The sequence below is a fragment of the Rhea pennata genome, chromosome 9 (genome assembly GCF_028389875.1).
Source record: "Rhea pennata isolate bPtePen1 chromosome 9, bPtePen1.pri, whole genome shotgun sequence".
Classification (NCBI taxonomy): Eukaryota; Metazoa; Chordata; class Aves; order Rheiformes; family Rheidae; genus Rhea; species Rhea pennata.
Genome location: NC_084671.1, coordinates 23,834,303 through 23,953,398, shown reverse-complemented (window position 1 = coordinate 23,953,398; position 119,096 = coordinate 23,834,303). Strand labels below are relative to the sequence as shown.

The 119,096-nt window shown below is 46.8% G+C and overlaps 1 protein-coding gene across 2 annotated transcripts; it reads left to right on the top strand.

The window, feature by feature from the left end:
- Positions 1-22,357: 22,357 nt before the first annotated feature.
- Positions 22,358-79,131, top strand: ST6GAL1 (ST6 beta-galactoside alpha-2,6-sialyltransferase 1). 2 transcript variants are annotated; one of them, XM_062582698.1, is made up of 7 exons: positions 22,358-22,438; positions 61,818-61,944; positions 63,600-64,281; positions 68,178-68,275; positions 74,105-74,206; positions 75,882-76,056; positions 77,931-79,131. In XM_062582698.1, exons 3-7 carry the CDS (start codon positions 63,651-63,653, stop codon positions 78,170-78,172), a joined length of 1,248 nt encoding a protein of 415 aa, XP_062438682.1. In that variant the 5' UTR covers positions 22,358-22,438; positions 61,818-61,944; positions 63,600-63,650; the 3' UTR covers positions 78,173-79,131. The 2 variants fall into 2 exon arrangements, with proteins under 2 accessions (XP_062438682.1, XP_062438681.1); XM_062582697.1 differs by lacking the exon at positions 22,358-22,438 and adding an exon at positions 23,832-23,854.
- The last annotated feature ends 39,965 nt before the right edge of the window (positions 79,132-119,096 follow it).

Below are 119,096 nucleotides of genomic sequence, written 5' to 3'. Positions count from 1 at the left end.
GGAAAATAAACAGGTAGGGTTTTGGTGGGGTCTTTGCCGCCTTGGTGCAGCGTGACTGAGCGACAGAAACACGTGGGAGCCGGTGGCCTGTCTTTCGCGGCCGAGCCGCTGGGGGACGGAAGCGGCAGCACCCGCGCTGGCCGCGCGGCCTCGTCACCGCTTCCCCGCGAGGCGCTCGGCTCCTAGAGCCCCTGCACGGTGCTCCCGGCTCGGGGCGGAGGTGTTGCCGGGAAGAGCAGCGTGTGCCGAGAGGCTGCGCTTGCTGAGGTCTGACGGGAAAGGGGAGCGGAAACCCTTCCTAAATTGCAAAATGCGGATGAAAGAACTGAAGCCAAATCTAATATTTGGCCGTACCGCGTCAGGAAACGGAAACTCGAAAGCAAGAAACCCACCGGCCCCCCGAAGTGCCGGGGGCTGCTGGCTTCAGCGCCAGCGGGACCGTGCTCCTGGCGTGAGCCGGCCCCCTGGGCCCGTGCCCGCCGGGGCGCCGCAGCGAGCGGGCGAGCTCCGAAACGCCCCTTTTCCGTGTCCGAGTTGGCGCGCTGCCACCCGCTCGGAGCGCGGCCGGGGCGGACAAACGGCCTGTGACGAAAATAGCTTTGGCGGGGCCCCGGCGATGGGGCAAGGTATGCGCAGGAGGAGGATCCGCAAGCTGAGGAAGTGCCTTGGATGCAAAAACCGCCCCAAGGCAGCTCAGAATTAGCGCGAGCATGGGAGGCTACGCTGACCTGCACGAGCGTCCCGGGAGACGTGGGTTCTCCGTTGTGGGTCCTCCGTTGACTCTAGTATTGATCCAAAGCCAGCAGTTCCCAGTAAGCTCCGCCTGGAAGCAGCTGACTCCCTGCTTTTCGCAGAGCGATCGATGGAGCTTTTACGATGCCGGTTCTTGCAGGTCTGCCCGGGCGCAGCCCTGGGGCAGCTCTGAAAGCCTCCTGGAAGGCAAGGAGCCTGCGAAGCAGCCCTTGCGGGAACCGATGCGAACGCCTGGCTTCCAGGAGGCGAGATGTGCCGGCTGCCCAGCTCTCCCCAGGAGGTGCTGCTGCCTCCGGGAGAGCTCTTGGAAGGGCGGCAGTCCGGGCTTGACGAGGGAAAGCAGACCCTCACCTGCTCGTCCTTCCACGAGAGGCGGGGGCTGCTGCGCGCCGCTGTGAGCAAAGGCCCACCACGGCCACCCGAGGTGGCACCTCCAGGGCTCCCAGGCTCGCTCAGCTCCCGCTTCCTTGCAGTGCATCTGGCACAGCCTCGAGCTTGTTTTGCATCGAGTTCACCTGCTTTTTTCCACTTCAGGAAAAAAAAAAGTTTAACTCTTTTGGTGAAGTTCAAATTTAGAAAACAAATTCTTTCATCTTCTATTTTTCCCTACTTCTCCAGCACGCAGACACACGTGTCACTGCTTTGCTGCTCTGTGCTGGCCCGCGGCTGAGACGGCTCTGTGGTGCAGACGTGACCGCAAAGCGACAGGGCGGGTTGGTTGGACAGCCCACGCTGGAGTTTAGCACCATTTTCCCAGTGCAGGACCTGGGCTGCCATTCTGGGAGGCAACTGTTGGGTGTTGTCTATGAAATGCAGCCTCTGTTTTCCGACCCTAGGGCCAGGATTTTATTTCATGACGTGTTTCCCCCGTATGACTTGCAGATAACCTGTGTTTTGTGAGTGATGTGGCTAATTTAGCACTATGATGAACGTACATATCTAGTTGGGCATATGGATATGCCAGGAGACCACCACTGCAAAGGTGGCATGTGCCACTAACTCTTTTGTAACATACGTCTCCCCCCCCAGCCTAATAATTTAAGAAATTCCAACAATCTTTTACCTCAAAATACAAGTAAAGTGCTAAAGGGTAACAGCTTCTGTTTCCCCCATCATTTACAAAATTGAATCACTTGGAAGCAAGGATGTGACTGATTAAAGCTACTATGTATGTTACATTCTCCATAAAATGAAATATTATTGTAGAGTATGAATAATGCATATTTCATCAAGAAACTGTAAACTTGACCAAAAGTGATTACTATATGTTTTTTTCCTTTGGGCCTGTCAGAGTGTAAATGAGCACAAAACGCTCTTTGAGGAGTTGCACAGAATGATACGTCCATGGCCCTTTCAATGGGTGTTTGTTTATATTTAGTAGAATGCATTTATGGTTGTTGCAGAGCTAGTACAAGTCTTAAAAAATGAATAATTAAAGACATCATAAGTGCTTGTTCTTCTGATGTAACGGCCAAAACCACACTGTGACTGGTTTTAGCAGTAAATTGTTTTTTTCTGGAATTAAATTACTTTGCCTCTGCTCTGCGCTTTGCCTCTCTTTCATTTGAAAGCCCATGACAGTTCATTTTTAGGTATCACAATATTTTATATTTTTCCAGCTTTGGAAACCACCTTCCAGTCTCCCAGCCCCAGAGGCAGGTCACCATGGCAGGGCTTGTTTTCGGTTGCATTGCAGCGTCTTGCGCTGCCTCTGCCAAGATGCTCAAGCACCAGATGGAGGACGCGGTGTGGCAGACGAGAGCAGGCTTGGGTCCTCGTGCAGTGTCACCGCAGAAATGCCGAACAACTCGCGTCGAATATAACGAGTGCTGCATTCAAAGCATGCATTTGCCGGAGTGAGCTACACTTAGCAGCTTCAGCTACAAGCAGAGCCCTCGTGGGCTTCTCCTGGGTGTTTGCAACTCGAGCCCTCAGCAGAGACCATGCTTCTTGCTGCTACAATACCTCATGTTTTAAAAAGCCTTGTTTCGAAAAGCCTCTGCAAATGCACGTGCAAAACGTGCAGCTTTTTGTGTTTGCAGAGACCCAAGCCCATGCTAAAAGACCAGTTATCTGCTGGTGTGGGCTGGGTAAAAGTGGGTGCCATGAACATCTAGTTGTATGTGTTAACTACTGCACCCGCACCTTTTGTAACTTTTGAAAGTTAGGAAGACCACCTCAAAATTATTCCTGAAGGCTGCTGTTGGCAAACGAGTATGTAGATTTTCCTAAGTAGAAGAGTTTAACCTGGACTGTAGGTATGGATAATTTTTTTTCCCCCTCTCCCCAAATAAAGGGATGAAGAGACAAGCAGGATACAGAGCTCAGGAAACAAGCATATGGGTGAGCAGCTGTGATGCTGTACGGTCCCAAAGGTGCCAGGGAGTAGTATTAGGGCCTCGTCACTTTAACTGCATTGCCACAGAGGTGCAAACTCTGCAAGGATGAGCTGCCTCGCTCTCGCCTTGGCCGCTGTCGAGAAAGGAGTGTTTGCAAGAGGCGCTTGCTGGGGGGGACAACACAGGGATGGGGACGGTGCTGTGAACACCAGGGCCGGCTGGCAGCTGTGGGCCTCCCTGCCCTCAGTCCCGAGGCAATGAGAAAGGCCCTCGACAAAAGCTGTGGAGCTGGACAGCCCAGAAAGCAAGCACTTCTGCATTAAAAGGCCTTTTCTGGTGCTCCTCTGTAGGTTTTTAACGTGATTCATATGTCACCACCTGGCCAATTGCCTACAGCTAGCCATCCGGCTTGCTCTCCTGCTCCTCTTTGCAGTGTTTTCTATGGATTAGGTTCAACTGTATAAATTCATCTCTTTTTACGTTTATAATCGCTATGAGACTGGTGTCTTTAGCAGAGATTATTCCTTCCTGTTGCTTTGGCAAGCTGGTACCAGCTCCCTGCTGTCTCTCTTCTCAGATAACACAGAGGTCCTCTGAATAGCAAGGAGAAAAACACACACACAAAAAAGAATCTCAGCTGCTTCTTTCTGCAATAGCTACACATAGCTGCTTTACTGAAAATTCCCCCAAATGCTTCTCTTTTTTGACTTTGTATATGTTTGCATCCTTAAGACTCTGTCAGTGAAGCATGCTGCTGGCTCATTGCTTGAGATGGGTATAGAGAATCTTTCTGATAGGAAAAAAAAAAAGAAAAAAAAAAAAAGGAGGTGAGGAGAAGAGGGGGCCTTTTGCACAACCAAAGAGGAAAAATGAAGGAAATTCCAAAAATCAAGCTAAGGTGTGACATGTGCATTCAGCATGAAAAACACCCAAATACCTTTAGTCTGGGAACAGAAATGGCCCCAGATAAAACGTATAATTCAATGTAAATTTGTAATTCAATGTAAATCAGGGCAAAAACTAGTTCGTGTGTCTGACCAAGACTGCTGATCCTAGGGAGAAATCAGTATTTGCATCATTACGTTATTTTGGGGAGGGCATGCCAACAGCTGGGCTCTTTCTCAGCCCATCAGCTCTCTCAGCAGGGAAACCATCCAGCAAACTTCTTATCTGTGTGGTTTTGCCCTGAGGTCTGTGATGTCTCTGCTGTCTGAACCCCTCACTCCCCGGCATCCTGCACTGCCTAACTGGAGGAAAGCTGCAGAAACCACTGGCGATGGACCATCCTCGTAGCAGAGCAAGTGGGGAAGGAAGGGCAGCACCGCTGCGGGCACGGGAATTGCTGGTTCCCAGCGGGTTCTGCTCTTCCACAGCAGCTGCAGGACACAGGAATGATCCGTGCGGGCCATATGCCGGCCTGAGCAGTACACGGGGCAGGATCTGGCCCCAGACTATAGCCTTTCTGTTTGTTTTCACTCGGCTTTGTCTCTGCAAATATTTTCATTAGACTGAACCATAAATAATTTCTCGCAGCTTTGCCATTTTAGTTTGTGATGAGCCTGCAAATGTCAACATATGTTTATCGGAGATAATCAGGAAGCTTTTGTGCTTAGTGGCTTTGTCATCTCTCACTCTCCTCCTCCTTTTGTTCCTGGGCTTGCTTTGTCTCCTACTCTTCTGTGGGCTAAATAGGTCCAGCTCTTGCAGTCTTTCCTCATAAGAGAGATGTTTCCATCCTCTAATCATCTTCGTAGCTGTACGCTGGACTCTCTGCATGTCTTTCTTGTACTGGGGAGCCCAGAACTGGACACAGTACTCGAGATGAGGCCTCACCAGAGCTCAGTACAGGGGCAGGATCACCTCCCTCAACCTCCTGGCAACACTCTTCCTAACGCATCCCAAGATACCATTGGCTTTCTTGGCTACAAGGGCACATTGCTGACTCATGGTTAACTTGTCCACCAGCACTCCCAGGCCCTTCTCTGCAGAGCTTCTTCTGATAGGTCAACCCCCAGCCTGTACTGGTGCATGGGGTTATTCCTCCCCAGGTACAGGACTCTGCACTTGCCTTTGTTGAACCTCGTGAGGTTCCTCTCCACCCAGCTCTCCAGCCTGTCCAGGTCTCTCTGAATGGCAGCACAGCCCTGTGGTGTGTCAGCCACTCCTCCCAGCTTGGTATCATCAGCAAACTTGCTGAAGAGGCACTCTGTACCCTCATGCAGGTCAGTGATGAGTAAGTTGAAGAAGACTGAACCCAGTACTGACCTCCGGGGGGGACATCACTAGCTACAGGCATCTAACTAGACTCTGCACCACTGATCACAACCCTCTGAGCTCTGCCTTTCAACCAGTTCTCAATCCACCTCACTGTCCACTTTCTGAGCTTACTTATAAGGATGTTAAGGGAGACAGTGTCGAAAGCCTTGCCAGGGTCAAGGTAGGCAACATCCACTGCTCTCCCCTCATCTACCCAATCAGTCATTCCATCACAGAAGGCTCTCAGATTGGTCAAGCAGGATTTCCTCTTGGTGAATCCATGCTGACTACTCCTGATCACCTTCTTTTCCTCCATATTCTTGGAGATGACATCCAGAATGAGCTGTTCCATCACCTTTCCAGGGATGGAGGTGAAGCTGACCGGCCTGTAGTTGCCTGGGTCCTCCTTCTTGCCCCTTTCTGAGACTGGAGTGACACTGATTTTCTTCCAGTCCTCAGACACCTCTCCTGTTCTCCATGACTTTTCAAAGATGAGGGATAGCGGCCTAGGAATAACATCTGCCAGCTCCCTCAGCACTCATGGGTGCATCCCATCAGTGCCCATGGATCTGTGGGTGTCAAGCCTGCCTAAAAGATCTCTAGCTCAGTCCTCCTCGACCAACGGAAAGTCTTCCTTTCTCCAGACTTTCTCTCTCATCTCCAAACTCTGGGATTCCTCAGGGCCAATCTTATCAGTGAAGACTGAAGCAAAGAAGGCATTCAGTAACTCTGCCTTCTCTGTATCCTTTGTCACCAGGGCCCCCACCCTCCTCTCACTGCATGGTGCCTTTTTAATACCCCAGAAGATAATTGACTTTATGCCTCTATCATTTTTATGCTTATTTTTGAAATGTAGAAAATCAGTATCTTAAGCTGTGCATGCCTCAGCATGTGTTTGTTAGTGATTGTGGCTTTTATGATGTGTTGCTTTATGGTTCAATTAAAAATGTTATGATGTTTCCCCAGCAGACCCTGCCACCATTCCCACAAGATGTTTTCTACCTCGACAGTATTTTGTAATTCAGGAGGCAACATTTAGCAGTCTTCCCTGTCCTTTGGGTCCGTGTGCTCAGGCTGCATTACTGGTAACTTTAAAATGCAGAATGTTTCTAACTTTCTGAAATTTAGAGGAAGAAAAAGAGTATCCCCAGTGATATTGCTCAGCATAAGCATGTCTCTAAGACTGAGATTACCATTAACCAAAATGGCTCTCTTTTTCTCTCTTCCTTCAGTAAACCCCTCACATTTCAGGCAGGATGTATAGGTCCCTTTACAGAGCAGGCTAATGGAGGCTGGCTCTGCTGTTTCCTAGAGCGGCTCTGTTAGGGAGATTTCTTGCATCCTTTTCAAAGGAGAACTGACTGTGTTGCATTGCCCAGAAGACATCTTCTTTCAGCTCTATTATACAGCTTCTCCAAATGTGTTTGTCATTCTTCTTGTCATGTCCTACATGGTTCATCTCATGTTTGTTGTTTTTTCCATCTTCTATATATTCATAGTTTCTCATTTTCTGTCTGTCCTAAGCCAAACATGATTCCAGAAACATTTTAGGATGTTTTCCACTGCTGATGTTGGAGGACAACATCAATTAGCTGTTACAGCTACCAGTAGGTCTGTGGTCGAAGACTCTACGTATGATGAGATTTAATTGACAGGTGGGTTAGAAAACACTAGTGAAAACAAGTGGTAAAGGAATATGTGGGGAAACTGTCTCAGCTGTAGCTCATCTACATTAGAGCATCTTGCCTACATTAGAGCTGTATGCCAGCCCAGTTTTGGGCTTAGGAAGTCTCTTGCCCTTTTCCTGAAAGAGGGGTTGCAAGCTGTGGTGTTTCAGGAAGCTTCCCAGGTCAGTCTGTGAGTTAGTTTCTATTGCTTATGGTAGATTTTAATCTCAATATTTGCTCAGCTTAGTTTGTTCCACTCTTGCTGTCTGACTCATGCCTCCTTTGCAGCTTCTTCTGTTTCAGAGTTCAAGAATCTGATTGCTGTTTCTTTTCTCTTGTGGGAGAAGCTAATAGTATTTTCTATTGTTATCTTGTTTCATGCATGGAAGCCATAAGTTAGCAGTTTTAGTAGAGAGACTGTGCATTTTGCATCTTATAGTAAAGCTTAGTGCTCCCAGTAAGCTTGTCCTCGTAGGTGAAGAACTATCAGTAACTCCTTGTAACAGGCTGGAATTTATCTGTAGTCATTGGTCAGTTCCTTTATTTTTCTAGGAAAGCTGATAAACTTCTGTGTGAGTTTTAAACTAGAAGAGGTGTTCCATAAGTCTGTTGAAGTCTTGGTTTGGTTCTTCTACTGTTTATCACCATTTCAAATCTTAAGGCTTCTGGTGTTCATCCTTCTATGACCTGTTTCAGGTGCAGTCAGAAAGGCAAGGCAATACTTGCAAAGACTGGAGAGCTAAAGTTTGCTCCCATCATTGGAGGAGGACAGCTGAAGACCCTAGTGTGAGAAATGGTCTGGCATCTGTCCCTTCATTAAAGATAAATTTTTTTTTCAAACATGAGGAAAGTGGTTTTTTTCTTTCTTTCTTTTTTTTTTCCTTCTCTCTCTTTGTATACTTGTACGCTTGTTTAGCTCTTCTGGGCTTGGAGATGGGAAATTATTCTGTAGAAAATAAACCTTGTCTGTTGTCTCTGATTTTCCTTTAGCTGTGCACTTTAACTTCACAATATGTCCAAGTGCCAGCAGGATATCTTCTGGTGCATGTGTGACAGTGGTTAGGATTTTGCAGCTTGCTGCTTTACTAAAGATACCTTAGATTTGAAAGCTGCACCACCTGACTTCCAGCTGGGATAGCACAGTGAGGCAGAGGTTTCCATCAGGGTTAAAGCACTTCCTCAGCATCAAACCTTCTTCTCAGAAGTTACTCTTTACTCAAGCTCAGCTCACCCTCTGCTATCATATGGCCTCAATACAAATTATTTCCTCACTACGCAGTCTGAGGATTACTCATTGGCATTTTCTCCTACACCTTGCTGTAGCTTCATGCTGTTGTGTTGGTCAGGGCAGAAATCTAGTTGAAGGAAGCAACTATCCCTTGAGCGAATTTCATATGGAAGTCTCTCTTGCTGTTGTTAAGACAACTTTATTCATTTGGCCCTCTCTGTACAGAGTGCTGCTGAACTCCACTGTGCAAAGTACATGTACTTTATTTCTCTGCAGAAAAAGTCTTTGTCTCTTCTCGTACTTCTGCAAATGGGGTTTTTATTCATGCAATTTCAGCAAGTGTTTTCACAGGTAGGATGCTGGTTGGATCTGTGCTTTTTTTTTCCCCCTCTTTTCTTTCTCCCTCCCCTTCTTTCCCCCCCCCCCCCCCCCCCCCGATCTGTGCATGCCTTCATACTGTTTCCTGCTCTCTGCTTGGTTTGGATTTTGCAGTTGCTTCTGTGGAGCTCTGATTTCTGTCTTGTTTTGGCATGTTGCTGTGGCCTGTGGTTTCTCTTCTGGTCTGCTGTGATAGCTCCCTGTTTTCCTACCCAAACCTTGCAGCCTGTCTCATCTACGTTCTGCAGATTCTCCTCGATTCTTGCTGTATTTTTTATGCTCAAAGAGGAATGTTCTAGCAATTGTTGCCTCAGTTTCGGGTTTCTGAGCCCATTACAGTCGGAAGGATTTCTATGTCCTCCAAAAGAGCATGTTTAGTTCAACTGTGCCTGGGTACAGTTATAGGAACTCTGAACGAAGTTTTTTTTCTTTTGTGTTAAAATCCATCAGTTTTCAAGTTTGATTCCACCTATGAATGCAATACTCTTAAAATCCATGTAGCACAGTAAGGTAACTTGCTTACTGCCTTCCACTTAAATACTGAATGGATCTGCTCCCTCTGATTTAGAAGTATTAAATCAAAAATGTAGCTCTTATACATCTTCCCTTTCAGATTCCATCTGTCTCCTTAAAAAGCTGAAGCTCTTGCTTGAATCTTTCCCAGCTGCCAACAGTACTTAAGAGTCTGAGGTAGATGGTCCTTCATAGCTACCTTCCAGTGCTGTGCACCTGCCACCTCTGCTTCTCCCCGTGTGTGTCAAGACAGGCTCTTCTGTGCTTATGCCTTCGCCTTTGGTACCACACAGTATCACCTGACCAGGAAGAACCTGGGAGTCTGAAAAGAATGAGTCATTAATACAGTGTAGGAGAAGAGGGAAAGATCTGTGTGTTTCTGTAAGGCTGCTCCCACTAAAACAACAGCAGCTGCTCTAAACCCAAACCACCTTTCAGCCGCAGCCGCGCAATATTTGCAATCCAAAACCCCCTGCGTATGGGGCTGCAGACAACAGCCCCGTTCTATAAATACGTTCATGTGGGTCTTTGCTGACCTTGGCTGTTTTACAGTATTCCTGCGGGTGAATGCACATGCATGAGGAAATAAGGCCAATGACTACAGATGGCCTTTTGCCAATGCACTCAAAGGACAGTTAGGAAAGTCAAGCTTTTCTCTTCGAGGAAGCTGCTGTCAAGGACAGTTCCCCTCTTCCCAAACAAATGTGTTGAGGGCGCTCTGTTACTTTCCTCCCTGTGCCGCATGGCAAAGGCAAGCGACCTGACATCCTTCACTTGACAATATTCAACTTCACCACTGCTATTTTCTAAAAACGAGGATTGAATCTGTTATCAAAAGAAAGTAGAAGATGAATCACTTAATACTGAAAACAGGAAGTGGTGAGAGACTTTTATAGCTCAGTTGACCGCTGAGAAAATGAAGTTATCTACTGTTCTTACCTAATACTGACTCTTTTGCTTCTATATTAACTACAGTAACACAGGAAACAATCTTCCGTTGTAAATCTCATTTCCTTTGGATCTTTTCTTAATTCACATCTTTCCCTTCACACAGTGTTATACAAGCAGCTTTCAGGTTGTACCCCATTTAGGTCGTGCGCCTTCAAAAAGTGCAGGAGGTGTGGGCTGAGGTAGCTCAGGAATAACTCCTGTTGTGAAGCTCACGGATCTGCGGTTGGTGGCTATCCAGCGAAAGGCAGAAAAATCATGTTCAAATATAGGTGTAAAAGAGTTACTATGAAAGATGTTGCCTCCACAGTAAATAACCGGTGATCAGTGAGACCCTGGGCTGGGGCTAGTTAGCATCACTGCATTGGAGTCAATGGAGTGATACTGGTTGACATCAACTGGTGCTCCAGCTCTTCAAACTAAGCTCTCGTGTGCTGTGCTGGGAAATCAAGTGCCGATGGGGCGCTTCATACAGGTAGGGAGAGTGGTGCTGGACAGTGCACAGTACCAGGCTGCTCTGTGCTTTTTGACAGGAGCCCCAAAACATCCCTCCAAAGTGATGTGGGCAGGCCCTGGAGGGGAGAGTCCCCTTCGCAGGGGTGTTGTATACCAGGAAGCATGAGTCAGACCGCTTCTATGGCGCACTGTGCAGGTGGAAGGATAACTTCACGGACTGAAGAAGTAGGCAGGCCTCGTCTGAGCATTTCCCTTTCTAAGTGTTCGGGGGCATTTCTCTTTGCTGCTTTGGTTGGGGGGGGGGAGGAAGAATAAGAGTGAGCTGGGTGGGCAGGCAGGCTGTAAGGACAGATTTTTCTACCACTGTTTGTAACTTGAAAACTAGTTGTGCTACTACCTCTTGCCAGGGAACCTCTTTGCTTTGAGAGCCTGTGTGGATGTGCTTGGAGGGTGGTGGGGAGCTGCCAGCCCAGGCTGTGAGTACTGCACAGCCCTTCCTGCTTGAGATGGACAGTCTCTTGGCTTTTATAGAGCTCAGCCACATCCTCACTTTTCTTCTCCCTTTGGGAGTCCTTACAGTCCAACTCCCTTTGAGAAGACCTTCCTTCAAGTGGCACATCAGGATGAACCTCCTCAGGCTTTAAAGCCGTTGACACCAGAGGCTGTCAGATGGTCGTTCCGCTCTCCTTTCTTGCCTTGATGCTGTTTCCATGCAAGCCCTTCAGGAAGGGTTACCACCCTGGTTGTATTAACGTGAGAAGAGAATGTGGCTTGAAATGTACCTTTGCATCAGGTGCATACCTATGGAAAATGGTAGGAAAGAAGTGCTCTGAGGGTGCTGGACATGGAGGTGGGCAATGAGGGCACTCATGTCTGTTTGCCGAGCCTGGAGACAGGCGTTTACCCAGGTGAGGGATTTGGCATGTGCTGTATGCAGAGGGAAGTTCTGTGACAGTCATTCCGTCCGTGTTTAGATGGAGCAGAGCTATTCTGAGGTTGAAATGGTCCCTGGGCAAGCGGTGAAAGAAAAGGATTGCGACAAGAACGTAAATAAGAGGCAAAGCGCTGCAGGGAGCAGGGAAGAAATTGGAGGCTGTACTGAGAAATGCTTTTGGAGAGAAATATCCACAACTGAAGGAGGTGCTGAGAAAGCAAGACATCAAGACAACATGCAGAAAAGCTGTGTTGCATGGAAAGGTCATGGGGCCGGCAGCTGGCAGTAGAGAGGGAGTACCGGCACCTGAGCTCTGGGAGATGAGCGAGGTGCCTTCTGCGGCGGTGTGGGCTCCAGGGCTGAAGAGTTCCCTTGCCAGAGGGAATGAGAGGGGAAGAATAAAACAGGACGGTGCTGCTGCACTAGCTATAGTGACAACTACTCTGTTAAAAGCCTGAAAAACAAACATCAATATCGTACTGGAAATAAAATATATGAAGAAGACATAGGAGAAACAGGCAGTACCATAAGACTGAAAGAAAATAGCTACAGTAGTCATGAAGAAATATGATCCTACGCATCCAAATAATGGTAGAGCAGCACAGTTATTTTTAGCACTATGAAAAATTAAGGTGGAAGTAATTGAGGGCAGTCTTGCAGAAAACAGTGGGTGAGACGAAGACTGGCTTAGGAAAAGGCTAGTGTTCCTCCGAGCTATTCCTGCTCCAGCAACTGAACAGTGATGTGGGAGGAGAAACGAGCAGGGCATGAAGGACGTTTGCCATTTTCCTCAACTTTAGAACACGATGTCCTCCCTTTCTAAGGAAGCAGCAGGTATCACCGGGTGCTCCTAATGTGGTAGTTACAAGCATGCAGAGATGTATGGGTGAGGAGGCTCCTGCAGTGCTCAGGGAGTTGGAAAAGAGGCAATAGTCCTGAGTCAGTGGCAAGAGGACTGGTATCCTTGCTTCTTTTTTTTTTTTGGTGGTGGATTTTTTAGCCTTGCACGTCGGCTGACCCCTGGTGAGACCAGTGCTAGTGGGCACGGCTGGGCCTGTGGTGAATGGCCCCGGTGCGAGGCGTGGGGGGGGGACTGTCCGCAGCCAGCCGGTAGCACCCGCACAGCTAAGATCAGGTGGATGACACCTGAGCTGCACTTTGAACGCTGCCCTCTGTGTAAAAGGGCTGTCGAGGCTCGGCGTTAGAAGCCTTTTGGTTGTTGGGAACGCAGCTCAAACAGAGGTTACCAGCAGTACCTTGCCCCACGGCAGTCAGAAATGAGGTAGCCTTGAAAAGCCTCTGCAAATAATGGCTCCTTTTCCTGATAGCCGGCCGTACTAGCGCTCTGCTCTGTGCCTTTGCGACCGTGCTGCTGGGGTGGGCGCAGCTGTGTCCCCCTGCACCCTGATACCAAACGGAGGATTGCCCTGGGGCTTCCTGAGCATTGCTCACAAAACCAGAGAGAGATCAAGGGCTGCCAGCTAAGGGGGTGCTGTGTGAGCGCTAAGGAGGCACCTCTAGACTCTTGTTTAAACACTTCTAAAGCAAACTAGAGCAAACGGTGTGTTGATGCATTCAGGAGAGCAGCGTCCCAAGTGCCGTGCTTGCGATTGCCTTCTCACGCTAGCAAACGCACCAGAGTCGCTATAAATCATCGCCTGGAAATTCCTGTGCATATTTCATCCATTAGTGACACTTTTATTTGTCGTGACTCTTTGTTTATCTGTTTTCCCAAGACCAGGGAAGAATTTCTTCTATTTTCCTTTAACAGTGTAAACGCTCCTTATCTCTTGCCTCAGCTGTGAGCCTTGCAGCGGGCCCTGGGGTCCGGGAGCCTTTCCAGCGCTTTCAGGGATGCGGCGTTTTCCGCGGAGTGCTCGTGGTGGAGAGAGCACAGAGTACCTGGTGGGTCAGTACCGTGCAAACTTGTGTGGTGCCAGTGATCCCGCAGAGCACGATTTGCCTTCGGATGCTGATGAGCAGCACTCGATAGCGTTGCGTGGGCAGAAGAGCACCAGCAGCTCTCCTCAGCGCCTTGCGTGCATCCGGTGCCTCCTTTACGAGCGTGCAAAGCACCTCTCCCCGTGCCAGTGCGCCCCGGCCGCAGGCAGGCGGTCTCCCTTCCTCGCTCCTGCTGCATCCCCGCCGCTGCCGCCTGGGAGCAGCGGAGCAGCCAGGGATCCCCGTGGCACCGGCGGCTCCGGCTGCGTTCCCACGCCAGACCTGCGGTGTGCAGGGCAGTGGGGGTGGAGAAGGGTTTCCTTGGCTCCTGGCCACTGAGTGCAACGAGCATAACCCGTGTGCAGAGTATTTTATTTCAATTACGTTGCTCAGTTCAGTTGCTAACTCGTGGTGGAGAGAGCACAGAGTACCTGGTGGGTCAGTACCGTGCAAACTTGTGTGGTGCCAGTGGACTCGCGCTTCTGACAGGGTGGTTAAAAATCCCTGTTACTTGACGCTCTGCCTTTCTTTGTCACGTTCTTTCCCGTTTTTCCCCATTCCTTTTCTGAGAAACCAAACAGTTATACGAAAGCTATTGGCGAGTCTATTGCAAGCATGATGGACAGATGGAGGTGATAGACATGCTATGTCTAAGCACGCAGGCTGTGAATTTTAGAGAGGTTTTTAACCCTGCTGAGCATGTTCAGGGCACCCCGGGGCGTCTCGGAGGAGGCAGCGGGCAGGAGGGCCGTGCCGCGAGGAGGAAGACGCTCTCCTGCCGTGGCGGCTCGGGCTCCCACCGCAGCCCTCCGGGCAGCGGGAGGGGGGCTGCCCGGCAGGGGAGCGCGGCACCCGTCAGCTTGGGGACACGGCTGCTTCATGCAAGTCTGCCACCGTTTGCCTTGTGCTCTTCGCCGGCAAGGTGCCGGCGACGAACCTGGTGCGAGACGGCTGCGGGCAGCGTGCTGGTGGGGCTTGAGATCAGTGCCTACGACCGGGCCAGGGCAGCGAGAGCAGTTCGGTAGCCACGTGGCATTTCTGGTGCAGGAGTCGTGTAGCTGCCAGACCCAGATGTGAAACCAGTCTTTCCCATGGGTTATTTTGGAAATCAGTTCTCAAGAACTATCTTGATGGTAAATCACAGTAACAGGCAACCTGTCCTGATAACCCCTATATTATGTTGCTAATGTAAAAAGTCCTGGCTGTTTTACCGGATCGTGGGGTTATGGGGCTCAGTGCAGGCAGGAATTCAGTTCCAGGCTCCAGTCTGTCACATCTGTGCTCATCTGGAGTAAACGATGCTGTTACAGACCAAGTACAGCGAAGCTGCACGAGCATCAAAGCTCCTATAAAGTGCCTTTCCAGGCAGCGTTGAAGTAGGCACTGTATTTTGCTTTTCTTTAATCCTATTTTGGATATAGATAAAAAGCCAGCACACCAGATGGCCAAACCTTGTTGGACATCTTGCCTTCCCTTTCTCAACAGATGACTTGTGCATACTGTGAATACAGGCAAAAACACAGGATGTATTGTAATCGGCGCTTCTAGTACCCTTACAGCAACCTCTTGTACTTCCTCAGGAAACCAACGCTAAGACCTGAACTGAAAATGAAAGAGGTTTTGTTGATCGTAATTCCCTGAAGAGCAGGCTCCAGATCTGGAATGGAGTAAATCTGAGCTTCAAGTTTCAGACGAACTATGACAAAATGAATCCTGGGCTAGTGACTTAAGACTCTTCGCTTCCCCACTGTTTCTCAGGAAATCCTGAAAGCTCTGAGTAAGTCTGTGGCATTTTACCACGTTGAGCAACGGCTTGCTGTGATCACTGCAGAGCTCCATGGTGAGCTGTGTGTTCAATAAGAGTTGATCAACATGCAAAAGGGTTGTAAAATCTGTCCCTAAACTTACACATTTTACTACCTGAAAATGCAGTAACTGGTTTGCAAATCAGTTCAGGATCTCAAGCTGTAAAAAGTGTTAAAGATGGAGGTACTCACATGATAATTAAACTATACTGAGGAGAAGCTAGGGGAAATTGTTAACTTTTAATGCAGAACAACACATGGTGAAAACATCCTGCTGCTTCCCTGTTAGGGACAGTGGAAGAGCCATACCCTTTCCAGCCCTGCGCTGTACGACATCATGTAGCCAGTTACCTCAAGAAAATTGTATGTTGTGTGAATTCAAACCACCTTCCTTGATCTAAAGGAAAGAAGGGATAGTAGAATAATGTGAAGTCCTGGTGCACTGTAGGTGTTTTTAGTATGTATCTACAACTGTACTGAGAAGTCTTTAACTGGGATGAGGCTGCTCACCAGTGGCTGAGGATCTAGCTCCTGAAGTAACTGTAAAAGTTAATGCTGTTAAATCTAATTATAGAGGTGACTAAGAGCTACAGGTGGTCTTTTCCAGCTCTAATCTGCTAAGAAATGCTTAGCTCAGGTTTCCTCCCGTGGAAGTGTGCCTGGCAGGCATGGGACTGGCACAGTGCTTTGGGCTGCAGCATACCAACCCAGAAAAGGGCAATCTGAACACTGATAGCCCTGCCTCTGCAGCAGGACAACTGCCTCTGCGGGGCTGACAGCACGGTGCTGGGCCTGCACGGTTAGCTGCAGGCTTTTTTTGGTCTATCATTTAAGAAAAGTCTTTATTAGAATTCCAGCAGGAATAATATTTCAAATTGAGCAGATTTCATGTTGGAATTCTGGAATTTCATTAGAACTTACGTTGTTTTCAATTTGCCTTTGCAGCATTTCATGGCAAGTCAGTAGCGATGCTGCAAAGCTCCCTAGGCTTGCTGTGAAGTCATATTATGACACAACGTAGGAGAAGTAGCTCTCTTATACTGTTTTGTCGTCATCAGTGACAGATGCTATAGGACTGGTTCAAGTGCCTGATCCTCTCTTTCATAGGTCTGACTCTCTGGGTGCCTTGTAACAAAATGGTTTAGTGCCCTCAGTCTAGTCACCAGAGACTGTTGCCATCCTATCACATGGGTTGACTCAGACAATCCCATACCAACTCACTTGGATTTTTTTTGAGATGTGGTTTGTGTCTCACAAAGAGAATAATATTAAAACTCAGCTGTAAAAGTAGTTTTCATCTCAGAATAGTTTTGTCTCAAATTAGAAAAAGGACCCACCAAAACTTGTGGTGTGCTTGGGACACTGAAGCAGTCTTGGCTTAACCCATGAGTTTCCTGCATGGGGAGGAGAGGTAAAGGGCTGGGGTGGGCAGTCACCAAAGAGGTAGAGGGCAGCAGCCGTGGAGGGGTGGTTGAGATACGAAATGGAGTCTGTGTGATATGTGGTGTGCATCTAACCACTGGTGGTCACAGCATGCACCACCTGGTGGGAGGTCCAGCCTGCTCCTCGGGCACCACACCTGTCCAGTCAGATAGGAACAGGTTAGAAAATCCACCCCAGATGTTAGCAGTTGTGGTTGGCCAGCTGCTCTCTCAGTTCTGAACAAAAACATGGTTTGAGCTGCTTTTAGCTACCAAAGCAGCTTTTCTTCCTATCCCAAGCTGTGGTTGGGTGATCACAGCAAAGATGGGGAGGCTTTGGTGTGCTACCACTTCAGAGCTGTGCAATGCGCCCTTCTGGGGAAGTGTCACCTCTCCCCAGTCCAGCCAAAAAGGAAAAAAAGAGAGAGAGGAAAAAGAGGGAAAGACACTCGTACACATACAAAGAAATCCCACGTCATTTTAGACCAGCGCATGGGAGCCCTCCTCAGCTGCTCCAGTACGGGTCAGGCAGGTGACTCCACCTGCCTTCAGCAAAGGTGGAAGTTTGGGGTGACGTTGCATGGAGGCAGGGGCAGCGGGCGCTGGGTGACAGCTCCCGCTGCAGCGGTTGCCTAACGCGGCGGTGGCCTGCTGGAGCAGAGGCCCGGGTGAGCAGGAGCCGGCATGGCCGGCGGACGGGAACTGCCTAAGCGAACCTATTTCTACACGGCCGCCCTGCTTCTCTGTCTGCGGGCCAGTGCTCCCTGAGCAAAGCCAGGGCCACGGAGACGGACACCGAGTGCGAGAGGTGCTTCTCGGGGGAGTGCGCCTGGCCCCACTCTGGTGCTCCTCTCTGGTGCTTGCCCCAGTGCAAGCGGTGGTGCTATCTTTATTTTTTGGCTATGGCTGCACAGAGAGGAAGGCTATTTGTCCAAGTTTGGATTGCTCTAATGAAAACTAAGTTTAGGAGCTCACTAGAGATGGGCTAGCTTAAAGCAAAGCCTGACTGGGGCATGCTGGCAGTCCCTTCTTGATGAGAAAGTTGCACCCTGGCACCTGCAGCAGGCAGCGAAGGGATGACTCCTGCAGATAGGAGGTCTTCTGAGGGTGGCCACCAGCCTTCAGTGTCCCAAAGGAATGAATAGTGACCATGCACCAGTCTGCAGCTACTGCAGGAGTCACCTGGAAAAATGAATTTGGGGGAAGTAAAACAGCACTGCAAGAAGGAACAGGGTGCTGTCCAGGATCCTGGGTTGGCAACCACTGCTCTTGTCCGAAGAAATTCTTCATGCTCGTCCTTGGCCTCTCCGACTCGTTGGCTGCTGTCCAGGGAAGGCTTCCTCCTCCTCCAGGACTGTCACGTGGCGGTGTAACGCAACCACGGAGTGCCTGACCAACTTGCTGCAAGTGTGTTTCAGACCACAGTGGCTTCTGTAGCAACAGCTAGGACCTCAACATCCCCTGTCTGAGGCTGTGTGATCTGCTGGATTCAAGCATTGTTTTCTAATGATCAAGCTTGGGTACAAAGGCTACTTTACCTTTTTTATTGTTAGCAAAATAAGGGGAAGGAGAAAAAAAATCATGTGTGGAGGGGGGTGACACTGGGTTACCTGTGCCTGCCCGTGCCCCCCCCCCCCCCCTCCCCCCCCGGTGCCTGGCTGCTGCCGAAGCGGGGAGGTGTTCCTCACCACGAGGAGCCAGCCCTTCTCTGGTCCACCCTCGTTTTCAGGAGGGAGCAGGGCCGGGCGACAACGTGGGTAACGAGTGCTGAGAGGAGGGGTGTGTGTGTGGGGGGGGGGGACATGTGGGACAGTTTGTTCGAGGCCTGTTTTGAGAGGGACCTGCTACACCCCGGTCGGTGAAAAGGTCGCGCTTCCAGCTTCTGCCTGGAACTGGCGCATGCTCCTTGCTTGGGGAAGCGATTTATGGGGACGCGGGTGGGGTGAGAAAACTGGCATCTGCATGGGTAGTATCTGGAGAGAGTGAGCGCTCTTTAATATATTCTGTCATCCTTCCCTGTGGTCTTGTGCGTTAGAGTCTTCTCCATTTGAACTGTGGAGGCCCGAGGTGAAGCTGGAAAGTCGCCGGGCCCCTGAGGAGGAGAAGTTTCCTCCCGGGTGCCATGGGCTGCTCTCTGCATCCCTGGATTACATCCCCGCTCAGGGCCTGGCCCTTCTGACAGACTGTAGGAAGATGCTACAAGGAAGTTCCCGGGTCACTGTACCAGCCTAGGGTCTCTGCTGGTGTAGAGAGGAGGTGGGGTAGGAAATTTGGCCTCTAGACTGATGGGCTAGCTCCTTCCCAGCAAGAATCCTGGCTTTAAGGGAAATTTTACCTTTTTTTCCATGTGTTGCAACTCAGTGACACAGAAATTTTCCAGCAAAAAAAATAGATCTGGCTGTCTTTAGCTCGGGCTGTGTGTGGACTTGCATTTGTAATGTTGCCTGCAACTGCGATCTGAGACAACTGAACCTTCCTAGCGGCTGCTGTGTGTATAGACTGCAGGGACTGTAAATCCTTCCTTGTTGTTGCTGTTGTTGCCTGGGGTCTGCCGTTTATCTACCAGTTAAATATGTCATATTTTTATTAAATGCCAACATTGTAATGCTGAGATAAATACAGTATGGGCATAATGAGTCATGGGCTCTGGTAGCCTCGCTCAGCCCCAGGAGACTCTGTCTGGAGCTGGTCAGAGCCTAACATGCTGTAGCCTAACTCTTGCTTTTCTTTGCTTTTGCCTGGAAAGCGCGCCCATGGGAATTCAGAAAAACAAGACTCATCCTGCCTGTGCAAGAATCCAGGATCCTGAACGGGAGGAAGAACATGAGCGGGAGTGTGAGTGAACCCACTGGCACTGCTGTCTGCTCTGCCCAGGGTGCCCCACTGGCAACGGGGGGGTGGTTGCTGCTGCTGGCCAAGAAAGTCTAACGAGAGTGTGGCCAAGCACTGGTTTTACAGAAGAAGACTTGCTCATTATAGGACATCCCAAGCTGGAGGTGAGTCAGTAACACCACCACCATCCTGTGAAAAGAACAAAATGAAATGGCCAATATGAGCAGAAATGTCTCATGTACAAATCGATGCAATCCTTTCCTTCTGCTTGGGCTAACTTAGGCCTCAGCCCTGAGGCCTGCGTCCAGTTTTGGGCACGGCGCATCGAGAAAGGTAAAGGCCAACTGGTGAGGAACCGGAGGCGGGCAGCGAGGCTGGTCACGGAAATGTGACCTCTGCGGACAGCTTGAAAGAATGGGTGTTGCTCAGTCTGGAGGAGGGACGGCTCCGGGACACTTGTGAAGTCTTTGTATATAGGGGTAGGAGAAAAATTACAGCAACAGAAATATTGACTAGACATTGGAACAAATTTTCCATCTGGAAGATAATTGAGCTGGGGGGGGGAGTTGATTGGAAAATCTCTATCACTTGGATGCTTTTTAAGAGCAGGTTGGATAAACCTCTGTCACCAATGTTGATTTGGGGCAGCATGGATTCTTGGGGTCTTCTGAAGCCTAGTTTGTTTTTGGCTAGTTTTACTGTGCTTTGGTTTGGGGCTGCAGGAGACAATTTCTGCTATTACACAGAGCAAAGATACCTTTGCGTGTCCTGAGCAGTGGGACTTCAGTGTAGCTAGTCTGCCTAGCATGTGTGGTTTCCTTTGGTTTCAAGGAAAGTCAGGTTAGGCAGCTAACAAGGATGTGGCTCTTTAAAATAAAGCTATTAAAGATTTAATCAACGAGTTAAGGAAGTCAAGATGTGAGAAATTTTCTTTTTCACTAAAAACCATTCAAAAGCAACTTTACATGCTTCTGAGTACAGGAGTTTTAGAAAGGTTCCTTTAAAAAAAGTCTATCAAAACTTTTATCTGTTATTCTTGAACTCTTAATATTAGCAGTCATGAAGTGTCAATATTAAGCATTTCTCTGAACGGCTGAGCGCTCGTCCATAGCGTTTCTAGCAACGCACCGGTAACCATGCCACACAAACTCCTCCCTACCAGCCGTAGCTAGCGGCTACATGAATGCAGCCGGGGGGCAAGGTTGTTCTAGCCACTAACCTACAGACCTATCTGCTTCTTACCCCCGAAGCCACGAAGGGGACTGGAAACTCTGAATCTGAAGCAGCTGGTGGGGAACCAGTAGCCCTGGATGTGCTGCTTCAGTCTGCAAATGGCTCTTGACACCGGGAGAGGTCCAGGTATAGCCTGATGCAGCTATACCTGGGATGCGGCTGGGACAGGGTGAGGGCATGCCGGGAGAAACGCCCTCGGTTACGATGAGCTCTGCACCTCTCTGGAGTGATGGATGGCGCGAAGTGCCCGTGACTCCCGGCGCCTGTGCTGTGAGAGCCTGCTCTCCCGCAGCGCGGGAAGACCCGGCGTGGACAACGGCACGAGTGACGCCTGCGATGCATGGGCGGCGCTGCCCGGAGGTAGGAGGCACAAGCGCGGAAGAGCCAGCGCAGCCCCGTGCATCCCTCTGCAGCTTGGATGCTCGCCCCGGCTGCCGCTGTGGTCTTGCCTGCCGGCTGCCCGGGGCGGGGAAGGCAGATGGCTGAGGCCGCCCCGGGGCGGCTCCCTGGCTCCAGGAAAGCAGCCTTTCTTGCCTCTGCAGTTTTGTAATAGCTGCTGAAGGTAGGGGAAGGCCTCCCTCCACATTGGGTGGTCCTTTGCAAGCAGGAGGCTTGAAAACTCAGTGCAGCAAGACAGGGAAGAACAGGGCACCAGAAAACAGCAGGGCCAAGGGACCGTGCTCCTGGGCAGGCCTGCGTGGAGCTATGTTCCTGTCCTCAAGCAGCGCAGCACATGGGTAACTGGAGATGAGGACCTGTAAGGGGGGGACTTCTCAGCTCAGCTGCCCACTTGGAAGCGAAGATGGAGAGAGAGCCACTCTTACTGAGCCTGAGCACCCACGGGCAGGGCTTGAGGTTTTTTGTCCAGACCCACGCATTGGTGACTTCCTCCTCCTCAGAGGACTGGGAAAATGCTCAGTGAAGGATCTCATCCTGGGATAAGACTTCTCTTAGCAAGCATCCACACCAATATGCCAGGTAGTGGTAAGTGCAGGCTGGCCAGCTGCCTGGCCCACTTCTGCCCCAAATTAAAAGAGCAGCACAAACTCATACTGGCTTCAGATTCAGCCTGTATGTAAGGTTTAACGTGCTCTTAAACACCTAGAAGTGCTCTAAACCATTTTGTGTCTATGCAGGGAAGTACCTGCCTCCCCGAAACCCGGGCTCTGGTGCTGGAGCTGCAAGAGCAGCGTGCTCAGCCAGGGCCCCGGGAGCACGTACTGTGTGGATGGACCTTGGGAACGCTTCCAGCGCTCAAGTGCCGTGTGCCATCACCGCCTGCCCTCGCAATAATCCCTGCTCCCCTCTTCCTCCAAGCAGGACATCAAGCTGCTCGCAAAGAGCGTCCTACCCTGCCTCTGCCCTTCTGCTTCCCCCTCTCTCTGCAGCCTGGGAGAGGTACCAGGAGTCAGCCAAATTGCTCGCAAAAGCTGCATCTCCCACCCCAGTTCTCCTCGGCATGCCTGGCTCGGAACGGCACCGGCTACAGCTGAAGTGCTTGCGGAGAGCACAGTTTAGCAATAACTGAACCTGTATTCTGCAATATCACTACCGGTTGTTGTTTTTCTTTTCCTCTTTTTCTGAGGGATCATTTCAAAATACTTTGTGTATTCTTACAGGTATTTTGTTTCCTCTGATTTCCAAAAGCCTTAGGAAAGGCTTCACTGCAGCGACCTGCAAAGCCGGAAGAGGAAGAGTGAGGTTCGCGTGCAGGAGGCTGTCGCCTGCTGTCAGGTGAGATTAATGCACAGCGAGATGTGCAATTTGCACACAAACTTGTGGGTCATGACCAGGTAAGGGCAGGAATACGTGGGCACGCCTCAAACGGTGTGCTTGCTCTTTCTGTTTGGCCCAGCAGTGGAGGCCGCAGCGGGGCCTATGCTGCGGTGGGCGCAAGGAGCTGTGCCTCATGCGGCACCCGCTTCCCCTTTCTCCGTGGGGCCAGTGGTGAAAGCCTGCCCACCACGGAGCTGGGGCAGGTACCGCCACTCGGGAGCTGTAAAGCACCCCTAAAGGTTGCAATATAGGTGTAACCATAAAAACTGTAACTCTTGTCTTCTCATTGGAAGAATAAGACAGGACTTCCTACGAGCCAAATTCTGCCTTCTCTTATGCCAGTAAAATGCAGCCGCCCAGGGAAGGGCAGTGATTTAAGTGGGCTCGTTGTTTCGGCTCACGTGGCAAGGAGCTCTCCTGTTCCAGGATTCAGGCTTTTATAACAACACTAGCCACCTTAGCGGCTTGCCTGGAGCATAATGAGTACCTGACTTGGCAAATTGTATTTATGCACACTGATACTTGCTTGTGCTTGTATCTTTGATGGAAAAACTGAAGAGTCTGAAAACAGTTTATGCCTGAACCTGGTTGAAGCCAGAAGGTGCTTGCGAGCCGTATTTTCCATGCTTTGGGCTGTAGGTATGTGCCGCTGTGTTGTGCCGCGGTGTGAGGTGTCCAGAGATGCTGCGGTGCACGCCGGAGCGGTCGGCAGAGTGGCTGCGGGCAGCGCGGCGAGCCAAACCGCTCTCCTGGAGACGGCAGGCGAATACCGTGCCAGGGAGACCTGCCCGGCTGTATTTTGCTTATGAAATATTGATAACGTCTGCTTTGCGTATTCAGAATTAGCCGACAGCGCTGCTGTAACTAGTCTCCGTATTTATAATGAGGATAAATCAGCTCGCTCCTTTGTTTCCAAAAGAAAGAAAGAAGAAACCACATAGCGAAAGGAGGCTGGGCAGGGAGAAGGCTTCGTGGACAGCCACGAAAGCGCTGCCACGGGGGAAGGGGAGACTCTCCCCCGGGGCAGGTACGATGCGAGAGACCCTCGTTCCCAGCCGGTCCTCCGCGCGCGTTCCCGTCCCGGCGGGGTTCGCGGAGCGGCGGCAGCGCTCCGCGCCGGCGGGGTGCCGCGAAGGGGCGCGCCGGCCGGGAGCGAGCAGCGAGCCCGCGCCGCCGCCGCCGCCGAGGAGGAGGAGGAGGAGGAGGAGGAGGGCGGCGGCGGCCGCCCGTGCCCGCCCTGCGCCCGCCCGCGGGGGGGGGGGTCCCCGCCGCCGCCGCGCCGCGCAGCGCCGCTTAAATGCCGCGGCGGCAACAAAGGCGGGCGGCGGCGGCGAGCAGCGGAGCGGCGCGGAGCGGAGCGGCCCCGGCCCGCAGGTGCGGCGGGGGCGGCGCGGGGGGCTCCGCGGGGCTCCGGCCCGGCCGTGGCACCGTGGGAAGCGGGGGGTTTGGCGGGGGGTGGGAGGCGAGCTCGGCGGAGCTGCCTGACACTGAGCCCCTCACCGGGCGAGGTGGCCGCTTGGTGCAGCAGCGCAGTCTCCGGCTGGAAATAACGTTACGCTTTTCTTTTCTTCTTCTTCTTCTTCTTTTTTTTTTTTTTTTTTTGTTATTTTCATTTTGTTACCCTTACGAGTACAAAAGGGAAGATGTTAAACTTCTAGACAGACTTGCAATTGCCTGTACCTGCAGCTGCCCGGGCTGTGCCTGCTGTGCAGCTCGGACGCCTTGGTCCTTCGTGACAACATCCTCCTTCCCCATCGCCCTTAGCCCAGCTCGGGAGTGGGGCGCAGGGGCCCCTGTGGGCTCTGGGCCTCGCAGCTCCCGGCACACTGGAAACGAAACGTGTATCCCCTGCTTCCCGTTCCTCCCCCTGCTCGTATTTGTCCCTGTTCTCAGCTGCACTGCTTGCTCAGTTGACCTTTGCCAGCGTGGATCGGTGTGTGCAGATCTCCGAGCTGTAGCGAGGGATGCACTGGAAGCCTTTGTAGAAAGGGCCAGGCTCGTTCTTAAGAATTAAAAGCAAGTCAGAGACTACGGAGGAGGAAAAATATCTGTTTCACTGCTTAACTTTCCTTGTTGTCGTTCACTGCTGCTTTCCTTTGAGGGCCAAATCGCGTGTGTTGTATTTATTACAAGGCTGTCTGTGAGTGGGCACAGTAGAGTAGAAGCTGGGGAAATAACGGAAGGGAATCTGCTGCTTCTTTAGATGAAGTGTTCCTGATGTTGTTTTCATAAATATTTACTGTGACTTGATCTAATCACTGATAATATCAAAACCAAAATATCTGAGCAGGAGAAAGTGTTATCAAAGGGCAGCTGAATGTAACAGGAGATTTTCTTTGCTTGGCTCTGAGGGGATAAAAATCAGAACTGCATGTTTTAAGTTACGCTCCTGTCTCCCGTGCTACGTTGTGAGGCTCGGTTTGTTCCTAGCGGCGTGCTCGCTGCAGTGCGCTTGCCTAAAAGGTCAATAAATAACCTAACTGGGTTTTAAAACCCCATTCACAGAAAGGATTGTGAAATAACTTTCCCAGGCTGAGCTGAACTGAGGTAACTTCAACATTTGGGAGCGCTCTGTGGAATGGCTGCACCATGCTCCGGAGAAGGGCAGGGAGATGGGGATGAATCTCCAGCTGTGGGGGGTTAAGCCCATTACAGAGAAGGAAATAGAGAGATACTGCTTGTTTTCTGACCTTGTGCTTAGCTGCACAATCTGATTTTTGTAGCTAGTCCTGTATCTTAAAAGGTCGTCCTCATCTGCTGGAGTCCAGGATAAGATATGATCGTGAGCGCTTCCCCCTAGCACTTCACGATCACCCCCTTTGCCTGAGCTGCAGTATCAGTGAAGGCTGAAGTGAAGTCCTGAGTAACTGTGGAGGTTGTGTAGACATGAGTGATGCCTAGAAGGCCTCTGGGACAGGAGCCAAGAGAGTCTAATGAGGAAAAGTAGGCAAACTTTTTTTCCTGTTAGTTTTAGCTTTTCCTTTTGGAGGGTGCAGGCTGAGAGGGCTGGCGTCAGCTGGCCTGGGGACCTCAGCAGGCTCTGAGGGCACCAGACTTTCCCTGAGACTCATCTATTCTGGACAGCAGATCTCCTCACCTCAGCAAGAGCTGCTGCTGGGGGATGATGCAGGTGCTGACTCTAGTCGAATCATCTGTTTTCTTCTGGTTTAGCTAATAAATCTGCGTGCCACTGCTGGAGGCGATCGCGCTGCAGAGACGAGGAGCTCGGTTATCCCACCGAGGTGCGTGCGCTGGGATGAGCTCCAGCACGGCGGTCTGCGGGTATGGCCCAGGACACGCTCGGGGACCGCAGCGCCTTTGCTGACGGCTCAGGCTAAATCTGTCTGCTCTGGCTTCTTGCGACCATCGTTACAGACTGTTCCTTTAGGTTGGTAAAATACTCCTCAGGTTGCTACAGGGAGAGCTGTGCTCTGGGCTGCGTTCGTGAGGAACGGTGGCTATTCGGTGCAGGCTTTCTGCGTTTGTGCTGCTGTCTTTTGCCTGTGTGTTCATCTCTGTGACAAAAGCTGTAGTGGAGCTGAAGGCTCCTCTTGCCAGGGAGGCTGGCACCCCGTCTAGCAAGCTGCCACGTGTCAGCTGTGCTGCGGTCCTCGACTGTGTGTGTATCTGTTTCCGGCTGATAGCAAATACAAGGTCAATTTTCTTAGTTTAAATGGCCATAAAAGAAGATCTTCTCTCCTCTATGTTATTCCTGTGCAAGCAATATTTGTTTATGAGGCTTAGCTAACAAGACTGCAAGTTTGGTAACTACTGTTTGGAAATACTCTGTAACTTGGTTAAAACCCAGTTGCGAAAACAAAGACATACAGTCATTGACTTGGACCTAATTTGTGGAGTCAAATTAGGCAAGTACTTGAATCTTGGTGTGTAGCAGTTACCCACAGAATTCAGTGTTGCGGGAGCTGGAAATGCACGGGAGGAAATTGGAGTTCCCAGTACGACACGGCAAACTGGATGCAGCCAGTAATGCTTCATCTCCGTGGCGATCTCTTTGAGGCCGTGGCTCCGGAGGTACTTGACTGCAGAGGCAGGATTACTGTATGTTCGAAGGCTTGTTTCCCTGCCTGTCTTCGGGAGCGGCTGGATGGCCCGCTGAAGCGCAGACCTTTGCTAAAGGCAGCACGTGCGTGACACCACCCGTGCAGGTGACTTAACCTTAGATAACTGTGAAGCACAACTCTCTTCCTGCTTTAGTTTTGCTCCTGGCGGGAGGAAACACCGAGTAAGTGTGGGTCAAAATCCCCATCGGGTTCTCCTGCCCTTTGCTCCCAGGCTGGCGGAGCTGGCTGGCCCTGAGGAGAGGTCTGAGCTGAAGTTTTCCCACCTTCCTCTGCTTCTCCCGACCCGTTTGATCTGCTGCCTTGGCAGCTTCCGAAGGGATGGAAATACTGCAGTATGGTCAGAGGCTTTCACAGGAAAGTCTAAAGTGTGGGCTAGTGTGGTGCTAGGTAAAAATATCTTTTTCCTATTCTCAGCTCAGCATTTATAAGGATCATGAGAAAAGATCTGGCAAAATCATTTTGATGATGTCTTGCAAAACGCACAGACCTTTCCTGCGGGCCTCGGATTTGCCGGGGTAACGTAAATCCGAATTCTGCAAAGGATTAGCCGTCACAGAGCATTGTGACTCAATTTGATGCTTGGTCTTAAACGCGGCCTTTCGTAGATTGCTGACCTACTTTCACGGCGACTGCTTCGGTGTGCCCAGGCTTCGTTTCCGAAGCTGAGGTATACGTCCTGCCGGGCTCCCGGAGAGCTCTTTGCGTTTTGGAGAAGGTTTCCTTTGAGAATTGCATACAGATTCACTAAATGATTGTTACGGATGTGCTTGAAGCTTGTGCCGCTTGACTGGCAACTTGTCTATTAAGTGCTGGTTTAAGCGATTCCTTTGAATGTTCTTTTAGTTGGAAATGGGCTGATTATAATGATCACAAAACCAGAACATGAAAGAAGACGCTTTCGGTATAAAGTGCTCCTAGAAGTTTAGGCCAACAGGAATCATTGCGGTCAGATGTCCTAATTACTCAGGTGATTAAAGCCTTGGAATACTTTGTGTTTAGGCCATTTGCTGATAGGTAGAAATAAGATTTCTTGCCTTTCTAATAGGTGCGCTGCAGTTCAGCCTGCAGTGAAATGTGAACCCAAAGCTTCCTTCATGAAGTCCAGCGCAGTGGCACACAGATTGTACTGACACAAACGTAGGCCTGATTAAGTTTGAAACATTTAGACTATGCTTTGTTCACTTCATCTTTGGTTGCCCAGAGAGGTTGTGGAGTCTCCTTCTCTGGAGATAGTCAAGGCCCGCCTGGATGCAACCCTGTCTACCATGCTCTAGGTGACCCTGCTGAGCAGGGAGGTTGGACTAGGTGATCTCCAGAGGTCCCTTCCAACCTTACTGATTCTATGACTCTATGATTTGGTAATATTTTTGTTTGCTAGATTATTTGGCCTCTGCCACATCTTCCCTCTGTAGTGCTGGATTACTATCTTCCTCTGGTATAGGTGCAAGGACACGTGGGCATGACCTGGTTGTGCGTTGACTTAGGCTGGAAATTAGAAGATTTTGCTGTCAGAGTGCTGACATTTCAGGTCAACCTTTCAGTAGGAGTAGCTGTAAAAAGCAGCAAAACTGCTTTGGAGATGGACTGTTACTGATATGTGGAGGGTTTTATACAATGTACTAACCTGTAGGAAAATAGCCTTTGGGAATGAGGAGGTCCTTGCCAGCATTATGTTTCTGTGGCTGAAAGCCTTTGTAGTTGTCATGCTAACACACGTTTAAGAACTCAATTCTTTTTTGAAGCTCTTCTATGAACTAGCGTACCTTGTAGGACCAGCTTATCGCTTTGGAAACTGTCTCTCAAAGCAGTGCCTCAAAAGCTTCCCTTTCTCCTCTGCTCCCAACACATATGCTAAGAGCAGCTCCACAGGGGAGAATTTCACTGTCACCTGCCACCCAGGTGACCAGAACGTGGCCAGCAGGGAAGAGAAGGATGACAGAAATGTGCTGTCAGGAAGAGCCTTGGTCTTCAGGGACCAGGATGTAGTCACGGTAAACTGCGCCATTACCTTGCGGCACTTAGCAGATACTGAAAAATGACCTGTCTGGTAAAGACAGCGGGAGCAAAAGGCTGATCACAGGTTATGGATAATTCCACTGAAGTCTAAGCAGGATTGCAAGGTTCCCATCTGATTGATGGGCACAGCCTAATTACTGAGTTGTTTTTGTTCGTTAGCTCAGCTGTCTGCTGCTGAGGGTGCAGAGCAGTCTGTTCCTTGCTAAATTTGAAGGTCCTGGATCCTCTCCGGGGGCTTGGTCCTCATCTCCTAACGATGAGAGCTATGATAAGGTGAATGGGAGCATGTGCATCTCTGCCATTTTGGCAGTTTACTTCTCCAAAGGGTGATTTTTTTGTTTATTAACTTTCCTATCTACTGAACTTGACCTTGTAGTGCGTGAAATGTTTCTGCTATTCTGTTGCTTTTCTATTTCCATTAATAACTCTGAGACAACCTGTTCAGAGTTTTCTCATGCACCAACCAAATGAAACTGGGAGAATTTCTCTTAGTGACAGCAAAAGTCCACACAGTTCTGGTTAGCTTTCCTTCTGCGCAGCTGGGGAAGGCAATGAATAGTAAGAAATACAGCAGCTGTTGGCATACCTTTCTAAGACGACTTTTGGGGCATTGATCTGTGTTCAGCTTCATGAGAAAACAGAACTCTCTGCAATTTACACTTGGATGGGGAACTGGCAGTGGTGGCTTCCTCGCTAAGTAAGGGGAAGCAAGCATAAGCAAGTCTCTGGGTATTAAATCTAATCTGCTCCTAAAAGTTATCAGGAGCTCATTTCTAGAAGAAGTGCCAGTGCTGTGTGGTGGAGCGCCTTAATGTAACCCAGCGAGCCCGTCTTTAGCTTTTTGTCTCTGTAGGCTCTGAGTGGTGCTTTTGCATAGCTCAGGTTTGCAGGTACCTCAGCAGTGTTTGGAAGCTGCCTGCTGAGCTTTTGCCCTGTGTTCTTGGCTTTAGGTGTCTCTGAAGTTGCAGCTTTGCTAGCAAGTTATCAGATGCTGAGCTTAATCATTTGCTCATGATTTATCCCTCAGAAGTTAAAGTAACCTCTGAAGAAAAAAAAAAAGAAAACCAAAAAAAAAAAAAAAAAAAAAAACAAAGGTTGCACAGAAAGCTGCAAGATAACATCTTGATTACGCTTGTTTCCTCATACCTTAAAGGCCCATTGGGGAGATCTTTATTTAAAATAGAAACAGATTGCACAGGATATGCCCCCCTTTTACCAACAGGAGATTGAGGGGGAGGGAGGCCTCTAGCTCTTCGCTTTTGCTCTTATTGTCCCAGGAGCCTTTGCCTGGGAATGGTACCTCCCTAACTGCAGAAGAGGAGAGCTGTACCGTGCTAAACTTCCTGTGCACCCTTGATGTGTGCTACATCTGGGAACCATTGGCTGCCGAAAACTGAACCCGGCTGCCTTGGTTCTGCTTGCTAATATCCACCTCTGCACTACTGCAACAGACTAAGAAGGTGATGCTTCCCCTCTACTCACACCTTAAATTCTCATTCAGGGTCTCATAAATTCCTGCAAGTAACTTGATTTATGTCTGTAAAAAGCTGTCCTTTGGATCACAGTTACAGCATAGGGCTGTCGGTCCTGGACAGGACTGTGGTTGGCGTTTTGCTGTTGAGCAAGGTTGAAACACGTGATGGGAGGACGAGGCTGTAGTATGCACCTTTCAGTCTGCCTGTGGTACCCAGACCTCCCGCAGGAAGGCCTGGCTCGTGCGAGCGGTGGAATGGGCTCGGGCTGTCCGCAGAGCGCTCTGAGCTGCGTTTAGGGCTGTGCCTTTCGGTGCTTTACTGTAAGCATTGAGAGGCTGGACCTGAGCGTGGGCTCAGCGCTGTGGTTGGCGGTGGGACTATACATCTCCTAGCAGAATTGCCATCTGCTCGGGTGCTCGGGCAAGCATTTGAATCTGTCTTGGAGGAGGCCTGATTCCCAGATGAGCGATTATTAACCTTGGTGGTCTTTGGAAGGGGCCCAAGGCGCTTGCACCAGCCCCAGGGCAGAGCCAGCACGGGCACGTTGCAGGCTGATGCTGTTCCTGAGCTTCGTGGTCCATTTTCCTGCAGCACCTGGAAATGTTTTGAAACCTTACTCAAATTCATGGTGCGCCTTCCAATTGCGTGTTGACAGCTAATACAGACTGCTTGTGGGAGAGAGACTGAGCATGATCCAGAGACAGTGGCAGCATCCCTAGTCCTCTGCTGTGTAATTTGGTAGAAGGGGTCACCAGCTGAGCAGGAGCAAGTGAGGATATTGGTATTCTGCTGGGCTTGACCCTCACCTGAGGCAGCAGAGATCAGCCAAACTCTCTTCCTCCTGGGCTGCACAAAGTCTCTGGGCTGAAGTACCGAGCTGGAGACTGGCCTGCCAATCTGTACAAGTATAAAATGTGACAGAAAATTTGAAGTTAAATTAAAACTTTGATATGCAGTATGGCTTGTCTTTTGTGCCGTTATAATACAGCTTTCACCGACTGGAAAATCAGAGGGGTTTGTGCGCTCACCGGATTTTCCCACATCCCACATGTACCAACACTATTTGCGGTTTACCAGCAAAACGTGTTGCCAATATAACAATGGGATGGAACAACAATAAAAAATTGTCACGGCAGCCTTGCAGCAATTATAACTGTTCCACTAAAGTGGATCTCCTGGGGACCAAGAGATCTGTGGCCGTTGTTTTCCCCTTGCAGATCACTAATCTTGAGGAAATGCTTTTACCTTGGAATAGCACAATACCAGAACAACAACAGTTTCTCTATTTTTTCCAGATTTGTTTGAGACATGACCCTCAGGAAAGGCTACGAAATGGAGGATAATGTAGAAATCCACATGCCTTCTAAATAGTAATTAGGCACAAAGCATCTTAAACCAATTAATTTGCAAAGAATAGGTGCAAATTGCAAGGCTTCCAAGGGCTTCTAGATCTTCGACATGGTCAAAGTGTATTTGAAAATGTACTGTGATAGATCAGAGAAGAGATGTTCTTGTTATCTGAGTTGCCTTGTCTATTAAGAATATTTGAGGATTTGGGTTAGAACTTCTAATGTTGGACCACGTTTTCAGAGAGGACAAATAATTGCTGTGCTCACCGGGTTATTTCTGAATGTGTGCCGTTGGTGTGGCACACTGCATCGACGTTTCAAAGCTGCTCCTTGTGTTACCGAAGTGAAGACGTTCCTCTGTTAGCTAAATTGGGATGTTAGGATTTCATCCTTTTTGAGGTATTTGGCTTGTGTTCTAATTACAAAAGAAAAGCTTAGTTCTGCATAACTTAAAGATATTACTGCAGTCCAGGGGTGGATAATCACTGTTCTTGATTCTCCTTATGACCTGACACTAATCCTGTAACCCTTTGGGTTTGCGAGGGATCTCATGGCAGTTAGAGACGTGGATGTACAAAAGTGTAGTTTTTTGGATAAAACTGTATTTTATGTTATTTATATTTCAATATAAATATTAACCCAGCTTTTATTTCCCTATAAGAGATTCAGTATAAAGAATTGTGGGGGAGCTGGGCGTGTCATAACTGAGATCCATCAGCAGAGATGTAAACTTTGTGCTCTGGCTTCTCTGTACAGATTTTTCACGGGCAAGTTTGACTGAAATACTACTTATGCTTTATGAGAGCCTGGAAGGTGTTTGATGGGTCTTGCTTTCTTCCAGGACAGATATTGTGTCTGTGAATTTAAAGTTCATTTCCTGTTAATAGTTGTTCTTGCAGTCTTGAAATTCACTTTCTACAAATGTTTGTGCCAGTAAGAGTGGAGCTTTCCTGGGGAGACCGTGAAAGAGTAACCAGTTCTGCTTTAACAAATTCCTTCCAAAACTTGATGGAATTTATAGCATCTGTGTAACTCTGCTTACTAAGCTGCCTTATGCCTTTCTGAGTAAAACACTTTCTGGAAAGGAATTGCCAGTATGTTTTATAAGTTACTTTTAACTTATGCTACTGGGACAGGTATGGCCCCCAAGAAAATTCCTCCTTCAAGACGGAATCCAGAGAAAAAGGAAAAGTTGAGAAAATCATATGAAGGCAAAGGAAAACATTTGTCATTTTATGTATTTGATTTTTTTTCCCAGGATTTTATTACCCAGTGCTTGATGATATTATACTCCCATTGTTTTACAGGGACCTTTCCCGGCCTCAAAGAAGGAGTTTTGCTGGTATGCTTAGGCACCAGTTGAAGATCTTAATAAAAAATACTGACGGCCTGTTGGTATCATCAAGGAGATGTTTGTGAATGTGTGAGGATTGTGTGAAGGAGGGAACTGAGAAGTAGATTTGTGATTAACTAGTGCAAATGTAATGAAAGTAGGCAAAGTGGCTCCAGATTTAGTGCAGCAAAGGAAGAAAAATGATTTTTCCTTTTTCTTGCTCCCAGCCTGTTGGCACCTTTTAGGGTTAAACGTGGCCAGTTGTGTTGCAGCACTGCTTCACTGAAATAAAGAAGCAAAAAGGGAAAGATGACCCAGTGAAGACACTGGAGCAAAGAAGGAGGATGTGCATGTTAAGGAGGGCTTTGTGCTAACTTACAGAAAATCACTGATCTGGAGAAATCTTTTGGACTAGAGAATAAAGAAAGAAGTGTGAAGAAGACTGAGGACAAAATAGTCAAGGCAGCAGGTGCTTGAAGGCATCAGAAATGAAAAGCAGAATAGGCTGAAAACTATGGAGGCATGTGGGCTTCAAAGGAGAACTTCTTTAGGATTTTGGAGATGTGACATGGCTTTGGATGTGGGGTGGGGAGTGAGAGCTGTTTTGGGTAAGAGAAACTGCATAATCTGAGTGTAGTGAGGGAGGAGAAGACAAGGTATGTACCAGAAAGACACCAAAGTGATGGTGGAGAGAAGGAAAGGAACATATAACAAAGATGGTATCAGACAGTGTTCTTCATGGACTTGTTCTGTGGAGAAAGGCCCAAACGTGGAAAGAAGTACGATGGAGAATGGAGCTGTTTTCAGGAATAAGAGAAACAAGGGTATTTAGTGTAGGAAGGAATGGCAAAGTGGATTTAAGATTGAAAATGACTGCCCAGGATCAAGGAGATAAACAAACAGAGAAGGGATTCAGCTTGAAGAAATCTGGAGCAGAGGTGAAGCAAATAGTTCCAAAGATGTGTTTTGGTGTCAGGGAGAAAGGGGAATTCCAGGAGACAAGGAGAGGATTGATGGAGAGAAATGTTATTTACGCCTGTGACTTGTAAGGCTGGGTTTGAGATGTGGGAGTGGCAACCCAGAAAAGAAGAAAGGGCAATATCAGGAGAACACTTCAACTCAACAACAAATTGCACGATGAGTTAGACTTTCTGTTTATGATACGAGTTGGTGACCCTGAGATGGCTGGAACTTTCTGGCTCTTCAAACTCAATTTAATGTGTGTTTAAAGACTAACTCTGTGAAACACATGAACACAGGTGAATGGTTCACCTGTGGATTGAAAAGCCTGAAAATGTAGCTGGCACTTGGCTTTGAGTAATGGCCCAATGTGCTCTATTTATGGGCCTTTGCGGTGTTGACTGTGCTGAGGCTCTCTACAAGACTGGGCTTTGTAACAAGGGGTCTGAAAAGTGGAATGAATCCCAGGGGGAAGGGAGATGAGAGAGACACAAGGCAGGAAGCTCTCTATAAGTTTATCGGCTAATTTTCATAGGAGTTGCTACATGTTCTCTTTTACTTAGTTCTTCTACAATCTAGTGTGGGTGTGGCCTGGGAATATTTTAGGTATTTTGGATGGGGCTCAAGAGCTTCACATGTGTTTAGGAGCACCTTTTTAAATACAGAGTTAGAACTACTCCAATACTGCACTTGAGTTAAAAACGAAGTTCATTGAGGACTGAGTCTCCTCATTTCCATCATAGCTGTCTTTGCTTACTCAGTTTTGGATGCTGCTTTTCTTTCCAGTTTTGCTCTGAGTTAGTGCGAGTGATGTGAAGGTCTTGTGACTCTGTTCTTGCTGTGAGTGCGATCCCTGGCGACCAGGGAGAAATCCCAAGAACAGGTTATCATGACCATCTCCGGCAGGTTTGTAGTTCAAAATCCGCACGTCAGTCCCTGCGTCCTGAGGACCATGGCACGCGTGGTCATTCCTGCGCGCAGCATCTCCAGCCAGCTGGCGCTCAGAGGGTTCGGCGCAGCCGTGATTACTTTCAGAGCGCCTAGCTCACTGTCTCGACCCAAAACTCAGCTGCCTGAATTTCAGTAACTATAGGCTGATGGTGTTGGTGGGGATTTCACCGCTATCCTTTTCCGTAGTTGGCTTGTTTTACTGAAATAAAAATGCTCAGGCTGTGCAAGGAGGTAATCATGTTCTGCTTCTCCCAGTCTGAGCATACCCCACAGGTACGGCATATTTGAATACCATGTGTCATAATCTTGCAGTTATTTTTAAGTGTTTCTTAGATCTGCAGCCTAATGAGCATCTTGTAGACATGCCCAGGATACCAAGTCTGTACGCCTTTTTTTCTTTGCCCAAATGCCAGCCTGATCGCATGCTCCAGGAAACCTCCCTTTGCCAGTATTGCTGCTCTTAGCCTTTTGTCCCACATACTGTAACAAATTTTTTAACGGATATCAAATTCTGATGTGTTGGAGCCCCCACAACTCTTGTCAGAACAGAACTTGGTCTGCTCCTAAGCAGCTGTCTCCTAGAGAGCTGGCTCATCTTTCGGTGTCTCTAGTCCTTGGGAGCCTCTGAGCTCCTTAACATCCTTTGCCTTTTTCTCTTATATTCCATGAAAACAAACTCTAGAATTAAAAAAAAAAAAAAAAAAAAAAAAAAAAAAAAAAAAGACCCCTTTTGCTTCTCTTCTCTGTGGTTATACTTCCTTCCTTCCAAAACTGAGGTTAGCTATTATTCCCATTGCAAGTATTTTTAAGGACCTTTCTATAGGCAGTTACCTTAAGACTCAGGTATATGTTTGTGTCAAAAGATTGATGTACCAGCCCATATGTATTTCTCTTTTTTCCTACAAGAGTCTCTTTCCCCAAAGTGATGCTGCAGGCCTGTCTGAGCACTGGACAGAAAGCTGCCTCGAGCTCTCGTTCATGCTGTCTTGGTCGCAGTAGGTAGAGGAGGAAGCAGAGCAATGGGTTGTATAAACAACCCCCTTACAAAGCATTAACCAAAGCCTGGAGGCGAGAGGCTAGGGAGCAGTTACTGCAGTATTATTAACCAAAAAAAAAAAAAAAAAAGAAGTTTTTCATCTCTGGTTTTGGGGAAGATGATCAAGGTGACTGAGCTTGAAATGGAAGTATTGCTCGTGCTTGTAGTACCTTGCCTGCGGAAAATGGTGAGAAAAATTATTTCTGCAAAGCTGATAGGTCTGAAAAAAAAAGATTGTAGTGGGATATTGCCTGGATGAGGCTGCTTCTGGGTAAAAGCAATTGGCTCAGCCATGATTTGCAGAGATTTCTTCCTGGCCTTGATGCAGCTCCCACCTGAAATGCAGATGCCGTGGGAGCTGCTATGTGTGTTCAGCTGTCCGTCTGCCTTGCTGCAAGACTGCGACCTGCTGGGAGCTGCTTCTCTTGAGGCAGGTAAACGAGGCGCTGCTTGAACTCGCTTCCTAGCAGACAAGTTTCTAGCCCCGCTCCCGGGGAGGTGGTGGCAGTAACGGGAGATTTCGTAGCTGGCGTATCCTCTTGCTGTCGCAGCCAAGGTGCGCGCTTCCCTGGCTTGTGGCAAAGGCAGTAACCAGTACGAGCATTTCAATTCCTGCCCTCGAGGGCCGTTCCCGGGTAAGGGAGGTTAAGGTCTCAGGATCTCGGCTGTGCGAGGCAGCGATCGCATCCTGCCCTAAGGCCCGCCGGAGGTGCTGCCGCAGCGCCTGCGCTGCTCTCCGCTGTCTCGGCCCCGAAGCTGCTCCCCGCTCCCAGGGCAGAGGGAGGATCCTGCCCGTTCCCTGTTTTATCCGGAGCTGGTGGACTAGGCTTGTGGACACGTGGGTGGGCGCGCTGTGCGCGGCCCTGAAGTGAGACGCCCGCGGACTCGCTGCTGGTTCGGCACAAGCTGGGTGAACACTTCCTCTTCCGTTCATTCGTGTTCGGGGGCCGGCATCTGATTTTCTGTCTTCTGCAGTGCCATTGAGCTTGTGCACGGTTTGCAAAGACCTGCTTCTCTGAGGTGGAAACTGTTTTTCTGCCTAGGGGTGAGCTGCACAGAGGAGGAGGGACCGTGGCTGGCGTGATTGCAGCCGTCTGCAGTAGTCCTAGGCATGTCCGAAGAGGTGCCTTAATAAAGGGAGAAGAAGTGTCTAGTGAAAACGAAAGGACTTTTGTAATTCACCTTGAAATTTCTGCTTTCTGCTCGCCTGCTTTCAGCAGTGGTTGGTGTCCCAAGTCTTTCTCGTGCAGGATTGTGAAGCGATTGAATTGAAATAGAGGTGAGCAACGGCCTCTTGAGCCAAGGGCATTAGGCCAAGCGAAGTTGCATCCCATCAGAGTGAATGTAATGTGCATTACTCTCTCTTTTTAATTATTCTGTTTTGTAGTAGAGGTGGTATCCTAGTAGTATCAGGCACTTCAAAATATTTAAATATAAATGCAGTAGTTTACCTGGTATTAATGGGAGGCTTATCAAGTAGTACTGGGTTCTTGTGGAATTGTTAAGCTCTCAGACATGGGTGTTAATAGTGCAAGAGAAGGGCTGTAAAGTCAGGTGCTCAAAATGCAAGATAGACTAGTATTTAAGTCATTTGCACAGCCCACATCTGTCTTTAAATGTGTGCTACAGCTTCTGATTGCATGATTTTACAGCTTTCCCCCAGCTTGTCAGTGCCTTTGCTCACTGTACAAAATCAGCAGGTATTTGGTGGGGTTTTTTTTTTTTTCTGCTGCTTTGGGACAGTGCTCTATTCTCTGTGCACTTAAGCCCTGCCCCAGGACACAACCATAAGTTCTCCAGTAGGCTTCTCTGAGGTGCCCCTCGTGAATGTCTGCATACCTGCGTTCATGACGCGCTGATGGGAAAGCACCTCGGTACAGGCGGAGACGCCTGTGGCGCTCGCAGGGTACCCAGGTGGTTTTGGCTTTTCTGCTGGGAGATTGCCAGGACCTCACGCTTCTAAATGCATAGTGCTCAATAATCTCAGCCCTCTGCAGAACTCGGCGTTGGTGCTGAGTGCTCAACCCATATGCAGACTGGATTGCGGGTCTGACTTCGTGCAAGAACCTCACAGTAAGGGATATGAAAAATTTGATTTTTGAAACGTTTGTTTGGTGTTGCAGCAATTCTAACAGAGGTGGGACAGGCATTGCTACTCCCTGGCAGCAGGTCTTTGTCCTGATGCTCTGTTTGGCCTTTATGCCTTATTTACTGCATGCTTAACTTCTTCAATGAAAAAACAGGAAGAAGCCTTCTTCAGTGTTCTCATTTAGAGAGCACTTCTGTTGCATGAAGGAAGTATCCTCTGGCAAAATGAGGCACAGGATTACAATGTTTACCAGATTTTGGAGGAGCTATTCTGTCAGGTGTTGGGCTCCATCGTCCACCATGCAGATTTCCGTCACTTGAGTGACCAGTGGGCAGTAGCAATGAAACACTGATCCTCTGTGTAGACCATCAGTGGGGAGGATAAGTTGATCTGAAGCTCCTCGGCACCTCATTCCAGTTCTTAGCAGAGCCATTTTCTGGTCTCTGTGTCCCATTCCCCTGAGTCAGGTAGTCCTGTTTTACTCAGACACCTTCAGCCCTCACACCTTCTCTTTCTCTGATGGACCCAGCAATCCCTGTTCTTGTTGCGTTTGTCTCCCCCAAGCTCTGGTCCTTGTTTCACTTCTTCCCCTGTTGTTCCCTTTGGTCTTCTGCCCTGCCTGACCCTCTGCTTGACTGCTTTCCTTCTCTGTTTGAATCAGAAAAGCTGGCAGAGGGAAGTAAATGAGATTGCGAACAGTTCTGTAACTCTGTGTCTGCTCTTCGCCTGGTGCTTGGAGTCTGTGCTGCAGTCACAGAGTAAGTTTTGCTTGGTTCTGGGATAACCAAGTAGTGACTAATGGGTGCAGCTGCCCTTGAGCTACAGTCCGGTGGTGACCAGCTCCATGCTCCTTCCTACACAGCGGCACATGGTCCAGGGTACCGTGACAGGCTTGTTAAACAACTATGTGAGTTCTGGGTCTTCAACTGCTGATAAAGTAATCCTCATGATGAAGATACATATATTCACTTGGTCAAGTCTATTTGGTTTGAGGAGATTCCAACTCTTGGAGCTATGAATATGTATGTACCTACATATGTACCAATATGTCCCCCATGATACAAGGATTCCTGCAGACAATTTCCCTCTTGTATGCCAATGCGGATTATCTCTGTGACCCATTGTACCCAAGCTGCCCTTTGGACGCTCAGCGTAGTGAGGAGCGTGCTCTGAAACCACGCAGCAAAAGCGGGCCTTCCCTTCCCTCAGGTGCTGGGGTTGTGATAGCACGGCCGTCTCTCTCCCTTGTCCACGTCCTTGGTTGCGCCCATGTGTGCCCCTATGATCGTGTGCGCCTTTGTGTTGTGCGTGGTGTCAGCCCACGTATCAACCATGGGCTGACGGCACCCAAGCTACCTTATGAGCTGGGCTGGGCTGAGCCATTAGGAGCTTGGAAAGTGCTTTCTACTTAGCCTTTCTACTCAGCTGTTACTGAGATGCTAGCCACAACCACAGGATAGTTTTAAGAGAAGATGTTCAGAGCATACCTCTATGTCATCTCAGAACTACTTGCGCTCATCTTGCGAGTGCTAGTGTGATTGCAGGCTAATTGCACTGTATTTGCAGTTTTAGAAAGATTTCTGTGTGTGCGGCTTATTCTCCCTGACCTGAGCAGGCCCCATGCTTGATTTAAAAAAAAAAAAAAAAAAAAAAGGGGGGGGGGAAAGAAAAAAAAAAAAGGGGGGGGGCATCCATTCATATTATATCCTTTTATATTATAATGTATCTATTCAAGGACGTACCTCTCTGCACAGTGTGTAGCTGCGCTTGCTGTTTCCTGGAAAAATTTCTCTTGGTTGTCATACATAGGTGCTGCATTTTTATTGATGATGTAGATGAATTCATCCTGAACGGGTGATTGATAGCTGAAGCTGTGCAAATTCTAATCATGGACCAAAGAAATGATCACTTGCTGAGAGAATTCAGGCTTTTCAGGGAAAAAGCATGGTTCAAAACAAGACTGCTAAGCTAGCAATGACATTTTTGCTCCATTCTTTATTCTGGCTTAAGGCAAATCACCTTGCTTCTTCATGCCTCCATAACATGGAGATAGTTTTTTTTCTGTCTCACTGGGCCCTGTGAATTACAAAGAGATTGTGTGATCTTCTGAAACTGTAAGTTTGTCTTCAGAGAAATATACCGTTTAATTCTCCCATTCTGGGGTTTGCCTGGGGCACTGTGTGTGTTGCTTTACTGGCTGCTGTGCCAATGTCAAGTCCAAACAAGGACCGTTTTGTTGGAAACGGGGACTGTGTGGATCCCCTCTAGCTCCGATGATGCCACATTTCGTGGCCCTTGTCTCAACAGGCCTGCAAAGGGCAGGAATCTGGAAAGGTCTGAACCTTGTGAATGGAAGAAAGTGGGAGAGTGCCATTCCTTTAGTGGTGCAAGTTGTAACTGCTGAACAAAGGAAGGACCAAGTTGAATACTACAGATAGTATAGGTTTAGGTGCTTTAGAGCATTGACTCTCTTGCCTTTCACAGAAACATAACTCCAGATAAAATATGTATATTTTCACTGGCTCCCTTACTTCATGTCGGTTTGTGGCATCTCCTGTTTTCTCTGTACACCTGAAGTTTTATAGCACTAGTCACCAGTTGCTCGTCTTTTCATTCCAAGCTGCACAGGCTCTTTCCCCTTGCCCATGATGGACTTGCCAACCTGGTGAAGCAGATAGACTTGAAGACTGAACTGAGGCATCACCGAAAGCTAAGTGTAAATGACAGTAAAGGATTTGAGATCCCAGCTGACCAAATTCTGTCGTAAGGGCTGGCAGTTGAGTATTTTCTGGTTTCTGCTCTCTGGCAGGAGACCTTGTAGCTCAAATGACTGTGTTTATATTAATAGCCTCTTAGCCAATCTCCCTCCTCTGTGTCAGCCACTGGAAAGAAGAGCACTGGTGTGTTTGGCCTGGAGGCATTCTTGGATGGTGTGCTGTTCTTCTGGTAATGGTTTAATGATTTTCTATTTAACTGTAATTAACCTGACAGGCAGGGTTACGACTATTATGCTTTAGAAGAATTGTGGTGGCAAGGGCTTCTAATTTTTGGGTGAATCAGCACTAGCAGTTAAGCAATAAACAAACGCTGCTTCTCCCAGAATGTGGAGAGCAGAAGGGTTTCTCCTGTCAGAGCAGCACTTGTTTGTGTTGCAGCTGGGCAAGGTGGAGGAGACATGATTTTTCACCTGTAGGAAGATGATAAACTATTCCGGCTATTGCAGATTTCTGCCGGCTGCTGGTAGGAGGGATGCTGGAATGGAAAGTGGAGGCTTGCTGCCTTCTCTCCCTCTTCTTGTTCTGATGGTCAGTAATTGCTGCGGCTATCGGTGCTGCATCGCCGTCGCTTAGAAGCCTGAAAGTTTGTAGGGTTTTAGCTAATTTTCTCCGAGCAGATAAACTCACCTGAGCAGGTACTAGACTGTCAGCATCCTCCAGGATCTGTCAGCAGACCCTCTGTCTGAAGAGGGAAGAAGAATTAACAAGCAATAAACTTGTCTACTCTTGCTCATCTTTTTTCTGCCTCTGGAAGGTGGAAGGATATGCTTAAATTGGTCAAGGTAATCATAATAGTCCTAGAAGGGCTTTCGGGAATTTTGATAGCATTGTTTTAGGGTCAGGGTAGGAGGGTGCGAAGAAATTTTCAAATTTCACAGCGTACTTGACTCTGGCATCCTCCATGGTAACCTCCCTTCTGCTAACTGTCTGCTGGCGCTGCTCCTGCTTGCCCTGCAGGTAGCTGTACGCCCTTTTGGAAAATAAAACTTTCTGGATTGCGTCAGCATCTGGCTAAACAACACCTAAGGAAAACAGGACAGTGCCTGTGCCTGCGCTGAACGAATGGGCGGCCGGTCTTCCTAGTGCGCTGGCCTTGGATCTGCCAGGTAAGCTCCAGGCAGGTTTTGGGGAGCTTTAGCTGGGTGCTCTGAGGCACCTTTCATACCCTGGGAAGCCTTGGCCTCTGTGGGAGAGAGCTTTCTCACCTTCTGTTTTCTGCTTTAGTAAAGTACTAGTAATTCATCAGACACCTTGGATCATTTTTTTTTCTTTTTTTTTTTTCCCCAGCTTGTCCTTTCCCCCTCTGCCCATCTCCCGCTGAAGGTTAAAAGAGAACGGGCTAGTTCATTTTTCTTCTCATCCAAATCAAACCCTCTTGTTCCTTCCCTCTCTGTTCCCCTCTTGGGGAGCTGTACTGCAGCTAGTGCTGTCTCGCGACCTTTGGCTGAGATGTCCAGCACTGAACCACGCAGAGGTGATGTCGCTTTTGCTAGGGGAGCAGGACTAACCCTGCTGTGCTGGCCGCGTTCCCTTTGGCTCCATGTATTCTCTTACAAAGAGCTGTGTATTTCCAGTATGAAGCGATACTGGGTTCTTGTAAACCAGCGCTGTGCCGTGGAGCTCCACCCTGGCGACCCTGCAGGCTTGCGTTCTTGAAGACTAGGGAGTCACAGGGAACACAGTGTAAAAACACTCATTATTTTAAAGGAGGAAAACATGCTGCTTTGTCAAAGCAGGTCGGGCTGCTGGGAGTCCTCTGCACTCATCCGAGCTCTGACTCGGAGAGCGCTGGCCTTGCTGTGGCCCAGGAACACGCTGCACATCAGTGTTTACATTGGGAGCGGAGGCAGGACGTGCTCTTGACCCCGGCTTTTTATTTATTTTTTAACAAGTTCTGTAAAGCCGAATAAAGGGAACAACTGCGTGAAGCTGTCTGTTTTGAGCAGCTGCAGGATAAAATGGGGACAGAGATGACTGCGCTGCAGCCTGCACTTGCTGAGTGTGGAAAGGACTCGCGGCGTCCCTCTCCTGATGGGGGGAGCAGGAGGAGAGCCGCCGTGCAGAAGGCTGCTGTAAGGAAGCAGCTTGCTTGCGGAATGCCTTCACCCAGAAAAGAGGGAAGATGCTTTGGCAAGCTTCCCAAAAGTGAGGCCCTTCCTCGCTAAGGCTCAGCAGGTGGTTTCGTAAGGTTAGCTGTTTTGTTAACAGCCTAGGCCATGTCTTATCAGGTAGATCTGCAGCCTTTTCCATGAGAGGTGGAAAAGGACACGAAGTCTTCTGAACCAGTTACTGTACTCCGGGTTAATTAAGTTTCCCCCCAGCACCTGGGGCTCCTTATCAAAACCTGATAATAAGACACAAAAATTGTGCTTCAGTGAGCAAGAAATAACTCAGACCTGTGTCTCAGCCAAATTCACCCCTTGTGTGGCAAGAAGGGAAGTGTGCAAGCCATGCTTTTCTTAAGACTTGGGACTACTGCAGGCAGAGCTTCTCCTGCTGCACCGACCTAAGTGACCAATGGAGGTGACGATGCAGTACTCCAGGTGCACTGGTGCTTCCCCTGGGGAAGGAGCACCCTTGGGTATGTCGCAGCCATTTACACCTCTGCTGGGGGGGCAGGTCACCTAAGATCGTGTCGTAGGGGTGGTTGTGTCTGTTGCTGTATAGTGTGAGGAGTAATGAAGCTGGGTGCCCAGTGCAAGTGTCCTTCATGTGGGCAGCATCCCCCTGCGGGAGAGTTCAGAGCGGGGAGGCTGTTGAGCAGAAGCAACCTCAACTTCTTCCCCAGATGAGTGAGGCTGACTCCTGGCCCACACGTTAGCTTTTGCCTCACTGGAAAAATCTTCCCATTTCCTCCGCCCAGATGAGCATGTTTCCTAGCACCCTGAATCACTTCCCAGGTGGTGTCCACCCCTCTGGCCAGTGTCTGTCTGTAGGCCTGAATGAAGACCGTGTCTCAGACTGCTCAGGCGCAGGAGCTGGAACACAGCATCTTTTTGTGTTTTGTTTGTTCCTGGCTGTTTTACTGACTTTAGCACAGGGGGCAAGTATTCCTTTTGGCTTGTCCCCTCTTGCATCAGCAGTGCTATGTTGATGAATTGGCCAAATTGTTTTCATGCTAGTGGCTTGCAAGACCAATGATGCGGATTCGAGCTCTTCTGAGGAAGGCTGCTCCTCCTGTGGCTCGCAGCTCCTGACAGCCAGTTCAGGCGCTGTGCTCCTGCTCCTGCTCCGTGTCCCCCAGAAAGCACGGCTGGGAAGGGCCAGGCTGCCAGCAGTGTGCCTGAGCAGGCAGCCCTGGTATCTTTGCTGTCAGCACTGCGCGAATGAGTTGGAGCAGCAAAAGGGTAGAGAAGTGTATGGGTGGCTTTACAGCCATGCACTTATTTGTTTTGCTATCTGGGCATGAATGGGCTTAAAAACATATTGGAAGATGCAGGAGCCAATCCTGCTGCACTGCAAGGCAGGTCTGGCTGTGTCCTGCAGGTCCTGGCTTGTAGGTCCTGGTGCTGCCCCTTCCCTCGAGACTGAGATCTGTTCCTTTCCCTTTTCTATTCCTGTCGTTTCCTTCCCCAGGTGCTCTGTACTAAGCACGTGTCAGCTTGCTCCGCTTTCCTCCTGGAGATGTGGTGGATACCTCTGCTGGCTTTGTGCCTTGTGAGCGGGGAGGAGAAGGGGGAGGTAGCTCAGCAGCTCTGCTGGTTTGCTTCCCTCTTCCAGGCTGCAGCTGCCTAAGATCCACCTGTGTGCATTGGTTGTGCACCAGAAGCTGGGTGTCTCTGGCTTTGAAGGCCTTTCCTGGTTTGCTGTTCCATCATGTATAAAAGAAGACTCAAACAAGCGGGGAGGGGAGGAACCAGATGGGGAACGTTATACGTGTTTAAAAATAATGTCCCGTCTGTGAGCTGCTGGGACCGTGTCTATCTCACTGTGGCTAGTTGACCTATGTGTAGAGGACTAGCTCAGTTTTCTGTGGTCCTGTCTTCTGCTTCTCCTTCTGTTCAGTTGATTTTTTTTTTTCACTTAAAGGTGCCCTTATTTACCAGCTATAAAGCCTCATGTGACTGCAGCCTGTAGCAAGGGGATCCTGCTAATCTGCTGAGGTTGCTGTCTGGGGATTTCCTAGGCTGGTATCTAAACATGCTAGGGCTCAGACTCGCAGTTACTCATGCAGTGTGCCCATACTACACTGAAGTTCTGCCTGTGAGCTGCTTATCCGAATTACCTCACCCAAGGGTGGCTTGCTGCGGTTGTTTGCTCTGATGGCTCAGCTGGTGCTGGCTGAGGTGGGTCTCGAAGGTACAGTGACCCAAGGATATTGCTGCTGGTCCAAAGAAGCATTGCTTTCCTTCCCTGCCGTGGTGTGCTGTGGTGGTGTAAGGTCCTCAGGCATGGCCAGAGCTGGCAGTGGCACTGGGGCTGTCGTTGTATTAGGACTTTAACCTGTGAGTGCTTTGATTCCCTGCCTCACAGCGAGCTGCTAGGCGCCATCGGCGAAATGTATGCCAGGCCGTGCACATAAACTGGGAAGTTTCCCCGGGCAAGATAATTGTGGGAGGAGACATTTTTAGAGCAGGCTATATGCACTCGTTTGCTAAAATAGTCTTGTGATTAATATCTTATTTAAGAGGATTTTAGGACACGTGCTGTAGTTAGACTGCATTGCTTGTAGAATTAGGGATGAGGTTGGAAGTAAACTCTGGCAGGCTCTCGTGTGTTTCCAGCAAGGGTCGCTCCGCAGGGGCAGCGTGTTGCTGCTCCGTGGTGTCTATGTATGCAGCGGGCTTTGCTGTTAGCGATCCAGAGGGCTGGGGACCGCAGTATGTGCTTTGCCTCTGTTGTTTGTATAGGCTGCATCTCTGAGACATCCTTAAAGCCTCAGAAGTTCACTTCGAAGGGTAACTTCTGTTGTTCTGCACTATATTCCTGGGAGTAAGCATCCTTTTCTCTGGCCTAGGGCCCTGATCTTAGACTCTTGGGAGTCCTTCAGCCAGCAGATCTTTACCAGCAGACCTTGCCTTCGAAATCGGGTTTTGCAGTTTGCTTCTCCAGGCTCTGTTTAAACACAGCTTACAGTTAAAGACGTTGGCCGCTCAGTCACTGGTCTCGCTCAGGACTCCCCCGCTCATGGTACGGGCACAGCCACAAGAGCAGAGCGCGCAGGCTCTGCGTGGTTTCCCTGTCCGTGTTGCCCTGTGTGGTCCCCTCGGTAATCTTTGGCTGGCAGTTGTAGTTCCCAGTCTAGGTGCTCCTGTTCAGTGTGTGACTGCAGTGGCTGTGTAACATCTTTATCCTAACTTCTCTCCTAGGCTGGAGAGCTTGATTAGAAGTGGACTGGGGGCGTGACGAATTGAGTGTGCGGCTCAGATGTGGCTGCTCGCATCGTGAGGGCACATATGTTCAAAAGCATTGCCGTTTGCACTGGAGCTGTCTCCTGTCGCGTGCAGAGCTGAGAGGGGATAAAGGAAAGAGGAGGGGTTCCCGCTTTCCCCTTGCATCTATTCTATATTCCTTTTCTAATGCAAAACAAAATATTCAGCTCCTTGTGTAAGCCTTTGGAGATCTTAGAATGTATTGACTAAATTCCAGAGGAAAATGTCTAAGATCCAGTGGTTATTCTGACTTGCATAAAATTAATGTAAGATACACGCTGGAGTTAATTCTGGCTAGGCCTTTCCCCAACGCCCTTCACGGATACTGCTGGTGGCAGTGGGATCAGTATCAGCTGGCTGCTTCCTAAGCCAACATCTCTGCTGAACACGCCTGAGGGCCTGAGTGCTTTTGCTGCTGATACCACTCCTCGTTACTTTTTTCCTCCCTCTCTCTCTCACGCTCTTTCTTTCCCACTGACATCCCGCTCCTTAGCGCAGCACTGCAAGCGTTCACTAGCTGTCTTCTTGGACGACCAGCTAGTCCAGAAGATTTGTGCCATGCATTGAACAGTCCTTGAGCTGTACACTTTCATGTGGGGCCTGATCACGCCAATGATTGTGCAAAAGCCACCACCCTCTGGCATACAATTTGCATAGCTCACTTAAGCAAAGCAAGGCTCTTGGGTAACTTGAGCCCGGACAGGAGTAGGGAAGGTGACAGGGGCAGGAGCCCTCGGAGTGCACTGAACTTTGCTTGATCTCATTCTTTACTTAATACCGTATTCTCCTGCACAGGGGAAAACAAAGGAAAGCAAATCTGGTGGGGGTAGCCAGGCAGAAGTGACTGCAAATAAAGGTATTGAGTTTATGCCTGTCTTTTGGTATGAGGACAGTTTGAGAGGATTTTACTGTACAGCTGCTTGATTAAATCCTTAACTTCCTGACATCAGGAATGCCAGGTGGGGGGTGGCCTCTTTGCCCCCCTCCCCACTTCCTCGTCTATTGGAATTATGCTAATATTCCCTCCCCTGGTTAAAACCTGAATCTTTAATATGGAAAATGCCTCACCCTTCCTTCCCGTCTGGCCAGGGAACACTGCTGCTTCTCAGTGTTGTATTACCTTTAGCATTGCAAACTGAAGCGCTTCGGGGGCGGTGGTGGTGGTGCTCCAGCAGCCTGCCGACCTGCGGGCTGGTGGGTTCCCCTGTTCGAAAGCAGCCGAACCTCGCGCTGCTGGTTTCCTGTGGCCCTTATGTGCTGTGATGGGGTGGTAAGTCCTGGGTAGGCTGGGGAATGCCATGCTAGACGGAGGGAGGTGGAGAAGAGAATGGCTGTAGGAAACCAGCTTGGTCTTCCTGGGCAGCTGTTGGCATGTTGGCAGGAAAGAAGGAAAGTGGTATGGAGACAGGTTGGTTTCTGCTTGGACGGGGTGGTGGGTAGACTAGAGCGTCAAAAAAGCAAACGAACTGCGGAGCTCTGCCTCAGGAAAAGGTTTTGGTTTTATCGCGGTGGCGGGGGGAGAGCACATCAAGGGTTTTCTTTCTCTTTGCAAATTCTGTGCTCACTGGACAGAGCAAGTGTCTTAGGGTGTGATCTCAGACTTGCTGGTGGGATAGCAGGATCCTAGAGGCCTGCACAATGTGTAGAAGTGAGAGTAGTACGCTTCAGGGAGATACAGGAACACAGAGAAACTGTATGTGCATGTGCAAAGTATAAATTTTTCATCACTGAATATTCGGGCTTTTTTTGGAACGCTAGACTTGAATAGCTGAGGTTTAAGACCAGCTCGTCTCTCATGCACAGCTTTCACTTACAAAGCAGAGAGATCCCTTCTCTTAACGTGCCTAGGTAATACTGAACGAAGAGTTACCTTGCATTTGTGCTGAGCGAAAGGCTCTAGCTCCTTTTGAAATGCTCAGAAGTCTTTCTGTTGAAGAGCAAAACGCAGTCCCCTTTATTGAGTATGGTTGCAGACTTTGCAGCCCAGTTAGCCCTGGCTTGTAATATGCAAATACTGCTGGTGGAGCTGAATATTTGAGAACCATAAGGTGATATATTTGGTCTGCAATACGTGCATCTCTCTGTCTGCGCACCTCTTGTGTCAACGTTTACACTGTGTGGTCAATGCTGACATACCTGAAATGGAAAGGGGCCTTTCCTCTTTTGGGCTCACCCGAAATACTCGGTGCTCTTGGTGATTTGTCTGTCCGCAAAATCTCTAACCATAGTTGATTTAGAATCATCTGGTCCAACCTCCCTGCTCAAGGAAGTCACCTAAAGCAGGCTGCCAATGACCATGTCCAGTCAGATTTTGACTATCTCCAAGGAAGGAGACTCCACAACCTCTCTGGGCAACCTGTTCCAGTGCTCTGTCACCCTCACAAAAACGAAGTTTTTTTCCTCATATTCAGACAGAACTTCTGTGTTGTGCACGCTGCCTCTCGTCTTATTGCTGGGCACCACTGATAAGAGTCTCGCCCCATCCTCTTGTTGCCCTCCCTTCAGATACTTACACGCACTGATAAGATCCTCCCTCAATCTTCTCTTCTCCAGGCTGAACAGGTCCAGCGCTCTCACATGAGATGCTCCCATGCCCTCATCAACTTTGTGGCTCTTTGCTGGACTCACTGCAGTAGGTCTATGTCTTTTTTTGTACTGGGTTTTATTGCAATCTGTTGCTGGTTCAGCCTTGTGGTGGTTCACTTTTACGTACAGTCATCTTTTGAAGTCATTGATGATACTTAACTCTACATGACAGTAGAGTTTAAAAGCATATTTATATGTATGTGTATGTATAAATATATATATATATAAAGTGTATGTGCATATGTTTGTGTATATGTTTTTTTAATATGTCTTTATATTATTATGGCAAGTAGTTAAGAAATTGTATCTATGTGAACACAGTAGTGTTACTGGTATGTGTCAGATTTCCTGACATAGCTGCTGGAGCTGCTTCTGCTATTGGTCGCTGGGGCAGGCGATGGCCATCGCAGGCGTTGCTTCAGGGTGGAGGCATGCTGTGGGACTCGCTTTCCCCCACCAGCTCTGAAACACATGGCATCTTAGTGGGCAAAAGACATGAGCCTGGAACGGGGCTTGGGAAGGACAGGACAAAAACTGATCTCCTTCCCCTCCAAAAAGGGCAGATGAGAAAAGAATGGGGATTTAAGGAGGGAAAGTTGATGAAGGCAAGGATGAGGGATGGAGGATGAAACGAAGGATCTAACCATGGCAGGAGGCTGTCTCCTGCCCCTTTACCATGGGGGAAGACCCCTGGAGTTAGTGCTTCCTTGCGCAGAACAGATGTTAGAAGGAGCATGAGGGGCTTCACGAGAGACTACCCGTGAGCAAGAGGGAGGGTCCTGGGGATGCGGATGTGGCAGGATGGCACCCGGTCTCTCACAGGTAACGTAGCAGCAAGGAGCTGTATGGTGGGAACTCCTTCAGCGGAAACTGCTGTGGCTTAGGGAGAGCCTCCCCAGTTTGGTAAGAGTAGCTCTGGAAGGTGTCGTGCTCTCTTAAGTGCCACCCCAGTCAGGGAAGTGGTTTTGTTAAGTCATGTTTGAGGTGCAGTACAGATAAAGCCTTATGGAAATACAGACAAGTGAAGTCTTTATATGCAACCCAAAGTGAGAGGAACCTAAAAATTGGAACAAGCTGTAATTTTGATTCCTGTATTTTGGAAACAGTTGATGCTGAATGACTTCAGAGGATATTCATTAAATTAGTGAATTTCTTTTACTAGTAATTTTTATTTCTAACACTTCAGAAAGAGAAAGAAAAATTCTGAAAAAAGACTTGCAGTAGTAATTTTTCCTTGATGATGTGCAACCTTGGCCCATATGCATGTGTTGGATATCTTACCTAAAAGCTTTCACTTCTGTTAATCTGTTTCTTATTCCATCTTGAATGCATTATTTTATAACCCGAGATCAGTTGGGGATGGATATATATACATCCTATGTGTGTATAAGTGTGTGTGTGTGTGTATATATATGTATGTATATATAGGTGTGTGTGTGTGCATGCATACACGTACATTTCAGTGCAAGCAGAAGAAGCTTAGCTGAATTGTCCTGATGTTTGAAAAAGAAACAGGCCAATGAAATGCAAACTAATAATCCCACAATAGTTTGAGGGGATTTTGCTAGGCTTTTCTGTAGTTTTTCTTAGCTTTCATAACAGAAAAATGGGACTCCATCTAAGCAAGAGGTATTAAATAAAATAAATGAATATAATTGGTTTACCAAGGGGTTTGGGATCCTCTGCAGGTTTTGCCTGAGGGGAACACTTGGCTGCTGGTACGTTCCCAGATAATACTCTGAGGTCTCTTTCCTCTCTGGAAAAAGAGGAAAAGCTCTTTGCTAGAAAGCAAGCTTGCGTGTTGGGGGTTCCCAGTGTGAAGGACAGGGCTGGTTCTCGGCGCTTCTAAACCTGGGAGTGAGGCACCGCCGCTGGATCTGGGAGGTGTGTGGTAGCCGCAGTGGTTGTACTTAGATATGCACGTGTTCGTGAGTCTGGCTTTCTCTGTGCTTGCAGCCTATCGTCAGTAAGTGAACAGGGGAATCGGTTCCCCCTTTGTGCTGGAGTAAAAGCAGGCGGATTTGAACAAAATAAAATAAATGAGGAACTGCAACCTAATGCTCAATCTGGGCCGCGTCAAGTCAGCCTTGCTTAAAGTTCAGTGATCCTTAAGCCTGACGCTATCCGCTGCTGGGCATGGATCAGATGTTGAAAAACCAGACAAAACTGCCTTGTCCGAGGTAAATTGGACGTACGCTAGGAAAGGCACGAGACGGCCCTTGCGGTCTCTACCGCCGTTTGTGGCGTTCCCGCCCGCGATACCGCGATGGCGCGGGAACAGCGGCTTCCCGCAGTGAAGCGGTTAGGCACGCGGTCAAACCCCGCAGGCTTCCTGCCCGCCCCCGCCGGCAGCGAGCGCGGAAAGTGGATCGCCCCGAGAGCGATCCCGCCTCGGGTGGAGGGGAGCCTGGGATCCCTGTCCGCGTGCAGGTGCGTCCGCTCCTGCCGCCGAGTTGGTTGTGGGGCTCCTCCTTATACGTGTTGTCTGTCTAGCTGTTTTATCATAGGAGGTGAGAACTGTAAATAGTATTTACCGCACAAGCTAGTCTCGAGGAGACAAGTTTTGTAGTATTCCACTCATTTTGTGTGATTTGTAACGGTTTGTTTCAGCTGAATGTTGAACATCTGGCGCTGAGGTTCAGTCCCCGTCCTTAGCGGGGGGTGGAGGAAGCCGCCGTGGAGCGTTTTGGCCTTTTCAGTTTGCGCTGAGGATATGTTACTTTTGAGGAATTGCTTGGATTTTATAATTCAGGTTCCTAGGTGAGAGTGCTGTGTTGTAAATTTGATGAACGTTGAAGCTGGGCATCAACGTCAGTGCTGCGTGTTGGATCAGGAGTGTGCTGTCAAAGCCGGTCTGCCAGTTCTATCCCTCCCCCCCATTTCCATTTGTTTTGGGAAGTAGGTTCTGATCAAAAATGATTAGTTCAGATGAAACCAGACCAAAAGAAGCTTCCTACTAGGAATGACTTAACACCTATGGGTTAGGCCAGCTACTTGGTTTGTTACGTTTCATAGCAGCAGGATATTTTAAAAAGCTCTGTTAAAAAAAGTTCTACTGATAAGGAATCCTCCCCAAATTTTACTTTTTTTTTTATTTATTTATTCTTAGCTTCTGTTTAGGAGTTAAATAAGAATGTGAACAAGGTGAAATCAGGATTGGCAGTTCTATGTAACAGTTGACCTCTTGAGAAAACTGACTGGAATGGCAAAATGCTAACACTGATGGCACTTAAGTAATGAAACAGGAACAATTTGAGATTAAAAAAAAAAAAAAAAAAAAAAAAAAAGGCAATTGAGTATGGACTCTTTTAAAGCTCTCCATCCCAGGCATAAAAGATATCTGATTTCTGCTCTATTGCAGGGGGTTTCCTTCAGGGAGGAAGTGCTTGCTCTTCCTGCAAATGTTGCAGAAGGAAATATTATTAATTAGAGCAGAGAGACACTAAAATGGCCTCTACTGCACATGTGACTCTCTCAGCTTCAGTAAACTTTAATTAAATGTTTCACAGTTTTCAGGACCTGCACATTGTCTTTTCTCCAGCAGCTGTATTAATCCTCCTTAATTGTTTTGCTGCACTTGGATCAAATTCTATCACACGCACAACCCCACTGACCCTTCACTGGGACACTTGTGGTGTCTTAGAGGGACAGAAAAAGCGAAATCCTTCTTCTCCTGAGAGAAGGCATCCCGATGGCCTGTTCCTGGCTGGTGCACCCCGCGGAGCGCGCTCTGGTCGGGAGCTCGGAGCTCAGCGCTGGTGCTCAGACCTGCGCCAGCTTCTCCACCCGACTCGAGCGCTGTGGCTGCAAGCAGGAAACAACAAATGTCTCGAAACTAAAAAGTGTTCTCAGTTGTCAGAGTCTTAAACAAGGGCAGATACGAGACTGATTCTGGACAGGAAGTACTACTGAACACATTCTCCTTTCCTAAGCTTTTGGGCAGAGGGATGTTGAGGGGGGAAAAAAATAGCAAGGAAGTTTAAAATGGAGACCTGATCAGGAAAATTTCATTGATGTTTTTTGTAAATACATATGTGAAACTTTGCGGGGGTGAGGAGTGTCTTAAGTTCTTGAAATGTGTCTTGATTGTGTCTAGAAGCCCAGAATGTGTCTCAAAAAGTGAATTGTGCTATACACTTACATTTCATGTAACTTATAAAAGTGAATTTTATTCAGAACAAACACACTGGGCTAGATCTTCAGTTCCTTTAATCCCACTGTTTGGAGGTATGTCAACGATGCTAGCTGAAGACTTGGACTGATATTGGAAGTAGACTGTCCAAATGCACGACCTACCAGGAACAGGGAAGGTCGCTTCCCTGGCAGCTTCCTTACGGGCTTATTAATGGTAGTAGCTGGATTTGAAATGATGTTACAAGGGGTTAGTGTTAGCAGATCAATAAATCAGACTTGTGTTTGACAAGCCTGTTTCTGAGTTCTTGTTTTTATAACTGGATCAGCTGTTTCTGGTAGGAGATTGCATGAATTAACGAGAATGGGCCTCTGCTCATGCTTTTCTGGAAGCTCAGTATCCCCAAACTCACAGGAAAATGATCTGCTTGTTCCTTAAATTTGGCGTGTACAAGTTTAAACGTAGGTCCGTTAAAACGTATAAAGTACCCTAGAATTCATATTTGAAGTAGCAATTTGGAATCAGAACCAGCACAGAGCGGTACTTGCCTGTGTTCATCATGAGGTGTAGATAGGGTGTGAAATCACTGCCTAGGACGGTGCTCGGAGACTTTCCTTGGCAAAAGGTATCTCTGAACATGCTTGGCATGCTGAGAGCCTGGCTGCTGCTTCAACAGCTTCGCTCGGTGAGCGCTGTTCAGGGTTTTGGGGTATGAATTCCTGCAAGTTTGTTACGTTTGGCTTCTGTGTCGCGGTCTGGCACTTGGACAAGGGTTTCTCTATAGCTTTTGTGTAGTTATATCCAGCTTTCCTGTGGTAATTTCGGTCTTTGTTTTACTAGTTGAAACTCATGGTGCATGGTGAGAAGAGGTATCTGTTTAACTTGCTTCATGCTGTGTGTAGGAGACGGCAGAAAAGCAAGTGTTTTTAGGTCTGCGGAAAACATCTGACTATTCACATGTGTTTCCACCTCCTTTATTTTCTATCAGAAATGAAAGAGTTAATTGACTGTAATTTTGACCTTTCCATTGCCCTTTCATGACTGTAAATTCTTTTTTCCAGCAACTGATGCTTGACAAGCTTTCTTGACATCTGTACATCTCTCTTACGTTACAGTATTACGGATTTCTCAGTGAAAGCAGATTTATTTTGAATGCAGTGCAGGTCTTTTGCTCTAACACGCAGGGCCTCAATCAGTGCTTATTGAAGTCCGTGGCCAGAATTGCCGTTTTACTTCCGTAGCTTAGACTGGAGTGAAGGTGTCTGGTGACACGTGGCTGGCCAGCACTAGCCATGCGGAAGTCCAGCGCCCGCTGACCAGGATGAGCTGGGAGCATGGAGAGAGGAACCAAATCTGAGCAGAGCTGCTGTACCAAATCTAGAAATAATAGACCTACAGTTCAGCAAGTTTCTTTTATTTCATTTAGTTTAGATTAAATTAGCTCCTCCCCCCGCCCTGAGCCAGTTAGAAGTGTTTTATTGCATTGTCCTTGAAGACAGAAGGATATTGTGCCTGCCTGCAAAAGGCTGGCTATAAAGTCCTAGAGAGGATATCCTTAAGGGCAGCATAGCTACAGCTGGCACAAAATATATTGGTTGTCGTGGAGCCAGAGAATACGAATTCTGTGTCTTAATGCACAGTGATATTTGCAGAGGCAATACCTTTTCACCTGCTATGTGCTACTAATTTAAAATCAGGAGATGCTTCCCTCCTATTTCTGAAAATAAGCGTCCTGGGGAAAGGTATTGTTTGAGGAGGGAGAGGGAAAATCTATATAGATTATTTCTTTGGTTTGAAGGCATAATGTTTTATGTAAACTCAGTAGTTCTAAATGAATACTCAGTCTTTAAAGCTGAGGGGAATTTTTGCTGCAACTTCAGCATGGGGATGGTTGTGATGAAGCTGACTGATACTGAAAATTGCACCCGTAAAGTCATGCCGCTGGAGAGGTGGAAGTAAAGGAGAAATGATGCATTTCGGAGTGAGTTCCTACAGGGCATGAAATTCGTTTTTTCTTCCTTTTGAATCTGAAACTGGCAATTTCAGAAGCTGAAGATGATTGTTACTGACAGTCTCTCAAGTATCTTGCTGAAATGAGGATTCTTCTCTCTGAAAAATCTGAAGTGCCACCACAGCTTGCAGTAGCCTCTCGGGGTGTGCACCCATCAAGAAATTACTGCGGTTTTACACCAAACTTTGAGAGCTGCCCCCAGCCTGGAGCAAGTGTTAGGAGCTCTTGGTGGCGATTTGGCGTGTTCTCTGCTGGCAAACTGATGGCACGGCATAACTCTGCCTAGAAAAGTGAACCGAAGAAATGTGCGCCTCTGGCCTTGCTGCACCCGAGTGGAAGGTGCCCTTGGTTGAACTGGGGTGTGCCGGGCCCGGGGGTGGGGGTCCCTTTCCAGGCCGTTTTCCTTGAAGAGGAATGGTCTGCGCACGTCTGTGCCCGGAATAGGAGGCCGTGTTTGTAATGGAGCAGTGCCAGTCCCACCAGCCAAGAATTTGGCCCCATGCCTGAGATCATAAACGCAAAGTCCCGCTGGGTGGGTAACGCCTGGCTAGCCGAGAGCCCGGTCCTCTAAAACAAACAAACAAAGTCTTCAAGCCACTGCATGCCTTGAGCTTATTTATTTATTTTCCCCCGCTGTCCTGGGAGTGAGCTTGTCCTCCTGTGTTCGTGCAAGGCCAACCCTAAAGGACCGCTCAATAGCCCTTGTGCCACGCTTTCCTGCTGGTATCGCTGACCGTGTCAGCTCCTCTGAGGGAATGGGTCTTAGCTGCGCCCCTCTCTCCGTACCAGTCCCTCTCTTACCAATGCTAAAGAGAGCATGTGCTCCACGGGTAATGACACTGGTTTTACTGTGTGTCACGCTTCTGCAGGACCTCCCTGGTGGCTGGGAGCCACCACCTTCTCACTGCCCCCCTCCACCTTGTTCCTCAAGATAGAGGGACCTTCTACTGCAGCTTGTAGTTGTAAAAGCCACAGTCTCACCCTTCATGTGTAGAATAACTGCTGGTGTGCTCCGCGATCACTGCTGACACGTTACAGAGTGCTCTCTGTGACCCTCAGATACTTGCTCTACCTACCAGAATTGAATTAGCCTGGGAGGTGATGGAGCACACCGCTTTTATTTCTCACTGCAGCCATGTTTAACACTTTAATTTTGCTTTAAGTTAGTTGGAAACTTCCAGCCCATCTGGAGGTCAGCTGGCTCTGGCATCTGGTGGAGCTCCCCTTTCTAAAAGCCTTCCTGAAGGCTGCTTCACTACTTCCTCCTGAACCATGTGTACAGTCAGTCCCAAGCAGGGGGAAGACCCGATTTCTCCCCTTTGCCCTGGATTTGGACAGGAGTGTAATGGTGTAATGGCAACCTGAGACTGGCTTCTTTGGAGAGCTGTTTCTCAGACCGGATGGGTGTTGCTGGACACCTTGCTGCTCGTTCCTGGGACGGTTATGACTGTTAGGGTGTTGCTAAGTGCGTGGATTAGCTGATTCAGTGCCCTGGAGAAGATTTGTCATTTGGTTATGTAACATGGGCTAACACAAAGTGATTTATTGTGTCTGAACTCCAAACGTGCCCTTCATTTAAGACTGCGCCGCGGTACGGTGTGGACGAGGCTCCGTTTGCTGGACTCGAGCAACTCGGATGTCCCACCGCGCTGGTGGGAACTGAAAGCGGCAGCTGTGTCGGTGCAGTTGGCTTCTTGCTTGCAGTCCTGCCAGCATTTGTTGCGGTGTGGTCTCGCAGGTGCCTGGTGGAGCACGTGCTGGGGCACCTGCACGAATGAAAGCAGAACTGCTGCTTTTTAAATTGGGGCCGAAGGGAAGGTGCTTTGGTGCTACATGTCACGCAGGGTCACCCTCTGAAAGCAGTAAGGGAACAGACTTTGGAAAAGAGAGGGAACAGCATGCTGACACAGCCAGAAAGGAAGGCCTCCGACTAGTAAACTGCCAATTTTTTGACACTTAAAAATGAAACAAAAATGAAACAAATGAAAAATATGTGCTTAAATCTCACCCCTGCTCCCCATCCCACTGAACTTTGCCTCTCCTGAAGGGTTTTTTTCAGTTGTGAAACCATCATATCTTTTCTGGCAGGCATAGAGCTTTTTAGTGCATGCAAGGTGGACGGAGTGATACATTCCCGTACTACTCCGTACTCAGGAAGAGAAGCGTGAGGAGCACGATAATGCATTATAGAGGATGCTGGGTGGAAGAAGGGTAGTACTAAGAGCTTAAAAAATGAATATAAGCTAAAAGGTGCGGTTGAACTGAAAAATGCTTGCACTGTCATGAAAATGTTCAAAATACCCTAGAAAAAGCTTGGAAATAGAGCTATACCACTTTTATGTTCAAGGGTGCTAGCAGGGTAGGTGCAGATGGAAATGAACCGTGTGTAAATGAAGGAAACCTGGAAAGGAATAGAAATGCTGCAGCTTTAAATACGAAATGGTTATTGCAGTACCCCCCAAAAAGACTGAAGAACAAACTGCTAAAATAAAAAAGCCTTTGCAAATACTTCAGAGGCAAGGAAGCGGCAAGTGACTGATCCTGCTGTACAAGAGGAGGGACCGAGGAGAGGCAGAGCAGAACAGGTCGAAGTGTTCCCTTCGTGTGCCCAGCCCCAGAGGCTGCGCTTCGGCGGTTATCTTTTAATTTGAAAGCGTTATTCGACATGATTGCTGAACGCCTTAGAGACAACTGGTCTGCACCAGTAGTTCGAAGGGAGCTCAAGGGTGGAGCCCGTCAAGTACTGTGGGATGGGACCCATTTAGTTCGGCTTATGAACTGCAAAATAGGAGGTGCCAAACACGATGCTGTATTTTTAACGGGCTTTGAGATCCATCACTTCAGACCAGTAAGTATAGTAATAAGCGATAAAATAACTACGTGTAGAAAACCTAACAATTAATGCAGAGGTCTCGTCGTCCCTGTGTAGGAGATGGTTACGCTTTAAATCTGTTTGCTTTTTTTCCTCCCCTCTCTTTTCAAGAGGTAGCAGGCCTACAGAGAGGGAAACAGTTCGCTTGGGTTTCCAAGTTTTTGGTGAGGTCACTTACCGAAAGCCCTGGAGAAGGAAACTAAGCTGACCTGTGCTAAGACAAGTCCCGTCTCGGCTTGGTGACTGCCTGACGGACAGGACGTGAGGCTGTGGGCGCTGCTGGGCTTGCGGGGGATCTCGGCTGCGACCCTAGAGGGGCCGGCACGCTTAGCTCGTGGGCCTGGTTTGCTCCATCTTCGGAGGACCACTGACACCAGAGGGGAAACTGAAAAGCTGTAGTGAGATTTGGTAGTACTGGACTGGGCAGTCAGCGGGAGAAGAACCTGTGTCGGCAAAGGTAAAATAACGCACTTAATTTTTGTTTTTCTCTCCTGGTGCTGGGAAGATGCTCGGTGCGAGTCGTTACGGCTCGCAAGCGGTCTTGAAGTCGTTGCGCAGAACAGAGGGTGACGCTTGGGTGCCATCGATGAGGAAACGGACTCGGAGGGAGCTCTGGAGGGAGAGCAAAGCGGCGCTGTCGCTCTGGGGCCCAGAGCCCGTGCACGTGTGGCCGGGCTCGTCCCAGCACCGCGGGAGGCGTGCAAGCCCTGCTGGACAAGAGGAGGTTAAACTGGGCAGGTCTCGACTTGGAAAAGAAATGCGAGGGGAAAAGAGGGTGCTAGACACACACACAGCTCTGAATGGCATGGAAAACGTAGAGAAGGTAAAATGATTCCGGGTACCGTCAGCTTAGCTGATCTGAACCAAAGGGAAGGAGGGGTTGTATTTGCCCAGGACAGGACTGCAGGGTTCCTTGCCTTGGGCTGTTTTGAAAGTGTGAGTGGCTGCAAGAAGCAGTTAAACAAATGATGTGCGTTATTGCAGCTGATGACAGAGCTGCATCCCCAAGCCATGTTGGAAGCTGCGTGGGACTGCTCGGAGAGGAGTGTTCTCTTAAATTTGTCAATACTTGTACGGTTCCCAACGTATCTCCTATTGATCAAAGTGGGAAACAGGTAAGGGCTTGACTGACTTTGTCTTTGCAGTGCAGTCACTCGTAAGCACTTTCATGGAAAATCTGCTTTGGGTGGTGGAAATGCAGATCGTCAGCTGTTCTCAGCTATCTGATTGAAGCAGCTGCTCTCCCCCACCATTCAGCAGACAAAAATAACATGACCTTGCCTGGCAGTATATACCAGGACATTGCGATGTGCAGCTCCCTGGGTGATGAAAGTCTCAGGTGGAAGAGGAGGCAGGCTTTTGACACCTTTCTGGGCTTTGGTTAAGGCCTGAGTACAGGAAGATACTTGAGCCTGAAGGTTAACTGTAAGAGTGTGTGGATAGGATGTAATTCCTGAGTGCCTTGAAAATACTGCATAATCTGTTCTCTGCATAGGACCAAAATTTGCCCCTGGAGGATTTGCACTGTAGTGTTAGCCTGTGGGCCAACAAATGCTGCACCCTCTAGGGTCTGACGCTGAGAAGTCAGGCTCTGGGTCTCAAGGAGGCAGCAGCTATTTGCCCAGGTAAATTTTGTTGGTAGATGTTTTGTGGTTTGGGTGGTGTATGTGGCTTTATTAGTTTGTCATTTCTCTCATAGTACTGGTATTTCACACTTGTGCTTTGGCTGGAGATGGCAGGAGATAAGTTTGCCACCTCCAGAAGAGCACATTTATACTAACTGCTGTGATACAGAAATGTACCCAAATGATTTACCTGCAGATCTGGAGAGAGAGCACCACTGATGTGTGCTATCCTGCCTTGCAAAGCTTATCCTTTGCCTGGAAAAGCAGCTGTTTTCCCACTTGGCAGAAAAGATAGTGGCAGAATATTTGAGAGGAATCTCGTATTGGGACACTCTTTGCACAAGTAAATTAAATGATACTGTATGCGATAGTTGTAATAAACGGAACTGCAGTGAACATCTGACGCACAAAAGGCATCTTGAAATGCTGTGGCTCTGCTAAAATCTATTTGCTTGCAGAACCTACTTTACCAGCTACAAATTGAAGCAATCTAACTGTTCACCTTACAGTAACATATGCAGTTATTGGACGTAGGGACTGCCTCGTGCTTACGTGAGCTTTGCAGGTTCCTCTGCGTGGGTTGGATGGAGAGGAGGTGTTTGGACTTGTTTGGCCCCTTGTGTTGTGTGGCGTCAGGAACCCAGTGCCCTGGCACTGTCTGGGAATGAGTTTGCAATTCCTATGAGACTCCTCTGCTGCGAAGTGCCTGTCTCTCCTAGATTATCCCAGCCTTGGGCAACGAAAGCTGAGCAAGACTGCTTTGGCTGTGGCAGCTTGGGAAGAAAGGAGGCAAAGATGGCCCTCAGCCAGCTGGTTTTGCAGCGGTGCTGGCTTGAGTATGCCTGCCACACTTGGATACTTGGACACAAGGAGATCTTGGCTGGCTATACTGAGGAATTAATGCCCCCTGGCTCCCCATCTAGTTGTTACAGGGTGACTGGACATAGCTCCAAAGATCTCACGAGAGTCCTCCTTGGAAGGAGAGTAACCTGCAAAGTCAGTGGGGAAGGACTCCTGAAGTCAACGGCATGGTGCTACGGCTTTGTCCTTCCGAACAGAGGGCTTTTGGTTACATTTTCTACGGGTCAGACCCTTGTTTTGTGTAAACAGGTATGATGCCAATAGAATCGGACTGGTGGCCTGCACGCAGCATGGTTAAAAGGAGGTGTCTTAGTGTCTTATGCTAAAAAAACTGACACAGATGTTTGACAACATTTCAGTGTTCCTATTTCTCTCATTTACAAATGTAGCTCTTCAAAAACCCTTGCTATCTAAGTCTGGTTTCCCCGCAGAGCCTCTGACAGTGGTGTCTGACTCATAGCAGCATTTTCCTGTTTAGCAGACTGGCTCGTGTGCTCTCCGGCCTTGCTCGTGCTCTTCCTGTTGGCGAGGACGCCCAGATAAACCCCGGGGAAGCTGGCCCCGCGGGGACGGCAGGCGGTGCGGAGGGGAGAGGAGCGGGAGGAGAGATGCCCCTGCTATAACCGTTGCGGGAGGGGAGCCGTGCGTGAGCTGCTTGCGGACGAGGCTGCCGCGAAGCCCTCGCCCCCAGCCCGCGCGCCCCTTCGTCGCCCGCTGCAGCTCGCGGCCCGAAGGGATGCTGGTGGAAGGCTTCGGTGTGCCTCTCTGGCACCCGCTTCTCAACCAAGCGACAGATGAGATAATCTGTCAAGGAAAGGAAGGTTACTTCAATGAAAATTAGAATTATTGGTGGTGCTTTAATCCTTTTTGTAGTTTATGAAGTGAGGCTGGGAGAATGTTTGCTTTTCAGCTGAGAGCTGCTCTGGGAGAAGTCAGGATGAGTGTCTTCGTAGATGTAAAAGAAAACGTAAGTAATCGGCGTTATGTCACTGTAATTTAGGACTTAACGTGGTGAACTGCAGCATTTGTAATTCAGCGTATATGGCATTGTGCTGACTCGGTGTTCCTACAAAAGCAAGCATAAGCTGCTTCTCAAATTGCGTAGCACAGTGTGAAATCTTCCTTTTTCTTACTGCGTTTCCTTGGCAGCATAAAGCTGTCCCTACCTTTTTGAAGCAGCTGTGAAGTTTAAAATACGTAGGCCTGGACAGTATTTTTGGAGGACCTGTGGATAAAACAGTGTGTAATAAAGTAGCTTTTCCGTACCGTTCACTCTTACTTGCTCCAGAGGAGAAGGATGTGTTGTTCCCTGCTATTGCTTTTGATGGGGATTGTGCGAAGCTGTCTACTGAAGAATAAGCCGTAAAATCTTTCTCTAGGAAAAGCTACCCTTTTTTTCTTCCCCTGCATAATGTTCATGACTTGAGTGGAGCATTAGGACTAGGATTTTTACTTCAGTGCATGAGATGTGTCCTACTATTAGGTGCCTCCTCCACTGAGGAGGTCACCAGTCTTGCGGGAGCAGCGAACAGGCAAGCTGCTGGCTCCCTGCTTGGCTGAGCCTCGGTTCCTGGCTAAGAAGGAAGGTGGCTGTTGTAAGCGAAACTTGAACTGTTTGCTTTGAACGGGCATTTAAGCTTTTAAAAAACACATGCGTTAATAATATCTTTGCTGCTGGCCTTGCCCAGCCTGGATAACGGTTTTTGTGGGAAAACAGTGCTTATCTAAGAAAATACTTGTTTATCCCCAGGGCCATATGGTTCTTCTGTAATAGCTTCCCCCCCCCCCCCCGCCCTCTCTTTTTCTGCAGGTGCTTCTTGAACTCTTCAGTAAGACTCAACTGTTGTATTTCGTGATATCCTGCTTTAACCCTTGGAAGAAAATTTGCGAACAACCGAAAATGACTTGAGCTGGAAAACTACTGCTTTATCCAACAGGTATTATATATTAGCATGTCAGTGGCTTCTAAAATACTACAGCTGAGCTTGCTTTCAATGGGTAGTTCAAGGAGGGAGTTACTGCCGGTGCCTCTCTAAGAGATACAGCGATCCGTGTATTTTGATCTATCTACTGAAAGTGAGCACAGCAAGGCAGCAATTCATGTCAAACCATTTCACTAGGGAATCCAGCGTTGCAGAAGAGGCATGTGCAGAGATCTGAAGGCTGGCTAATTTCCAAGAGTTTTCTCTTGCCAGTGCTTTTCTGTGCTGGAAAAACAAATATTGGGCAAACCAAGGTTTGCCTGGGTGGGCAGGTGCAGACTGAAATTGCACGTCTGTTGGAACAGCAAGAAGAGCACGGCTCCAAGGGTGCATAGTCTGGAGTGAGGGAATGGCTGCAACTCTGCACTCGTAGCAAGACTCGGAAACATTTCTGGGTGACCTACGCAGAAAAGCGCAGGTGTTAAGGCAGAACGAGAGGACCTTTGAGGTGATAATGGTCAATTTTAAGAGCTATGTGCATTTTCCTTCCCTCTCTGCCTCTCCACCTGTTTGCAAGCTGGCCCAAGCACTCAGAAGTCCCTAGATGATAGACATGGTAGTGTGTAGTCAGTCCTGGTCACAGCCTACCAGCGCCTGCTATCTCCAAACCATTCCCATATTCTGGAAGCAGATTCAGAACAACACATCCAGGAGCAACCATGCAGGGAAGTGAGCAGCTGCCCTCCTGTCTTCTGTGGTCCCATGTGTCAGTCATGAGGCATTTATACTTCAGCATATTTTTTCCTACACCAGCCCATAGTGCTCACTAGATTGAGATGCCCTTTGCACACTGCTGCCTGTTGAATTGCCCCTCTTTGCTATATATGTCATGGGAGCTGGAACTGTTTATTAATATGAGGACAGGCAATGCTGTACAACAGGTTCTTGCTTTGCTTCTTCAGGGTAATATATCCTAGAAAAAATATTTATCGAAACACAATCATGAAGCCTAAACACACCTCAAACCTTGCTGTGGATTAATTGGCTCTCAGCAGCTGTTTGCTGAGGCTTCACTCTGGGGACGTACTCAGCCCGCTGCAGATTTGCAGAAGTTTCCTATAAAGTCACCAGATGTGTCAGCACTGGGCTAGTGAAACTCCTAGTATTCACGAACTCATGGGGTTTTTTTCCACAGTTATGTGCTTCATTATTTGGAAACATCATTTTTATTATTGTTCATGCCTGTGGTCAAGTGGAAGTTGAGTCCTGGAAATGCCAGTACTGGGATGTTGGGTTTTGACTGGCTGGACTTGGAGAATAAAGGAAAGCAAAATGGAGACTTTACCTCCTGCTAGTGTGATATGTGCTGTCTTAAATTTAACTGTTGTTTGACTGTTGTTGGCAGTGACTTCAGCTCACTGTTATCTAGCATATGATGGTGTAATAGCCAGTTTGGAGCTTGATCTGAGTCCTGCCAAGTCTTCTCATTTGGTATTTACAGTGGTGGGCTTTGAAATAAGAAATTTAGATGACCTAGAATTTTAAAATTGCCTCTCTTCTCCTTGTCCTCTCCCCTTGCGCGCACACACGCACACGCACCTAATTCCAGTTTATATATATAAATACACGTGTTTATGCACACACCTTTGAGATATGTTCCTCTCTCCCAGGAGCAGCTTCGTGCCCTATGTTAATTGTCCCATTTGGATGCACCGTACACTATGGTTCACGTCAATGTGTTGAAAAAAATTATGTGTATTCTTGTGGTGCTACTGGTTGCTCTGACAGTTTGTCTGTGGAGAGAGACAAGAAGAAATTACTATGTTTTCTTCAAGACCAAGAGTGATGATTTGCAGGTTCACAGGAGTTTTGGAAAATGGAACATAGTTAAATCGCAGGGCTTTTTCCGTGAAGCAGCCAGTGAAATGGGTCAGGAACCCAACACTTCGCCCAGTAACCAGAATAAAGTAAAAGGCAGCAGCTCTGTGTCAGTGGAAAAGTCCAAGAAAGCAGCAGACTCTGTGAAGGTGTGGGATAAGGACAGTTCATCCAAGAATCTCATACCCAGGCTGCAGAAGGTCAGAAGGAACTATTTGTCCATGAACAAGTACAACGTGACTTACAGTGGGAAGAGGAACTCTGCTAAACTCAGCCCAGAGAAGCTGCTGTGCGAGCTGCGAGACAGGGTGAACATGACGATGATACAGGGGTCAGATGATCCATTTAATACCTCTGCATGGCATCAGTACCTACCAAGGAAGAGCCTCGATGAAGTGGTCGGCCGCCTGGGACGCTGTGCTGTTGTGTCCTCAGCAGGGTCTCTGAAATCATCTCATTTGGGACCAGAAATAGGTTGGTATTTTTCTAGGATAAAGTCAAATAACATTGTTTAATAACTTATATTAAACAGAAGAGATCCATGATCACACTCTTACTGATAAGTCTTTTCTTTAGTTACAAACGTGTATAAATAAGTTGAAATATTATCCTCAAAACTCTCCTATAGTTAGTGAACACTGCAACTTAGGAGGAGATGGGAGTAATAATTAGATACTCCTCTCCTCTCTGGGGGCCCACGCCTCACTGTGTGTGCTCGCAGCGCCTGTGAAGTGTTAGACCTTGGGCTAAATGTGGCCATAACAGCTCTCTTGATCAGCCTTTGGTGGCAGCAGCTGTGTCTCAATGGTAAAAATGGAAAGGATTTTAATATAAAGAAGTTGCAGTTTCAACTCTGGAAACTTGTGAAGCTTTGACTGGGCTATAACATGATCCTCCTTCAGCAGGAAAATGGGAAATAGAAATATTTATCCAAATAGGCAAGCCTACTCCCAGGGGAGTAGAGGGGGCTAGGTTGAGTTGAGGGAGTTAAGGATTTATGTGTAGGTGTTTCCATCCTGAATAGTGTACACCTATGAAATCTTCTTCCAGCTCTTGTGATTGTGTTGATAGTAGATAGAACAAGTACCGGAAGCCAGGAAGATATCTTGTGTTTGTTCCTGGAGTGGGTGCGGGGTGGGTGAGTAATGTTCAGGGTTCTCATTTGTGGCAGGCCAACAACTGGAAAGCATTCTTCAGGGAATGAAGTAAAGGAAAGCTCTCAAGGGAAAGGCCTCTGGAGGTGCTCAAAACCCAACCGGACGCAGTCCTTCACAACCTGCTATAGTTGACTCTGCTTTGAGCAGGAGGATTGGACTAGGCAGTCTTCAGGGGTGCCTTCCGACTGCAGCCGTGCTGTGATCCTGTTCATTTGATCATGGGTTTCAAAAGTGGCACTGCAGAGTACTTGTCCTGAGCCATGAGGCAGCAGCTGAGTCTCGGTGGCCCAGAAGGCCATGACCTGCGCTGTGCTGTTGCCTTGATGTGCTAAGCGGTCGTGATGCCCACAGCTAGTGCAGGTGAAGCTCTGCCAGTTTTCTGGGTCACAGCTTTGGCCAATATACTTAGTGTAGAGCTGGCTGTGTGAGATGCTCCTTCAAACTTGACTCGAGTGAGTGCCCTTGCTGCTGTAAGAGCAGCAAAGCTTAATTGCTGATCACAGGGCCATGCTGTGGTGTCTATACTGCAGCTACCTCACTGGTTCAGAGTCTCTTCCTTACCCCAGCTGGATCTACCAATTACCACAGAACAAGAGATACTTTAACCAGCAGGACAAGACTGTCTCTTGCTCAAATGCAAGGCTAACTACAAAAGAAATCTTTAGAGGGCTCTATTTTTATCTCTCCCTTAAACAAAGACTGGTGATAGTTTGCAAATTCCTATACCTGACCATATTTATTTGAAGTTTTAAAGCCTATGAATGTTCCCTTCTACACAAATTGTTCTCAGACTTCAAAGCATTTGTAAGTGATCTGTTGGATCAGGTCCCTTTGGCTTGTACAAAGCTGGAAGTAATCTTCATTCTCTGAACTAGACAGATAGCCCTTTAATATGTTACTGTTAGACAACCTAGGAGAAACTTTCAGAATCATAGTGCCAAGGAGCTCTTGGGAAGGTTAGGGCTTGCTCTGCTTCTTGTTCCAAAAGTCCTCCCCTAAACTTCTGCATGCTCTACCAGGTAGGTGGGCAGGTGCTAGAATGATGTTAAGATGTTGTGAAAGATGCTACGAAAAAGACTTCTGCAGAAATGACCCAAGTCTTTTTGGTTTAACACAGAATGACACAGCTGTGACAGAGGTGCCTTGATTGCAAAGACATCTTTGATAGACTCCTGCATATCGATATGAGACTCCAGCTTGCTCCTCCATAACAGGATCCTCTCAGGATCTGCAGATGTTGGGGTTGTTTCCTTAGTGTGTTGTAATTCAGTTCATGAAAGTGCTGGATTCAGTACCTGAGTAACCAGAAAGTATAACAGGCTGTGCTCTGACTGCTGCACGGTTGAAAGCACCTCAGGCATGCAAAGCAGTGTCACTGTCCCTGCAGCCAGTCTCTTAGTCTGTCTTTTAAACTGAAGCACCAGTTTGTTCCAGATCGCCATGGATGAATTCTTAAAAGGTCGTTGTCTAATGTGCCGAAGGCACGTTCCATTAACCCCTGCTGGTGTCCCTGGCTAGGTTGCCTCACGGATAATCTCAAACCTTAACCCTTCTGCTTGAGAAGTCATCTCTGCTAATGATTGTGCAAAGTTTTAGGCACTTAAAGCCTAGAGAATTGTCCCACTACAACCCCTTGAACTGGGAGCTCTGTATGGAGAAGGATATAGGGGAGCGTGTGTGTTTATATACTTAATTTCTCTAACCTATTTCAGTGTAGGAAAAGATATAGAATCATAGAATGATGAGGTTAGAAGGGACCTCTGGAGATCATCTGGTCAACCCTCAGCGTAGCCCATATGGGAATTGAACCCATGACCTTGGCATTGGCAGCACCCTTGGAGTAAGTTGTCAAAAAGGTAGTAAATCAGGCATGCTGAAAATTAAGCTTTTGCTTATGCTTGGATGAGCACAACACATTGCTGAATTATTATTCCTTAAAGGCCCAAGAAGTATTTGCTGTGTGTAATCAGTGATTGCTTTAAGTAGTGAAATGAGCAATTAGTCAGTGGAAGAAGGCTGGTGGGGTGGATGGAGGAGAAATGTGTGGACAGGCAGTTCCTTATCTTTGTGGATGCTTGGCATTAGAGGAGGTTGTGAATCACCAGTGAAAGATCTGACGGGGGAAATACTGAGTGTCAACATAACCACCTGGAGCCAGAGTGCTTCTCAGAGACCCAGCCACTCTGTGTGTGCTGGGCTCCGCTGACACTCATCAAATGGCATTTGTTAAACACCATTTTGAAGTGTAAATTTAGGACATAGTAACACTTGGTTCTGGCACAAACTGCCTGGGGAAATTATAACATTGTGCTCCATTGACCTAAGTATAAGGTAGGACGTGGAATTAAGGGTCTGTAATGGTAGCCACAAAATTTCTCTATGTGGACACCATTTGTATTCAGAAACATCATTTTTCTGGGTTTTGTGTGTTGTTTTGGAAGGGCTCTAAACAAGATCCATTTGTCTGAGAAACTAGTTCTCTGCAAGTAGTTACTGATCTTCCAGAATTGCCTGTGTGACCTCCCCTTTTTTCATGGAAACGATCACGACTGTCAGACTGCTCCACAGCTGGTCCGGGACAGCACGAGCAGTTTTGTCATAATCTGAGGAGCTGGTTGCTTCTCCAGTGCCATCAGCTGCAGCTAGAACAAGCTGCAGTCGTGTGTCCGTTGCACGAGCCCAGGGAAGCTGGAGGCGCTCGCGTAAGCAAACGGCCGGGACCCCTTGAGCGGGTAGAAGGTCTAGTCAGCAGGTTTCGAGCCTGGGGTGTCCGGGTGGAGGACACGTGCGTCTTTGCTGCCTGGTATTCCCCCGGGCTCCAAGAGAGGACACTGGTTTTCCATGATTTCCCACTTCCTTGTTTTGCAGCCAGCCACGTGGAAAATTAGTTGCACATCAGTGTTCTCCTCGTGATGTGTTTGGAAGAGGGCCACTGCACTTCCCTGTGCACGCTAGGTGTTAGGGCTGCGCTCTCAACCTGCAGACAGGTGGTGGTTTTTAAAAAGTGGATTTTTAAAAAAAAGTATTGATCGTGAAGTTAGGCCGACAACTTCTTTCACAGAATCTGGCTTGCTGTTTCCAGCAGTTACATAGAAAATCTTCTGTGAGTAGCCAGATTGTATTAGAAATGCAAGTGAATGACCTACTATGTATCTCTTTCCTGTCTCGAAGACAGTTGTTAGCTCACTGGTTTTCACTCTGTTTTGCTTTCAGACAGCCATGATGCGGTCCTACGGTTTAATGGGGCTCCTACCAGGGGATTTAAAGAAGATGTAGGGGAAAAGACGACAATTCGCCTCGTTAACTCCCAGGTGGGTCTGACAAACGCGTGCCAGAGGGGCCGAGCCCGGCAGGGTTGTCTTCATCTCCCTCATCTCCCTGGGAGCAGAATGGCAGACTGCACTGGCAACGTCCGTATGGGACTTCTGTGCTCTAAAAGCTGCCATTTGTCTGCCGCTGGGATTTCTTTAAAATGAAGTTGGGAAAAATAAAGGTTTTCATGCAATTCTTCCCCCCCCCCCATATGTATAGGATGGGTCCCTGACCTCCCCTGTAAAGAGTGACAGTGGACAAAGCTTTTTCCCCATAGATGAAATGTATGCTGAGGTTCTGCAGTTAAATTGCCATGTGCTTGCTAATTTGCATTCACCTGTTTGCAATTTACTGAAGGCAGAGGATAATTTAATTTTTAGCTTGGCCAAAATCTTCTTTCCAGCTCTATGAAGCTTGATTGCAGGCTTGCTGCTGTGCTTTGGGCGTGCGAGGCGCGAGCAGGGTGCTGCAGCTCAGCTCATGCAGCTGAGCAAACTAAAGTGTTTCAAGAGGTGAGCTGTGCCTGCCGCAAGGAGGGATGTGAAGGCTGAAGGGTGTTTGTTTGGTTTTAAAACAGAAAATGCCTCTGCTTTGCACAACAATGTTGCAGACCCTGTGGATAACACGTTAACCAGGGTTGTTAAATAACTGCAGATAACTGGCACAGGACATAGCTTTAAAGCGGTAGCATGCACAGAGCCAGGAGGGTGCATGAACTCTTCCGTGTGTGCATCGGAGATTCCCTCCATCCATCCAGGACCCTGGTGCAGAGCATGGTAGGAAGTGCCTTTTAACGCAAGGCATCACTTACTAAGGGTAGCTTTTGCTGGCTCTTTGAGAGCTGTTTCCTGAGGTGAGGCACTCTGTGCTGACTGATCTTCTGATTTCAGTAGGCTTTGAGGTAGATTCTCAGTTTTTAAGAGCCAAGTTTAGCAATGCAGTGTCGCGGATAGTAAAGCAGCTGTTCAGGGGCTGAGAGAGACCCACCACACAGATCCTTGCTCCTCTAGGTACAGCCTAGGAGATTGCTTATGTCCTGCCTCCATATGCCTGTTGCACTTAAAATGCTTGTCTGGTTTCTTTTGTTCTGGAGAAATTTTCAAATGCAAATCGTGGTAGTCTGTGCTGGGGAGAGAATGGAAAGGGAGAGTAAAATGCAAAATTGGGCCAAGTCACATAGGTCAAAACTGCTGCAGCATTGCAGTGCAGAGAAGAGCACCCCCAAATCCAGGAAAAGAGGAGCCAGTAGGACCATGAAGAATAAGGGATGCAAACAAGAGAAGGTGGAAGGACTGAAACTTAGCTAATGCGCTCCAGAAGCAGTAAGACAGGATGCTTTCTTCATCCCAAAGCTGAGATCTGTAGGCCTGGAGCTGTCTTGTCTGCTCCTGTTTGATGGGACCTGTAGGCACTGCTGTGGAATGAGGTTTGAAGTTTCTCATAGTGGCACTACGATCTTGGCCATACATTTAAAGGGAAAGATGTGGAGCCAGTGTCTGGCTAGCTTTCAGCCAGTTTCCCTAGCTCATTTTTTCTTTCTCTTGAAAGACATTCCTACTTCTTGTACAAACAGTTTTGCTACCTGTTTCTCCTACTGGGTCTCGTCTTCTCCCCTTACTACGGTGCTCTGCCTTGCTGCTTTTTGTGTCTCAGTTCCCCTGAGCTAAAACAGCATTCAGAAGTGGGACAGTTTGTCCTTCCTGAGGCAATCTTTTCTTAGCAAACATCTGGCTGTTATCATCCTTCCTCCTCTGCCCCCTTTGACCTCTTCATTCTGTATCTTTTCCTTCTGTGTGTACTTCTGTAATGTTAGATAGGTGTTACTGCTTAAGCAGACTTTCTCTGGGGATGTGGCCATAGTGAACATTACTGTGATATGAAGTCATTTACCAGTGAAAACATTTATGTGACCTATGCTGTACCAGGGTTATCTGCACAGAGAAAACAACACCACTATAACTGCACAGCTGTAATGCAGCAGTAATAATTTTTTCTGTGACTGCTCTTATTTTGGATTAAGTACGAGCTTGAACACCAGTGTAGTTACAGCCATGTAATTACAGTGCATCTGTTCTCCATGCAGATCAGCCGCCAGCCGTGGGTGACATTCTTCATCTGCCATCATCCCCTCAAAATGGAGACACCAGCTTAGAAAACTGATTAGGTGATTAGAGGGAGAGCAAAATTATTGCAGTTCTTGGAGGCTAAATCTATAGCAGAAATGCAGGGCTGAGCCTAGCAAAAGTCCCGTGAGAATAAGTCAGGAGTTGCTCTTCTGTAGTTTCTAAGCAGAACTGTGAACTGGGGCTTGCTCTAACCGCAGTCCCTGTCGTCTCCCAGGATGGCTGGGTGGAGTATTTCTTTTTATTCTGTGCTTTTATTCACACACTGCATATTTCAATGCAGTTCTATTCCTGGCAACATCTTGGTCAGCCACCTTCTTGTTATTGGTGTTACCTGACATTATTTTGTCTTCAGCCTTGCTGCAAGAGCTGTACCTTACCTCACGGAGGGCTGCCGTAGGCGTCCCTGGTGAGAACGTGGGGCCCCAAAGCAGCTGGAGGACCACTTGCATTTGGCACAGGAGGGCGGTAGGCTAGCAGGGGTTCCCAGCTAGGTTCACCACCAAAGGAGACGTGTACTGAAGCTGGTGCCACAGCTGGGCAGGTTGTGTTTAGTACCTGTGTGGGTGGTTCTTGTTCTGGAGTTGGCTTTTCTTATGTTGGAGGTGAGCGTATGGGTTGGCTGCTGTTATGTTGGCTCCTGTTATTGCTCAGTCCATTCCTAAAATGAAGGAGATAAGATACCCTGAATCTAATTTGTCAAAACTAGTCTACATTAGATAGTATCCCTGCGGCATGTGCAGCCAGCAGGCCAAAGTTGCTTAACAGTTATTTTAATGTGATTTTATGTAATGAGCAAAACCAAACAGACTGAGAACAGTCAGTTAGAGCCAGCTGAGAACAGTCAAGGTGAACAGTCCTCAGTTGTTTGCTGACCAGTTTCTAGCAAAAGTTGGGGTGAGGAGGAGATGGTTTTAGCAGTAGAGTGGGATATCTTCTGCATCTGTGTTAAAAGAGAAAGATTAATAAGATAGTACTGGGAGAGGAAATTTGGGATCCTCTGATTTGAGGAGAATCTCAGTAGTTAGTTTAAGCTTGGTAGTTTGACTAAATAAAGAAGTTCTTCCATGTTACCTTGCTTATTTCCTTAGACCTTCCCTGTTACATATGTACTGTCTCCTTTAATAGCATTTTTTTTTCTTGGCATCTAATGCAAGACAGATTTGTTCTGGGACAGCACTGGCATCTTAAAGAAATAAGGCTGAAGACTTCAGGGGCAAGGGAAAGCACCATTATGTAGCACTTGGGTCCTTTCTGCAGAGCTGGCAAAGGAGCGTGGTACCTCGTTCCTCCAGCCCCCCTTTGCAGTCCTCCGAGGCTGACTCCGCACAGCGCTGGGGCGCACACTCTGCTCAGTGCAAGTAACGGCAAACGCAGCCAAACGAGTCTGTAGGGAGGAAGAGAAAGGAGATAGCGAGACAGTGGTGGGAAAGGGGCCCGTGTTTGGATTACAGACCATGACTGTGGCTCCAGAGCGAAGGAATGCGTTTTGATATGGGCAGTAAACATAGCAGGGAGGCAGGTGCTGCATCAGCAAGATATTTCCTAGACAGTGAATTGTCTAAATAACAGCTCTATGAATTAGTTAATTAGTTAGGTTCAGAACAGCTGGGAAAGACAAGCAAGTGTGGTAGCCACTTAAATGACATTTAGCTGCTTGGCAAGACACAGTCACTCTATTAAACAGAACAAATGGGCACTAAAGATACCTAGTGAGCCAGATTCCTGGAGTAGATTGGTTGAGTGACGGATAGTCAACTAAACTGATGCTACAAAGAACCAGTGCCGTAGTATAGGGAAGGCAACGGCAGTGGCTTTACGGCTGTGGAGGTGCCGCTACCCCGTTTCTTTCTCCTCCGCTGTGGTGCGAGTGGGCACCTCCTCGGAGGCGGGCGTACCTCTGCTAACTCGCTTGCTTGTACTTGGTCCATCTTTCCTTTCCCAATAAACTTTCCCTTCACTGATGCTCTATCTCTCTTGCACCCTCCTTTCCCAACAGTCATTTTTTTTTTTAACCAGAATAAAATTCCTGAAAGACTTATAGCCTTTAGATAGAAACACGGGAGTGAAACTAAAATACTGATGATGCTAGCCCTGCTTCAGTGCTGGCGTGGTGCTTCGTTCTCCTTTCTCCCCCAGTGAAGGGCTAGCCAGCTGGCTCGCCTCCCTCTGTCACAAGCCTGTGCTTCTGGCATTGGCAGAACTGGGTTAAAAATTCACACTGCATGGTTCACACCTGCAAACTCCAGCTTGGAGGCATGCTTTTAACCAGTGACCTAGATATTTTAACTGCTAGAAGGAAATGAAGCCATGCGGTACCCATGGTCAAGGCTAATCCTTTGGAATTAAGAGCAGATGCAAGGAAGCTCTTTGTGGTTTGGAGTAGCGCACATCTGGGCTGGCCAGACTGCCCTTGCGCCGTGTTACGGGGACAAGCAGAAAAACTGTTGGCTGCTAGAGGCACCTTGGGTACTCAGGGATAAATTGCCCAGCTCTTAATTAGATCCTAGGAGAAAACCAGGACAAGTGGGAGTTGATTTTTATGACAGTGCTTCTCTTAAGCAGATGTTTACAAGCTGCATCTGTATGGACTGTGCTTATGGGAAGGGACGACAGAGGATCAGTCCCTGTCTCATTCGATTCCGACTGCGTTTAGCTTTTGCTGCAAACCTGAATTACTCAGATGTAAAGAGTCATGCCAGTTGTCCAAGAGGTATCTAAAGCATACAGGGTAGGGCTTTTGTTGTTTTTCTTTTCTTTTCTTTTTCTTTTCTTTCTTTTTCTTTTTTTTTTTTTTTTTTTTTTTTTCCTGGAATTATTTTGCTTATCTGGAAAAGTTTGTTGCACTCCAGGCCTGGTGGAGCAGTTGCTATCTGCAGCTGTTTTCACGGGGCTTTGCTGTTACGGTGCCTTCCTCCTTGTCACTGTGCTTGCAGGGTTCAAGCCCCCTTGCCTGGCTGGTGTCACGCAGCTTTGGGGAGCCCGGGCCGTTCAGTGTATGGTAACATGCACGGTGTGGGCTCTCGTGTCCCCTCTCCTGCGCCAGTGGTCTTGCAGGAAGAGGTGTTAACCATGGGCAGAGCTTTTTGGAACAAGTGCCATGTACACCTGAGGTGAAGTTGAGCACAGCTGCAGAGCTGGCCGTGTTTAAATGTCTCCTCTCTGATGTTTTTTTCTTAATTAAATCTAGATCTTCATGCTTGGTGCTCTTCCCCCAGAGCCCCTGCACTGTGGGGTGGTAGCATCGCCCCGTAAGCAGCCAGTGGTGCCACGTAACCAAGATTCCTGTTAAAGCCGGCGCGTTTGCATTAGGCTGGTACTGGACTGTCCTGATGCCTGGTTGGCAGCAATTATATTCTCACTCGCTTTTGGCAGTTCTAGCAATGGAGTTCGTTGTACAAGCTGAGCCGCTGTGTGGGTCCTGTCCTTGCTTTTTATTAAAGACTGGTAGAGATAACCTCCTTGTAAAGCACGATGGTAGTTTTTCACACGACTCTCTGCTGAATCCTTTGTTCCTACGTAGGACTGCTGTACGCGTTGGAGTGACGTAACCGGGAATTGTGTCCTTGCATGAGTGTGGTGGGACCAGCTCAATTGCCAGCAATGGGGGGGCTGCAGCTCTAAAACATCCACAGATACAGCTTGACTGCCTGCTTATTCGATAGCAAACCAAATATGTATGTATTGTATTTGTTGTTGTTCAAGCTGGTAACTGTTGAGGAGCAGCAGTTCCTGACAGACGCGCTATATAACACTGGAGTCTTAATTGTCTGGGATCCGGCACCGTATCATGCAGATATTCATGAGGTAAGGCCGCGTTCGCGCCAGTAAAATTAGATTCAAGTGCTTTGAAGTGCTTCTGTTAACTCACTTCCTCCTAACATATGCAGGCATGTTATAACTGTTCTTTACTTCCTCACTACCATGGGCTGTACCCGTGTGTACTTCTGCAAATATCCCCTGCCTGTGTGTACCCAATGGAAACACCCTCTGCAGAAGGCTGTGAAGGCCCTGGGGCCAAATGTAGCAAGCAGGTCACCACCGTGACTTTCCCAGGGCTGACACTACAGAAAGGGAATCGCTGCTGGCTGCAGCTGTTGCAAAATAACCACAGAGGACTGAGCTCCTCTTTCTGCCTGTTGCTCTAAGATTTGTTGTCAGTAGATGCTTGGATAGTTAAAGACACCAGTCAGATGTAAGAGATATTTGATGCATTATGAAAGTATTAGGAAACCCTCTGAACATCTTAGTGAATGTGTCTCTTCTCTGTGTCGTAATCCCTCTAGAATTCCCTTTGCTTTTTGAGTGCAAGAGTGTTATTTGATAAGTGAAACACTGGAGGCTAATCCAGGGTGCATGCAGCCGGGAGTGAATATGCCCATCCCTGCTTTTGTTAGAGGCTCTTTCTGTGCCTCAGAGGCCTTTGCCATTCCTTTCCCTGGACTACTATTTCTGATTTTCTCACCGATGTTTATCCTTGTGTCTAGTTCCACGTCTCCAGGAGACACTAGGTGTTTGTACAGTGTGTTTAGGAACAAGTTAAATGAGGATGCAATATTTGTAGCATAGGTAAAAATCTCTAGAGGACTTCAAGAAAACGCAAACTCTTCCTCCGTATTTTTATGGAAAGTGCTGAGATGCAAATCAGCTCACCCTGTTTTGTAAGGCTATGCTGAAGACACTTGCATCTGAATAGGATGCTTGGTACCACAAGAGTGCTGAGGGACAGGGTCTGATAACATGTAAGACAGACTGCTTATCATCATGTCCTAGTATGCTCTCTTAGTATGTAGGGGCAGGTTTAGCTCAGTTGGTTAGAGCATGGTGCTGCTAATGCCAGGGTCATGGGTTCAATCCCTATACGGGGCTATGCTGAGGGTTGGACTAGATGACCTCTAGAGGTCTGTTCCAACCTTACCATTCTATGATTCTATCTCCTGCTGCTTCTCCCAGTGTCTTGCGGTGGTTGCTACCCTTTCCCTGGTTGCAGTGGCTGTGTGGTCAACCTGATCAGAGAACTGCTCTGGCTCAAGCTTTATTTCCAGATTCTTTTTAAGATGGATCCATTGTTTGATCTGGTTCGTAGCACAAACAGTTGTGTTGGTGCAGCTGTGGACTCCAGGTAGAGAGGAGCCAGCTGCAGGAGAGGGTGTGTGTTGCAAGCAGGAATGCAAAAATGTGGCTGATATTTCTAACAAAAGACTAGGGTTGTAGACTGAAGTTATACACGAGGCTAATCTCATTTAACAGTCTTTCACTGCCAAAGAAAGAAGTTTTGGCTCCTCTCACTCTCTTTGCCGAGGCGAGTCACCTTGCTAATCCGAAGAGCGGATCAGGGTGGTGTGAGTGTGTGTGTATAGGCATAGCTGGACCTTTTTCCCTTGGCAGCAGCTTAAGTCATCTTAAGCAATCTTATTTAACGTTGATTGTGGGAAAGAGCACGCTGGAAATAAGGCTCTGATCTTCTCATTCTATCTTCCAGTGGTACAGAAAACCAGACTACACATTCTTTGAAAACTACAAGCTGTATCGGACTAGACATCCTGAGCAGCCTTTTTATATCCTGAATCCAAAAATGCAGTGGCAACTCTGGGATATTCTGCAGGAGAATTCCCTGGAGCACATTCAGCCTAATCCACCTTCTTCAGGAATGCTTGGTAAGACAATAACCATCTTGACTCTTCTTCAGTTTGCAGGAACAGTGTGCCTGTTTTAAAGACAATTGTAGGTTTATGCTGCTCAAAGCCAAGAGCTTACCAGAGTTGCTTCTACAGTGTTTGTCTTAAGCCAGAAATTAAGCTTCCTATCTTAAAAGTAGCAGCTCAGTGGTGTTAAAATAAGCAGTTTGCAGCACCCCTCTGAAACAGCAGTTAGAAGCATGGCTTGGTTCCCCGTGGAAGCAGGAGAACAGATTGCAACCTTAAGGTATTTTCTAGCTTGTTTACTTTCTAGAGCCAGAGCAGTTTGCATGGGGTGCTGAGATGAAGGAGGTGGCTCTTGGGGGCTCAGATCTTATCAGGCAAATAAACATGTCTACCAAAGATGAAATCTGAGTGTTTACCTGCTTTGTATATAGTTAAAGACTTAATGGAGGGTTGGGGATGATCAGACTGAAAAGTCACCCTGAAAAGGTCAGTGATGTTCCCCCTTGCTCAGCATGTTAATTCTGTTTGTCAGTGTGCTAAATTCAGCCTCTCTGGGAAGAGGCTCATTTTACATTCTGCTGTTGCAGAGCTTTTCCTTCTTATTGGAAGGCAAATCTCATCATCAGCTAAATAAAAGGAGTGAACCTTTTGGGACCAACATGTACCTGAAGTGAGAGCATGGAAGTATGGTCTTGTTTGCTGTGAGGCTATCAAAGTGCTGTACTTCAACCATTGCTCTACTTCTGTCTTGAGGTGCCTGCCAGAGGAGCAAAGGCACATGTGAACATGTGTGTAAACAGAGGAACTTCTTATTTCTGCCAACCAAACTTCTAGTTTTTTTCTTTGCTCTTGCCTGCCACCTATTACATCATTACTTGGATGCATGCAAGACAACAGCATAACAGTACCGTCACTGGTTTCAGGAGCAAAATCATTGTGAACTGAAGTAGGGGCTTGAAGGCAGGGCTCTGGCCCAGTCTGATAATAAATTCCTTTGTTATGCCCTCATTGAAACAAGTAACCTCAGTGGACAAAAGGGAGCAAAAATGAGTTTTGGTTTGCAACTCTGGGCTTTTTGGAAGGCTCAGTGGAGAGGAAAATTGTCATTTGAAAAGGTGGAAGGAAATGTTTTGAAAATGCACCTTATTTTAACAAGTGGCTTCACATTGGGTTCCTCTCATGTCTTGTGAATTCAGTGTTCCTCTGAATACATGGTCCCTGAGGTCTCTGAGATGGTGCATGAATTTTATGGGATGTTGTACATTGGTTCTATTTCCTTAGGACGTTCTTGCTATTTTTTGCACTTCTTTGGCTATGTAGGCAACAAAAACGGCTTATTTCTGTCAACTCTCTGGCCACAGTTGTGTGTGATTCTGGCCTGTGGGCTCCAGAGTTGTTAGCGTGCCTCTTGGAAGACACATGAGGGCAGCACTGCTCTGTCTCGGGGAAGCTGTGGGAGCTTGAAGAGCGGCTTTCTGTTCAATACCTATGTGCATTCATACTAAGAGCCATCTCCAAGCATTGTCACTTTTGTATCTTCTGCAATAACTGGAGGCAAGTGGGAAAAGGGGAAGGTCTCACTTCTGCTTACCCAAGCAGGTTTGAGCTGGGCAATTTGCATCAGCTAATGTAGCACGTGGTTTGCAGATGCTCAAGTCTCCGTGAAGGTCCTGGAGAATGGCAGCGGTCTTAAATGTTGGCCTTTAGGTGTGGCCATCATGGTAGACTACCTGCTCCAGTCAGACTGACCATGTGATTTGCAAGAGAGGGTTCAGAATATAGTCCCATTGGACTGGGACACTTCTTTCTCGACTATCTTATCTCGCCTAGGTGTTTGACTAGTTCTGCGTTTTAACTGGGGATGTCTGTTTTTCTTCCCTCCGTAGGCATTGTGATCATGATGGCTCTCTGTGGCGAAGTGCATGTGTATGAATTTCTCCCCTCCAAGCGGCAGACGGACATTTGCCACTATTACCAGAAGTTCCACGACCGTGCCTGTACCATGGGGGCTTACCACCCCCTGTTGTTCGAGAAAAACTTGGTGAAGCACATAAACCAAGGGACAGACGAGGACATCTACACTTACGGGAAAGTGACTTTGCCCGGCTTCCGAAATGTACATTGTTAACGAATCAGTCTGTGGTGTGTTTGGCCGTTTTTCTTGACATTTCTCGACTGTCAAAGCACTTTTAAAATCAGGGTTGTCAAATTTGTTAGGTCTAAACGCTGCTGTGTTTTGACAGCTCTTCTGTATTGCAGCAGCTGCTTTAGGACTCTGTTGCATGCCGTCTTTGAACTTTAAGACCCTGTTGCGGTATGTCCACTCGGTATGTGCGAGCCGCTGCAATAGGCTTGCTCCTCGTGGAGCCGGGCTCATGCTGCAAACGGATGTCAGCATCTCGACCGATGAGAGCGAACAGGAAACGCAGGAGATGCTTTCTAAGCCGACGTCACCCAAGTTTGGATCAAATGCTGATGCGAGTCAGGCTGCTTCAAAGGGACTATGACAGCTGACAACCTGATCCATTTAAAAACAAGAAAAAAGTTTAAAAAGTTGATCCCATAGCCCTGAAGCCCTTTGGAGTAGGGCTGACTTATGGAAACACTGTCAAGGCTGGGTACTGATAAGCTAACCTCTTAGTCCAAAATACTTGATTTTATGAACAGAACAGTCATGGCAACTTTCTTTCAAATTTTAAGAATTCTGAAATCATGCTGGTAGCTTTAGCAAATGAAGGGGAAGGCATTCACCATTCAGTGATTCATGCAAGGTATTTTTAAACTTTTAACTTTTTTTAATCATTTAAAATAAATTTATGTGAACATTAACTTCTCCAGTACAGTGTTCTGCTTGGTACAGAAGAAGGCTCTTTTGTGAAACATTCTGGGAAAGACGTTCCCCAAATGGAACATCTGTTTTGTGCCCCAAAGACACAAATGGGAACCTAAAACAAGTTGCCTCCATTGCAGCTGTACACAGCCTCTCCTGTGACGCTGTGGTGGAAGTGGCCCCTCCACAGGCTCTGTGCAAGTGTGAGGAGCACGCGCATCCTCACCTGTCCTGCTCCATACTGCTGCGTTCTGTGATGTCTGTAAAAAGCTTTCTTCAGTTTCAAATAAATCCTGTGAAGCCACTGGCCCATTCTTGCCTTGCTGATACTGGTGTAATATAGCTACTGCTTGGACCTGGGAGACTAGTAGCAGGCTCACACGGGAGCAAGGAGAGTTGGAGCTGGTGCTGCTCATGTGACTGTTTCTGTAAGGGGCAGCAGCTCTTTGCCCACTTTGTGGTGGGAGTGTGGCTCTCCTGCTGGCTTCCCCCAGCAGGCAGCCACCACATTTCAAAGTGAGAGCAAGCTGTAAAGCTGGCTTTCTGCACACTCGCATCTCAGTTATGTGGTGGGGTAGTGTTACACTGGGCATGACATGTCCAATGCGAGGCTAGGAATCCTGGCCAGATCCAGTGCGTGATCCACTTGCACTCTAGAGTTTTTACAGGAATCATGACAGCTTAAAGTAGACTAGCATTAGCCACTCTTTATTTTGTTTGCTGGCCGCATAGATACAGATCTAGTATACATTGCAAGTAAAGGCAAGTTTGGTATTTAGAAGAGCCAAGTTCAAGTTAATGGGCAATACCAGGCTGTAACGAAAGCCTTGTGCCTCCTGAAGTCTCTCCTGAAATGCCTCCAGGATATGAACAGCTTTTTCTCTGTGCATAACGCTGCCATTTCCAGGTAGCTGTCTGAAGTGCCCAAGTCTTTCAAAAGATGTTTCACAATGTTGTGGGGAGGATGTGGGAAAAGGCTGGCAAGGCTGGAGATGTGGGGAGTGAGGGAATGGTGTCATTTCTTGGTGTAGTGGAAGCCTATTAAAAATTAAAGCCTCTTGACAGTTGTTACTCTACTCTTGAATGTTTCCCAGAAATATTTTGCAGAAATACTCCTCTGCAGCCATGACTTCATTTGTTTTCCTTCTCCCTGAGGACAAGTGGAGTCTGTAGCACTAGAAGAAGCAATGGTCTGCAAAATACTCAAAGGGAAGGGGAGAGGAAAGGGAATGAAAGGGAAAAACAAAGGTGGTAGCAACTGGGGCATCACCACTGAACTGTCCTGATTTCAAGTTTAAACTTGATGTTATCTAGTACCCTACCTATTTCCACAGCTCTGCTTACACATCCAGAGAAAGTATATTTCTGTAAGACAGTAGGTCAGTAGGGAAACAGTGTCAAGATGTCTCCTCTCCAAGTGTGGACTCTTGGGAACACATAGCTGTCCTTGCTTGCCCTTCTGAAAACCTCACAGCTGCAGATTTTGAAAGACAATTTGAAAGACCTAGAATTCTAAAAATAGAGATGATTTCTGGAGAAGATCTTTACCTTTGATAAGGCTTTTGATAATTAAATGTGCATGGGGTTTTTTTGTTCTTAGACAAGGCAGTAGAAACTGTATTGTGAGTTGATATTAGAAAATGAAAGGATTTTTCCCTCTTAATAAATATACCCATCTTACAAAAAAAGTGTAGTCTTCAATGTACTAACATGCAATAAAGAGCAATAACTATTCTGGACCTAATACCCCACCCAGAAACCATTTCTTCCTCTCTGCTTTTAAGTATATTAGCAAATCATGACCACAGGTGCCAAGCATTTATCTTTTAACAGTTGAATCTAAAGCAGATGAGGTGAGTGCAGCTGTCAGAAGGCTTGTGGATGCTGTGGAAAATACTTATGAAATGCAAAGAAGTAATGATAGTATGTTACTGGTAGAGTAACATTGGGCTTTATTTTCTTTGAAGGAGAGCTTTCATTGTCAAGTCTGGCAAAATTGTGTGTCTGTTTTGTTTTGCTTTTGCAGAAGGAAAAGGAAAAAAAAAGTATTTAAGCTATACACACCTGAGTCCACACATCCTTCCTCACCTCCCCAAGAATAGAGTGGCTGAGTGGGAACCAGCTCTGAAAAGACTCTGATTTCTCAACAGTGAATGTTTAAAACAACGCACAATGGCACTCGCATGGGACAAGCCTGCACCACCTTGGCAGCATACCCCCTTTATTTACTGTGTGCACCCTAACAACGGGTACAAGCAAGAGGGGGCTTCTTCCCAGAGTTGGCTCTGTTGCCCTGCACTTTGGTGGTTTTTTCCATGTTTAAATTCTGGTAGCACCTCTATGTGCTTCAGGTGACAGAGTACAGCACAGAGGGATCAAGCTCTGCCTTTAAATAGCAGGTGTGCAGGGAGGGCATGTGTATCATGCACCCCAGCTAATGCTCCAGCAGCAGGGTGCCACACATATGGAGATGCCCTGGTGCGCATGTGTATGGGGGACGAAGGTGGGAAAGAGCCTTGAAGGGGGCATAGGGGATATTAATTGGTGCTCTTAGGAGGGAGCTGTCTGCATGGCCCCTGTGCAGGATGGGGTTGCCCAGTGTTAATGAGCTAATTGAGAAGTGCTGAGAGCAAGGTGGTGACCCAGCCTGCCTTGAGCTTCACTCCAGGTGAGAAAGAGCCACCGTTTTCTCAGCATCCACAGAGCAGGGCTCCTTTTTGAAGACAGAAGGTGGAAGGAGCAGGAAAGGCTTGTTTCTAGCTTGCCTTTAAAATGCAGATGAAAGATAACTGGTAAGTTTTCCTCTTTGGTGATTGCTCAGTTCTTACAGGCAAATAATTGTTGTTTCTGGTTTTGAGCTAAAAACACTGACCATATTAGCAGCCTTGCTTTGTGAAAGGTATGGAAAGCTGAGGTTTGGTACTCAAGACTCTGGTCATCTCAATAGCACAAACTGTGCCTGAGCCAATGTCTCCTGGAGTTTAGTTTCTGTCACCTGCAACTCATCTGCTGTTCTCAAGCTGGAGGTGGAAGGCTTCTTTCCAGAGCTCCCTTGAAGAAGGGAGGAGTCCTTGCAGTGGTCAGCTATGACACGCTATCTTTCATCTAAGTACTGTGAAATACCTTCTCTCTATAGGTGAGTTTAATCCTACTTTTTGAGATGCTTCTACTTACCCTCAAGGATGTCAGCTCTACCTTTAGGTGGGATTTCAGGCTGTAATCCAACTAGTCTTACAGGAAGAGCTTTGAAACTCCAGGCTTATTGTTTGTTCATCTATTTGCTTTTTCAAGTATGTGTCCTGGCAGGTTTTCATGTGACAAAAGGCAGGGTGTTTTCAGTGAGAGAGCAAGCAGCCCTGCCTGGTTGGGCAGAAGGTTGAGGTGGCTCAGTAGGGTGTGGGGTCTCCTTGTTTTGTATGAGCCTCTGTTTACATCTTTGTTCTCTTGCCATCCACACTTACCTTGTGAATTCATGCGTGAGAAGGGGAGACTTTCATATTAATTGCATCTTTTGATGGTCAAGTTAGTCTTAGAGCTTCTCCTACGTTTAACGTTCTACCATTAAACTTTGTTTGACGTACAAACACAACAAATTCAAGGGAAGAAAAAAATCTAATGCATATTTTGGAGGAAAAAAAATGTTTAAAATCTCTGTTTTTGGCAGGGGTATTTGTAAGGATAAAAGAGCGAACAGGGAAAAACTCACCCCAGAAATGGTCTGGAAAAATGTACATTTGATGCAATTTGTTGCAAAGTAGTTTTGTGAAAGCCAAAGAACATGCATCTGTAAGGATTGTAATGCTAAATTAATCTAGTGTTGCATTCGTTTTCTGCATAAACTTTAGTATGTTAGCCAGCACGAGGGGAAAAGCAGATGGGTCCCCTATAGTTAGCTGCAGCAACTGCTTTTAAGTGCAGACGCCCAGGAGCTGGCAGGAAGTCCCTGGCATACTGCTAACGTATGGTAGAACTGGTGAGAATGATTTTCAGTATGCCGTAAAAAAAGACGGACGGAGGAAGAGGAGGAAAGTGGCAGAGGGAGTAGACTGAAAGTGTTTTATTTTGATGCAAGTAACTCCTAGCAGATAGCAGGGCCGTGCGAAGAGGAAGAGGTACTTTGCCAAACACTGTGAACTCAGTGCACTGTCTGATGCCAGCTCTGAGCGTGCTGCCTGTTCTGTCAGTGTGCACTGAAAGCTGTCCTTCTGGGAACAAAACCAGCTTGAAATGTTGTTATTTCCGTTCATGAAAAAATCTTGCAGCGCTTTTCCTGTTTGGCCCGAGAGTCATTAGCAAAGACAACAGCAAGGCGCTTCCAGGAGGCACCTCGATTTTAAGCCCATGACAGAACCTTTTGCAGCAGAAGCTGTTGGCTGTTCTTCATGCGTGAAAAAGCTGAAGTTTAGCCTGTGGATTAGTAGCTTGTAATTTTAAGGAATTCTAAAACCTCATGTAGCTTTGTAAAGACCCTGGAGTAGAAAATAATTTGCTGTAGCAGACCAGCAGGTATGCAGAGAGCTTGGAAAACCTCTGGCTCATGTGGGTCAGTAGGACATTTGGGTGAGAGACAGGATTAGCTTCTGCCTCCATCAGCATGAAGGATTTAAAAATGATCGGTAGTTATATTACTCCTCCTACGTATTCCATTGCATTGGTGCATAAGACCCTCGACAAGGTGGTCGTTATAACGGCAGGATTGAACTATGTTGAGCCAAGCTTGTCACTAATTCTGTTCCAGAAATGTTCTCTGATGCATGTTGTTACTTGGGCCAAATGGCGAAGCAATTTGTTGTTAGAGGAAAAGAGTTTTCTAGATATTGTAGAAAGCTCCTAGCAACCAGCTGGAACATCTATTTGGAAACTCATTCTTGTGACACAGGGAAAACACCATCCGCTTTGATGCCATTTGTATGGGCTCTGTGAATCGGGACTCAAGTTCCTAGCTGGAGAATTTAAGGGAAACAGAAATTTACTTAGAACTGAGATATTCAAAGCAGTCTGAATGGGAAGCAACTTAATCTTGTTAAACAGGACTGTCATGGCAGCTGGTTTGAGCCTGTCCAGGTTAATTTTAACTTGTATTCAGAGAAGCTTTTTTCCCCTTATTTTTCATAGCTGAATAAGAGTTCTAACTTACATAAATAAGTGCAGTAGTTTCTTATCCTGTACTTTTCCTACTTCAAATCCAAGGCGTTGTTTGCAGAAAAAGCTCAATGAGTGACTCGGGCGACACGATAGCGGTTTGACATTCTTGCTCTTGACTGGTGTGCGGTAATGCTATGGATAGCTGTATTCCGGCGCGTGGATGAGATGTGTGTGTGTTCAGCAGGTCTCCGACTCTGTGATGCATCCAGCCATGTCTTCTGGGCTTTTATTTATACGTTAACCCTGAATTGTCTATATTGCCCTCTGATGGGAGGCCTGATTTCAGCTAAGGCTAGGTAACACTAGTCACCTATAAATCTTTCTCTATAACTCTAAGATTCAGATGGCAGTAAATCAAGAAGGAAAGGGGGTGAGGGGAAGAGGTAGAACTAGAAATATTTCCCTACTTGAAGGTGCAGAACAAGTTCATATCAGTGCTATGAAAATATTGAGATAGTACAGAGGGGTAAGTACAGCTGTGTGCTCATCGTGCCCCTGGCATGACATAAATGCCCGTGTGCTGCTCTGAAGAACATCAGTGACAGCAGATCTTTCTGCTCGTTGCCTGTTTCTTCCTCTGGCAGAGGGAATTTTTTAGAAACTGAAACCATCTTCTCTGTTTTTGCAATGAAGTAAGTTCCTGTGGACTTCATAAGCTCTTCAGTTGTATTGGCATGAGGTTCGGTTTAATACTCATTTCTTGTGGGAGGCCTGTCCTTCTAGTTTCCAAATTGAGGTTTCAGATGCTAGCTGCCTGATATGAGGCCAGCCGTCTCCTCTGAGCTGCCACATTCAGCTTGTGCTCAGATCTGCGCTATGCCAATGAGATAGGGCATCTTGATCCACGTGGCTTTGGTTCTCCTGCTGGGTGGAGATGACACAGCTGTAGGAAAGGAGATTCTGGGCTTTTCCTGTCTTGTGAAGAAGCACGTGTCTGACCGTGTCTTGCAGTTGTAGGACAGACAGCAAGACCTCAATGCCAGCCCACGGCAATTTGGCTTGGCTTGAACTGAACTGTGGCAGTTCATGGGCAGGAGCGAAGTGGGAATGGCTGCTTGGCACGTAGTGATGTGACGCACATATCACAGCGAGTGATGCTAAGGTACGTGACCATAAACCAAGCCTCCGTGCTTACTGTTGCAGTGACTTCTTGCTGACCCTGCACGAGTTGTGCTGGCACGTTTGCCTCGTGCCGGGTGGGGTGCTCACCCGGCCGCGGCGCAGCCCAAGAGAGAGTGGTGCCGAACTCCAGGTTTCCCTTCTCACGAACGTGAACCTCAGCTGGTTCCTCTGTCCCGCATCAGCCAGGCGGTGCGCTCCCTCGCTGCGTCCCGCGAGCCAGCAGGCACGAGCGCTCTCCAGATGGCAGATCTCAAGAGGTTTAAAGCAAACGAGGAGGGAAGGGGTGAGCGTGGGTGGGCCTAGGGTACATCACACCGCCTGCAGCTGGAGCGTGTACCTTGGCGGAGGCACCAGGTGTCACGGCCACAATGTCGTCCAGCCCTGCGTGCAACTCACCCCCTGACTGCCGCCCAGGCCTACGCGCCCAGACTGAAGCCCCGAAGAAATCCTCGTTTACTCTGATACGTCTGTGTTAGTTTTACACTTCCATCCGGTAACGAGATACGATGATGGTGCTGTAGCACGGCGCTGTCCTACGCAGTAGGGAATGTAGGGCTCTCGCTACAGCGAGAGAAAACTGCACGTGAGTAGTTTTGGTGGTGCGTGTGAACAAGGAAGTGGTGTGTCAGAAAATCGGCTATTTTTGTTGCTGTTTGCCATAAAGGAGACAATACAGGAAATGGCTTTAAGTTCGATTCGTTGTTAGTTCTCTTGTAGCTCCTAGTGTCCGAAGCACCCTTGTGCTGAGCTTCTCTGCCTTCTTGTTTCTGTTTGACCGACCGCTGTCGCCCCGTGGCGCGTGTGACGACTTCGCGAGCACTGTGAAAGGGCGGGAAGATTTCCAGCGACTCGGGGGGAGGGTCTGGATCAGGCCTTGGCGCTGCTTCTGGCCAGGATTTGGGAGTCTGAGAAGAAATTAGCTTCCACCACGGAGGATGCATCCGGGTTTGGTGCGTGCGTGTGTGTTTTGTACCTGTTCGGACAGCGTTTGCCTGACTTTAATAGCAGTTTCTCAGGAGGCCTCGGGGCCTGGCTGCGTGATAGGCCGGGAGGAAGAAGCACGAACGGGCCACGAGCTTGAACGTGAACCACAGCTGAGGTCAGGCGGTGTCTTACAGTGCCCAGTGAATTCCCACGTTACAGCTCTGACGTCTGTTTGCCATTAAGTGTGATCCTGTTATCTGATGAGACTATCTGATGACTATTTTCTGTGGGGTTTAAAAATTGGGTGTTCAAAGCTGATCAGCGTTTAAAGCTACGTAGTTAAAAAAGCCACTAGTCCAGTGCTATGGAAACAAGCATCCCCCCCCCCCAGGTGGTTAACAGAAGAGAGGAAATACAAATTTTCTTTCTTCTTTTTTTTTTTTTGGTTGCTTTTTCATTGACGATCTTGAAACCTGGGAAGTTTGCGACCGGGTTAAGAACAAGAAAAGTCTGTCGAGACTGAAAGTTGATAGATAATTTTATTCTTTTTTAAAGCTGTCATTTACGACGTAGGGACCCAAAGCCTGTCACAGTGCACGTGCCTTTATTCGTTTTCTAAAGCTATGTGAGAAGGACCTGGGAGAGCCTTCCAGGGAAGGTCAGAGGAGGTCCCCGGAGATGGACGGTGCTGTGTTCTTACCTGGCAAAGATGGCACGTCCATAGTGTTTGCTGCTCCGTGCCCGAGGTGTGCTCCGACAGCTCCCCGCAGGCTTGCTCAACTTCCTTTCCGCATCAAAACCTTGCTCGGTGTTTATTTGCTAATGTACAGAGCAAATAACTGGGGAATGGCATGGAGTTGTGAAATACGTTCCCAGAAAAAAAAAAAAAAAAAAAAAAAAAGGCTGGTCGAGCATGTATCTCCAAAGACCCAAGTACCCTTCCGGCCCCAGGGATAACTCGCTGCGTCCCAAGTGCTGCTGCTGGTGGTGCTGCCCCACCGTGCAAGCTTCTCTGTGACAGCGACCAGAATTGCACGTCCATATAATATTTCTGCTCTTTCAGCCTGATATAGAATTACATTTCAATTTTGAAGCAATATCATTTAATCTTTGCTGATAAGGGCTAAATGACCGTGTGCTACGCTGGGCCCGTGGGCTGCACGTCTCTGTTTTATCGCAGTATGTTGCCAAGGCGTAGGGACTCCTGTTTGCTCCCCTTGTAGCCTCCCTTTCCTCCCTTTTGGGGTGCGATGAAATCCCCGGGTACTGCGTGCCTACGTGCCCTGCAGAGTCTGCATTTCTGCCAGTGCAGCAATGTCCTTCAGGAGCGTGGAGCACGGATCGGAGCTGGGATGCTGGGAATGTTTGCACCTGGTTAAAAATGTGAGCAGGTACAGACAGCAGGGGATCTTCAGACCCAAACTGAAGAGCACCTGCAAATGAAAAGGGTTTTCTTTCATTCAGCTACTGTTTAACAAAATTTACCTTCCTTAACTGAGTTCCCAAGATTGGTGTTTTCTTTTTCTCTCCAGCCCATTCAGGTTCACTTCTGTTGATAAATACTTTTACAGTTGCTTCAAATACTGTTTGCCAGGTTATTTGTGTAATAGTCGAAGCAGTCAGAAGTCTAAAAATAGCTTTTTAACATTTTAACATCTGTTACTACAACTATTCTTCAGTTTCTCCCTCTCAACTGATAATTTGATACCTCTAGATACCTGGCTGAGCAAAAACCCTCCCAAAACAATGCATAAATATTTCAAATGCCTATATTTTGGGGAAATGAAACCACAGCGTTTTTCTCTGCACTCCATACGGAGATACTGCCCACAGAGAAAAACAGTATTTTAAATTGCAGACAGCCTCTGGTATGTATTATCATACCAATTAGATCATTGCAACTTTCTCATTAAAAGCTAAGGAATAGATTATTTGCGATGAAGAGTCACTTCTCGAACTGAGTGGGAGCGTTGAGGAAACCTCAAGCCTGATAGTTTTCTGCTCTGAAGAAACTTAGTTTAGTCCTACCGGTTTGAGAAATCTGCCTGTATGCAGTTTGTGAATTTTAGTTCAAATGATGAGGCTGTCGCCTTCCCAAGCACCCCAGGGCGTTGAGCATGGGCCAAAGCGGGTCGCGGCATCGCGCCGTCGTTGTCACTGTGCTCGGTCCCTCTGCACGCGGTGCCGTGGAAAGCCGATGTCAGTCGTTTTCTCGTGTTTGTGTTTGTTTTTAATAAACTGGGAGAAAAATACCACCATTTTAATATCTTCTCAGCCATGTAAGTGTGTTTGTGTCTCTCCTCCCCTGCATTCCCCCCCCCCCCCCCCAATTAAAATTTTCCAGCGGACTGTTTCCTGGAAGCAGCAGTTATTAATGTTTATTCTCTCAGGACTCAAATCCTCTGCTCATCTCTGAGTCAGCTTTTCAGTTACAGATTAATTCGTCCAGCATTGCTCTTTGCTGCTGTGGGCAGTAATGAGAAACACACCAAACGTGAACTGAGCCTTGCCAGAGGGAAGAAATAATGTGTGCGTGCTGTGTCCCAGCACACTACCAACGTTACAGGGCAGCTCAGCGTGCATATCTACTGAAAATGCTGGGTTTTTGTTTAAGTGAGGGGGAAGGTGGGATGATTTGTTCATCTGAAATAGCTTTGCAGCCTGGAACTGTTTTGGATATCTCGACATTATTCTTTCCTGGTTATGAAGAAAATGCACTTTTTTTTTTATTATTTACATCATCCAAAATAGAAAATGCTGTTAAAAGTGTTCTTAAAAACTATTGGTGGAAAAAATTAAGGTTAAAAATGCTTAGTCTTGTTTTCACCAAGATGAAATCTGCAAGGTTCGTAGTCCAAACCTTGGACCTACTGGCATGAGTACTTGTCTTAGCAACTGGATTGCATATGCTGGAGAAGCCTGCAGGAAAATTACACGCCTGCAAAATGAAAAAGTGATATTGGCTTTGGGACTTGTCTGTCAATCCGAAGAAATCCCGTGTGCTGGTATGTCAGTAAGAAGATAACTAAAGGATTCGACATATGAACCCACGACACAGTCAGGTTTATCAGTAAAGAGACGTGAGCCAAAATCCTTTTGGATTTACCTGAGCTGCGTTGAGGAAAAGGGCTATTCCTGGAAAGGAATAATGTGGTTGCTCATTGCCCAAAGGCAGAGGTGTTACCTGGCCTGGGGAGCTGCTGGTGAATGGATAGCTGTGGGGAAGTCATGGTATTACTTACTTCAGATCGCGCATGTGCTCTGTAAACAAACCTCTGCCTTGACAGATGGGAGTCGTCTATTTGGGTTTAAAGCCAGAAGGATGAGACCTAACCCCCTAACTGGGGGTTATGGCTCTCTTCATCAGGTTGCACCCATTAAAGACAGGTTTGGCATGGTGGAGCGTACTGCTTCTTATATCCACTTCCCTTCTCTGAGATGTTCTAGCAGGGCTAGATGGGTTTTATCTATTCCCCCATATTTTATTTACTTAATTCTTATCTAGAAGTGAATCTGGAGGAGTACAACTAAATACTCCTCATCTCCCCTCTTGGAAAGGCAAATGTCCTTGTCAGACCTGGCATCATCTCCTATGACCTGCCAGATTAATGAGCAACTTTTTGCTGCCGCCTGGGCATAACCCTCTCCTCTAGTTTGGTGTCAAGGGGGAAGTTCAGTAGATGAAGGCATTTCCTACCGAGAGAAGCTCAGAAATTTGTACTGTGGTGAACAGCCTTGGTACCAATGTCTGCATGAAGCAGATGTGCGCAGCTCAGTACCGTGGTGTGTGGTCTCCACGGGGGACGGGGCGAGGAGAAGGCTCCTCTGCCCGGGAGCAGTGAGATGCTGGCACTGCTGAGCTGGTTCAGGATAACAAACCAGGAGCCAACTCTGTACTAATGTTCAGCATATGCCCACTCATTCAAATCCACTTCAGGCTTCCTAAGCTGATGTTCATTATTTTGTTAGCAGTTATGGATTTGGATACAGATATTTTGGCACTGAAAAGCCTGTCTTATAAATCATAATGATTTACCTTTTTTTTAAGAAGAAGGGCTTATCTTTTTAGGAAAATTATATTGAAATCCCAGTATGTAGAAAAAAGATTGAAATACTTCTGTTGCTACTTTGATTAATCTTCCTTTGTTTCATAAATATATTTTCATTATAAAATAATTTTACTTGGTAAAAAGAGGGATGATGATAAAATAGAGCGTTAGGGTTACCTGAGTAATTTCAATAACAAGCAAGTTTCAAATTATCAAAGAGGTTTCTTTGATAGCAGAGAAATCGCTTTTGTCCTAACTGCATGCTCTCTAATGGTCTTCCTCGGAGCACACTTATCTTATGATGTTCTTTTGAGATACATCTCGAGAGTAAAGGATCTAAGTGCTAGGTGTCCTAGGGGATGATGAGAAGGTTTATGTGGGCATTATTGCCCAACCTTTTTTATACTTTTTGGTAAAAATAAACAAGGAACAAAGCAACAGCTTGTGATCCTTTGGTAATCAAAATGTTTGGTAGTAGCAGTAGAGCACTTGCAATAAGGCCCGAGATTGTCATCAAAGGTAAAATGGCAGAGACCTTCAGTGGACATCACTGAACTGTCCCAGAGCTTCAAGTAAGCATCGACAAAATTTAAGTGTCAGGCACTATGGCTTCTAGAGCTTTTGCTGATAGTTTTGCTAGCAGCTTTTTGCTGCTTTTTTTTTTCTTTCTTTTTCCACCTCATTTCTATTTCTGTTGTAAGGTGGTAGTGTTTATCTTGAAATGGCTACTGGATTCTCTTCCCCCCCCCCCCCACATGAGACTGATCTAACCATGAAATACTCGTGATCCCCGTGAAAGGGTCGTTTGCACCTTGACACGTTCTTTTTCTGCAGCTGAGCTGGACATCTTTTAGTCCAAACACAGTGCCTTTAGAGCCTGTGTTATGGCAGCAAGGGGCCAAGAGTGGCGACAGCTTGTGGAAGTGCTCTGTCAAGCACAGGAGGTTATTATGGGTCTTTCTCACGTGCTGCGTTGGGAGGTTATTATAGATTTCTCTTACATTGTATGATGGAAAAAGATTGTGAAACCTTCTGCTGAGATATTTGAGATCTCAGTGTCTTTCACACAAATTTTAAATGTAAAAATATTTCTCATGGGCTATTTATAGACTAATAGAGTTTGGCTCCTACAAGGCCCAGTGTGACCTCCTCTATAGAGCAGGCCTGAGAACTTCACCCAGGGATACTGGCTGGGAAAGCAATTCTTTGTTATTATTTTTTTTCTTACTCAAATGTACAGCTAACTAATGAGGCTGGATGCTGGACAGACTTAATATAGCTTCTTAATAAAATGTGCTTACACTGACCATATGAATGCTGAGGGGACTACTCAAAAGCTTTCAAGCACGACTACGTATGGGGAACGTGGGCTGGATATAGCAGGAAATGCCAGTGCCCTTAAAGCTGTGCATCTTGAAAACTAGCCTGTTAGGTTATTTCCTAAAGGCAGATTTCCACACGCTCTTCTCCGACTAGTGTGATCTAAAAAGTTAGGGAAAAAATATATATACCTCCTCACAGACCAAGAACAAGGACAGCTTACTTGGAGAAGTTAATTTTCATGCCTGACTTACTCTGTATAATTATTTTCTTCTTGGTTTCTGTTATCTTGAAAAGCTTGCAGCATGGTTGGATTTGAGGTTTTGAAGCTTCAGGATCAAGTTAAATCCATCCTCTGCTTGGTAGTGCATATGCCGTGGTCTCACCCTTGAAGCATTTCACCTCTGCATGATCAGGAGAAACTTCAGTGGAGAAAGAGGAGTTTCTCCACCACTGTGCTAGGCCCTTGGCCCAACTCCTTGCATGTGTGGCCACAAGAGGTCCTGCGGAGAAGCTTTCCTCACCAAGAGCAGCTCCAGAAACGGGAGCAAGCGGGGTTTGCAGGATCAGAAAGAGTTGTTCTAGCTACTCTCAATAACAGCAACAAGCTCTTTTAGGGGGAGAAAAAGAATTTGGGGGACTAAAGGCACACTTGACATGTGGATGAGAAGCTTGACTGGGGGGTGGAGGGGGAAAAAACAACCTAATGAGAGAAGGCAAGGTAAGAATTGAAAACGTTTCTCTTATCAAGAATACTCAAGCAAGAATAAAGTAATACATCTGAAAAATAAAACACGGAGTGGGGAGTGAGGGCTTAATGTATGCCTGATAATTCAGGAGAAGAAATTCTTGAAGGTGATGTTTTTCTTTCCCCCTTTTTTTTTATATATAGATATGTAATTGGAAAATTTCCCTGTGTTTTCATTGAAAGTCCCTTCTAAACGGTGTATGGCATGCACACTCCTGTGCAGAAATGAGGGAGTCCAGATCAGTAAAAATTTCTCAGGGAACCTCAGGGAAATGCATTCACATGACCCCTTTAGTTATGGGAATTCCCAGCTTCCAGATGGGAAAAGCAATGTACAGTTCACATGGCAAGGCTGTAATTAAGAAAGACTGGGTTTTTTTAAAAAGTGGTGCTGTGTGATGGCTCCTGGGGCCAGACCCCGAAAGGCGCTGCCGTGCCGAGCGCTGCAGCGGCTCGTATTTACGAGAGCTGTCGTGCGTCTTGTAGCGGCGAGGAGGGAGCAGGGCGGGAGCGCAGAGGTGGGGTCTGGCAGCCGCGAGACCCCTCAGATGGCCCTCCTCGCCCCGCGCTGTTTCCAGCTGAGCACCGTGGAGCTCCCCGGGGTACAAAGTCCCTAAGTCTCCTGCCTCTGGGTGCCGCTGGCTCTTGAGCTGCGTCGTCCCCGTGCGTGGGATGGTGCAGCCCTCGCTCCTCGCTCGCTGCTCTCCATGGGCATCTCCGACAGGCTGCCACCTTCGGCAGGGGAGAAAGGGTACTCTGCGGAGATGACCGGTCTAAAATAGCCCCATTTTAGGCACTCCCACCTCGGAGCTGAGTTGTGTACTTGGTGGTGTGCCCAGTATGTCAGTCGAGGGAAGAGCATGGTGCCTCTTGGTGGGCAGGGGCTCTGGGCATGCTTCTTGGTGCTCCCACAAAGCACCTTCTCGTGTTTTGGTCTCCAGATGGGTGTCCAAAATCCCCTCTGGAAGGTGAACTGCTACAGAGATTTAGGAAATGGAGCATCAGTGTCATTTCCTCCCCCCCCCCTTTAAAATGCCAAGGCAGGTATAGACTATAAGGAAGGGTCTGCAGCCCAATCCTAGGGTAAAGACCTTGAAAATTAAAGGACCAAGGCCTCAGGAACCAGAGTGGCAGCAAGGCTGTCTGCTATCAAGAGCATTTCTCTTTCCTGAGAATTCCCTTTAACATTCAGCCAGGGAAAAACGTAAGTATGACCTCGGAAGGAAGGAGAAATCAACTAGTTCAGATTCTGGTGATAAAAGTTTTTCAGTCTCTCATGAGTAGTCCTTCCATCTTCATAAACACCTGCTTTCCCATGCATTTTTGTATTTTATGATGAGTTCTGTGCTAGGTTCACAGGTCAGGTTACAACATGACTTGATAAATGGTAATGTAATGTGATTTACGGTATGGCATGGTCACTGTATAAAGCAAAGGGGTGTCTGAATTATCGTGTCTGTGTTTAGCTCACATCTGATTTTATCTTCCTAAAGCTAAAGGAAGATGACAGAACTGGCCATAATGTAGCCGAGGGTTTCAAAAGTATTGTTCAACACTACTTCCATGGAAATCTTTGTTTGGGACACTTTCCATCGTTATTAGCAACTATTTGTATAAATCTATTTCATATTCTTTTCATAAAATGAGATTGTATGCATTTTGAATAGTCCTCTTTTGTGTCTTATTTTATATTTTTCTTCTGATAACTCCTGAAATTCTTGCTGCATTGTTCATCCACTTAGGACTATGTAACTGTATCAGCTGTTAATTTAGTGAGTGTGGTCAGATCCTCTGTATTCATTCCTCCCGTGTCTCCTCTGCAAGTATATTTTCCTTCTTAGATCACAGAACTATTGCTCAGACTCCTTGTGGCTGGCACTTACTGTGTTTTCAGCACATTAAGATCACAAGTATGGCATGTGAACAGAGCCTAATCAGTCGATCCTTTTTCAATGTCTTTGCCTTCAGAAGCACTTCAGGCTTTAATCTCGTACCTGGGAAGTATTTTGCAAGGGCTCAGTAGTGTGAGTAGCTGGCTTTGATTTACTTGATGAAAACATGGTAATTTGGTCCAGTGTTGGCAGCTGTCTGACCAAAAGCGATGGAGAGATCCCATTTTTATCAGCATCAAAAGAGACATGGCAAATGCACTACTGTTAGGACACAGCAACAGGCATCTTCCGAGCTTGTTAAGATCTTTGCTTTTTTTCCGTAATTATAGCTGTGGCTTAGGGTGCTGTAGGCTTGCAGCTGGGTCAAGCTGTCTTTCGCGGAAGTCCTCGGCAACCTTGATGTGCCGTTTCGTTACGGAGGCAGTTTTTGAGAAGCGGAGCACCTCGGCTAGCTGGGGGAGTGAGCCCCCATGGGGCAGAGCCTCTCCTCGCACCCACGTCCGACTGTCGACTTTTTGTTTTGTTTTGTTTGTTTAGCATGGCTAAAAGGAGGCAGTTTGTCAGTGAAACGTCGCAGAACGCCGGCGAGCTCGGCGTCTGCTGAGTGATCCTGCTTGCAGGGAGCTGGTTGATGCCGAGTTGCAGATGGTTTGGGCACGACAGCATGCTGCCTGTGAACTGAGCGTGTGTTTGCAGTTTGCCTGCTCTCTGTTTGAGAAAGGATGTGGTTTTCAAAGCGTCTCCCATCAAACAGTCTCCGCGTGGCTGCCCCAGAGCCGCCGCTGCTCCCCAGCGCGCTGCTGTGCACAGTCGTGCGGGAGCCTCCGCTCGGCTTGCAGCGGGGGCGGCTCTGCGGCAAGTAGTAGGCTCAAAATAGATGCTGAAAACTGTTCTCTTCACTGCGATTAAAATTCAGCATGGTTCAAGCTGTTCTGCCTTAGTTTTCCAGCTTCTGAAGTTGCATAGCAAAGCAAAATAAAGATGATGGCATTTGCCACGCAGGAGGTGCGGGAAGGGTGGGACGTCGTGTCAGCCAGATGCACGTGGGGGTAGTGCCCCTGCTGCTCCCTGGTTTTTACTAGAAATCCTGCTTAGGGCTGGTCAAGTTTTCCTTTTGAAATGGGTATTCTGGTCTTCTGAAAGAGGAAATTTTAGAAGAAAGAAAGTTTTGAAAAACAGTGTAGGAAAACTTCCAGCTGACTCTGCTGACCCTCTAGTTTTGCTCTTTGGATGCCGTTTTGGCTACATGAGGATACTCGGGAAAGTTGATCTGAATGAATTAACTTTTTAAAAGTGAAATAATTAACTTGCATTAAACTCATATGTGGACTTAGATTTCCGATGATCTTGCTTTACTGGAGTTTACTTTAGCTTAATTATATCCTAAAATGGTCACTTACTCAGAAATAAAGGAGTTTAATGCAGATGGTCTACTTCACTTTAAATGTATACCTCTTAGTTAACTCAGATTGATTTTCTTTTGTGCCTCTGAATAGGCAGGCCCAGAGCCCCAGTTTTCTGCAATGTAGTGACTCTCTCCCAATGAAAAGCAGCTCTTTAATGAAGATCTTGGGCAGCCCAAAACTGTCTTGTCTTCGTTTTCTCCCTGCTGGAAATAGTTTCCCTCCTTGCAGAGGCCATTACGTTTTTGCAGAGTGCAGTTGAAGGCCACCCCTCAGTTCTTGTTTGGGAAGATAAAATGGAATAACAAACAATTTAGCAGAACAGATCTGGAAAGTTGTGGCCTCTAATTACGCTGCTATAGAGGAGTTAGCCAGAGTTGTGCTAAGCATCTGGTGTTTCTGAGATACTTCCCTGTCTCATGGCAGATGAACACCTGATGGCTCTTCTACAGCATTAAAGGAAGATGGGAATCATGGCAGAGCCCATCTGTCACGGGGGCTCGACTGACCTGTGGGATAGGGGATGCCAGGCGCATGCAGTGGGTCTGGGCTCATAGCTGCCTGGCGTTAGCTGTGCATGTCTCCTGTATAGAGCCCTTCAACGGAGCATTCAGGTCTCAGTTCTGTGAGAATGAAGTTGACCTCCCTTGCAGTGGGGGATCAGTTAACCCAAGCTAGTGTTGGGGGAGTTTCTCCTGCCTTTCTGTAAGGGGGAGGTTACTGAGGTGGTTGGCCTTCCATGTCTTCATCCTCTGCCCAGGTGCTGCCTGCTGCCAAACCCCACATAGGGATGGTGCATTCCCTGTAAAAAGACCTCCTTGGGCAAAGCCCTTTTTGGGGAGGGTACTTCTGCCCCATGGCTTCAGCAACTAGCTTTCTGTACCTTGTTGAATTTTGGGGGAAACTTTTTAGAAATTCCTTTCACCTCCGTTTTGCAGTGGTTCTTTGTAGCTGGACACCCCAGCCATCCCTCAGCAGGCAGTGGCTGGGCACTTTCCCATCTTGATGAGAAGTAATTACTCTCTTCATTTAAGTCAGTGTGAGTTTTGAACCTGATACTACTGTATCCAAATGCCTGTCCACAATTTATCATTTTGGGTGATATTTCCCCCCGACACACACGTGTGCGTATCTGAGGAACAGAGGCTTTCCAAACAAAAGTTTCACCCTCCGACTCTGTCAGATGAGCATTGACCGTGTCTGTCCAAAGCCATGGCAAATACCAAGAGCCTTGCAAAAGCGGCACATTGATCTCAGATGTACAGCCCTGCATTTACATCTACCTACCAGCATTTGTATTTTTCTTTTCTATTTCAGTTGAAATTCTCTATCCTCGTGAAAATTTTGAATTTAGACTTTTGAAAATTTGTAGGTTCAGGAACTGTTTGGTTTGATTGTGAGGCTAATGACTTGATACTATTAACAAAGCTAGTGATTTTGGACAAGTGTAAAGGGATCCTTTGATGGGCATTTATTATGGTGTTTGCATTAAAGAGTACAGCTGAGAAACAGTTTCTTTCCTTCCTACAAAATACACAGCATCCAATCTATGTTATATTTCAGGGAGGAGCATGTAGGAAGTTTATGCTCAGTGCGAAGCAGCAAGTCACGGAGCCAGGGACAAAGCAGTTAACCAACAGAAGGTGACAAGGGTGCGACTGTCCCCTAAGTACAGGAGCTGCTTCGGACACAGCTGTGGCTTTGGTTTGGTTTTATACCTTTTGTCAAAACGTGAGGCTTTGTATACTTTCTTTTGAAGTAGATCAGAAACCATCCATCACACCAACTGTTGGCCATTTGAAGAACGGCAATGCAAATTCTCCAGCAATGTGTGGGAAGAAATGACTCATAAATGATCAACAGAACTCACAAATATTGTGATCCTTTAGAAACAAGAGGAAATAAATTAGTTGTTGGAAACTGCCTTGCTTCCTTGTAGTGAGTAAAACAAGATTTTGGCTTGCTTGTACATTGTGATCATGCCCACCACTCTGATTAAAACTTTCCACATGATTTTTCCACAAAACTTTCCACTTTCCCTCTGGCAGTGCCTCAGCTTGTAATTGAAAAATCATATGGAAAGACCTGGAGAAGTTTTTGGTTTCTATCATCTTGATGAGAAACTTCACTGGCAGTTTTAATACTGCTCCTAGTATGTTCCTCTTATGTCATTGTATTAAAATTGCAACCCATTGGAAAAACCTAGCTATCTGCTTCACAAGACAGAGTCTTTCTCAGGGGTCCATAAGATTAGCATCATTGCTCCTAGCAATGAGCATTTGCAAGTCCTCCCCTTCCCTAACAAGGAGATCAGGTGGCAGCAGCCATTTTACTTGTTCTGCGTGACCCTGCCAGGGAGGGTGCACAGAGTTTCTGCATTGCCAAATTGGCAGGGGTTTTGAAGTTTTAAGTGACAGGAATGAAACTCCAAATATTCAGAGCTGTGTGAAAAGCCTGTGAAGGGCAAAATTGGCAGTGTCCTTGAGCTTGTATATTTGCAAAGCTTTCTATAATAGGAATAAAAATGTAGAGCTGGGCGTTACAAATTGCTTTATGAATAAGCAGTGAAAGGGAGCTGGGAGAAAAGCAGATCTTACTCTGAGACAGGGGCCAAGCCTTGTGTGGGTGAATACAAGTTTAATCTTAGGTAAGCAGATCTAGAGGACTTGCAATAGTTCAAGACGGAAAGCCTGCAAGGAGTGGGGAATTTACTTTCATATATTGTCAAGCTGCATTCTGTGAGAAAACCAGACTAGCAACTACCTATTATTTGCAGTTTGGGGGATTATCTACTTCATACCCAAGGGAGGCAGTTGCAGTGTGTCCAGAGTGTTTTTGCTAACAGTAGTAGTGTAGATAGCCTGGGCTTCAGTCACCGAGGCCCGCTTTGTGTTGGCTGAGCCTTTGCTGTCCTCTGTGCTGTGCTGAGCACCCGAGCCGGCGAGCTGCAGTGATGCCCACGCAAGCCGGCGAGCTGCAGTGCTGCGCAGCCCGCATCTGCCTTGCCACCCTCTTGCAGGGCATTAACAGTGCATTCATTAAGTAGGTGCTGCAGGTGTCTAACACAGACAAACTCCACTAATGGGTGCACGGGTCTCCCTGAAGCTCTAAACATTGCCACTGTACTACCCTAGTAGCATAAAATGGTCCAACAAGAACTGGATTAGGCAGTTGCGAAGAAAAAGGTTCCCACTGGTGACTCTGGAAACAAGCTAGTGCACCACTACATGGAAACTTCCCCTGCAAAGAAGCATGGGAAGAAGGAGGTGTGGTGGGAGCATCCTACTGAGCTGGAAGACGATGGTCACGTGAGCCTCCTTGCAGCCAGCCGTCAGACTCACTCACACTGCAGGAGGCCTACCATTGCCGCAATGTGGCTTGCTCTGAGGTGTATCTGGGGTCTGGAGGGACTTGAAGTGCTGGGAAGGGGTAAGGGGAATATCAAACACCGATCTGAAAACAAAGGGAAAAAAGGACAAACTTAGAAATATTTTCAAGGTGTTGCTTCAGTTGCCAGACATGTGGCCAAAGGGCATTGCTTTTTTTGCGCAATGTTCTCTAAGGCCTGCAATCTGAAGGAGGAAATAGCCATATATCCCATGTAGAAGAGAAATAGCATCAGCCGCTATAGCAACTCAAGTAAACATTAATCACACTAAGAATAGTTCTCCCCTGGAACCCTACTGTGTAAAAATAACTTGTTAATCCACCCCCTCCCATTCTGGGTATTGTGATGTTGGACTGCTGCAGTGACCTAAATTGCCTTCTTTCTCGTTCCTGTAAACTCTGCAGAAGCAACTCAAAAGTGAGTGGTGTCTGTTCAGTCCTCTCTTGTATGTGAGCAGTAAAACTGAGCGTTTCCTTGTGAGCTATCTGTGCATCTCCTGCAGGACTTCGTCGTTCTCCCAGGAAATTCCAGGTTGTTCTAAACAACTTCTGCATGTGTTCTGGCTTGTGTTCCACCTTTGATAAATGAAGGTCTAAAATCCACAAGATTAAAAAAGACTTTTGAAGTGTGCAGGAGTTTTCTGGCCCATTCCTTCAAATTGACTGCGACATCTGCTGTCAAACCATGCAAAATCATGATGAAAATACGAATTCAGCGCTCTGCTCCATCTTTCGTAATTGTGGGCCTGGCTATCAGTTAATGCTGACTGTTTTATCCATATTCTTTTCCTTCTATCAATATTATGCAAAAAGTTCAATTGTTTTGAACCTGCAGGTAAGGTGCACCAGATATAGCTGAATCCCATTTAGTTCTTAGCTTTTCTGGCTTGATATTTCAAACTGAACTTGGTGAATGGATCTGCAAGGTTTCAAAACTAGGTGCTTACACAATGAAACAAATAGTTTTCCAGTGTACATACCTTTGTCTGACTATTGCCAAGAACAGCTATAAAGATTTTGCAGGGGACATGTCAAACAAAACTGTTCTTGAAGACCCTGTGGTATGTGCAGAGGAGTAGGAAATGTTCAGGGTCAGGCAGTGGGGATATCGAGAGAGTTAGCAAGCAAGTGTCCAGGTTATTGAATGAACCTGGTGATGCTGCCATGCCTGAGTGATTACTGCTTTCCTGTCCTTCCTTGAGAAATTGTGCAGGGGGGCTGCAAAATGAGCAAGTTTTGAACAATCCCTTCCCTTTTCGTATGCCACAACTCAGCTCAATCTGATTATGTTTTGACATGTAACCTGCTGAATAAATGGGACCTGTGGCTCCAAGCTGCCACTAGCGCAGGTTGGCTGTTAACCATTTGTTATGCCTGGCTTATACTAAACAGAGACATCTGAAGAAAGCAGTGTTGGTTAGAACTGCTTGACATTAATTTTGTCTTATACCAGTTTAGCTTGTCCCTCAATGTGATTCTTGTTCTTGCATCTGAGTATTGTGCAAAATCTCTTTTGGGGCATCCTAGGTGTTTACTAGGGATTGGTTCTGCATGCAGTGAAATACCTACTTTCAAAGCTACATAGCTTTTTCCCAATTATGAAGAAAGAAAGAAAATTTTGCTAGGAGCAAATTTTCAGTTATTTAGCTGTTGTTGTCTTTGTAGCCTGCTGTGCTGGAAGTTCCTATTATTTTATGTCTTTGAAAGTGCTGAACAGCAGATAAGAGAAGGCTGAATACTTGCTTGCTTGTTGAGCATCCCATACTACTGCTTGTTATGCTGGCAATACTAATATCAGTTTCAGATCATGTTTTGGGTAATTAAAGCTGCTAACAGGAAATTAGTGCTGCATGTGCATTTAGATAAGTTACTAATTAGTCTGTTCTCTCCTGCACTTGTGTGCTCTTAAGATGTTCTTTCACTGAAACAGTGCTTGAGTTGATATTGGTGCTTAATTTTGAAAAATTTCCAGATAAATTGTCATGAAATGGTTAATTCATTTAATGACAGCCATTGCCTATAGCAGATTCACTTTCTGGGAACAACTAAGGGGCTTCTCATAAATACCAGAAAGGGTAAGGTTATTCTCTCTGAAACAAATGGGAACTGTACCTCCTTCTCCAGAAGATGCTGATCCCTCGCTTTAGAGGTGTAGGGTGTAATCAATCCGTTTTATACCACCTAGATTGTATTATCTAGCATATTTGGTAAAGCATCCCAAATGCAACAAAAAATCAAGTGCAGCAGCCATCCCTTTGGTGTCCTGTGGGAATCTTATGAAAGATATTGTAGAAACTTACTGTGGCGGAACACTTTGCTGTGTAGTGATGGACTCCTATGGGATTTCTCCTAATGTTTCAGCATAAACCTACCATGTCAGTAGCAGCTGGACAAGTTCTGGGTTTGGCCTCACCCTGCCAGTTCAGCCACTGTGATCTAAAACATTTGAAAATCCAGCGGGGCCCTTCCCTCCCCATGTAGGAAGATGAGGTTTGGGGCTATCTTTCTAACTGTTCAGTGGCAGAAGAGGGTGATGCAAACATGCTTATGGAACCACCAATGCAGCCTGGGGAGGCGTTGGAGGCCGCGTGGCTGCACATTGGGAAGGAGGGGACTGTGCACCTCTCCTGTCCAGAGACCCCCATCACGGCATCCAGGAGCACAAGCTGGGGGTGTGGTCTGGTTGTTGCTTATGAACCCCTATAATGTCACATTTTATTATCTTAAATATAATCAACTGTACTTAAAAAAAAATGACCCTACCTGGTCACTGGACTGCATGCTTAATGCCTTTGCTGCTGAAGTGGTGTGTGCACAGCAGAGTTTCTGTAGCTCCTGGAAGAACAAGAACTCTAAGGCTTGAAATTACTACCCTGCCCACGGTCACTGGGGCCTGTTGCCTCCTTGAATTTCCATGACAGTACCTACTCCATAATGGCCAATACCAGGCTAAATTTCATGTTCTATAGTAATTTAATGCTAGCAGTAGATGGCGAAAGATAAATCCTTTTCTGATAGTGTAATTTTGTTGCTTCTGTTGTTACTACCAGCGCTGTTGGATACCAATGATGTGGATTTATCTTTTGCCTAAGCTTTGAAAAGCTGTTTGCTTTAGAAGAAAACTAAAGACTCCCAAGTGTTTAGCCTGGTTTAGAAGCTTTTTTTTGCATTACAGTATTTTACAAATATTCCTTCTGGAGTATGTTTACTCACGTCGATCTCATTCCTCCAATTGCTGTTCCCACTGCTATTACTGCTGCTAAATATGCTCCGACTTCCTCTATTCAAACAGCTCATGTAGGAAAGCATGGAATGAACAAAAATGCTCTCTTTAAATGTAAGAAATAAGATTAGCAACATATAGCATGAGAACACTTTTATCGATAGTTACAAGATACTGCATTTTTCCATACCGCATTACTCCAGTTACAAGCTGCTTGCCGTACAGGATTTAAACATAACATTTGTCACAGCGTGTTCTCCAGTTTACAGGCTACAGAGTTAATGTCCTGTGGTAACAGAAATGTCAGCTGAGATTTTCCAAAGGTTTGGGGTGCCCGTTTCCCACAAACTGCAATGGGAGCCGGGTAGTAGTTTTGTAAGTTATTAGTGGCCTTAGGAACCCGATCCAAACTAATTCCACATCGTTAATTATGCTGCACTTTGTTGTTGTTTGCTTCTCAGAAAGTGATTTTCACGTGATCCTGAAATTCCCCCGTGTTACCTTTTCATGCTTTCACCGGCACTGAGCTGACAGAGTTCTGGTGCTTTCCTGCTTCACTGGTAATTTCTGTTGGTTTTACCACAGCAATGCGTAATATTTATTAACGTAATGATGTGGACATAATTCAGTATAACCCTGACCTGCAGAGAAAACAGCCGTGTGATGATGTGAAAGTTTCATGGTGTTCATGCAGCTTGCATATGCAATTTATTTATTTTTCTTCTTCCTTCTTCTCTTTTCTTTTCCCGACCTCTGCGGGCAGCTTGTACGCCTGTTGCAGGTGATGCTTCCTGTTGCACAGAATGCAAATGGCAGAGGAAGTCAAGCACGGCACCTTCTATTGCTTCACAGGCTGAAAATAGGTAGCGTTGTGACAGCGTATGGGTCGCCTGAGGGGGAAGGAGGGGTAGGAAGGCAGAGCTGATCAGCTCTCTAACTGTTATGCAGTTAAAACGCATCTAGAAAAGTCTTCTGAGGCAGAGACTAGGCAAAAATAGGCTGCACTGGGGTCGGTAACGGGTGGCTCAGCAGTGCCCTGGGCCTGGGCTCTCCTCCACGCGCAGGGCTGGCCGCGGCCACGAGCCCCCCGAGCCGCAGACTGCGACTGCAGCACTCCGCAGGGATTTGCGTACCCCAAACGAGATATCTAAGTGTAGCGGAAGATCTAACTTGGGCAATTTGTAAGGGATCCGGCTCTGCCGGTGATCGAAATAACCTACGTAAATTTTCGCCTGCATCACTCGTTCGTAGAAGCCCCCGTGTTCCCGGGTTCTGGTTCGGGTGACGCAGGGTGATTAAAGCGCTGTGGTACGGCTGCCGTGCCGGCTACCTTCGCCCCGGATACGGGCGCGACGCGGGGCAAGGCTGTCCTCGGAGGTGGCCTTTCCCCGCGGCTCCACGCGACGTGGAGCCCCGGCCGCGGCTGCGCCCGCAGCAGAGCACGAGTCCCCAGAGATCAGGGCAGGAAAGCCGACTTTCTGGATGAGAGCACGTACAAAGGGTGAAGTTTATTAATTTTGGCACAATGTTGCTTCCTAGGAAACCAGCGTAAATGTCACCTATATTTTCGAGCAAATGTGTCTATTGATCCTTTTGCTACAAGTGACGTATTTTTGTTCTTCTGTGTTAGGGAGAACAAAACAAATCAGAAACAGTAATTATCAACAGAGTGTTGCTATTTCAGGTTTCCTCCCCTTCTGGGATGAAAAACATTGTCAAAACATTGGGATTTTGATCAAAGTTAATGCAGAAGGCGGCTGTCTATTCTTTGCTTGTTTGTGTGGTTTTTGGCTTTTCTTTTATATTTTTTTTTCTCAAGCTATACTTTTGAGGCTTTTTAATGCTTTTCTGTTTGTAGAACATACCAGTTTGCCTTCTACAGCTCTGTGCTGCAAGTTTTTGGCTGATATAAACGCATGTAGCTACCGTTGTTACATCCCGCACTGACAAACATGGCCCTTTTGGGTGGCCATAACTTCCTTCAAAAAAGAGCTGAAATCACTATTGCTTTTGTCTCAGTACTTACAAACTGGCATACTTTTTAGAAGAAGACGCTTCTGAGCGTCTGTCCTTCTCTGGTTGTTCATTTGGTTCTAAGCTCTGCTTATTTCAAAGAGTTTGTTTGCGGGATGATATGAGGAAATGCAATAACTCTTCTATGCAATAACTTGGTAAACTCTCTGTTAATTAAAAAAAAATGAGAAGGTCCTAAAGAAGGAAAGTAGGGAGTCTTCAACAGTTGGGAAGAAATCAATGGGACGCTGTGTCCTCTGCAGACAGGGACATGTACTGAGGTGTCGATAGCCCGTTTGTGGTTGAGGACAGGAATGGCCAGATACTTTCACCAAAATGTGCCCAACCAATGCTGATCTATCCCATATGCTCTAGGAGCTGCTGACTGACCTCCTCACCATGGTGGGCAGAGATGGCAGTGCTGGTAGAAGAGGTCAGGCAGAACCTGCCCTGCTCTGTCGAAATTATAACCCCGGAGAGCGCGATTGCCCTGTACAGCACTCTCACTCCTGGGAACATCCTGCCTCGCACTAGGGCTGGTTTAGTTTAATGTAATTTTACTTTCTGTTATGTTTGCGCTGAATATGGAAGGAAGATGAACCATTTTGTTGCTTAGTTTGCTAAACGAAGAGGAAAAAATGAGCATTTCTCGCCAGTCTTTAGCTTGTGTTCCCTTTAGGGAAACAAGATACCTACAAATACCTAAAATACACGGTTTCTCCAGGCTGAGCTGCAATTTCTACACTTTGAAACATGCCCAATATATGTGCTTTAAATTTTAGTACAGCTCTAACTCTTAACAACAGTTCTTTATAACCTATTCAACTTGGTACTGAGAAGTGAAATGAGAGTTTTAAATTTTATAGTGGTCCAAGTATCCTCCTTTTGCCTTCTCTACAGGGATTGGGGTATCTGTTATTTTTAACAGATCCCTATAAAACTTCTTGCATTTACAAGGAAAGGTCTTTCAGAAAAAGAGGAATGGCTTATTGGTGAAATGAGCCTCTCAAGAAGTGATCGGGCCATTTTTTTCGTTAGGTGTGGTTGCCGCTGGGCACTTGGGCACTGCCCCAAGCTCCTCGCGCCAGTCAGCGAGCCATGGCTAGGCACTGCGGTGCACCACCGGCACGGCTCGCTTTGCTGTTGGGCTATGGTCTGGTGGTGGCCCTGGGTGGCCGGAGCTGGTGACAATGTCCTGGTGCTCCAACCAGGGCTGGCCTGCGGTAGTGGTGTTACCTTGCACCCTCTGCACCATGGGACCTGCGTGGGTGGACTTGGAGGAGAACCTGGCGCTGGAGCCTATCATCGCTTTGTTGCGCTTCAGAAGGGCCCTAAAGCATCTGTAAAACTGCCACACGTGTAAAGAACATGGAGATAGTGAGAGTTTTATTTAATTCACTCTTTATAAGATAGGCTGCATCTTACGGTCTTTATGTTGTCTGCTCTGCATGCAGGATTTAATTCCCTGGAGCAGTCCTGGAAAAACATGCATAGGCTGAATAATACCATTTCATATTAGAAATTGAATTGTTTTATAGAAAAGAATACATTTCAGTGCTGCTGGGGAGCTCTGGCTGTGGTCAAGGACCTTGTTTGCTAAGACAGGCCAGGATCCTGGGGAGCTGGAGCTGTGAGAAATAATTGCCTTTCTTTATCCTTGATCTGAGCACACAAGTTGGACACGTGAAATAGAGAAAATCCGAACCGAGGAAAAGAAAAGGTAGTTTTTGCACAATTGTTCATAGGAAAAAAAGCAGTTTTAGAAACAGTAAAGTATTTTAGAAATCTTGGGGAAAGGTAGAGTGTTAAAATTTAGATGGGGCCTGCTTGCAGATTGATTCCTATATTTAATTTGAGGCAGTTGTTCTTTTTGTGTTTTGATTAAAAAAAAAAAATTGTTTATACCAAATTATATTTTCATTGCCCCTTGTTTACAAAGTGCTAGGGAAGGGAGAGAGCCAGAAATGAGATCATTAAAGACAGACTTGTAACGATCTTCTTATGTCTTTATTTACTGCAAATATTAATGACTGTCTACGAAAGTACCCTGTAGAAGCGACCAAGTGTTTTTCAGTCTGTTTTCATGGAGATGGTTTGTCGGACTCTTATCTAACTGAACTGACACTTCCCCCCGGTATTACTAACAACTGCTAAGAAGTTTTCATTTTATTTTTTTGCCTTTCATCTGCACACGTGACTCACCGGCTGGAGCTCCTTAGAGGAAATGACTCGAGACTGCCTGGTCAGTGGGCTTGGTAACGACGACCGGGCTCAGATGCAAAACGCCGTCGTCCTGCTGCGGCTCAGAGAGATTTCAGGGCGTGCTAACGATTCAGACAAATCACTCCGGGTAGCCTGTAGCGACGTTATTGATGCATGGTGTTACTAAAAGCATAACAGGGATCAAGCTAATTGAATAGCAAATAAAAGTGGTGTTTGCTGGTTTGTCTGATTTGTGTCTGACTAGGGAAAAGATGAAAAGAAAGCTCTGCAGTATGTTTGCCTTAAGCTCCCAGATGTGTACTTTAGTGGTTACTTAGACATCCGTTATTCAATAGATTTTTTTCAGTTGCATGGCAAAGCAGCATGTGCATTTTGGATTAGAGTGAGTCTGTTATATAAATATAAGGCACCTGTTGCCCTTTAACAGAAGAAATATATAATTTATATTTGTATTATATAAATATATAATTTATATTTCTTCTGTTAAAGGGCAAGATATAAAATATGTATCTTACGCTTTGCCTGACTGGCCTGCCTACCACTGCAAAGTCAAATGCCGGTAGCCGATCTCTGTGATACGAAGAGAGTCCAAAAGCGACTTATAAATAATTCTCCATACAACATGGCTGATAACGAGAGTTGCCACAGAGCTTGTTGTTGAGCGGCGGCCAAGCAGATGTAATGCTTCTGTCTGTTGACACGATTTCTTGGGAAATCACTAGTCGCTAGGGAAAGTGACTTTTGAGAATTTTGTACATGCTGAAATCCCCCCCCCCCTTTTTTTAATGAGAAACTGAAATTTTGCAGAAATTTGAGACATTTTTCCTATGAAAAATAGTTTTTCATCAGCCTATCGCTACAGAGCATTGAAATACTAAGCAGCTTGAAAACTCATGGGGAATATTTCTGTTGGGTTTGTGTTTGCTTGTTTGAAGTGGTCCACTGCAGCCTTGGCTCTCTCTACGCAGCCCCTCGACATAGCTTTCCGTTACCTTCCCTCACGTGGTCTCGCTGGGTTACTTTTCCTGTTGCTTCCGAGCCGATCTCTCCCGTTCAGCTCCCAAGACGGGTGGGCGCTGGCTGCAGAGCCCGCGAGACAGCCCGCGGGGTGAGGAGCCCTCCAGCGCGGGTGGGAGAAGCCAGGGTAGAGATGTTGTTGCAGGACGGCAGGGCTGCGGCACGGCCGCCGTGCTGGGGACGGGGCAAGGCGCCGGGGACAGGGGGAGCAGCGGGAGAGCGACCCCGGGATGGAAAGCAGAAACCCAGGATCGTTACGGGCTGACGTGGCAAGCTCTTTCTGCTCCGTGGAGACCTGAGGATGTGGCTCCGGGAGGGTGGTATTACCGTTAGCAATGCCTTTGAAAATCAAGCACGTGCTTTAGAGGCTCTCACTGAGTATCCAAAATGTCTCAAGTGACACATTTCTGGAGTGTCCGGCTTTAACAAGATCTGGGCAGTCTCTGGCAGACTTGACCACTGCAAGAGAGGACTAGAGGCTTGTGAACGTCGACATCGTTCAGGGAATCGCATCCAGAAACTTTCTACAGTGGCTGAATTATTTAGTTGAGATGATCACTGAGAATCATGAAGAAACAAAGTGAGTTCCAGCCTACTGCAAGTCTTTAATCATGAGCCCTGAATAACAAAAGGCAAAAAAGATAGAGAATTTTATAAGGAAAACAGGATCCTTAGGAGTGCAACTCCTAGGTGCTTTCAGTGCTCTCAGAGGCTTTCCGAACCTCCTCTGTAGAATATTTTCTCAAGAAACAAAGAAACTCTACAGTGTTGTTACATTTTCTGAAGTAGAAAATGATGGTTTTCATAGCAGCCATATGCCAGATGATTTGATTGGTACCTATACAGGATGTACATCACCAAAAGGGAATTCATTTTAGACAAAAAAAAAAAAAAAAAAAAAAAAAAAAAAGCAACTCACAGGTTCCTGCATGTGTACTGCACTGACCTGGAGAACTGATAACCTCAAGTGGGTATTGAGGCCAAGAGCTTAGTAGGTGTTTAAAAGGATTAGACCTTTACAGGGAATCATAAGAATATCCATAATCGCCTTAGGCGGGATGGAGGGCATACTTCACAACACGATCCCCATCATTACGCTTCAGGGTGGGAGCCACTTGCAGCCTGGCTTGTGAAGAAAATTTCCTGGCAGAGAGCTTATTTCATTGGGGTTTGTCCAAACTGAAGATTTCTCATACTTTCCTCTCTTTGGGAAGTGTGGTCCGACTTGCTCACTGTCGGGGCATTTTTGCCAGCATGACGTGGTGCTGCAGTTGGTCTCTAGGCTGCTCTGCGTTGGGTAACTCTGAGTGAGGCCGACCACAGCCAGGCCAGAGGGCTGAGGACCCTCCCTGCAACCTACCTTGGCAGAGAGGCGAAGTTCAATGGCGCTACGTGAGCCGACTGCAGCCTCCTTGTGGTCATTCTCCAGCTCCCAGCAGGGAATAGGAGTTGCACAAAGTGGTGACTGGTCCCATCTCTGGCTCACAGTCAGCACCGATGCACAGGAAGGTTTTATGCCAAGAGCAGCACTCCTTCAGGCAATCTGATGTCCTTTGCCTAATTCCTGCCTTGGAGAGGAAAGAAAGGAAGAGGCACCTTGTGGCAGGATTTGTTCTCCTCGGATCTCATCTTATTTGTGCGGTCTTGTGACCCACTCTTAGTCCACCATCACCATAGCTTGGCCTTTTGGGGGTGGATAGTTTTCAAAGTGCTTAAACTGCCTGGTTATTTCTGCTAAGTGTTGTCATCTCATATAATGGAAACATCTGTACAGCAAGAGGGGAACACAAGTGATGCTGAATTATCTGAAGATAGGGGTTACTCCTTGAGCAAGGTTTGTAAAAGCAAGTTCGGTAAGACTGACATTTTTTCTGAACACAGCAAGATCAGTTGGGTTCAACTGATTTGAGCCAGATCTTTCTCTGCTTACCATCAAGAGAAGTGTAGCTAATTCCAGGCGGGGGATGAAGCACATTGTATTTAGGGAAATCTTCAGTGATTTCTTTCTCTTTTCCTGATTTGGATCTTCTAAAAAATAATTCAAAAGCAAGGGGAAACATGATATAAATTGATTTGTTCAGTTCTTTAAATTGCTGAATGTTTCAGCATTAGATTTCATAGAATTTTGACAAGAAAAAAGTTTTCTTCTTAACCAGTGTACTCTTAAACATTGTAGAATCTGCCTTCATGGGCAAAACCCCTATTTTTAATCTGCTAATAGGTTTTTGTGGAGTGCACCTAGGTGACCGTAACAGATACTCATGTGTTAACTGAGGCACCTGCGGTTGTAAAGCAAAATCCCCCTGAAACTGTATTTTGGCTAGGCCTCTCCGAACCAGAGAGACAATCGATTTTAGAGTGAACATGTTTCCTAAACAAAGAAAGAAGGAAAATGGCTGATTTACCCAGTGAAGGTTAAACACTTATTAAAAACTGGTGTATCTGAGTGGCTTCCAACTGGGTAATTCATGTTAACAAATAATGGCACGAGTGAGCCGTATACTGCAGCTTCACATGAGCAGGAACAAGGATGAAGGTTGGACCACCTCGTGTTTGTCAGAAGGGTGAGTGATGTGACTGAGTGATGGAAACTGGGATTTGGGAGTCGCACCGCTGGCTGACGCTGCTGGCCTGTGTTAGCTGATAGAAGTTCGGATCTGCAGGTTCTTGTTTGCACATGTGCTGCTTAGCTAGCACAAAAAGATGTTTTTGGCTGATGATATTGTGTAGGCAGTTGGGTGTTGCTAAGAAAAATTATGGATGAGGTCAAGCAAATAAGACAGGAAAACAAAGAAGCAAGCTCAGGAAATTTCTGATTTAAGGCTGATTCTAAGCTTATAACTGAGGGAGTTTGATATTCTCTAATGACTCGCATTTGTTTTAACAGAGAATAATGATGACTCTTCAAAACACGGTGAGTTTGAACTCATTTACCAGTTCCTTGACCCTCAAAACCAGGTATCATCCTTGCACGATACTTCCTCAAGGAAGTATCCCCTAAAACGCTTATCCAGCATTTGTTTCAGTTTTTCAATCAGAAAATAATATAACTGGTTTTGAGTTCCTTGCCCCAGTTTCAGAAACGAGTGTTGCTCTCTAGCGATAACACTTCAGCAGGCCAGCAACGTTACAAGAAAAGAATTGTAATGTACATCACTCCTTCCTGAAACACACTCAAAGCACCAACCCAGAGCTTCTGGTATTTGTCCGGACCTGAGCTCAGTGCCTCAAACTCTGCTTATGCTGTTCTCTTTATGAATTACATGGTAGGAAATACATCAGCTGACGTGCAGCAGTGGCTTGCTCTGCTGCCATGGATGATTCTTGTCTACGTACTTGAAGACGTGAGCGCTTATTGTGCACTGATCTTCTGAGTAAGAGGCCAAAGAGTGTGTGTGTGTGTGTGTGTGTGTGTGTGTGTGTGTGTGTGTGTTAACTCCTTGCTCTTCTCACTGTCCCAGAGTGCCATGATGTTACTAGACTGGGTTGCAGAGAGAGGTGGGAAGACATGAGGCACTAAACTCTTACAGGCTACCTACAGACGATGGTCACGCACGTGATTTGATATGCGCTCGGTATTCTCCAATATCCAAACCGCTCCAAGGAGGGAAGCCGTCTCTGCCTGAGCTGGTGGCAGGAGTGATGTCGTAGTTGTGTGCTAGAGGGTGATGTCTGGGTAAACCTTTGCTGTGTTCCCTTGAGCACTGAATGGTCATACTGGGCAGAGAGGTTTCTGGCCTGGACTGATCTTCAGCATAGACCAAATTCTTTGTAATTATTCAGAAAGCCTTGGACACAAGACCAGAATTTAATATGCTTAGGCAAAGTGACCTCAAGGGTGAAGTGAAGGAAGGGAGTTGTTGGAAAAACCTGTAGCTTTTCTATTCAGTAACTAAAAGTAACTTAAATGTGATGCCCCATTTGCAATAGGTGTTGTCTTGTGCACTTTGGGACAATACAGCTTCTGCCAGGGTCTGCTGGTGAGATCTGTTAATACTGTTCTCTCTGATCTTGCATTTGTGCTTTAGACTGTCTAGTCATGTTGGGGAATGGGGCTATTGATTTTTTTATTAAGCTTCTTTGAAAGTTTTGTGTAACACCTTTAATTTAAGTTCTGGGGAACTTCTGAAGTTGAACTGCTCACAACTGTAAATTTGTCTAGCAAATGACCTGCATCACCAAAAGGCCATCAAGTGTCTTAAATACTATTTGGACATTTTTTTCTAGATAAATGACTATGCGTGCATGACTGGAGGAAGGAGGAGGAATTAGTCAGAGAATTACTCATTGTCTTTTTTCTGATAAAAGTTGAGATGAAAAATAAAGCTCAGCCTTGGCAAACCCCGGGGGATATCTGCTCTGTAGGAGGTGGTCTGATTTTGTTTGGGCTTGGTCACACTGCGAAGTTTCTAATCTGGCTTCCTGAATTTCCTTTCAGTGGAGCACTGGGCTTGTACATTCTTTTTTTTTTTTTTTTTTTTTTTTTTAATATGTGACCATTGCTCAGTTTCTGTTTCATGCTAAATTACACAGAGTTGTTTACAGGCTTTTAATCTGGAATATAGAAAGAGGGATCAAAAGGCTTGGAGGACTCTGGCTCCTCCCGCAGCCATCTCTGGGGAATGCTACTGTTAGCAGTTTTGTTTCTGGATTATGTTTTTCAAACTTGGTAATAACAGGGATATCAGATGTAGTGTACTTTATAGGGGTCTGGCTCACCAGAGCGGGTGCTTAGCTGTTTTTAAAACTGAGCTCTTTTTGATACATTCCAGTGGGGAACGTAAGTTATTTTTCAGTGGTTCTATTTTTGGCTTACCAGTTTTGGAAAATCTTGGCCTTGGCCAGCAAGCTAAAGTGGCGGCAGCTGCTTGCCAAAGAGGGGAGAAGTCGGTGGGAGTGCCAGGAGGCGCTGTGTAGCCAGGTAGAGGTGACGGGATCCCTGATGTCTTGGCACTGCAGCATGTCGCCGTGACTCCTGTGGTCCTGTTTGTCATCTACAGCCTGGCTTAGTGCAGAAATACGTTGTACCCCTTGAGCACAAGGAACCAAGCAAAAACAAAGTAAAAATCCCAAGAATGTGCTGTCCAAATGATTTCTGCTGAATATACTAAACGTAGAAGAAAGTGGTTTGATCCTGAAGCACAACATAAACACGAGTAGTGCAAAATATGCACTCCTCAGCAGCTGTGAGTATATGCTATTATGTTCAAACCACTTCTGAATTAACCTGGTTAATTCCTATGGCGGCTAGGAGCCTGCAGAGCCCACCTGGCCTCAACGGCAACGTGGCAATTAGCACTGTCGGAGGGGCTGCCCTGTTACGGACATCTTTATTTTTCTAGGAGACTCCCAGGACGATTGGGCCCTAATAAGGACATTCCTCAATCACTCCCTCTGCCGCAGAACCATCTGGACAACATGATAACAACCAACTTGCCTCCTTTTGCAACGTTAGCAATGATTTTTCTGTTTTCCTTTAGCCTCTATCTTACCAACCTTATAGTAGAGCAGATGACTCTCTTATCAGTCATCTTTGTGTACTTGCTTAAGCCATAGGAAATTTCTCATTAGTGTTAGAATCTCTCTCTTTTATCTCTTTAGCCTTCGCTTACCCCTTGCCTGGAGGTGTGTACTGTACCTGCAAACTTCATTTTATCTAGACTCTGGATCAGTAATTTTTGAACACTTACTAAAGGGAGGGAAGGGAAGCCTGGATACAGAATCTATTGAGAACTACCATGAAATTAGAGAAGAATGATGACTGCATCAGAATTTCCAAAACATTAAGGATGTTGTCAGTGTTGAACCTAGTTACCTAAATGATTGGTTCCTCTCTAATTTTTCCTGTTTTTAATGTAAAAATTAAATGTAAAAACTATCTTGTACTGCTATTTACTCCTTTCCACCGCTGGTGACCAAATGGAAGTTTGTGGCCAAGCGCTGATCTACAACCAAGTCAGTACTGTTCTGGTCATGTGCTTCTGGTGGGAGTTGTTGGTCCATACAACAGCTATGTCTCTTTACCCTTACTTTAGGGAAGAGAAATGAGTGCATAAGAAGGGGCCCTCATGCTAATGATCCTGAGAGCCATGCTTGTTCCCACCTGTTCTGCTTTCTCTGTACGTGGCTCATACAAGTTTCCACATGGGTACTGATGACCAAACAGATCAGGGACAACGAGTCACCCTGTTGGAGATAAGCACCTCAACTAGGGTGTGACAGCAAGAAAAATTGAGTCTGATGCAGGCCTAAGCATCACTATACAGACTATATCTTCTCAGGTGTAGGATTATTGCTTACAGATGTGTTTTCCCTGTAAGAATCTCTCTTCCTGAAAATTGGGCTGGTTTCAGGTTAATTCAGAAGTGTTTCAACATAATTTGAACTGCACTTGTCAGTGTAGCTAGCTGATACAGCAGAGGCTGATGACCTTTGCTCAAGGGTCAGAAAAAACCCACTCTCAAAAGAGAGATAAAACTTCTGTACAGTAAGTGACCAGTTAGGTGACTCAACAGCCAGAAAGGTCAAACTTGCAAAATTTATATTAAAATGAACACTTGAGTTTTGAATGCCCCATAGGCAAAATACACTAGTTCCTAGGAGTTCCACTTGTAATCACGGTTCTGGAGCCTAAATTGACACAGAAAAAATGTCAGGTGGAAAGAAAAGGCTATGTGAAAGCAGCGACATTGGGAAGAGAGAAGGGTAGAGAGAGTAAAGGGTAGAGCAATTTTTGCAAGCTTGCTAAGGAATAAATCTTACCTTATCCCTTTCTGTACATCCCTGCTCCCTGCACCTGGCTCACTTTTGAACTGATTTTTGGATCCAGGTCTATCAGAGAGAGAATTAGCAATATCATTTCCTTCTCTAGATGAGTTATATGAAAGAAGCAGCTGAACAGAAGTGGAAGAACTTGGAAGAAACAGCAGAATAAGCATGAAGAGTCTTGCAATGCACTAAGGAGGCCTCCCTGGGCACTAGCTTGAGGCACAGTCAAGCTAGGGAAGGAGAGGGATTCTGTGCATGCACCTCAGAGCAGGTGGGCAGTGGTCAGGCTCGGTACTTACCCATGAGCTCAAAGAGCAGGCATTTCTCTATTTGAAGGCAAAGCCATCACTGTTAGCAGGAAAGCTCAAGTCTCTTAATATGGAGCAATGTGTATGCAAAAAGCATTGTCTAGCCTGGAGGTGCTTCTACTATCTTCTGTCTTGAGTACAGGAAAATTGTGAAGCCTGTCATAAAGGTTTATAAATATTGACTTCTCGGTACTCTATTGGATATAGAAGGCTGAACACTGATAGCTGCTAAATTACGAGCTCTTGGCAATGCAAACCAAGTGGCATTTGGAGGGGGGAGCCTAAAAATATAAGTAACTAGTAATAAAAGCTGCTGGTGAACACAGAAGATGTGTTTGACATAGATTAAACCCAGCTTAATTTGTGTCAATCTGCTGTATTTAAGCAATCTGTTAAGTAAAAAGATTAATTAAGCAAGCATCTGTAGAGAAGATGACTTTGCAGAGTTTGCAGAGAAGTTGCTGTTTCATACAGTGTATCCTTTAAGCTCACAGACATGTTATTAAGAATGAACTTTTTAACGATTTTTAAACTGCCTCTATTGACTTAACTGGGACTGTACGCGTCTGTCATAGTCATCTTTGCAGGATGGAGACCCTAGTCATGGAAATCTATTGTGTGTAGAGCAAGCTTGTAAGTGGAGATTCAGCCAGACTTCCTAGTCATGGTGCTGAGTTTGGCCTAAGTTTTTAGCAAACATTTTGTAAGTAATGGCTTCTATCAGTTAATGCAATTAGCTCAGGGCCTCCATCCTTCCTCTGGGTACAAGGATTTACAGGTTACACTGCTGCAGTTTATAATTTTGGATATGGTTTACGCTGCTCTTGTGCATGTGAGCAAGATTCAGTGCTATAATAATCGGAGTGAAGCACCAGTAACTATTGATCTGCTTGGATGTTTTTCTACTCACTTGTAATGGTCGTATCTCTTCAGTGTTCCAGGCAGTTTCATGAGATAATTTTATTCACTTAAAAAAAAAGGCGGGGGGGGGGGAGGGGGAATTAATTGTTAATGTCATGGTGAGAAAGATGGAGATCTCCAGGATGCTGAGACACAAGCCACAGTGCCAAAGAAAGCAGTGCAAACCCCTCTGAGCTGTTAATCAGCAAGGGTAGCTGATGGGTGGTGAAGTGGAAACTTTTTTCTTGCTGGGAATTTCTCATGCCCCAGTACAAACAGCCACAGTTACTAGCATACTTTAAAATCAGTCCTTTTCCGTCATAATTTCTTCCAAGAGCCAGTGAGTGACTCACTATCTATGCTTCCTAACAGCTTCCAAAAACCGTTTGAAGTGGCGCTCAAAGGATTTCCTGAACTCAGAGGAACAAATTATGTGCCTGTTATAATACCAGAAATCCAAAGGTCGACAAAACCTCTCCGGATTATTTTGGTTGATGGAGCTGAATATGGTTGAGGAACTGGACTACCTTTAATGATGTCTGCTTGCTTTCTGCAGATCTCTGTCCATTCCTTATCTTCGTCTTCTGAAGGTTTTATTTTCTGCCCCAAGGACTACACAAGCTCCTGCCTGTGGTATGCCATGTGTGACCTTGACATTTTGTCCTGTGAACTCCACTGCATTTTCTTAGATTGCACAAGAAGATGCAGTCCTGAAGTGGCCAGGAGTGGAAGGGGGAAGGTTTCACAATTTCAGAACCTTTCCAGCAGCTCTGTTGTGATTTTCCCCTGTGCTGGGTGTAGCAGCACAGCTGGGAGCGGCACGCTGAGCCGGGACCTGGGGAGAGGGACGAGGTGGAACAGCCAGCCCTGCACTGGAAGGTGAAAGCTGTCTGCAGCCTCCCAGGAGAGTGGGAGAGAGGAGGGCTGGACACAGTAGCTCCCTCCTCCAGGGAAAACTGCACAGCTGACACTATTTGCAGAAACACATGCTGACTAAGAAAAAGGTTAATTTCTGGTTTCTGCCAGTTCTGAAAACTTTTCAGACAAAGTACAACTAAGCTGTATTATCCACAGTGATCGGAGAAACCTGCTCTTTGAGCCCCACAGACTAATTTGCAGCAGAGGAAAAAAAGAAAAACAAACACAAATAGTACTGTGAGAGACATAAAGCATACAGGAGTTATATAGCCTATTTTTACTGGATCAGAAAAAAAACGAGAGAAAGATTTGCATAGAGCAGATGGTTGAAATACCTTCTTTTCTGAAAAAAAAATTGTATTGGTGCTCTCTCTTATTTGGTAAATGAACTGAACTTTTTGTATTTTTTAAAAAAGGAAGATTCAGGATGTCCAAAAGACAAATGATGATTCTGCAGGGCTGCACTGCAATCTTGAGAAATAGGTAGTAAAAAGAGGATACAAGGCTCTGCTGAAAATCTGCAGTGAGTGGCTCAAAAGACCTCTGCCTAACAGCTAGCAGCTTCCTAGCTGAACTGGATCCCAAGGCTAGAGCTCCTAGGGTAGAGCTGATGGAGAGAACTCAGGAAGAACGGATACCTCCCTAAAGTGGGAGGAAAGATTGCTTAGACCCTTAGCAGAGAGAAACTGGGCCAAGAAAACAGTTTGGATCTTTCAGATTTGGTATTTGGAAATGAAAGAGTCTTTATTTAGGTGGGAGACTGCACCAAGCTGTACACGGGGAAGCAGAGACATTGGCCAAATTTGTTCAAAGAAAGGTAACGAACATATCACGTTTCCTCAGCTGATTTGCCCTGGGATAGAACGAATGGCTATATGGCCTCTTCTGCACTAATCTTCTATTTTTTCTAAATAGTAATTTTCTTCTGCAGATCAGATCTTGACAGTCTCCTGATTGTAAAAGTCGGAATCTCGTTCATGAATTCAATAGACATTATCCATCAGAATCAGGGAACCTATTAGTTGGAAATCTGAGGACATACACACTGTCTCTGTAGCCTCCATCAAGGGGAATTTCCAGGCTTTAGGTCAACTGTTTTGAACTGACTTAGAATCACAGAATCATTCAGGTTGGAAGGGACCTCAGGAAGTCTGTGGTCCAGCCTCCTACTCAAAGTAAGATCAACTATGAGATCAGACCAGGCTGCTCAAAGCTTTACTCATCTGTGGCTTGAAAACTTCCAGAGATGGAGACTGCGCAACCTCTCTGGGGCCCTGTTCTAATGCATGACCGTCCTCTTGGTGAAAAGCTGACCGAGATAACTGAGTGTACTGTATCCCTTGGCAGTCCATTTTGATGGCTGATTGCTACCCTGCCAGAAATTGCCTTATATTTCCAGGTTGAAGTCTGATGACTTCAGTGATCAGTATTTGGATCTTACGTCTTTTTCTAAATGGCCAATGTACCTTGGGCTTTGCAAAGGTTGTATATCGCATGTGGGAATGAAAAGATGGACCTGAACTGTTTTGCCAAGGATGATTGTGCCAAAGCATTTACATGGGTATTTCTCCAAATATTAGCATGAGAACAATAGTATTTAGCTGACAGAGAATTAAGTAACAGCTCTAAGTTTGGGTTTGCAGGACACCAGCTTTGAAAATCTTGGCTAAGGTCATTGATCTCTATGTATCCATATTTAGATACTTAAAATAATACCTTGATAATTGATTGAGATATCCAAATGCCCAACTGTGAGCTGAAATGCAGAATCCAGGTACTTAACTTAAGAGACCCTAGTTTGAAAATTGGTCATATACTAGTAAAGTGAAGAGCAAGGACAAATTCTGTATGCACCCTGGTCTGCCAATGAAGGACCAAAAGGAGTCAGTGAAACTTCCTAAGAGCTTTACGCTGAACTGTCATGGGTCTTATATAGAAAAAAACTTGGAAAGTATCTTTACTAGTATATCTGTATTTCAGTATTGTAAATGTGGAAGAAGACACAAATGGAATTTTTCTAGAACATAGCCTGTGTCCCTTTTGTATACTCTGATGACCTCAGAGAATCACAGGTTTTGTTATTAAATTTACCTTTACCTATATCAAAAGCTTGCGCGATTTTTAAACTCAAAGGTAATTTTTTGCTTTTCTTCATACTTGCTTTCTTCACGTTTTTCAGGAATTCACAGATAATGAGTTTTCTGGATATTGTGGCATTCACTGCTTCTGTGCCAGTTTAATATACACTTTCTAAAATGTTGTGTCTTCAGACCTTTTTTTCAGTACTCTGGTCCTCAAGAGCTCCTCCCCCTTTCCTTGTAGTTTGGACAGTGATATGACTACACTGTGAGAAAACTTTAAGAAAAGAGAGGTGTGTTCTCAACTTTGCCCAGGAAAGACTAGGGCCTGTTGCCTGCCTGTTTGAGTTATAGCAGATCTCTAAAATCAGGAAAAGGAGAGTTTGGGTTTGGCTGGAAGATGAGACTGTGAATATGACTTGGTTGGGAGATGGAGTGCGTCTGACCTTTGGTAATTTGACATTTGGTTTATGAACCTTCTGATGTGTCAGTTGTCTGAAGTGGAACATGTTTCAAAAAAAAAAAAAAAAAAAAAAAAAACCAGCAGAGAAAGATAATCTCCCTTCGACTCTTGTAATAAGTGAGCCGTTTCGTAAGATAGGATATTTCAAATTCAGTTTTGTGCATAATCAGATATTTTAAATAGCCCTGGTCAGAGGTTTTTGCTGCTGTATGGGAGCTAGAAACCGGAAAACATACTCTCAATTAAAGTCATGATTTGCTACTGTGCTGGCTTTAAACGGTTTAACACTGTTAAGCACAGTAATCCCTCCCTAGAGCTTTG

Bases quoted from the DNA above. Each gene is read 5' to 3' on its own strand.
- ST6GAL1 (XM_062582698.1), top strand. From the start codon at position 63,651: ATGGTTCACGTCAATGTGTTGAAAAAAATTATGTGTATTCTTGTGGTG. The intron at 68,276-74,104 runs GTGGGTCTGACA...TTGTTGTTCAAG, and splicing joins TTCGCCTCGTTAACTCCCAG to CTGGTAACTGTTGAGGAGCA. The intron at 74,207-75,881 runs GTAAGGCCGCGT...TCTATCTTCCAG, and splicing joins ATCATGCAGATATTCATGAG to TGGTACAGAAAACCAGACTA.